Source organism: Pyrus communis, chromosome 15 (assembly GCF_041283825.1).
Source record: "Pyrus communis isolate YQ-2024b chromosome 15, ASM4128382v1, whole genome shotgun sequence".
Classification (NCBI taxonomy): Eukaryota; Viridiplantae; Streptophyta; class Magnoliopsida; order Rosales; family Rosaceae; genus Pyrus; species Pyrus communis.
The window spans coordinates 41,859,730-41,984,030 of record NC_142579.1 but is presented as its reverse complement, the minus strand read 5'-3'; the positions used below and the strand labels follow the sequence as shown (position 1 = coordinate 41,984,030).

General features: G+C 38.4%; 15 protein-coding genes and 1 long non-coding RNA gene across 24 annotated transcripts; 12 read left to right on the top strand and 4 right to left on the bottom strand.

The window, feature by feature from the left end:
• The first annotated feature begins 2,791 nt into the window (after nucleotides 1–2,791).
• On the top strand, nucleotides 2,792–8,420 carry LOC137718589 (transcription factor bHLH110). Of its 3 annotated transcripts, none has more exons than XM_088685151.1 (8): nucleotides 2,792–3,196; nucleotides 3,747–4,482; nucleotides 5,072–5,200; nucleotides 5,300–5,365; nucleotides 5,466–5,531; nucleotides 7,247–7,309; nucleotides 7,789–7,967; nucleotides 8,080–8,420. In XM_088685151.1, the coding sequence occupies exons 1-7, from the start codon at nucleotides 3,060–3,062 to the stop codon at nucleotides 7,957–7,959; spliced, it is 1,368 nt and encodes a 455-aa protein (XP_088541277.1). In that variant the 5' UTR covers nucleotides 2,792–3,059; the 3' UTR covers nucleotides 7,960–7,967; nucleotides 8,080–8,420. The 3 variants fall into 3 exon arrangements, with proteins under 3 accessions (XP_088541277.1, XP_088541278.1, XP_088541279.1); XM_088685152.1 differs by having other exon boundaries at nucleotides 7,789–7,982; XM_088685153.1 differs by lacking the exon at nucleotides 7,247–7,309 and having other exon boundaries at nucleotides 2,793–3,196; nucleotides 7,789–8,420.
• Nucleotides 8,421–12,833: 4,413 nt separating this feature from the next.
• LOC137738837 (bifunctional nuclease 1) lies at nucleotides 12,834–16,220 on the top strand. 4 transcript variants are annotated; one of them, XM_068478325.2, is made up of 12 exons: nucleotides 13,043–13,182; nucleotides 13,488–13,587; nucleotides 13,630–13,777; nucleotides 13,975–14,145; nucleotides 14,245–14,294; nucleotides 14,443–14,499; nucleotides 14,602–14,667; nucleotides 14,844–14,918; nucleotides 15,103–15,221; nucleotides 15,534–15,625; nucleotides 15,813–15,868; nucleotides 15,960–16,220. In XM_068478325.2, the coding sequence occupies exons 2-11, from the start codon at nucleotides 13,492–13,494 to the stop codon at nucleotides 15,863–15,865; spliced, it is 927 nt and encodes a 308-aa protein (XP_068334426.1). In that variant the 5' UTR covers nucleotides 13,043–13,182; nucleotides 13,488–13,491; the 3' UTR covers nucleotides 15,866–15,868; nucleotides 15,960–16,220. The 4 variants fall into 4 exon arrangements, with proteins under 4 accessions (XP_068334413.1, XP_068334419.1, XP_068334426.1 ...); XM_068478332.2 differs by having other exon boundaries at nucleotides 13,485–13,587; XM_068478312.2 differs by having other exon boundaries at nucleotides 12,834–13,182; nucleotides 13,488–13,777.
• Nucleotides 16,221–17,048: 828 nt separating this feature from the next.
• Nucleotides 17,049–21,422, top strand: LOC137736334 (phosphatidylinositol/phosphatidylcholine transfer protein SFH8). The gene is made up of 14 exons (XM_068475621.2): nucleotides 17,049–17,588; nucleotides 17,783–18,098; nucleotides 18,212–18,311; nucleotides 18,436–18,702; nucleotides 18,810–18,887; nucleotides 19,000–19,104; nucleotides 19,189–19,238; nucleotides 19,334–19,433; nucleotides 19,535–19,633; nucleotides 19,725–19,838; nucleotides 20,026–20,158; nucleotides 20,324–20,727; nucleotides 21,031–21,105; nucleotides 21,228–21,422. Exons 1-14 carry the CDS (start codon nucleotides 17,555–17,557, stop codon nucleotides 21,249–21,251), a joined length of 1,899 nt encoding a protein of 632 aa, XP_068331722.1. The 5' UTR covers nucleotides 17,049–17,554; the 3' UTR covers nucleotides 21,252–21,422.
• A 1,703-nt stretch (nucleotides 21,423–23,125) lies between these two features.
• Nucleotides 23,126–52,730, bottom strand: LOC137717083 (heavy metal-associated isoprenylated plant protein 2). Of its 2 annotated transcripts, XM_068456396.2 has the most exons (4): nucleotides 52,064–52,730; nucleotides 24,545–24,705; nucleotides 23,831–23,855; nucleotides 23,126–23,623 (listed from the first exon to the last, which is right to left on the bottom strand). In XM_068456396.2, exons 2-4 carry the CDS (start codon nucleotides 24,565–24,567, stop codon nucleotides 23,285–23,287), a joined length of 387 nt encoding a protein of 128 aa, XP_068312497.1. In that variant the 5' UTR covers nucleotides 24,568–24,705; nucleotides 52,064–52,730; the 3' UTR covers nucleotides 23,126–23,284. The 2 variants fall into 2 exon arrangements, 1 of the variants encoding a protein (XP_068312497.1); XR_015957299.1 differs by lacking the exons at nucleotides 23,831–23,855; nucleotides 52,064–52,730 and having other exon boundaries at nucleotides 23,456–23,623; nucleotides 24,545–24,683.
• On the top strand, nucleotides 27,142–29,068 carry LOC137736258 (putative jasmonic acid carboxyl methyltransferase 2). Of its 2 annotated transcripts, XM_088686194.1 has the most exons (4): nucleotides 27,160–27,201; nucleotides 27,234–27,307; nucleotides 27,426–28,109; nucleotides 28,551–29,068. In XM_088686194.1, coding segments are annotated over exons 1-4 (1,104 nt in total). In that variant the 5' UTR covers nucleotides 27,160–27,200; the 3' UTR covers nucleotides 28,896–29,068. The 2 variants fall into 2 exon arrangements, with proteins under 2 accessions (XP_068331663.1, XP_088542320.1); XM_068475562.2 differs by having other exon boundaries at nucleotides 27,142–27,307.
• Nucleotides 34,564–36,581, top strand: LOC137737329 (putative jasmonic acid carboxyl methyltransferase 2). The gene is made up of 3 exons (XM_068476778.2): nucleotides 34,564–34,769; nucleotides 34,888–35,571; nucleotides 36,064–36,581. Exons 1-3 carry the CDS (start codon nucleotides 34,695–34,697, stop codon nucleotides 36,406–36,408), a joined length of 1,104 nt encoding a protein of 367 aa, XP_068332879.1. The 5' UTR covers nucleotides 34,564–34,694; the 3' UTR covers nucleotides 36,409–36,581.
• Nucleotides 52,731–56,070: 3,340 nt separating the features above from the next.
• Nucleotides 56,071–58,146, top strand: LOC137714616 (putative jasmonic acid carboxyl methyltransferase 2). The gene is made up of 3 exons (XM_068453786.2): nucleotides 56,071–56,216; nucleotides 56,413–57,096; nucleotides 57,646–58,146. The coding sequence occupies exons 1-3, from the start codon at nucleotides 56,142–56,144 to the stop codon at nucleotides 57,988–57,990; spliced, it is 1,104 nt and encodes a 367-aa protein (XP_068309887.1). The 5' UTR covers nucleotides 56,071–56,141; the 3' UTR covers nucleotides 57,991–58,146.
• Nucleotides 58,147–66,556: 8,410 nt separating this feature from the next.
• Nucleotides 66,557–67,004, top strand: LOC148691031 (uncharacterized). The gene is made up of 2 exons (XR_015956435.1): nucleotides 66,557–66,599; nucleotides 66,746–67,004. It is a non-coding gene; the product is annotated as an uncharacterized LOC148691031 (long non-coding RNA).
• Nucleotides 67,005–87,394: 20,390 nt separating this feature from the next.
• Nucleotides 87,395–88,001, top strand: LOC148691030 (defensin-like protein 19). Its single transcript, XM_088684858.1, has 2 exons — nucleotides 87,395–87,506; nucleotides 87,660–88,001. The coding sequence occupies exons 1-2, from the start codon at nucleotides 87,431–87,433 to the stop codon at nucleotides 87,830–87,832; spliced, it is 249 nt and encodes an 82-aa protein (XP_088540984.1). The 5' UTR covers nucleotides 87,395–87,430; the 3' UTR covers nucleotides 87,833–88,001.
• Nucleotides 88,002–88,618: 617 nt separating this feature from the next.
• On the bottom strand, nucleotides 88,619–89,329 carry LOC137735641 (large ribosomal subunit protein bL31c). Its single transcript, XM_068475088.2, has 2 exons — nucleotides 89,173–89,329; nucleotides 88,619–89,089 (listed from the first exon to the last, which is right to left on the bottom strand). Exons 1-2 carry the CDS (start codon nucleotides 89,239–89,241, stop codon nucleotides 88,739–88,741), a joined length of 420 nt encoding a protein of 139 aa, XP_068331189.1. The 5' UTR covers nucleotides 89,242–89,329; the 3' UTR covers nucleotides 88,619–88,738.
• Nucleotides 89,330–91,698: 2,369 nt separating this feature from the next.
• On the top strand, nucleotides 91,699–95,492 carry LOC137731892 (glucose-1-phosphate adenylyltransferase large subunit, chloroplastic/amyloplastic). The gene is made up of 14 exons (XM_068471144.2): nucleotides 91,699–92,423; nucleotides 92,544–92,666; nucleotides 92,839–93,012; nucleotides 93,149–93,241; nucleotides 93,322–93,405; nucleotides 93,494–93,549; nucleotides 93,695–93,788; nucleotides 93,903–94,088; nucleotides 94,226–94,306; nucleotides 94,411–94,497; nucleotides 94,572–94,676; nucleotides 94,835–94,941; nucleotides 95,030–95,090; nucleotides 95,193–95,492. Exons 1-14 carry the CDS (start codon nucleotides 92,238–92,240, stop codon nucleotides 95,292–95,294), a joined length of 1,539 nt encoding a protein of 512 aa, XP_068327245.1. The 5' UTR covers nucleotides 91,699–92,237; the 3' UTR covers nucleotides 95,295–95,492.
• Nucleotides 95,464–98,566, bottom strand: LOC137731901 (mannan endo-1,4-beta-mannosidase 7). The gene is made up of 5 exons (XM_068471156.2): nucleotides 98,132–98,566; nucleotides 97,458–97,652; nucleotides 96,813–96,935; nucleotides 96,238–96,434; nucleotides 95,464–96,130 (listed from the first exon to the last, which is right to left on the bottom strand). The coding sequence occupies exons 1-5, from the start codon at nucleotides 98,447–98,449 to the stop codon at nucleotides 95,674–95,676; spliced, it is 1,290 nt and encodes a 429-aa protein (XP_068327257.1). The 5' UTR covers nucleotides 98,450–98,566; the 3' UTR covers nucleotides 95,464–95,673.
• Nucleotides 98,567–102,815: 4,249 nt separating this feature from the next.
• On the top strand, nucleotides 102,816–105,511 carry LOC137734838 (bifunctional dihydroflavonol 4-reductase/flavanone 4-reductase). Its single transcript, XM_068474137.2, has 6 exons — nucleotides 102,816–103,091; nucleotides 103,208–103,377; nucleotides 104,316–104,510; nucleotides 104,612–104,771; nucleotides 104,878–105,070; nucleotides 105,179–105,511. Exons 1-6 carry the CDS (start codon nucleotides 102,974–102,976, stop codon nucleotides 105,384–105,386), a joined length of 1,044 nt encoding a protein of 347 aa, XP_068330238.1. The 5' UTR covers nucleotides 102,816–102,973; the 3' UTR covers nucleotides 105,387–105,511.
• A 1,091-nt stretch (nucleotides 105,512–106,602) lies between these two features.
• Nucleotides 106,603–109,491, top strand: LOC137710187 (ornithine transcarbamylase, chloroplastic). The gene is made up of 5 exons (XM_068449136.2): nucleotides 106,603–106,914; nucleotides 107,517–107,851; nucleotides 108,044–108,175; nucleotides 108,264–108,539; nucleotides 109,032–109,491. Exons 1-5 carry the CDS (start codon nucleotides 106,695–106,697, stop codon nucleotides 109,212–109,214), a joined length of 1,146 nt encoding a protein of 381 aa, XP_068305237.1. The 5' UTR covers nucleotides 106,603–106,694; the 3' UTR covers nucleotides 109,215–109,491.
• A 644-nt stretch (nucleotides 109,492–110,135) lies between these two features.
• Nucleotides 110,136–117,258, bottom strand: LOC137710197 (uncharacterized). 2 transcript variants are annotated; one of them, XM_088686411.1, is made up of 9 exons: nucleotides 116,653–117,123; nucleotides 115,261–116,242; nucleotides 111,616–115,032; nucleotides 111,475–111,520; nucleotides 111,231–111,328; nucleotides 111,044–111,109; nucleotides 110,875–110,964; nucleotides 110,524–110,700; nucleotides 110,136–110,373 (listed from the first exon to the last, which is right to left on the bottom strand). In XM_088686411.1, exons 1-9 carry the CDS (start codon nucleotides 116,997–116,999, stop codon nucleotides 110,338–110,340), a joined length of 5,259 nt encoding a protein of 1,752 aa, XP_088542537.1. In that variant the 5' UTR covers nucleotides 117,000–117,123; the 3' UTR covers nucleotides 110,136–110,337. The 2 variants fall into 2 exon arrangements, with proteins under 2 accessions (XP_088542537.1, XP_068305245.1); XM_068449144.2 differs by having other exon boundaries at nucleotides 111,616–116,242; nucleotides 116,653–117,258.
• Nucleotides 117,259–121,325: 4,067 nt separating this feature from the next.
• Nucleotides 121,326–124,290, top strand: LOC137710208 (proteasome subunit alpha type-1-B). Its single transcript, XM_068449151.2, has 2 exons — nucleotides 121,326–121,852; nucleotides 123,534–124,290. Exons 1-2 carry the CDS (start codon nucleotides 121,502–121,504, stop codon nucleotides 124,029–124,031), a joined length of 849 nt encoding a protein of 282 aa, XP_068305252.1. The 5' UTR covers nucleotides 121,326–121,501; the 3' UTR covers nucleotides 124,032–124,290.
• The last annotated feature ends 11 nt before the right edge of the window (nucleotides 124,291–124,301 follow it).

Below are 124,301 nucleotides of genomic sequence, written 5' to 3'. Positions count from 1 at the left end.
AAGGATCCACAGATTGGGAGGAAAAATGCAGACTATTCAGTTCGTGTAGAAGCCGATCGTGCAGAATAAAAGTTTGAATTATTAGAAAGGTCTTAGATATCGTAATTAATATCAATCTGTAGAGAACTGCACAAATCTTTGAATTGTAACTGATGTGATCGATCGTCAATGTTCGTCTAACCTACTCAGCTTCCAATACATATGCATCACAAAGTTGCTTTAAAAAATCTAAGAACAAAAGCTAAAAAGTAGAGACCAATCGTATTGACCAAAACTTATAAGCAACTGTACTGTCGTTGAACTTTCACATAAATGGAGATCTCTTTTTGGGACAAGCCGTTCATCAGTACACATCTCAATAACCATAAACTATATACGGTATATGCTACTGATATACTATTATTCTTATTTTTCCATGCTACACGATAATTTAAACTGCTATTTTCTATTTGACCTTTTATTAAACATCACCTTTGCAAAAATTTAATCAGAATTTTTATTAACATTTTGTCAAAATTTTAAAGTTTAACTGAATAACATGGTTCGTTTATTATTGCATAACCGCCAGATGATTAAAGAATTTCACATTTGATTTAATTAGCAAAGTTGATCTTTACAGATTGGCTTTGAAATTGTATGGTTCGTATCATTGTGCAACATTATAGAATTATAAGAAGATCCGAGAAGGTAGAAAAAGAATGTTGAACTGAGAAAGTAACTAAATTCGCATAGTTATTCCGAAGAAGGATTCTCGGGGGCAGAACTCCCTCTTTACTTGATCTAACGCTAATTCCAAGGGGATAATCTAAGGATTATAATTGTAATTAATTTGATTCATATAAACACAAAAGGGCCACAGGCAACGTGCGGTTCTATCAGTGTTTCATACAAGTGTTGTCAAGATAAAAAGAAATCTTAGCTATTTCAATCAAAAGTGTGGAAAGCCATCACTAGCTATGTCTTTGGCTTTGCTAGGACTACTTGTGATAGAAATCTGCGTTCAGCGTAGCTATAGGCTAGCTAGTTGATCACACAATGTTTATAATCAAAATACTAGATTTGTGTCTGCGTGTGCGTCTCAAACTCCAAAAAGAAAGAGGGAAGGTTGCAATCATCGACCTCTCTTGTCCCTCTTGAAGATTACCATCCTCCAAGATATGCACTTTAATTAATGGAAGTGATGTTTACCACCAAAATTCCAAAGATAATGTTAAGGAGACTAAATTAGTTGACAAAATTTTAGAAAATAAAGGACTTGGGAAGTTGATGATAGGTTTAGTACTTAAGAGTTAATAAACACGTTCGTTCCTATTGGTGACACATCATTTAGTTTGCAAATTATGTTTACAAATTTAGTCTCCCTATCATTACCCAAAACCCAAAAGCATAGTTTTACCAAAAGGCAAAATTATTATTAAGCAACATTGATTGCCTCGACAATCATGTGCAATTTTAATTGTTCCTATAACATACAAACTCATAATCCATATGAGCATTCAATAATTGGTACCTTCTTACTATTTTTGGTTCATGAAATTCCCAATTAATTATATTTGATTCTTGCATCTTCGCTTCTTTGTTCACAACATGAACACACAAAATATAAGAACGACTCTAAATAATTAATCCTCAATCCGCCATCACCATATGCATAAAAACTTCTAGAGGAATTATCTCAAGAAAGTTGAAGTTCCATCGTAAAACTAATTGACAAATACAGAGAGTAGCCCAACCTCTTATAAGCATTTTGCAAGGTTTCTCATTTCACCAATGTGGGACTCTTGTACCTTCACATCCTTACACGCCCCCTCATGTGTGGCAAATTTCAATTCAAACACGTGGACAACACAAACAGGGTAACGTGGAGCACGTGTGACCATTAGGCTTTACATGTGGATTATCCTGCTCTGATAATATGAAGGTTGAGGTCTCACCATAAAACCAATTGAAAATACGCGGGGAATAGTCCAACCTTTTATAGCCCTTGCAAGGTTTCTCCTTTCACCAACGTGTGACTCTCTTTTGCCTTCACACCCTCACATTACATTATAATAGCTTTTCCGATTTTACATCTTGTGATAATTTTCGCAATGTATAAGTTACGTACAATTAATAATTTTCACATGTTTAAGCAATTGATATCGCAATAAGGTACACAATAATATGCTAATATTGACTTACATTGCTTAGACACATACTCATAATTGAAGATGTATGGACTATATGTTGTCAAACTGTGATAAGAGTAGCATTCTATTGTCAAATTCGATATTTTTTTTTATAGAATTGATAAATATGGTCCTTAAACTTTTTTATTTTTATTTTTATTTTTATACTAATGATGGGAAATTTGAGCCTAAATAGCATTCATTGGACATTGAAGGCTGGTTCACTGCAGAGAACTCCTATTTGCTGATTATGCCGACCGTGCCAAATGGGGTGTATGTTAGTGTATGTGTGTGTGTATATAAATATCCATCATCCATGGACATGTGGGGTTGAGAAAGAGAAAGAGAGCGTGGTTAATATCATTTCTCTTCTCAGAACTGGTTGACAGCCTTGGGATCGAAGGCAGGGATTTTCATCATGGCATAGAAGAAGTAAACAAATATACAATCATCCGCCTGTAATTGCAGAGAGAGTGCAAAATAACATATAGCCTAGCTACAGAGAGAGAGAGAGAGAGAGAGAGAGAGAAAGAGAGAGAAGATTGAATTTAAAAAATAAAATAAAAAAGTGAGAGAGAGAGGTAAGGAGATGATATAACTACTCACGCTCTTTCTTTCTTTTCAAGGCTACTTTAATCAACACATGAGGATGTAAACTTGAAAGAGTAAAGAGGAAAACTCAGAAAAGTGGCTTGGCTTAGCTAAAAGCAAACCGAGCAAGGTATGTTGGTGTCACACCTGAATAACTGGGTTTTCTTTCTTTGAATTGAGTGATAGATTCTTGGAGCTAATTAGCTATAATTAGGTTTAATTTATTACTGCTTACCTTGGGATTTTCAAGCTTTTTCAAAAAAAAAAAAAAAAAAAAAAAAGACAATTATATCATTAACTATGGAGTCTGCAAATTTCCATCACCAACAACATCATCAGCTCCAAGAGAATCTTGTTGGGTCTTCTTCTTTAGCAGCTACTACCCCATCTTGCTATGCAGTTGGAACCAAGCCTGCTTGGACCCCTACTACCACTTTGTAAGTTTCTCTTTCCTCTCTCTCTCTCAGAAATTTAAATATTTAGTTAGCGAACATCGGGTTGTTCATATATACCTCATACATAGTACCATATTAGTAAAGGAAAATTTTAGAGAAGCTAGAATCTTTCTTTTCATCCTTTTCCTTTTTCGGTATTTGATGCTCATATCAGTGAGGAAGTACATGGTTAGAACTCGAATTTGCTTGCTTAGTTTATAGGTTCTTTATGAAGCTTTTTCTATCATGGAATATTTGATTTTAAATCTCAAAAAACAGATTTACTATGGATGAAATGTACACATTAATTGATCTCTGTTGATCTTGCACCAATATATTTTATGGAAAACTTTATGTTCGGCCTCTATAATTATAAATTCATCGTACTACAGCAGTTAACAAATGCAGAAGAAACTTAATTTATCACAATTTTGTTATTGATGATCCTATCTTTTTTAATGATTCAGTGTAATAGACTCTCTCCAGACATTTCGGGATTTTTCCTTTTCGTTTTACTTAAGTTTTTCATGATAACGTTAATTAAATGTTGCAGGAGCAGTAGTGGTAACTCATTACCAAATTCAAGCTTGGATACCCTCAACAGTTCCCTGGTTCCGGAATTGGGTTTTCACTGGCTTACTAATATTACTAGTGATCATCAATCTGCCCATGACCTTGTTTACATTAAAGAAGAGCTCTCATCATCATCCTCATTAGATCATCACAGTTCCTTCCCAAAATTAACAGAAATGCTGACGGCGGCCACGTCGAGCAGTAGCATTGATCATGACCAATATTTCCAATTCATTAAAAATGAGCAAAAAGATCAAATGATCATGAATGATCTCAGTGAGAAGCTCTTGCTCAAGACATTGTCTTCTAGATGCCAAATGAATAGTACTATTAATTCTCAGCATCATCAAATTCCACCATCAGCTAGAGATCACCATCAATTTTACTCAAATGATCATCATCATCTACTCCACAACTCTAATTTAATGGGAGTTGTGCCGTTGGCGATGCCTAGCAGATCAGCGGGGCACTTCAGCCAAATCTATCCGAGCATCAACGTTTCCAACTTGAACCGGTCGTTATCTTCGTCTACACTCTCGAGCTCTAGTTTGGACATGAACTTGCAGGCCATGGATCTATTAGGTGCTTCTGCAAGATTTAGTACTGGGGATAGTAGTAGTTTTAGTACTACGCCTACTAATTCACATGATACTCTTGGCTTATACAATGAAAGGCATAACTCGTTTGGTACTCTTGAACAGATGCACCAAGGAAAGGTATTCTTCTTCTAATTCTTTTTAGCAGCGACTAACTATTACCCTACTTAAACCTTCCTAGCTAATTCGATAATTAAAGATATTTTTTATTGTTAATCTACAGTACTATTAAAAACAAAGGTACTAATAGTACCCTTTAATTAGTCAAATGTTGTTTTTGTAATGTAATAACGTTCACACGTAACATTCTATCTTGTCTTTTCTTATATTATTAAAATAGTTGTTATTATGCTTAGTGGGACATTAATTGTTACCCTAAGTTAAAACCTTAAAACTGATTATGTTAGTCTTATGGGATTGTTATACATGTAGCGAAGCAACCTTGTAATAATTTGCTAAACAAATGAAGCAGAATCCAAAAGTTAAAACACTTTTTTTCTAAACATCTTTATTTTCTTATAGCACCAAAAGAACATTTAAGCACCTCTCCTTTTTGTAACATTGGGGGGTAGCTTCAACTTTATACAGTGTTTGCATCTTCTTTATCAGAAGGCTTTTCTTTCTTTCTTTCAGAGACTGGTTTTGGTGATCAACTAACATCTGATTATAACAGTCTTTACTCTTAATTAATTTAAAATTTTCAAATTAGGTATCGTCTTTCGACAATGAAATGACAGAAGTGAAGAGACCCGGCAGTTTGATTGAGCCAAAAGCAACTCAAGCAGCCGCACCAAAGAAATCGCGACTGGAGTCGCGCACTTCATGCCCACCCTTTAAGGTAATTTTATTCATCGTTATAGTAGCCAACTTCTAAAGCTGAGATTTTTTTTTTGCGAAAAACAAACAAAACCTGGAAATTATTTGCTTTATAATACAGGTTAGGAAGGAAAAATTAGGAGATAGGATCGCAGCTCTTCAGCAATTGGTAGCACCCTTCGGCAAGGTAATTTATTCTGTAAATACAATGAAAAAGAAAAACCTTTGTTTTCTCTGTTTATCTAAGTACAGGACTTAATTAGCAAATCTATACCATTTTACTGCAGACAGACACAGCATCTGTACTAATGGAGGCTATCGGATACATCAAATTCCTTCAAAACCAGGTCGAGGTACGTACTTGTGTGTTTTGTTTAATCCTAATTAAGGTTTGATTAATATGCTTTAATTATCCCAACTGTACTAAGTATATACGTTTAAGTTCTTCGTACGTATGGTACATTCATATATAATTAACCCTAGCAGCTAGGGTTTCTCAATTTTTGGCATTCTTTTGAAAGTTGAACCTTGCCTCTATGATCTCTCTTCTTTAAGTGAACTTTTCCGAGACTTATCTTATATAATACTAGATGGAGCTCATATATATATATATATATTATGTGTGTGTAATATAAAAATTTTAAAAAAAAAAAAAAAAACTATAATATGGAAGAGAGAGAGTAGCAGACGGAAATATTTACCACTATACTACAAAGATATGTTTTGATGACATGTGAATGAGGGAAGAGAAAAAAGCATCAAAAAAAAAATTTGCGCGAAATTACTTTAATGCCTATGAATTTTCTTTTTAATGTTTTCATTCATTTATGCATGAAAAGTATAATAACATTTTCCTTGATTTTTGAGTGACATAGTGTTCTATTAATAGGTAGTATATATAGATCGATACATATAAACATATCAAGAAGAATATACATAGGTAGTATATGTAAAATTGGCTCTTCTTCTTGGCAAGTTTTCTACATACATGCATACATATATATATATATATATATATATATATATATATATATATATATATATAGAAGGCCCTTAAGGGAAGGGATCCCTTTTTTTTTTTTTATATAAAAATGGGGATTAGTTGTGGGGTTCATACCACATCGAACTTTAACGATCCAAATCGTCTATTTTTTCAAGTTGAACCTCATAGATCATCCTTGCAAAATATTAGTCAAATTGGAAATATTTAAGACATTTAATTGGATTCAAATAAAGGAAAGAATACTTTGTTATATAAAAAACAATGAAATTTGATCTTGATAATTAAATAGGCAAATGATTTTGGATTGAGAATACAAAATAGATGGTTCGGATCGTTGAAATTCGATGTGAAGTGGACCCTACACCTAATCCCCCGTTTTTTTTTTTTTTTTTAAATAGGAATCCTTTTGCATAAAGAACCTGTATATATATATATATATATGGATCGCTCATACATACATACATACATATATAGGGGTGTGATATCCACACACCCCTTGTTAATTTCTGTCCGTTGATCTTCTTCATTCCATCCGACCTGACGGCCAAAAATTACAAGGGTGTGTGAAAAGTAAAAAAGGGTGTGTGGATATCACACCCCTATATATGTATGTATGTATGTATGTATGAGCGATCCATATTGTTTTGCAAATTAATCATGCAGTAGCAGTACACAAATGGTCTTGTCTCTGGTCTGTTCTTTTCATGCCCATGTGACTATTTGGATTGAACTAAACATGATATCAAGAAGAATATAAATGGGTCTCATCAATCTTCTAAAAGAACAAAAAATGAAACAACTTTTAGTCACTCGAAATATATTCCTCCTTTCGTGTCTGACTTAATCTTATCTTAATTTGGATTTAGGATCTAATTAAAGATCATGTTTTGTCATTCACTAATCACGACATTCACAGTATTACTCTGCATGCCTGATTGGTATATGTCACGGATTGAATCATGATAAAAAAAAAAGGGAAAGGAAAGGAAAGAAAGTGCGATTATTGAAACAAATTAATTCCTATTTGTAATGTTTCTTTCTTTTAATTTTACACGTTTTGTGCAGACATTAAGCGTCCCATACATGAAGTCGTCACGCAATAAGACCTCTAAAACAATATTACAAGGGGTAAGTAGTTAGGGTTTTCTTTAGAGTAATGTTATTCTTAAAACAATTTCATACCATATTTCTTTATCATCTTAGGTGGCAGATGAGTTGGACAAGCTACGTCATTTAATTTCAATTTTTTATTAATTAAAACACTTAATTAATAATCTTAGGTGGCAAATGAGTGGTACAAAAATATAGTAAGAATAACATTATTGTTTTCTTTATAATTTGGAGTTCATGTGAGTCTAATCTCACGATTAATCCCATATACTAACCCTGATTAAAATGCCTAAAAATGGTTGGAAACTAGTTTTTATTTTTGTTTTATAAGATTTTTTTTTGTTTTTCTTTAGACTTTTAGTCTTTGCCGTACACGTTTTTTTTTTTTTGTGAAAAATTGTTGCACAATATATTTCAGTGCTAGATAATTGTATATTTGTATTCATAATTTAGTTGAGATATTATATGACATCCTACTAATTAGTAATGATGATTAGGGCATGGCGGAGATCAATGGAAATGGAGAGACAAAGCGAGATCTCATAAGTAGAGGGCTCTGCCTCGTGCCATTGTCATGCATGTCTTATGTGACTGGTGATGTCGGCAGTGGTGGTGGCAGTGGCGGTGGTAGCTTTTGGCCAACTCCTAACTTTGGTGGAGGGACTTAAATTAATGCGTATGATTACATATGGTCAATATCATATAATCAAGTTAAAAGTCTTGGTCAACTAAATACTTGGCTATTCTTTTCAATAAGTGATTTACGCGCATTTTTTTTCCTTGCACAGTACCTTTGTTTATTTGTGGCAACGGATTCCATAAACCAAAAAAGAATCAAGGAATAAAACAAAGGTGTGCGAAAGAGGAGAAAATATGTGCGGAAGTCATTTCCCTCCTTGAAGCCGGATAAAAATGAAATCTTCGATCCCTTCTTAGTTTTATGGAGCAAATTTGGTCCTCGCCTTAAGCATTTATGGATGGACCAAGTTTGATCCATTGACAATTTATTTGTACCATTTATAGATCAAGCCTCCTCGGCCTTATTGATGTATGCAATTTATTGATGCTCAAAATAATATTTTATTTCAGTTTCACTAATAAAATAATAAAAGTTAATATTCTACTTCAATCCTTGGTACTTGGTAGCATCAATTAGGCCCCGAAGCTCCGTTCAGGTTTCGGGCTCCAGGTTTCTCCATCAAAGCCGCCCAACCCATTTTATATGTTTCCACCTCTTTACCCAATTTTAATATTCTTGATATATGTGGTACAGAGATCATTTACTATTTTTTTTTTTTAACAAACGATATTATGATCTATAATTAATGATTCCAGTAGATTGTCTTTATAGCATTTTTTCAATACTTCGGTTAGCGAACTGAGTTATATTTCATAAAGGGCTATCCATCATAATTTGGCTTAAATTCGTATTTGATGGGAATCAAACTTAAGAACTCTTATTTATAAGTGGAGATAAATATTACTAGATCATAATATTAAGTGATGATCACTATAGCATTTTCTCTTAATATTTGGTTTTTCTCTCAAAATTATTATTAGCACTATAATAATTAATATCAAACTTATTATCTACGGACTAGTAACGCTAGTAAGATTGTGGTAGGAGTATATATTGGTTGTCATATTTGAATTCTAAGAAGAAAACAAATCTACTTTCAAATGAGAGGCCGATAGTTTGTCCGTTTGCGAGGAGCCTCTTCAATCAATTCCAGCTAGCCTTCTATTATTTTACGATTCCCAAATTCCAAGGGAAGTTGGACATTTTAACATTTCATACAAATATTTGTCTGTTAGTTTTCAGATATTCAAAAAAGCCACACAATTTAGGTCCAATACTTTTTGAGCAAACGCTTCATCTGTATGAGAGATTTGTCAATGTAATTAGAACACAGAGTGATACATTATTGTCATTACATAAATAGTAAAATATGTGTGTTAAAAAGTTAATAACTTAAAAAATACAATTTTTTACCATTTATATAAAAATACATGGTATATCATTTGTGTTCCAGTCACAATAAAAAATTTCTTCATCCATGGATGTCTTATGGTTGCTGATATAGTTGGAGTTCCTAATTCTCGTGATTAGAGTGACAAATTAATTTATTGAGTTGTTAATATGTACTTCTTAGAATTTGTCTAATTTAATATAACTATAATATAGATTTGAGATTAATAGAAGTGATAATAATGTAATGTGAAATCAAACTAATCTATTAACAATCTTATAAATTGATTCACCACCTCTACTCGGCATATTATGATGTAATTTCTTTTTTTTTTTTATATATAGGCTTTTTGTCCTGTCGTGAACAAAAAGAAAACACAATTCATACACTTCAGCGGATCACTTATTTAATGGTGTAAGTTGCCTCTTAATTAATCGTTATTATTAAACTAATACTAGTGTACAATAATATTTTCCCGGTAAGTTGTTTCTTTTATTCCCCATTAATTTAATAACATTTCCATATTTAAAATATGCGACTCCTGCAATTCTGCCAATATTAAAATGGGTTTTTGTTATTATTTATTTCTTCATTTATTATGTCACATCCCAGACTCCAACCTCTCGGATATTGTCCGCTTTGGCATTCTGGGCCTGGACTATGTCGCAGCCACCCAGCTACCGCACGGTTTTGTTTTTGCAGGCCGTAGCCCCAAAAGGCCTCCTTCTAGGTAGGGATGGGAATATACATTTAAGGATCACTCCCCTGGGCGATGTGGGATGTCACAATCCACCCCCCTTAGGGGTCCGACGTCCTCGTCGGCACACCACGACCAGGGTTAGGCTCTGATACCAAATTTGTCACATCCCGGCCCGGGACGGATCACTTCCCGGGCCCGCTCCACCACCGTAGCACGATATTGTCTGTTTTGGGCTTACCATTCCCTCACGGTTTTGTTTTTGGGAACTCACGAGCAACTTTCCAGTGGGTCACCCATCATGGGATTGCTCTAGCCCCCTTCTCGCTTAACTTCGGAGTTCCTACGGAACCCGAAGCCAGTGAGCTCCCAAAAGGCCTCGTTCTAGGTAGGGATGAGAATATACATTTAAGGATCACTCCCCTGAGCGATGTGGGATGTCACATATTATATTAGCTTTGTTTTGAAACTAGACGGTGAAGTGAAGCCCGGAATAGGATTATCTCTTGAACAAATACTCGGGATTCCATGATAAATTAACATGGTCGTTGGATTTTGATCAAACGGTTACAAATAGAGGATTCTTTTAAAAAATTATAATAATTGTAATCGTTGGATCAAAATCTAACGATCCGTGTTGATGGACCATGAGGATCCGAGCATTTGCTCTGGAGAGGATCCTATTCCGTGAAGCCCACCGATTCCATTGACATGGACAAAGATTTTAATATAATTATATGATAAAAACCATGACTTGTGCGTTTGAATCAGCACACCAGCAGCACACGGTAATTAATTAAAGGGTTTTTGCCATGACGCCACGTCAAAACGAACTGCCAGCTTTTATTGACTATGCCAATTTTTTTTTTCTTCTTGTTATTTATATACCACCAATTAAAAAAAAAAAACGACATTGTTTAAATTGAAAAAAAAGAGTGGACTTGATTTTATAATGAGTTACCAAAATTTTTTAAACGTTAATCAATTCCAAAAATTTTAACATGCCTTTATTCATATTTGATCCCCTTGTCGGCTACGAAAATATTCTCATAATATTATAAAAAAAATCTTAAAACCATTAAAAAAAACTCAATAAAATAAAGCAATACAAGCTTTCATATGTGTGTATCATTTACCATATGTATTTTTTTCTCACCATTGTATCTATTATTATTAAATAAATTTAAATTTTAAGATCAGTGTCGTAGATAAACATAAATATTAAAATTTAATTCATTTCATGATAATAAGTAGGATAGTTAGCATTATCATCATTTAGAGATAGTTTTTAGAGTGCAAAGAGCACAACCTGGTAAACCAACGTCATAGTTAAGTGGTTATATACTTGAAAAAAAAAATTAACCACTTATATTTTAATATTTAATATACCTAATCGTGTCTCAGCACATTGAAAATTTTCTCCACTACTTGATGGTGGTGAAAGAATTTAAGATGGTCGAATCATTTATGATAACACATTATAATTTTGCTATTACTTTTGCCATTTGTTGCAACTCTAGGATGACAAAACCCCCGTTTTTATGGAATAATTAGTTAGGAAAATCACAGGTTCTATTTATGTTGGTGATCTCATCAAATATTTGATATGTGACGTTTGTTGCCATTTTTATATCCAAAAAAGGACAATCGTATTAGTATTACGTAAAAGGGAAAAAGAAAAAGGAAATATAACTGATATTTTCGAGGGAAAAAAAAACAGAATTTGATATTTTGAGGGAGAAATAGCATAAGACAAAGGTGGATCAAGATCCTCTCCTGATTTAAGGATGAGGAACTTCATGATTAAGGAATGTGGACCGTTTGATGAAAATCTAATAGTTATAATTATTATAATTTTAAAAGGACCCCTGTTTGTAGCCGTTGAATTTTCATCTAACTGCCCACACTCCTTGGTCATGAGGATCCTTATCAGGAGAGGATCCTGATCCGACAAAGGTGAACTTTCAATGTGATCGGTACACAGAGTGGTATATCAGGTGTTACATATGTGTGTTAAAAATTTAATAATTTAAAAAATAAAATTTCTCACCACTTTTATAAAAATATGTGATGTACCATTTATGTTCCGAACACATTAAAAATTTTCTCCAAACGAAAAGCCTTATCCATATCACCCCTGAAGAATGAACGCACGTGGCAGTCATGTAGGAATCTTGATCTCGTCGACCGCCGGCAGTGTTGCACCTCAGACCAAGCATTTATGTCATCCTACGCGCCCCGCCGCTACTTTCAGTCGGACCGGTATTATCCACTCCGCTCGAAAGTCGTTAATACCCTTTCCTCATTTAGTAAACCGCACTTTTTAATTAAAATTGAAGCTACAACAATTAATTAAATTGTTAAATTTCATCGATATTTTGCAAAATTAACCTCTAGAGATGACCTACAAAAGTGACAATTTGGATCATCACTCGACAAAACAAAAATTGTAAAAACGATCATAAGAAAGTAGGAGGAAAAAGTTCAACAAGAAGTAAAAATACTTCAGTGTGTTAAATATACTTGATGTTGAATCTTTTATCGTTAATTTTTTTTTAAACAGTTCAACAAGAAGTAAAAATACTTCAGTGTGTTAAATATACTTGATGTTGAATCTTTTATCGTTAATTTTTTTTTAAATAATTTTTTTTTTATACTTTAACTTGTTAGATTCGGTTTCTTTTGAATGTCTTGTTGTAAATTAACTATTTTTCCGTACGCTGAAGCATAATAAAAATTTCTGTTTGGATGAAAATGTTGCTAGCAATAGCATTGATTTAGAGTTGACAAACCAGCTCAAATACCACAAGGATAGAACCGTAATTTAAGGAAACGTACTTGATTCATGTTGTCCTCAAGCACTACAAGTACTTTTATTCTTCATTAATACAATCATTATACGGAGGAAGAAAAATCTCTTATCTTCTCGCCTTTCCTTTTTCTGCGATCCTCCTTCTCCCTAATTTTTCTCCAATTATTCCTCCTATTTTCTGCAACCCTAATAATCTCCAATTTCTTCATCCTCTCACTCCACTGATCATTTCTCTGTTTTTCTCCAGATCATTCGATCGCAATTTTTATTTTATTTTTCTGGATTCGGATCTTTGTTAATTTCAGGAGTTTAATTTCTGGATTTCGGAATCCTTGAAACTCCGTGGAGAATCGGTGAAGACGAGCTCCGGAAAACGGACGGCTAATAAAGCTTTTGATCGGTGATTAAAAAGGTCTGATCTTTTTTTATTAAAGAAAAAGTCTGATTTTTTGTTCTGGTCTTGTTTTTGGTGATTGATTATTATCTCTAACACTTCCAGCTGACTACGAGGTGTTAGAAATTTGAAAGAGAGTGAGTGAAAGACTGGATTTTTAATTTAGTTTTTACCATGTTAATTTACTAAATCATGATTTAATTACGAAAACATGATCTAATTCATACACTAATCAAACGTAAAATTTCCAGCTTTTTTATATATTTTCTCGGCAACCGGACAGCATATCTTTAATTTGTTTATTGTGTTGGATTTTGGAGAAGGTATATGATGGTGACTTTGCAAGGGCCGGTAATTTGCCCCACCGTTCGCGCAAAACAATCGGGGTTTGACACTCTGCCTGTGGTAGGCCCTTTGGTGAAGGCTAGGCTTGGATTCAGAGGGATCAGCGGCAGCATCACGAAGGCGGGTTTTTCTTCTCGCTCTCGAAATGCTAGAAAATGCTCACGAGTGCATTGCATTTTCAGTTCGTCGTCGGATGGCAACGGAAGCATGGCGGAGAATTTCAATGAAAATGATGAAGATTATGTCAACTCTAGCGTACTCGAAGCCGGTACGCTATTGATCAGTTTCCTCTTTTATGTAAACCGTTAACTCCGTCTTACAATTGAATTATGAATCTTTATAATTGAAATGCCAATGATCTGAAGCACCTGACTGAATGATTACAGTTTTGTAAAACTACTTGCATATTTGATGTATCCTGTGAACCGTTGAGTAATAAGTCTCTGCGTTTGGTTTTTGGTATAGTCGAGGTGAAGAGCGGAATTGATGGATTCATGATCAGAATGCGGGATGGTAGGCACATGAGGTGTGTCCATAACAATCCTCAGGGGGGCCATCTCCCCGATTATGCTCCGCATCCTGCAATTGTATTGAAGATGGAAGACGGGACCGGTCTTCTTCTCCCAATAATTGTTTGTATGTTATCGCGGACTAATAATTTCCAACATTACAAGTTTTCTATTTTGAAATTTACCTTAGAAAGTTATTTGAATTCGGGTTTGCCTTTGATTGCAGTGGAGATGCCTAGTGTGTTGCTCATGGCAGCGGTCCGCAATGTTCCTATTGTATGGTTTCTTTCTACATTGTCCTTCCATTTGAATTAAGATTTTGTTTTTCTGCGGTCGTCCAGCGGGCAAAATTAGGCCTTGCCAATATATTGGTTAATGTAGGAATATTCTAAAAATCTATAAATTTTTGGTATTTGGTTTGCAGGCTAGGCCAACTATGTATCAAGTGGTGAGGGAGATGATTGACAAGATGGGTTATGAGGTATGTCTGTGTCCTCCCCCTTGTACAATATGACAATGCTTGTTCATTAATGTACATTCTTCGTGATCCTTGATTGTTTTTGTTTGTTTTTGATCTCTGCAGGTACGACTTGTCAGAGTCACCAAGAGAGTGCATGAGGCGTATTTTGCTCAGTTATACCTCAGAAAGGCATATACCTTCACACTTCATAAGGCTTAATTTTTTTATTATAGTTAATTTTATTGTTACTATTCTTTGTCATTTGGGGTGGGGGAAAGCGGGGAGGGACTGAATTACTTCTGGAAAATCAAATTCTGAAGTTGCTTGGTTAGTGTATAGTGACACTGTGTTAGAAGTGATCACAGGCAGGTAGTGAGACAGAATGTGTCAGCTTCGACCTTCGGCCTTCAGATGCCATCAACATTGCTGTACGATGCAAGGTACATACTATGCTCTTAAGATCTACTTTCTGAATCCGTAGAAGTAGATTGCTTAAAATTCCTGCTAAAACTCTCTCAACTTTTAGAAATGTGGGAATATATAAAGTAATCTACAAGGGTAGATAGCTTTAAATGCTTAATACCCGTTTTGTGATCAACTGTATTCTTTCCACGTTCTGTGCAGGTTCCCATACAGGTCAACAAGTACCTGGCATACAGTGATGGAATGAGAGTTATTGAATCTGGAAAGTTCTCGACTCAGGGCCCTGCTTCAGATGGATTATTATTTACTGAACTGGATCGGTAAGTATTGAATCTCTTAGACATGGGTCTTATTTTCAATCTCGAAGAGATTGTTCCTGAGTTGAATGTAAGCCAACTGATCAGATAATGTAACGGTTGGTCTTGGAGCAGGTGAGTTGTAAAGGGAATTAAATCTGATCAGATGATGTAACTGGTTCTCTAGGTTGAACTTAAATGCATGTTCAGTCTTTAAGAAATTCATGTAGATAGGTGTTTGAATTTATGTGTATTTCAACCTGAGCAAGGTAGAACCTACCTCTAAATTTATCACAGTAAAATAGAGGAGTTAATTGAAACTTTATATGGTTTCAGGCCAAATGGTCAACCATGTGTTGAAACGAAGGAGTTTAATCTCGTGCGCAACATGCTTATTGCTGCAGTTGAGGAACGCTATAGAGATGCTGGTAAATATGTTTCGTCCGTTTAGTATTTTTGAGATCTTTCCTCTCCACGTACTCGTAACAGGCTTTCCCTTTTCGCCTATCAAAGTTCTGTGATTGTTGGTGCTCTTTCATTTGTGTTTGGTTGTGTTTGTATCAATGCTGTTGGAGCTTTTAAATCTTACATATATATTTTCATGCTCACTCACAGCTCAGTGGAGGGACAAGCTCCTCCAACTTCGTGCTAGAAAGAACTTGGCATGACAGGTAAGAAGCCCGCCCCAAACTAGTCGAAATTTTGAGTGTTACTGTAACTGCAAGCCGGATTGATGTCTCTTCATTTCTTCTTTTTTTTCAGAATCGCCCGTAGGTATTTAAAGTTGTACATAGACAGGATTCTTGGAAGTTTGATAAGCTCATCGGCTGCACCCGCAATCCGCAATCCGCCATGCATCTCTGCTCTTCTTATATATATATATATATATATATATATATATATATTTAATGTACAAAACCTGTGAATATTGTAAGCAATGATATGTATAATATCTAGACCGTAGATAAACTTACTCGCAATGTAATGGCACTTCTTGGTTTCTGCTATTATTCTGCCACTTAATTTGGAGTCCTTATTGCTGATGGCATGTGTGATTCCATGCCAACTTATACCATTTTGCTGAATGATGGTGATATCCACGCCCCTTATTTAACCTCTTACACACCATTCTCAATTTCGACCGTTGGATCAAACGAGCTGAAGAATTTCAAAGACATAATTAACAAGGTGTGTGGGAGGTAAAAAGTAGTGTCTCTTTACTCAATGGCATGCGTTACTTTGCTCCAAGAGCTTGTGATAAAAGCTCAAGATCATTGAACAAATCATCTGATCACGTCATCTATAAAATATTATGGTCAGCATCTCTAATGGAGATGTCAAAAGATAAATGTCAAATGTTAATTTGACGGCTGACGTGGTAATGTTGGACTTTTTTTTTTCTTTTCCCTAACCGATATGTTTTTTTGTTATAAATGATATTTGTTGGATCCATTTTAAAAAGAAATCAAATTAAAATAAATTTTCAAAGTCTATAATTGGTGCATTAACAGGATCCACAAAATAAAATAATTAAAAAATTATTTGACATCACATTTTCTCATATGTCAATCCACATAGGATTGAGATATTGGTTGAAGTTTGCTCCTACCTTCAAATTTGATTACATGACATTCCATTTCGAATTTAACATCTCATTTGAAGATGGTCTTATAAGCAAACTAATTCAGACGAGTGATGCATTCAATTATTGTCATCGTAATTAAAGTTGTTCCGAATATCACTTTACCAAAAAGGAAACGTAAAACGCAAGAAATTTAATTGGGGATGATTTTGGCCTAAAAATGGAAGACCATATTCTTTTATTCAGCAACACGCGTCATGATTTCTGCCGTTTTCTCTACCAAATCTACTTTTCTCATGACTCATGAGCATTTCCTCCACGGTAAAATTATTGCTGTTTCCCAAACACCGAGACCGCGAAAAGAAAGAGGAGGTCGTAACGCCGTTGTTAAATTCCCGCCAAGTCCGGCGCGCTTTATGCCGACGTGGCAGGCTCCACCAGTTGGATTAAAGTGGCGCGTATTTGAGACTTCCGAAACGGCACACATGTTACCAGAGAGTTTATCCGTTACCGACGTTTTCCCGTGGCCGTGAGGCGTTCTCCAATCGCCGTCATTTAATCAAACCAAATTATAACCTGATTAAAATTAAATCCCACGTTAATCTTGATTACAGAAATATCTTAAATTCGCCTCCTCCAGTGGCTCCAGACTCCTTCTCACTCCGAACCTTCGTCTAGCTCGGAGACGCTTTCTCACTCCAAGAATCGGAAATTCGGAAGAGGAAGTCTCTCGTCTGCGTCCGCCGCCGGTTTCGGCAGCTCTCGGAACGCCGCCATGTCGGGACCTCTTGATCGATTCGCCAGGCCTTGTGAGTTCCCGCCTTCTTTGACTGACTCCTATCTCTTCTTCTGTTCGTTAATTGCTTCCTATTTTCTTTAATTTTATGAAATTTAGATTGTGCTAATTGTGCTGGTTCTAGAGTTTTGGATTGGGGCGTTTGAAATTTTATCTTTGATGATAGCATTAGGGCTTGATGATGGTAATTTTGTTGACGTTGATTAGGTTTTGAGGGGTTCTCGAGCCACGACGAAAGGAGGGAAAGGAAGTCGGATTTTGAGAACTCGGAGGAGGAGAGGAGGTCTGGAATTGGTAGGAATTTGAAGAAGAAAGCAATTAATGCGTCTACAAAATTCAGACGTTCCCTCAAGAAGAAGAGGAGGAAGAGTGGCGGTGGTAGTAGTTGTAGGCTGTCCACTTCTGTTTCGATTGAGGATGTAAGGGACGCCGAGGAGCTACGAGCTGTTGACGCATTTCGGCAGGCCCTTATCTCGGAAGACTTGCTGCCTCCAAGACATGATGACTATCATATGTTGTTGAGGTTGCTAATTTTCCCAAGAAATATTTTTTATTTTCCTGCGAACAAGATTCGATATGGGAAGTTTGATTTTGCTGTTTCCTTTTTAAGATTTAATGAGAATTTATTTGTTGCAGATTTTTGACAGCAAGGAAGTTCGATATCGAGAAAGCAAAGCACATGTGGGCCAATATGATTCAGTGGAGGAAAGATTTTGGTACTGATACAATTTTGGAGGTAAATTTACCAAACAATTCTGCTTGCATTTTCTTGCTCTGCAATGCATATTTAGAAAAATGATTAATGTTGTTGATGTGCCACCCATCGGCTGAAATAAAACTCACATCCTTGTTTCTTCTAGGATTTTGAGTTCGGTGAGTTGAGTGAAGTTCGAAAGCACTACCCTCAGTTTTATCATGGTGTTGACAAGGAGGGAAGACCTGTTTACTTTGAAAGGTTGGGGAAAGTTGATCCCAACAGGCTTATGCAAGTGACTTCTTTGGAACGGTATGTGAGATACCATGTGCAGGAGTATGAAAGGAGTTTTGCCATTAAGTTTCCTGCTTGCTCTATTGCTGCAAAGAGACATATAGATTCAAGTACAACAATTTTAGATGTTCAAGGCGTGGTATGCTTTCACTTGACATGATACTCCTCAAGTGTTTGTTGAATTTTTATTGTTTTGCAAAAAATATAAAAAATGCTACTTTAACATTTCCATGTTGCTTCTTTCAGGGTCTTAAAAACTTTACTAAGTCTGCACGAGATCTCACAGAGCGGCTGCAGAAGATTGATAGTGACAACTATCCTGAGGCATGAGGACTCTATATATATCCTTTCAATAATTGATCACTTTCAGTGCGTGGCGATTCTATTTAAATCCATATGAAGCATATCTTCTAATATTAAAATTTCATCTGTGCAGACGCTTTGCCGAATGTTAATAATCAATGCTAGTTACGCTTTTAGGAAGGTGCTCTGGCCTACAGTTAAAGCATTCCTCGATGCCAGAACAACCAGCAAAATTCATGTATGGTTAATGACACCCAAGGTTTGATGTTACCATTGACTGAAGTTATCAATGGGGTCAACTGATATTGTTATATTTTTGCAGGTTCTGGGTAACAAGTACCAGAGCAAATTGCTTGAAATAATCGATGCAAGGTGATTGATGCTCTCTATTTTTTGGTGGGTCCATGAGTTGGTTATCATTCTGTTTTCATAACTTTTAACTGTGGAAACAATTTGGTTCTATTCAGTGAGTTGCCAGAATTTATGGGTGGTAGCTGTACCTGTTCCGATCAGGGAGGTTGTATGTCCTCTGATAAAGGGCCATGGAATGACCCAAACATACTGAAGGTTGTGTTAGATGGGTTGTTATTTTTGCTTCACTTTCTCTTCTTCGTTCTGCTTGCAACCGTACTATTGTATGGCTTGAAAATAATGTTCTTTGCTTGCAGATGGTACTTAATGGTGAAACACAATGTTTCAGACAAATAGTTACAATTTCAAACAGTGAAGGGGGGATAATTGCTTTTGATAAGCCACACAATCCTATGGTATGGACTGTTAGACCATCATGCTATGTCTACATAAAAAGCCTTTTTTTTGTGTATAGTATTTTTGGAATTAAATCAAAGTTTTTCTCAGATAAGAAGTAGTGATACTTCTACCGCAGAGTCTGGATCTGAAGTGGAAGAAATGGGTTCACCTAAAGCAACTAGGAACTACTTACAACCTAAGTTGACTCCTGTTTGTGAAGAAGTAAGTGCTGTGTTTGACAAACATCTGTTATTTGAGAATGATTAGCAACATATGCAACTGAAGAACCAATCTTTCTATTTTTGTATGGCATTGGCCTTACTGAACACACATATATTCTGCAATAAATTGTCATCTCATTTCATTGACATTTTGAACTCGTAGTTGATATGCTTCAATGCTGTTTTAGGCCAGGGTAGTTGGCAAAGCAAGCGGTGCTACTGCCTTGTCGGAGTACGATGAACAGGTTCCGATGGTTGACAAGGCTGTGGATATGGGATGGAAGAAACCAGCATTACAACAAGCACTGCTTGCTTCTGGAGGTTGGAAAGTCTAGTTACACTTCTACCTTACCGTGTAATTACAACTTGTTTTATAGTTAGCAGAGATAATGTTTACAAACCCCATGCTACTACTAGAGTTAAAGTTAATATTATTTTGTTACAAATTCATAGTTGATTTAATTGATCAATTGGAATACATCGCAGGGGCATCTTCTCCACAATCTGTGGGGAAAACAACTGATGGAATGCTTGCTAATATCTGGACTATGCTTGTGCCATTCTTTGTAACCCTTGTTTTGCTAATCCGATCTTTTTCACTGCGGGCAACTAAGAAACTCCAAAACTCTGTTTCTGATTCTGCCCACAACATTCCTGACCTAACCAATGAGTCAACTGCCGTGGAGGAATTCCGGCCCCCATCACCTGCACCAGGGTTATCCAGGGAAAACCTTCTCTCATCTGCTTTGAAGAAGCTTGGTGAGCTTGAGGAGAAGGTAGATATGCTGCGAGAAAAGCCTCTTGAGATGCCTTACGAGAAAGTGGAGCTACTGAATGCAGCTGTTTATCGTGTAGATGCGCTAGAATCAGAGTTAATTGCAACAAAAAAGGTAAAAAATTTCCCTCATTTGATGGTCACGTCGTTGTGCCAATTTTGCAACAGTAGGGATATGTTGCCTTTGTCTCTTAGCTTTGAAAATGTAGATATACATTTATTTCTCTTATGGGTTTCAGAATTCCCAGATGCAGTTAGGTTAATTGTTTTTTTTTATTCCTCTTTGTAAGTTACACATACATGCCCATCTTTCTATATTTGCATTCCGTTACTCGATAAGCAAAATTCATCTATGTTTGTCCTTGCATTTTCGATCATTTGATGACTCGATTGTGATTGTAAGTTTCTTCCTGATTAGGCTCTGCATGAGGCTTTAATGAGGCAGGAAGAACTTCTTGAATACATAGACAGGCAAGAACAGGCCAAGCTTCAGGTTAGTGAACGATTTGCGCGTAAATTGAATCATCTGAAATTGAAGCATTTAATCAATGCCGGCTTTTCTATTTTTATTTTCTGTTGCGCTTGAAACTGAATTGTGCTTGTTCTCTGAAACAGAAAAACCGGTCATGCTGCTGGTGAAGACAATCACTGCTTCAAGAGTAGTCGCGTGTGGTATATTTCGTGTCATGCTTTCCTTGTATATGCTGAATTGTGCTGCTTCTCTAAAACTGAATTGTGCTTGTTTCTGTTTGTATAATGTATTGTACAACATTCCTCAATGTCTTCTCTATCAAACTTTTTGTTTGTGCATTATTATTTTAATATGCCATTTGTTTTGTCTATCAGTGTTAATTACGCCACGTGACCGTATTTCTACACTACTCCACGTAGATTGGTGGTGGATTGGTATACCACGTAGCCGTATTTCGCAACCTTAGGTATTGCTTTGAATTATTGGGCCTTAAGATCCAAATGATGCAAAAATATCACCAGTGGTTTAAGGCCCAAGTTTTATAGCCTATTGTATTGAGATGCTAGAGGATGGATGTGGAATATAAATATATGAAAAAGGAGGATTGATTTATTTGATTGAAAACGTGACGATGTATTTATTCCAGAAGGATCCTCGTTGGATTCTCTTTGTGAGGATCTTGGGAATCTTCCTATCATATTCGGTCATTGTACATTGTGCGGTCATAAATCATTATAATTTTTTTTATTTAAAATTGAATATAAACAGTACATGATAAAAATTAGTTGCACAAAGAGAATTCAGCAAGAATCCCCACTTGTATTTATTTATTTAAGAGTCTTTTTCCTCCAAAACCTAGGAAATAAGGAGCCTTCGTTTCATATGTTTGATTGATATGGGATTTGATTTTGTGGACACGACGGATCCTTACCCTTGATTTGATTTTTTTATACTTCCATTTTATTTACACACACACAGAGACACCAACGACCAGCTTTCAATTTGTCGGACATCCACACACAATTATTTGTTTTTCTCAAATTAGGGCCAGCATATATTTTCTTATTGAATAAATTCATGTAATGAATGTTGTAACTTTGTAAGTAAAGTTATGCTTCACATACATACATACATACATATATATGTATGTGTGTTAGGGTAGACATGCTTTTGACATACATTTTGACACCAATTTTGTAGGGCCCATTCGTAATGTATTTTAATGATTTGAATGGTCAATATTTTAGGTTATCATTCATAGATTATTCAAAAGAATTAGACAATCCAAACCATTAAGACATTAATTTGTAGCGAAGAAAATTGACAAATACTGTTCTGCAAAGAATACTAAATTTAATCTAAAAGATCATATAGTTTTGGATTTGGGTGATTTTTGGTAGACATGATCTTTGAGTAAAGACATAAAAGATAGATGGCTTGTATCATTGAAATACATTTCAGAGTGGACCCCATAAAAACATATGTCAAAGTTTGTCAAAAACGCGTCTCCAAATTTTATGAGAAATTTATTATACATAGTCGTTAAATACATGTATTTATACAATTAAGTACATAGAAAAAAATAGAAATATCTTTCAAGACACGTATTGAAATAAAACTTGGTTGTTGTATTGTACATCCGCATCCATAATTGTTTCTAAGAATCTCGAGCATAAGGTACTATGATGAATATGTTGGGTGGACTTATTGTGGTAACTATCGTTTTGTCAAATGTAGCAAAACACAATTTGGCTTTTCATATGGCCTAGTGAATTCTGACGGACATCCATCAACACCTACCACATACCCTAAGTCAAGCCGGCAATCAATCCCCCTCTGCCAGGGGAATAATAATAGCCTAGAGATTTTTGTCGAAAAAATTTCTGTGAAATCTGTCAGAAAAACATCTAATTTCACCAAGGTATTTTGTTCTAAAATCTTCAAATTAAAAGATAGTGTCAGTGTCATGGTATGCTACTAGGCCGACTCTGTAACCTTGAAATTTTCACCCGCTGAACTGGAATGCCAAAGTCACTGTAGCTTCTCAAAGTCTTGTAATCAAGATTTGTTCATGTAAACAGCTTAGTTAAGCAACAATCTTCCACATAAACTATTCCGAATACAAAATTAACATTTGTATTAACATGAAATTAACACAAATATTATTTGTAATATTTATTGGCACAACATGGAACAGTAATTACATTACGGAACAGTAACTGTAATCATGTTCAGGAATCACGTACCAAACATCACATCTTTGACATGGCTTTGGGTTGTATAGAACAACGTCCTTCTTCTCGTCCTTCTTCTCATCCTTCTTCTCAGCCTGCGGAGGACCGATACTCACAACCGGAGCATTTTTTCTTAATTTCCTCACCTTCTTGATAATCTTGACTGGATCGGCATCCCCAGTTACCGTCACCGTCTTTTTTGACGGGTCGAGGACAATGGAAGTTACCCCTTCTACCGTTGCAATCAACTTCATCACCTTTTTCCTGCACTTTGGACACATCAGTTCCACTGACACCACAGTTTTCTGCAGCAAGAAACAAAAAGTAACGGTCACATTTGATTGTACTTCTGTGCTCAGAAATGATAAGTTCTGAACCATTGCAGGGTTTCAGTGAAGGACTCCACGAAAATGGTTAGTCAATAACTAACTAATAGCAGACGATAAAACAAAAACAGATGATGCAAACAAGATAATCGACTGGATATATGGAGGATGAGAGATAAAAAAAACCTTCGACATGATCTTGATTAAGAATCTGCAAGCGACAATGATCGAGATCAAAACTAGAGAAAGCTAATAACGAAAGAATGACTGAACAGAAAGAAGCTATATATAAAATGTTGTCTCAGGCCCTCTATATATTTAGTATGAGTATGCTTTCAGCACTGAGGGCCTCGGGTACAAAATGACTCTGTCAGTAGTTGGCTAGAAGTAAATGCCGATCAGAGAGGTGTATAATTGGGTCACCTCCGCCCTCCAAAATGCAATCAATGCAGAATTTACATGTGCGGGGCCACACGCACATCCCTTGCTAGGCAAAAACACATACTTTCCACATTGCCCATCTTCACCCAGTCAATCTCCAAAGAAATCAAAGTTAAATGATGCAAATGTACCACAATTGCGGATAAAATCTAACGAGCTTTGCCCATTCAACTGATCCCATTGAAGGTGAATTAAGAAACTGATTTCCATTTCTATATCCCAAGAAATTGTGTAATGTCAGGTCTTCATCAATTTTCTGGAGACATCCTTAGCTAAAACCTCATTAGTAGGTATTCCGGCAATCAGTTTCTCAATTCACCTTTAGTGGGGTCGGTTAAATGGGCAAACTTTACCCACTTCTCAAACCCTACTTATTCCTTCTTGCTCGTACTCGAATCATCAACTTTCACACACAAGCAGACAGACACACACAAGTGTGAGAGAGAGAGAGAGAGAGACCTATAGGCTGCCGAGGAGCTCATTGTTCAGCTCATGATTTAGCAAACCCACGGTTTATATTCGAGATAAATTCGTTTGGTTCCATTGTTCACAACTGTAGGATATCAAAGAATATATCACCACAAATAATGAAAATTTTTGATAAATATATAAAATAAAAACTATCAGGAAGCAAGAGTAATAAAAAAACTCTGATATGTAAAACATAAGGAGATTAGATTACAGCTTATGCGAAAAAATTGCATAATTGAACTTTAGACCATTGGTTTGAAAATTCAGAGAAACACCATTGTTTCCTGTTTCAGTACCACAATATGAAAATGTAGCTGGGGTAGTTAATAGGCCATGTGGGCTTTGATGAAACACTGAACTTAGTTGATAAATCACTTTCCCTGTAGGGCCCAGAAATTATTTCATCAGTTTTTCCTAATATCCAATTAAACTTCCATCCATCTTACAACAACGTGTTTTATCACGTCTCTTCTTCCCTCATTAATCTCCATTAACTTTATCAGTGCAGTGTGACAATATGTAAGTACTAAACCCACATGCCATGTTTATGTTTAAACAATTACAAACTTGCATTATATATGCATAACTCAATCTAAAGTAACTGCGTACAAAGGAAATACAGAAATAATGGCCAAAAGCCAAAAAGTCTACATACAAATACAATTACAACAACCATTATTTACAGAAAAAGTCTACATATAATTCCAAAAGTATCATTTTGGAAGCGGTGGCATCATTTGGCAGCTACAAGATATCTGAATTTGGATTCGTTTGGGGTGTGATTTAATTACGGGCTTGGCCCATTACTCATTCAGATCACATTGAGCACTCAGAGCCCAATAGACTTTTCTTTTCCGTTTGGTGAACGAAGCCCAATCGACTTGTGTGCTGTCCCGACCTCTTGCAACTACGTCTACTCTTCAAACGGTTCAGTTACACAACCCTACTTTTTTCGAAACCATAAAATATGGCCTAATACGGGTTGACTTGTAGCTAGGGCATTAGACTTCTGCTTTTAGGACTACTAGTTAAGTTGTTTTCTATTTAGGGGAGAACAACACATTGAGTGAGATAAGTATCAAAATTGGCTTTCACCCACACTGCTAGTTATACAGGTGATCGTATTTTGGTATACATTCCATATAATAATTTTGTATAAAAAAAATATTAATATACATCACATTCACTCGAAACATAGCATCCCATACAATATCATCATCTCGTAACAAATTGAAAAGATATATTCCTAATTTGGCTTTGCACCGGCCTAATTTTTCCAACTCTCTCAGGTCTGAAGTCACATGCTCCATTGGGCTTTGCACCGGCCTACTTTTTCCAACTCTCTCAGGTCTGAAGTCACATGCTCTCTCAGGTCTGAAGTCACATGCTCCATTTGGCTTTGCACCGGCCTACTTTTTCCAACTCTCTGAAATCTGTCGTCCTTTTCTCGTCAAATAATTCAAGGTCGAAACTAACTCTGCGCGCATCGCTAGATGGCAGTTGCATGGAATCATAGTTGGGCCACCGATTGCGATTGTCAAGCTCCCTTGGTGACAGCTAGCAGATCATGACTATTCGATGGTCCCAACCAATTAGGCTGGATTTTGCTTATAGTTCCATTTTTTCGGCACACAAATTAAAATATTTATTGATATACTTTTTAATACGTTGAGACTTGAGAGAAATAATATGTCTAAAATGAAGAATAGTTTAACTATTTGCCAGAGCCTTGAAATCCCCTATAACTAACAAGGGTTGGCTCAATTGATAAGGTCCTTGTCTTATATGTCGCCCTATCAAAGTTCGAGCCTTACTGCCTGCAGTTCTCGTTGGTGGACGGTCTGTAAATTTCTACATAAATCTGCTAGCAGCAGGCATTTAAGTATCATGCATAAGTCATTCCAACTCGAGGTTGTGGGTATGCCTTGACACTGATGGTGAGAGTAACCAATCTCCCCCTAAACTTTTTGTTAAAAAAAAAAAATCCCTATACTTCAATAACATCTCCTAAATTCTAATTATGATTAGTTGGTTCTCATTAGCTTTTTTGTGTTGGTTTATGCTATTAACTTATTGAACTACAGCGTCATGCTGATAAATATAGGGGTAAATCAGGCATACAGAATCAGATAGAGTTAAAGATTTGGGGCTTGAAAGTGTATATATGTACGAAGTTAGGGTTTTGTCTGGCTGTTGTATTTTGGCCTTAGGTTTTTCCAAAGTTAGGTTATAAACTTATAGTGCATGTGCATGGATATATGTGGTCTTGCACGTGACACATGGCACAAAATATAGTACGTACTAGTTCAAGGTTTTTTTTTATTTTTATAAACGTTAGGTTATAAACTTCTCATAATCACGACGTGTGTGGTTGCAGTTTCTGCATGGTTCGACATAGGAAAAAAATTTCAATATGCCCGGAATACAAGAAAAATATTATATATCATTATACAATAAGTAAAATTAGAAAAAAAATCTTTATATTTGTATAATAATATATGACGTATCGTTTTATATTCCGGACATAATAAAAAACCTCTCCCGGGGTCTATGTATCACACCAGCATCACTTCAAGGTTTCATAAGTTTTATGTGAGTCGATATGTGCGGAAGACAAAGGCCTGACTAGGGAAGAGAGAGAGAGAGAGAGAGAGAGAGAGAGAGAGAGAGAGAGAGATGGAGGTGCTGCAAATACTTCACATGAACAAAGGGAAGGGCGAGACTAGTTATGCTCAAAACTCTAAAGTTCAGGTACAAATTAATTTCTAATTTTAACAACAGCGCGCGAGGATAACAAAGGATATTAGTCGAGTAGTTCTTAATTATTATTGCATGCATCTCGTTTGATTAATTTAATTATTTTTTGTAGGAAAATATATTATCCATCGCAAAGCCAATCGTTGATGAAGCTGTACAAAAATTGTTGTGCTCAAATATGGCACCAATTGGGAGCATGGGAATAGCCGATTTGGGTTGCTCATCTGGACCAAACACCTTCCTTCTCATCTCCGAAATAATTGATGCCATCCGTGCCACACGTAGCAGCTCATCATCATTCACAGAATTTAGTGTGTTTCTAAACGACCTCTTTAGCAACGACTTCAATACCATTTTTATGTCACTCCCGGCATTCTACAACCAACTAAAGGAAGAAAATGGTGCTGGACTCGGGTCTTTCTTTGTCTCCGCCACGCCGGGCTCGTTTTACGGCAGGTTGTTTCCAGCCAAGAGTTTGCACTTCGTGCACTCTTCTTCTAGTCTTCATTGGCGCTCTCAGGTCCCCCATGGCCTGGATCTCCAGGCAGCTGGCAAAGCGTTGAACAAAGGAAAGATTTGGATTTCTAAGACCAGCCCCCAATGCGTTTTGGATGCATATTCATTTCAATTTCACAAGGATTTTTCGTTATTTCTCAAGTCCCGGGCTGAAGAAGTAATTGGTGGAGGACGGATGGTGTTGTCAATCCCGGGCAGGTCATCCTCTGACCCATCAACTCCAGAGAGCTGCTACCAGTGGGATCTCCTAGCTCATGCATTAATGACCATGGTTTCAGAGGTACCTACATAGAAAAATATCCAATATTTAGTTTTAAGTTCCTAGTAATTCTCTTCATCTCCCAACAAGAATTTTCTTAACAATACTTCAAGAATCAAACCATAGAAGAAAACTTCTGACCTATCAACTGTTAAAGTTGAGCAAAATAATAGTTGAGTGGGTAATAACATTTGAGTTTACCTTTTTTTTCTTCTTTTTTAAAATGATATTCAATTTATTTATTTATTTTTTATTTTTTTACTAAGAATGGAGTTTTATAGACTGCTTTATGAAGAACCCTTTTTCTCTATTTTTCACAAGGAATGTTATTTGGACATACACAAAACACGTTCCTTAATACATGTGAGACTCACATACCATTTCATAAGCATATATATTTTAGCGTGTACAAATACAAGCTTAATTTATTGCCTAGTAACATTTAGTATATGAATGGTATAGGGTCTTATTGAAGAGGAAAAGGTTGATTCCTTCAACCTTCCGTACTATGTCCCAAGTGAAGAGGAAGTGAAGCTGCAGTTAGAAAAAGAAGGATCATTTATAATAGACCGCTTTGAAGCCTTTGAAATTGATTGGGATGGTGGTGCGGAAACAACCGTCGTAGCCAGTGGTCAGCGAGTGGCCAAGACCATAAGAGCTGTGGTTGAGTCGATGATCGAATCTCATTTTGGAAAAAATATCATGGATGATCTGTTTCGTCGGTACGCCGAGCTCATCGCCGACCACTTATCAAAATCTAGAACCAAGTTCCTCAATTTGTTTTTTTCAGTCATTAGAAAGGACTGAGTTTTCTTAAACTTCCCAATAAAAATTTTCATCAACAGATTAAAGATCTGGTCTCATTGTCATTTTCTTAGTTATGTTGTTGGATTTTGTTTTAGAAAATGTTAAGGGGAGATCATATTTAATAAATTATGTTTGTACCACTTCTCTAATAAAGGTAAAACTTACTTGAAAAACCTTATTTGTATTGGCGGTTCTACTTCTATTTAAAAAATAGACGTGAAATCTACTTGAAGACCCTACTTGACTCGTTTTAGGATGTAATATAATTACGGGCTTGGCCTCATTACTCATCCAGATCACGTTGAGCAGTCAGAAGCTGAATGGATTGTCTTTCCTTTTTGGTGAAAGAAGCCCAATCGACTTGTTTGCTGTGCGGACCTCTTGCAACGACGTCGCCTCTTCAAATGGTTCAGTTCAGTTGTTACACAACCATACTTCTTTAGGAAAAAAAACTACATAAGCAAAAAGCGGATTCGCATAGTTTCTATTAATTTTTGTCTTTTGATTTTATTCAATGTATTTGATTCGAAGGTTAAAAATTAAAAAGAGTATCGAAAGTAAAAAGAGGTGTGTAGATAGCACTATCCAATTCTGTATGGTATTCTAAAACATTTTGTATTTTATATTTTTTAACCGTTAAATCTCTGATCAAATCACACAAAAACTAAAATATATTGGTTATTAATTATTCTATGCTTTGAAGCACCACAAAATTTTTGCTAAGGCTAATTGCATAATAGTTCGGGTCATGCAAACAAGGACCGAAACCATAAATGTGGGATAATACGGAGTTGACTTGTGGCTAGTGCATTCGACTTCTGGTGTTAGGACCATTAGTTAAGTCGTTTTCTATTTAGCGGAGAACAACACATTGAATGGGAGAAATATCAAAATTGGCTTTCACCCGCGTTGCTAGTTATACCGGATAGTTGTATTTTGGTATATATTCCACACGCTAATTTTGTATAAAAAAGTTATATATACATCACAATCATTCGAAAATATTACACCCCACAAATATAATATCGTTATTTCGTAACAATCTGAGAATAGATTGTCCTAATTTTGTTAGCGAGCCTATCAACAATTGTATTTCGTTTCATGTGCACACAACACATGGAAATTAGGGACCTTGATTCTTCATCTCCCATTTTCTCTCCTTTTTAGTCTCCTTTTATTTGAACGTTCACAATTGAGTCATATCAATATTTTATTTTGATTTCTTTATAAGGAGAGAAAGACAAAAAGAAAAATGAGAGAGAAGCGAGCGAGATTTGAATGAAAAAGAATCCTATCTACATACAGAAACACACAAAATTTCCCAAGCATGACAATAAGAACAATCATTACCCAATTCCAACTCCCTTCACAAACTACTACAAATTTTCAACTTTTTCCTTAAAAAATAAAATAAAATATTAAACTGCAGGATTGAAGCTCAGGGTAGAGTGAAACATGCAAAAGTGGGGGAGGATCCGGTGTAAGCGAGAACAAGATTAGCAGCCCATTCAACAGCGTCTTTCTTCTCCAAAACGACCTCCATATCTCACCGTTGGCCGCGTTTCAGCTTCTCTCCGTCACTACACAGTCCAAAAATCCCATCTTTCCCATTTCTTCAAATACCAAAAACCAAAATTCTGAAGAAAAAAAAAAATCGAAAATTTGCATGTACCTGATCGATGAGACAAGATTTGGGTTTTTGCGTTTCTGGGTTTTCTTCTACCTTGCAGGAATCAGCTGACACGAACTACACCCTCCCAGCTCACAAAAAGACGATTTTATAGAGATAAGGCGACGACGAAGTCGCAGTGGGGGAATCTCTGATCACTTGGTCACTCGCTTCCTTCCACCTTTACTGAAAGCTTAGGAAGCAACGTAAACCCAAAACCCACTAAATTAAATATAAAAAAAATAGATAAAGAATTCGTAAAATCAACCCGTCTCTTAAAAAAAAAAAAATTAAAAAAAGAGAGTTGCTCCAAAATATATTTAATTCATCCAAATAAATAGTAATTAACAGTAATTGGCTAAGTACATTTTCATTCCTATAAAATGTGCTGATTAGTCTATTCGTATTAAAATATTATTAATATTTTTAATTTCGGATATGATTTTTAACGTATCATTATCTGAAAGTACTATTTTTGTAGATAGATTTTCGATAAGATTTTGAACCAATCTCGTCGCACTATGTGTCACTATTTGTTTAAAATCCTTTGTAATAGATTTCGATAAAATTTTCAACCAATCACGTAGTGTCACGTGACATTATCGACAACCTTATCTTTCCTTTTTTGTCAACCCTACATCCATCCTAATTCATACACCAAACTGAAACTCATCCTAATTCATACACCAAACTCAAAGTAACTCAAAATCATTGTTCATCATTTTTAAATCTTGAGTTCTTACAATGTTTCTTTAAGGAGATTATATGAAATCGATAAGCAAGAGAAAAATTTGTTTACAGAACAGGAAGAATTGTTCAATCTCGAGGATGGTGGAGATGAGGCGTTCGTAATGGAAGAGGAAGATGATGATTAACATAGAAGGCAGAGAGCTTCACATTCTCATCGTGTCATGCAAGTTGTGGGTCAGATCTCCAAACCCAAACGTGTTGCAAACTTGGATAGAAACATGGAAAGACGAGGTAATGATCTCTTGGAAAATTATTTTATCCCCGACAACATATTCCCTAATCATTTTTTTAGATGACGTTTTAGAATGCAACGAAGTTTGTTCAAAAAAATCATGATTGGTATTTGCGACCATGATCCATACTTTGTGCAAAAAATGATGCTTTTCATGTTTTAGGTATTTTTCCTGAGCAAAAAATTACTGGTGCCTTGCCGATGCATGCATATGAAATATCTGGACCAAGTGGATGAGATAGCGAGGATGGGGAAATCAACTGTTTTAGAGTTCCTGATGAGGTTTTGCTTCGCAATCGAAGCTCTCTACACCAATGAGTACTTTCGAAAATCCAGGACAATGGACATGCCCTCTACACCAATGAGTACCTCCAGAAACCCAGGACAATGGATCTGTCAAGATTGGAAGCAACCACTGTATGCACTGGACTTGGAAAAACTATCCAAATGTGTGGCAAAAAGCTTATGGCGACAAAAAATGAGTCAAAAGTATCATTTTGGAAGCGGTGACATCATTTGGCAGCTACAAGATATATGAATTTGGATTCGTTTGGGATATGATTTAATTACGGGCTTAGCCCATTACTCATTCAGATCACATTGAGCACTCAGAGCCCAATAGACTTTTCTTTTCCGTTTGGTGAACGAAGCCCAATCGACTTGTGTGATGTCCGGACCTCTTGCAACAACGTCTCCTCTTCAAATGGTTCAGTTGCACAACCCTACTTTTTTCGAAACCATAAAATATGGCCTAATACGGGTTGACTTGTAGCTAGGGCATTAGACTTTAGGACTACTAGTTAAGTTGTTTTCTATTTAGGGGAGAACAACGCATTGAGTGAGATAAGTATCAAAATTGGCTTTCACCCACACTGCTAGTTATACAGGTGATCGTATTCTGGTATAAATTCCACATAATAATGTTGTATAAAAAAATATTAATATACATCACATTCACTCGAACCATAACATCCCATACAACATCATCATCTCGTAACAAATTGAGAAGAGATATTCCTAATTTGGTAAGCCAGAATCATCCACCAATAGATTTTGAGCAAAGGCTTCCCGATTCTCAAATTTGAAGACTTGAAGTTGCCTATCGTTTCCAACTCTCTCAAGTCTGAGGTCACATGCTCCATTTGGCTTTGCAACGGCCTAATTTTTCCAACTCTCTGAAATCTGTCATCCTTTTTCTCATCAAATAATTCCAGGTCGAAACTAATTCTGCACGCATCGCTAGATGACAATTGCATGGAATCATAGTTAGGCTCTGGGGTTCGGTTGGGCCACCGATTGCGATTGTCAAGTTCTCTTTGTGACAGCTCGCAGATCATGACCATTCGATGGTCCCAACCAATTAGGTTGGATTTTGCTTATAGTTCCATTTTTTCGGCACACAAATTAAAATATTTATTGATATACTTTTTAATACGTTGAGACTTGAGAGAAATAATGTCTAAAATGAAGAATAGTTTAACTATTTGCCAGAGCCTGAAATCCCCTATAACCAACAAGGGTTGGCTCAATTGATAAGGTCTTTGTCTTATGTGTCGTCCCATCAAAGTTCGAGCCTTGCTGCCTGCAGTTCTTATTGGTGGGCGATCTATAAATTCCTACGTAAATTTGCTGGCAGCAGACATTTAAGTATCATGCATAAGCCATTCCAAATCGAGGTTGTGGGTATGCCCTGACATTGATGGTGAGAGTAACCAATTTCCCCCTAAACTTTTTGTTAAAAAAAAAATCCCTATACTTCAATAACATATCCTAAATTCTAATTATGATCAGTTGGTTCTCATTAGCTTTTTTGTGTTGGTTTATGCTATTAACTTATTGAACTACGACGTCATGCTGATAAATATAGGGGTAAATCAGGTATACAAAATCAGATAGAGTTAAAGATTTGGTGCTTGAAATTGTATATATGTACATATATGTACGAAGTTAGGGTTTTGTGTGACATCCCACATCGCCTAGGAGAGTGATCCTTATATGTATATTCTCATCCCTACCTAGCACGAGGCCTTTTGGGAGCTCACTGGCTTTAGGTTCCATGGGAAATCTGAAGTTAAGCGAGTAGCGCGCGAGAGCATTCCCAGGATGGGTGACCCATCGAGAAGTTCTCGTGTGAGTTCCCAGAAAAAAAACCGTGAAGGTGTGATCGGGGCCCAAAGCGGACAATATCGTGCTACGATGGTGGAGCGGGCCCGGGAAGTGATCCGTCCCGGGCCGGGATATGACACATTTGGTATTAGAGCCTAACCCTGGCCGTGGTGTGCCGACGAGGACGTCGGGCCCCCAAGGGGGGTGGATTGTGACATCCCACATCGCCTAGGGGAGTGATCCTTATATGTATATTCCCATTGTGACATCCCACATCGCCTAGGGGAGTGATCCTTATATGTATATTCCCATCCCTACCTAGCACGAGGCCTTTTGGGAGCTCACTGGCTTCAGGTTCCATGGGAACTCTGAAGTTAAGCAAGTAGCGCGCGAGATCACTCCCATGATGGGTGACCCACTGGAAAGTTCTCGTGTGAGTTCCCAGAAACAAAACCGTGAGGGTGTGGTCGGGGCCCAAAGCGAACAATATCGTGCTACGGTAGTGGAGCAGGCCCGGAATGTGGTGGACCCTGGGTCGGGATTTGACATTTTGTCTGGCTGTTGTATTTTGGCCTTAGGTTTTTCCAACGTTAGGTTATAAACTTATAGTGCGTGCGTGGATATATGTGGTCTTGCACGTGACACATGGCACACAATATAGTACGTACTAGTTCAGGTTTTTTTTTTTTTTTTTTTTTTTTTTTTTGTTTTTGTTTTTTGAACGTTAGGTTATAAACTTCTCATAATCACGACGTGTGTGGTTGCAGTTTCTGCATGGTTCGACATAGGAAAAAAATTTCAATATGCCTGGAATGCAAGAAAAATATTATGTGTCATTATACAATAAGTAAAGTAAAATTAAAAAAAAAAATCTTTATATTTGTATAATAATATATGACGTATCGTTTTATAATCCGGACATAATAAAAAACCTCTCCCGGGGTCTATATATCACACCAGCATCACTTCAAAGTTTCATAAGTTTTATGTGAGTCGATCTGTGCGGAAGACAAGGGCCTGACTAGGGAAGAGAGAGAGAGAGATGGAGGTGCTGCAAATACTTCACATGAACAAAGGGAAGGGCGAGACTAGTTATGCTCAAAACTCTAAAGTTCAGGTACAAATTAATTTCTAATTTTAACAACAGCGCGCGAGGATAACAAAGGATATTAGTCGAGTAGTTCTTAATTATTATTGCATGGATCTCGTTTGATTAATCTAATTATTTTTTGTAGGAAAATATATTATCCATCGCAAAGCCAATCGTTGATGAAGCTGTACAAAAATTGTTGTGCTCAAATATGGCACCAATTGGGAGCATGGGAATAGCCGATTTGGGTTGCTCATCTGGACCAAACACCTTCCTTCTCATCTCCGAAATAATTGATGCCATCCGTGCCACACGTAGCAGCTCATCATCATTCACAGAATTTAGAGTGTTTCTAAACGACCTCTTTAGCAACGACTTCAACACCATTTTTATGTCACTCCCGGCATTCTACAACCAACTAAAGGAAGAAAATGGTGCTGGACTCGGGTCTTTCTTTGTCTCCGCCACGCCGGGCTCGTTTTACGGCAGGTTGTTTCCAGCCAAGAGTTTGCACTTCGTGCACTCTTCTTCTAGTCTTCATTGGCGCTCTCAGGTCCCCCATGGCCTGGATCTCCAGGCAGCTGGCAAAGCGTTGAACAAAGGAAAGATTTGGATTTCTAAGACCAGCCCCCAATGCGTTTTGGATGCATATTCATTTCAATTTCACAAGGATTTTTCGTTATTTCTCAAGTCCCGGGCTGAAGAAATAATTGGTGGAGGACGGATGGTGTTGTCAATCCCGGGCAGGTCATCCTCTGACCCATCAACTCCAGAGAGCTGCTACCAGTGGGATCTCCTAGCTCATGCATTAATGACCATGGTTTCAGAGGTACCTACATAGAAAAATATCCAATATTTAGTTTTAAGTTCCTAGTAATTCTCTTCATCTCCTAACAAGAATTTTCTTAATAATTTAACTTTTTTTTATGAACAATTATTTTATTTTTTTTTTTGTTATTTAGGAACAATACTTCAAGAATCAAACCATAGAAGAAAACTTCTGACCTATCAACTGTTAAAGTTGAGCAAAATAATAGTTGAGTGGGTAATAACATTTGAGTTTACCTTTTTTTTCTTCTTTTTTAAAATGATATTCAATTTTTTTTTTTTTTTTTTTTTACTAAGAATGGAGTTTTATAGACTGCTTTATGAAGAACCCTTTTTCTCTATTTTTCACAAGCAATGTTATTTGGACATACACAAAACACGTTCTTTAATACATGTGAGACTCACATACCATTTCATAAGCATATATATTTTAGCGTGTACAAATACAAGCTTAATTTATTGCCTAGTAACATTTAGTATATAAATGGTATAGGGTCTTATTGAAGAGGAAAAGGTTGATTCCTTCAACCTTCCGTACTATGTCCCAAGTGAAGAGGAAGTGAGGCTGCAGTTAGAAAAAGAAGGATCATTTATAATAGACCGCTTTGAAGCCTTTGAAATTGATTGGGATGGTGGTGCGGAAACAACCGTCGTAGAAAGTGGTCAGCGAGTGGCCAAGACCATAAGAGCTGTGGTTGAGTCGATGATCGAATCTCATTTTGGAAAAAATATCATGGATGATCTGTTTCGTCGGTACGCCGAGCTCATCGCCGACCACTTATCAAAATCTAGAACCAAGTTCCTCAATTTGTTTTTTTCAGTCATTAGAAAGGACTGAGTTTTCTTAAACTTCCCAATAAAAATTTTCATCAACAGATTAAAGATCTGGTCTCATTGTCATTTTCTTAGTTATGTTGTTGGATTTTGTTTTAGAAAATGTTAAGGGGAGATCATATTTAATAAATTATGTTTGTACCACTTCTCTAATAAAGGTAAAACTTACTTGAAAAATCTTATTTGTATCGGCGGTTCTACTTCTATTTAAAAAATAGACGTGAAATCTACTTGAAGACCCTATTTGACTCGTTTTAGGATGTAATATAATTACGGGCTTGGCCCCATTACTCATCCAGATCACGTTGAGCACTCAGAAGCTGAATGGATTGTCTTTCCTTTTTGGTGAAAGAAGCCCAATCGACTTGTTTGCTATGGGGACCTCTTGCAACGACGTCGCCTCTTCAAATGGTTCAGTTCAGTTGTTACAGAACCGTACTTCTTTAGAAAAAAAACTACATAAGCAAAAAGCGGATTCGCATAGTTTCTATTAATTTTTGTCTTTTGATTTTATTCAATGTATTTGATTCGAAGGATAAAAGTTAAAAAGAGTATCGAAAGTAAAAAGAGGTGTGTAGATAGCACTATCCAATTCTGTATGGTATTCTAAAGCATTTTATATTTTATATTTTTTAACAGTTAAATCTCTGATCAAATCACACAAAAACTAAAATCTATTGGTTATTAATTATTCTATGCTTTGAAGAACCACAGAATTTTTGCTAAGGCTAATAGCATAATAGTTCGGGTCATGAAAACAAGGACCGAAACCATAAATGTGGGATAATACGGAGTTGACTTGTGGCTAGTGCATTCGACTTCTGGTGTTAGGACCATTAGTTAAGTTGTTTTCTATTTAGCGGAGAACAACACATTGAATGAGAGAAACATCAAAATTGGCTTTCACCCGCATTGCTAGTTATACCAGGTTGTTGTATTTTGGTATATATTCCTGTTGACCCTAAAAATTACAAAACCTACGTGGCGCGCAGGCCGAGTAACTAGTAAGCTAACTACGTCATTCGGTTGAATGCGGGGCGTGCCAACTCGTCGGCCGAGCTCGGCCGAGGAGTAAAATTTGCTGATGTCGCTTGGAGCGCGTCGTTGACTTCTCTATCTTGCGATTGCGACCGAGGAAGGAACGCTCTCGGTCTCTGAGTTCTACAGCCTGAAGACAAGGCTGCTAATTCTGCGGAGTTCAATAATCGTCGGAGCCCGATTCGGTCACCGTGATTATATTCGTAAGAGTATAAGCACGTCGAATCGAGACCAAACTGTATGGGCACAGGTACTCGAACGTGATGTATGTCTTGATGGTAAACGTAGTTCGGCCGTCGGAATGCCGAACCCTGAAACCTACTTGCGAGTATCCAATCATAAAATAACTCGGCGTCCTGTACGCCGAGCAATGCGATTCGTAACACCTGACTATGCCGAAAAGGCTAGCAAGGTGATCTCTGCCAATAAAGGTTCGAAAACCCTTCTCGGCCGAGACTTAGATAGATAACCGGTCGACCTCGACGCAGTGCTGTTTATCCAAACTGAAGGTGCTTCTCGGTCGGCTGGTTCTGCGGCAGCAGTGCTGTTTATCCAAACTGAAGATGCTCGCCGGGTGCTTCCACAGTGCTGTTTATCCAAACTGAAGGTGTGTCGGCGGGGAAAAGAAAAGGAAAAATCTCAAGGTGTTTGAGAGGTTTTGCGCAGGGCAATTGTATGCTGATTCTGAAGGTCCTTTTCTGTTGCATGATTTCTTGTATTTATAGTGCCCCATTCCTTGAAAACCAATTCTGATTTGGATTGGGAGTCCTTGCCCCATTTCGCCTCTAACTCGAACAAACCTATTCCTACTGGGATTCTGAATTTTCCTTCTTTTCGAGACTCCATTCCTTGCCGGTCGAGACTCCTGGTCGCACTAGGACTTCCTCGACCTCTCCTATTCATCCGGACCTCTTTGGCCGACCCTGCCAGCTGATCCGGGATCTATTATTTGGCCCATAGTATTTATCATCACCTTGGGCCGAGCACATCCTGCTGCTCGGCCCAGCAATAATATTTCGGGCCTAAACATTGCCCCCTCGCTTCTGAGGTCGCCGATCGTTAACTCTTGGTCGGGCCTCGACCTTGAAGAAGCGAAAACGTTTATTGCCTTTTTTGGACTTTACTTCCTTAATGACCGTTATTCCTGCGCATTTATGAGGCATGATTGCACTTTCCTCGTTGCCCCCAACGCGTGGCCACGTGTCGATTCTCCACTACTCTTAAAACTTTCAATCGTGGGCCTCGAAACCGTGCACTAACTGGGACGTCTTATCCTCATTAATGCCTTAAAACTGGCGTCGCACGCAATCGTGCATCCTGGATTTTTGACTCCTCGATCCCCTCTTCGCAGGTTCCCAAAATATTCGAAATGATTGGGAACTTTTCCCGGTTAAATTTTCCCCCAATTTCGAATTCCAGTCGTTTGATATTCATTCTCAAAAGCCTATAAATGCCCACATTTCTGTCATTCACATCTTACGCTTTCAGAAACTCCAAAATCCCAATTTGCTCACACTTGTTTTAAGCAAAAACCTTTCCAGTTCTTCCTTCTGCGATTTCTTCCCCAGTTTTCCCTTCTGCAATTTCTTCTTCTTCCAATGGCCTCCTTTATCTCGAAACTCTCCGACGAAATCAACAAGTGCAAAGACTTCATCGATCGGAGCGCAATCAAAACCCTACGCTTCGAGAATGACATGGCCACGACTCATCAGATTCTGGGCCCCCTCTTCAGAGATGCAGTGCCGATGTGCATCACCACCCTTCTCAAGGAGCAGTGCCTAGCACCCCTGCTTCAAGGGTTTGACTGGTCGAAATGGTGCTTGGCTCGGCCTCAAGGAGCGTGGCCCTCGACCACCACGGCCTGGGCCGCCTGGGTAGACCGAATGAAATCCTTCTTCGGCAAAGAGTGGAAAGCCCTTGGTATCTATGATGCCATCCTGCTCTCGTCCATGGAGATCACCATGGACAAGGAGCTTCTTATGGCGGCCTTGACCCTATGGTGTTCGGCCACCAACACCATGGTCCTTCCATTCGGACCTCTCGGCCCTACAATCCTCGACATCTCGGCAATTCTTGGGACTCCACCATCCGGCCTCCCAATCGATGCCGCTCTTTCTGGATGCCCCTCCCTCCTCGACCTGAAGGCGCTTTTCGACGAGCGGGCTGTCGAAACGCTCAGCCGAGGCGGTCGGGAGCCTTCAAGAGAAGAAGTTCAGAAGCTTCATAAGAACTTCTTCAACTACAATACTCTGATTCTCCATTTTGCCGGCCGAGGCGAGGAGAGTCTCAGGAAAGGAGAACATGAAGCCTTCCTCTTCTATTGGTACAACAAATTTATTTGTTGTACCAGGTCGAACAAGTGCTTGGTCGAGAATATGCCAGTGGCCCAGGCCCTGGCTAGTGGTCATTCTCTGGCGCTTAGCCCGGCTATTCTTGCCAACCTTTTTCGTTGCTTGGCCGAGACGACCATCAACAAGATTGACCCGCACCAGAATGGGCCCCTTTGGGTTTTCCAACTCTGGCTGCAGGTCTATTTTTCCACTCTTCGGCCTGAGGTCCCCGCCTTCCAGCGCTCGGCCGCCCTCGGCCCCCAACTTGCCTCTCGACCGGCTCTTCCTCACCGGGCTGACGAGGTCCTCAAGCACTTTTTCAGTCTCGATGTTCTTTCGGACGACGAGTTCTTGGTGTGCCGGCACCAGGAGTACCCTGCGTCAATCGGGCTCCCGACGGCAACTTGGGCCTCGGCCGATGACGCGGGCCTTCGTCAGTCCTGGGGGTCAATCGTACTGGCTCGCGACCTTCCCCTTGGTTGCGACGCTCGCCGAGCCGGTTGGGAGGTCTACCAGCCCCACTTCGTCGCCCGACAGCTCGGCTACCTCCAAGGTTGCCCTGTACCCCTGATCGTCTCTCGTTCCCTCCTGAGCCGGGGACGTCTTTCTGGTTCTTCCGAGAGGGAGTGCCGGACGACGGAGCAGGAGTTTCAGGATCGGTGCAAGAAGTTTCGTCTTCGGCCAACCGTTCCGGAATCCTTGGGCACCGACACATTTGGGGACTGGTGGGATGAGTACGCTGGCGACTTCTTCGGCGCCTCGGCCGAAGACGTGGTGAGCAAAGTGTTTGGTGACCGGCCCAGACCAGTGCCCTCGACTCAACCTAAGGAGTCGGTCCAAGGTATATTGTTGACTAATTGCTTTGCCAGTTCAGAAAAACTCACTTGTCCTTGTTTACTAATTGCTTTGCTATTTCAGGGGGTCGCGGGTCGAAAACTGTCGAGGTGGTCACCGCGGTGGCAAGGACGAAGAAGCTGGTGCCCAAGAAGGGGACCCTTGTCACCGAGCGGTCGGTCCCTGCCAAACGCCCCTACCAAGAGATCGAGCCGGCGGAAAAGGCCCCTCGCCCTTCTCAACGCGTCAAGAAATTGGCGAAGAAGGGCGACCGGGAAATTCATGTCGTCCCCAGTGACACTACTGGGACGCCTGCTCCTGCCGGCTCTCCAACTGTGCCGGCTACCCCGGCATCTCCAACCCCGAATCCTCCAGCCGTCTCCCCGGCCGATCCAATTATCGCACCCGCTCCAGCTTCGGAGCCGGTCGTGGTACCTGAAATGGGGAAGTCGGCTGCGCCTGCCGAAGCACCCTTGTCTCCAACGGTCGTTTTGGAGGTATAATTCTGCTTCCACTTGCTTCTTTAGGTTTCTGGTCGTAATGCTAACTGTTTTCTCTTTTTGTTCAGGATGTCGAGAGCGAGAGTGACGAAGTCCCGTTGCAACGCCGCCGTCGACCAGTCAACTCTCCTCCCGTCCATCCTCCTCCTGTAGTCGAGGTGACCGCTCGACCACGTCCTACTGCGGCGGATCGTGGTAAGAGACCCATGGTCGATCCTGAGGCCACGGCCGAGTCACCGATCCACCCGCAGGACGAAGACCCTCCCATCCCTCCACAGGAAGTTTCTTCGGCCTTTGTAAGTCTCGCTTTTTTGTTGTGTTGATTTTTTTTGTTACATGTTTTTCTTAAAAACTATTAAATGCCAGGTGCCCGAACATTCATTTCACCGGCAGTTTTATGCGCCGAGGGGCGTTGTCTATATTTCCTGGCCGCCGTCGTGGCCATCAAATGTAGATAACCTCCATCGGCCGCGTGAATTACGTAGCGGTCTAAGGCACTGGGCTCGGCCATTAAGCTCCCTGGGTTCGAGCAATGACCCAGAGGGCATGGCCGAAGTCTCTTCTCAGCAGGTCTAAAACAATCCCCTTTTTCTTTATGCACTATATCACGTCTTACTTTCCCTCACAGTATTCCTTTTATGTGCACAGCCATCGTGGGAAGTGGAGCTCGACGCTTTTCTTCAGAGCACGACCGGTGAGGTCGGCTCCTCTGCAGCTCCGGCCGAATCGGCGGGAGCCACGCCCGCCGAAGTCTTCGTGAAGCTGCACGAAGTCCTGTCTCTGATTGCTTCCCAAGTTCTCCGGTGCAAGGGCCTTGACTCTGTTGGAGAGTGTCTCAATGACCTCGCCAGCGGTGGTCACCTGAGCCCGGAGGGCATCTCTTTCCTAACCGACCTCCTGGAGCGGACTCGGCAACACTTTCTCATCTTTGAGCGTGCCCTACAGGCCGAGGACGATTTGAAGGTGGCCAAGGTCGCGCATGAGGCTGGCCGAGTAGAGATGGAGGCTTTCAAGGCAAAGAAAGCAAAGCTGACCGAGTTTGATCTTCAGATCTCTGACCTCCAGCGTCAGATTTCTGACCTTCAACGCCAAAGGTCGGCTGCTGCTTCCGAGCTTGAGAAGGATTTTGAGGCTAACAAGGCTCGGCTGACGGTCTTCGCCGCCGGCGCACGGCGTATCTAGCAACTGCAGTGTAACAAGAAGACACGGCAGGCTGAGATAATTTTGGGCGAAGCGAAGTGGCTGGAGCTGAAGGCTGCCCTTGAGACTTTCCTCCCTTCGACCCCTTAGGATTTCACCATTGTATTTGTATATGTTTTTCTTGTAATGATTTTTGTTATCAATACAATGGTCGTTTTGCTATTAATACAATGGTTGTCTTGCTATTAATACAATGGTCGTACTCTTGCATTTCCCATGTAATTGGATAATACTTCTTTAAAAACTTTCCATTAATCGGCAACTTATGAACTGAACCCGTCCGATCTCTTAGATGATATGCCCCATTGCCGAGTACTTTGTGAACGATGAATGGCCCTTCCCAATTCGGCGACCACTTACCAAACCTGGGGTCTTTAATCCCAACGGGCAACACAGTTTGCCAAACCAATTCTCCTTCGCCGAACATTTTTTGTCTTACACGCTGATTATACGCTCGCTCGGCAATTTTCTTTTGTGCTACTAACAAGTTAACTGCATCGATTCGACTTTCTTCCAAGTCTTCTAACTCTTGTCGCATCGCTTGACTATATTCATTACTGTACAAATCACTCTGCTCGATTACTCGCAACGAACTTATACTCAATTCGACCGGTAATATGGCGTCGTGTCCATAAGTTAACGCGTAAGGAGTGGTTCCAGTGGCCGACCGAGGTGAAGTTCGGTATGCCCATAATGCTTCACTTAACTTCAAATGCCACAAACCAGGTTTTTCTTTTACCATTTTTTCAAGGATGCCGATCAACACTTTGTTGCTTGCCTCGGCCTGTCTGTTTGCCTGTGGGTAGTACGGCGTAGATTGCTCGAGTCGGATATTCAAACTTGCCGCGTATTCCCTAAACCTATCGGCCGTAAATATAGTGCCATTATCAGTTATGATCGTTTCTGGCACGCCGAATCTGGTCACAATATTCTCCTCTACGAAGTTGCATACCTCTTTAGCCGTTAATTTGGCGTATGACCTTGCTTCGACCCACTTAGTGAAATAGTCAGTTGCTACAATTATCCATGCGTGTTTCGCTGCCCCCGATGATGGCGTAATTTTGCCAATTACATCCATTGCCCAACCCCTGAACGGCCACGGTTAGTAACCGAGTGTAGCAATTCGGCCAGGGCCCTCTGAACGGGTCCATGAATCTGGCATGATACGCATCTCCGCGCATATTCGATGCAATCCTTTAATATATTGGGCCAAAAATAACCGTGTCGTCGGAGCAACCAGCGCATCTTTCGTCCAGATTGGTGCGCTCCGCAAATTCCTTCATGTACCTCGGCCATTACTTGGGCAGTCTCGTGTGGGCCGAGGCACAATAGTAGTAAACCATCTTCGCCCTTGCGATATAATTCATTTTGATATGACACGTAATTCGTCGCGAGCACCTTCGTTCTTCGGTCGTGTTTCCCATTGGGGTTATTGAGGTACCGTAACATCGTCTTTCTCCAATCATCCGGTTCTACTTCGACGGCACATACTTCTATGGGATCTCCTCGTTCTAATAGGGATGGGAGCGACATCACCCTTGTACGTATTACGTGCGCGCGTTGGAGAGTTTGCTGATTAATCAAAACGGGGTACGAGCGTTGACCCGTGTTCGCAATTTCCATAATTCGACTTAGTTTGCCCCCCATGAGTTGTGCTCCGGAGGCGATCTGGGCGAGTTCGTCGGCGTCAGTATTGTGGATACGTGAAATGTGTTCAAATGTGATTTGGTCGAACGACTCGGCCAGGTAAGTGGCGACCATGTGATAGGGAGCTAAAGTACAACTCATGCAACGAAACATGCCGTTTAGTTGGTTAATCACAAGTTCGGAATCACCAAGGACGAGAACGCTGGGGGCCCGCATATCGTGTAAAACATGGAGGCCGATAATGAGGGCTTCATACTCGGCCTGATTATTGGTGCAGCTGAAATCTAACTTGAGAGAAAAATACCATCGGCAGTGGTCAGGCGACTGAATTGCGATACCGACACCTGCCGAGGTCGAAGTACTGGAACCATCAAAATGCATAGTCCAATGGTTATCGCGTGTGGTGACGAAACCGATGTCGACATCGCCCCCCTCAAGACCATAAGGTGATGGGTGTTGTGCCAGGAAGTCGGCGAGGGCTTGCCCCTTGACGGCCTTTTGTGGTACATACTGAAGGCTGAACTCGGATAAGGCGAGTGTCCATTTCCCAATTCGGCCTTTGACCATAGGCCGAGTCAGCATGTAACGAATGACGTCGGTTTGGGCGATGACCTGCGTAACTGTGGGGAGCATGTAATGCCGAAGCTTGGATGCGGCGAAAAATAATGCTAAGCAAAGTTTTTCGACAGGGGAATAATTAAGTTCTGGTGAATTCAGGTTTCGGCTAAGGTAAAAGATAGCTTGTTCGCGGCCGACGTTGTTATCTTGTGCGAGTAGGCACCCAATGGATTCAGCAGCTGCCGAAATGTACAATTTAAGGGGTTTGTTGCGACAAGGTGGAACGAGCACAGGTGGGGTGGAAAGGGCCACCTTGATTTGCGTAAATGCAGCTTGATGCTCTTCGCGCCATTCAAATCGGTCGGTCTCCTTCAGTTTAAGGAGTGTAGAGAATGCTTTCATTTTACCGGCCGAATTGGCGATGAAACGACGGAGGAAATTGATCTGCCCGAGTAACGACTGGAGCTGTTTCTTTGTCGTCGGCGGTGGTGCGCTAATGATGGCGCGGGCTTTATTTTCGTCGACCTCGATGCCGCGATGGTGGACCAAAAATCCTAAGAAATTACCGGCCGAAACACCGAAAGCACACTTGGCCGGGTTCATCTTGAGGTTGTTTTTGCGCATGCGAATGAACGCTTGCCTCAGGTCGTCAAGGTGTGTTTGACGACGTTTGGATTTTACGACCACATCATCGATATAAACTTCGACGATTGTACCGATTAAGTCGTGGAAGATCATATTCATGGCTCGTTGGTATGTGGCGCCGGCATTCTTGAGGCTGAAAGGCATGACTACCCATTCGTAAGTACCAAGTGCCCCCGGGCAACGGAAAGCCGTCTTGTGGACGTCAGCTTCGGCGATGAAAATCTGGTTATAACCCGCATGACCGTTCATAAAAGATAGCAGTTCATGATTAGCTGCGGCATCAATTAATAAATCTGAGATCGGCATCGTATATTCATCCTTGGGAGTGGCCAGATTTAGATTACGGAAATCGATGCAAATGCGAAGGGCACCGTTTTTCTTTAATACGGGGACGATATTGGCCAACCATTCGACATACCGAGCGGTCCTAATAAACCCGGCTTTTAGAAGCCGAACTAATTCTTCCTTAATGCCGAGTTGTACTTCGGTTGAAAATCGGCGAGGAGGCTGTCGAAAAGGCTTACACCCCTCCTTGATGCGTAGTTCATGCTCTACAAGGTTTCGGTCGAGGCCTGGCATTTCATGATAACTCCACGCAAAACAATCTTTAAATTCGTGAAGTAGTTTACGGAGTTCGACCTTCATGGACGATGGGAGTAACGCACTAATAAACAATGTTCGAGGATCCTCGGCCGTGCCGACGTTCACTTCCTCTAACGGGTCCTTGACTTGAGGTCGATGGTCTTCGAGTTCGGCCGGCGCAGCCTGAACTTTATCGAAAGATAGAACGGGGCCGTTATCTGCTTCGGCCAGAAATTCGATTAAATTGACGCCAGAATGTGGTTGCTTGGTAATGGCGTACCAATGGGCCAGCAGACGTTCCATTCTAGATGAAACCGCGGCCTGACGCCGTTCTTGTGTGGTGTGCTCAATCGTCGGCATTGATAACCAAGTTCGCCAAGCCAAGTCTCGCCGAATCCTTTTGGACAGTCTCTGCGCCGACCTCAATCACTTTTTGTACTGAAATTCTCGTCGGCCGTCCATCCTCGTTAAGGCCTTGGAGGGTGATGTAGCCGACGTGATCATCATAATAGCGAGCCTGAATCATGTTGGTTTCAAATGGTTGGTTATCGGCCGGGTGAACTACGACCGATTTGCCATCCCAAAAGATGAGGACTTGGTATAATGATGAAGGAATGCAACTGGTTTGGTGGATCCAGTCGCGGCCAAGTAATGCGTTATAATCCGTCTTGGAATCAATGACAAAGAATGCCGTCATGTGTTGACGACCAGCAATGCTAACTTCCAACGGGAGCACCCCTTTGGTCTGAGATTTGTCACCAACAAAGCTGCTCATAGTGATCCCTGACGGAATGAGTTCATTATCAGAACGGCGTAAAGCCTTCAGGACGGATATTGGCATAATGTTGACCGTGGCTCCACAGTCGACAAATACTTTAGAAATGGGAAATCCTTCGATGTGAGCCGTGACGTACAACGGCTTCAGGTGTTGGAGATTAACCGAGGAGGAGCGGGGAAATAGCTCGGCCAAAGCTGCCTTAAGGTTATCTCCGCTTTGGTTTTCTCGATCGTCGTCGTTTGCGACGAAGTCTACTTGTGTGGCCTCCTCGGTAACTACGTCCCCATCCAAGAAACTCGACTGGTGGGTACTCGGTTGGAATTCAGCGGGTAGAACGTGTACCATACTAATCTCCATATGTTCGAGGACCGAGGGGCCCATTGGGTCATGGTCGTCGTCTTCCGGAGAACTATCCTCTGTAGCAGTCGTCGGAAAATCCTCGATCAGACTTTTGAGTTCCTCGGTAAGAGCCGGTATCCGAGACGTGGAAACCAAATCGAATGTGGGTGAGCCATTTCCTTCGACGATGTGGACTGCCGCAGATTTACGTTGGTCCTTTGTTACACGGGCTCGTTCTTCATATGCAATACGGGCGTTCCTCGTGTCCAGATAGGTATCCAATCGTGCTATCCGTTTTTCCTCGTCGGCCGTGAGGCCGAAGAGCGATACAGCCGAGAAGACTTCGAAATGATAGCGTAAATGTTGAAGGTCTTCGAGCGAAAAGGGTAATTCGGCGGCGTCGATATCTGTATAAGGATCAACCTCAAAACCAAGGACCCGAGCCTCCCGTATATGTTGAAACCTAGCTTTAATGGCTGGATCAGAAGTTTTCTGGATAATTTGCTCGGCATCAGGGCAAGTTAGCGCTAAGTCGAGGGCTTCCTGACATGCCTTGGGGAGTCCGTACAAGTCATTTGCGGAGTATTTCTTATGAAATTCTCGCATGTATTCCATGGATGCACCGAGGAATGGAGGGTGTAAGTTGCGTCGTATTTTGATAAACGGCTCGCGCGGTGGTAACGGAGAAAGTTTCCTTTCGGCCTCTTGTGTAAAGTACTCTAGACGAGCTCTCGTTTCCCCAGGCCGGAGAAGGATCTTAATACGTTTCTCAGCCTCCTCAATGGTGGTTTCGAAATCAGCATCCGCTACTTTCTTCCCTTCGGCTAACTCGGTCATGATAGTCGGGGTTGGCCGTTCGCTAATATCTTCCACGGCCTTTTTTGGTTGCCATTGGTTGGCCGGGCTAGCCTGCGCTTCTCGTCGCCGAGCCATGCAATCTATCCGTTGACGGCGACGTTTTTGAGATTTAGATAGCGCCGTATACAAGCCAGTTGGAGAGTTGTAACTGTACCAGCGTTGATCCGATGTCCTGGGTGGCTTGAAAGTTTTGCGATCAACTGGCAAGCCCGAACTGTTGGTATTGCGCGAATAATAATCCTCATTATAGAATGGTGCGTCGAAGTCAAGACGCCGCCTGACCGAGGTCTGTTCTTTCGGCTTTACTTGTGGGCCGAGTCGGTCGAACACTTGACGTCGCGGACCTAATCCCTTTGACGACGCCGTAGGGGCCGTTGGTGATGTTGAAGATTTCTTCCCAGCTTCAACTGGTGTTTTACAGTGGTCACATAAAACCTTCGCTCCACAAGTTTCGTCGGAATTTGACCTCGTCATCGGCTCATCGGCGGGTCGCACCGATTGTTCCGTTGGTGGTGCATTTGAAAATATATCAAGCTTTAGTCTTGTTTGACCATTCCGTTTACGGATATGCTGCACCGGGACATATTCGGCCTTCCCTTTGTTTCTGGGAAGGTGAGCATCCACCATACCAATCGTTGTTGAAGGGAAAGGATTAACATCGACCGCCATTTTTTCCGGAAATTTCAGCTTTCCTTTTTCGATCCAACTTTGAATTGTGTCCCGGAACACAACACAATTATTGGTTGCATGCTTATTAGAATTATGATACTTGCAGTATATCTTTCCTTTTAATTCATCGGCCTTAGGGATAGTATGTCCCGGCCGAAGCTTGATGATTTTTGCTGCCAATAATTGATCGAAAATTGCATCAGCTTTGGTGATATCAAAAGTGTATACTTTTGATGACTTACTCGTTTCCTCGGCGGCCAAACGGGTTTTGGCGTCTTTGGTATTTACTTGCGCCAAAGCCTTGCAAACATAGGGTTTGTCTATTACTATCTCGGCCGCATCCACACTAGCATACTGAGGTTCTTCACTTTCGGCCGATGCATAGCTAACCGTGGGGTTCTTATACAACGTCCCTCGGGATGGTGACTTTGATATCTTTTCTTCTCGGAGTAGATAATCATATTGTTCGACATGTTGAGCAAGTTCGTACATATCTCGAATATTTGCCCCCAGGAACTTCTTTTTGTACTCCACGTCTAATCCGTTGAGGGCGATCCTGACGAATTCCACTTCGGGGAGTGGCACTCGGCACCAATTCCTGGCCGATTTAAACCTTGTTAGGTATTCCATTGGAGATTCGTCAGATGCTTGAGCCATCCTGGCCAACGATGATACGGACATCTCCATCCCTGGCCGATAGAATTGTTCATGGAACTTTTCGACCAACTCTTCCCAACTCTGCACGGAGTTGGGTGGAAGATTAATGTACCAGGCGAAGGCTGAGCCTGTCAGTGAAAAGTTAAACAGCCGTAGTTTGTAGAAATCGCTATTGACGTCCCCACACTGCGCTGTGAACCGAGCCACATGTTCTAGTGAGGATAAGGATGATTCCCCGGCGAAGAGGCTGAAATCGGGGATCTTAAATCCTCGTGGGTATTCAAACCTTTCCACATAGGCCGGGTATGGGTGAATGAATTTTGGAAACTTCGGCCCTTTTTTTAGGGCCGAATCTATCATTCTCTGGACTTCGGTCACGTTTATGGAAGCGACTTCTTCTCCCTGGCTTGGTCCCTCGGCTCTATTTCCTGGTCCTCTTCTTTCCAAGGGGACTGGTTGCGGCCGAGCGGACCCTCTCTCGGCTGGTATAGGCACATTCGTCGGGAACTGCCGAGGCTGGTCGACCTGGCCATCTTCAAAGGCTTTACTAACCAGTAGTTCAAGCATTCTGGTCTGTGTATCGCTGTTACTACGTATTGCGTCTAGCAAATCATTCATCTTCTGACCAATCAACTGCTCGACCTGACGATATTGTTCATCCAGTCGTCTCCGAAGGAATGTCCTAGTTGGTGGATCGGAACCTTCCCCACCATCGTCATCACAATCTTCCACAATCCCTTCCATGAACATTCAAGCTGTTTGATTCGGGACTGCGGGGTTGTAAGGTTGCCCACCGAGACAGACTTCGTTCTCTCGGCGTGTTACACTTGTGGCCTCGGGCGGCGCAATTATTATCGGATTTTTTGTAGAGTGCAAATCCTGCCCAAGGCCTTGCACTGGCAAGTCAGTCGTTGACTTTCCCATGGTTGTTTTCTGCTTCGTAGACCGTGTCTCAATGGTCATGAACGCCGAAGGTTTAGCACAAATGGTCCCACTGGGCGTGCCAAAATGTTGACCCTAAAAATTACAAAACCTACGTGGCGCGCAGGCCGAGTAACTAGTAAGCTAACTACGTCCTTCGGTTGAATGCGGGGCGTGCCAACTCGTCGGCTGAGCTCGGCCGAGGAGTAAAATTTGCTGATGTCGCTTGGAGCGCGTCGTTGAATTCTCTATCTTGCGATTGCGACCGAGGAAGGAACGCTCTCGGTCTCTGAGTTCTACAGCCTGAAGATAAGGCTGCTAATTCTGCGGAGTTCAATAATCGTCGGAGCCCGATTCGGTCACCGTGTTTATATTCGTAAGAGTATAAGCACGTCGAATCGAGACCAAACTGTATGGGCACAGGTACTCGAACGTGATGTATGTCTTGATGGTAAACGTAGTTCGGCCGTCGGAATGCCGAACCCTGAAACCTACTTGCGAGTATCCAATCATAAAATAACTCGGCGTCCTGTACGCCGAGCAATGCGATTCGTAACACCTTACTATGCCGAAAAGGCTAGCAAGGTGACCTCTGCCAATAAAGGTTCGAAAACCCTTCTCGGCCGAGACTTAGATAGATAACCGGTCGACCTCGACGCAGTGCTGTTTATCCAAACTGAAGGTGTTTCTCGATCGGCTAGTTCTGCGGCAGCAGTGCTGTTTATCCAAACTGAAGATGCTCGCCGGGTGCTTCCACAGTGCTGTTTATCCAAACTGAAGGTGTGTCGGCGGGGAAAAGAAAAGGAAAAATCTCAAGGTGTTTGAGAGGTTTTGCGCAGGGCAATTGTATGCTGATTCTGAAGGTCCTTTTCTGTTGCATGATTTCTTGTATTTATAGTGCCCCATTCCTTGAAAACCAATTCTGATTTGGATTGGGAGTCCTTACCCCATTTCGCCTCTAACTCGAACAAACCTATTCCTACTGGGATTCTGAATTTTCCTTCTTTTCGAGACTCCATTCCTTGCCGGTCGAGACTCCTGGTCGCACTAGGACTTCCTCGACCTCTCCTATTCATCCGGACCTCTTTGGCCGACCCTGCCAGCTGATCCGGGATCTATTATTTGACCCATATTATTTATCATCACCTTGGGCCGAGCACATCCTGCTGCTCGGCCCAACAATAATATTTCGGGCCCAAACAATTCCACACACTAATTTTGTATAAAAAAGTTATATATACATCACAATCATTCGAAAATATTACACCCCACAAATACAATATCCTTATTTCGTAACAATCTGAGAATAGATTGTCCTAATTTTGTTAGCTAGCCTATCAACAATTGTATTTCGTTTCATGTGCACACAACACATGGAAATTAGGGACCTTGATTCTTCATCTCCCATTTTCTCTCCCTTTCAGTCTCCTCTTATTTGAACGTTTACAATTGAGTCACATCAATATTTTATTTTGATTTCTTTATAAGGAGAGAAAGACAAAGAGAAAAATGAGAGAGAAGCGAGCGAGATTTAGATGGAAAAAAATCCTAATCAATCCACCAACAACAGATTTTATTTGGTTCCTTTTTCTTTCTAAGATTAGACCCATACAAAGACTAACAAAGAACCCATATTCTCCAATTATATATACAGTAAAGGATTCCCGATTCTCAAATTTGAAGACTAATAAAGAACCCATATTCTCCATTTATATATACAGTAAAGGATTCCCGATTCTCCATTTATATATACAGTAAAGGATTCCCAATTCTCAAATTTGAAGACTAATAAAGAACCCATATTCTCCATTCATATGTACAGTAATGGATTCCCGATTCTCAAATTTGAAGACTTGAAGTTGACACATTAAGGACATTCTTTGAAGCGTTGTATTTGCTGAGATTATTAAATTATATACGGTTTGCACTTGCCTATCTTTTCCAACTCTCTGAAATCTGTCATCCTTTTCTCATCAAATAATTCAAGGTCGAAACTTTTGCATGCGTCATTAGATGGCAATTGCACGGTGGTGAAAATTTTAAAACATGATATTTAGAATATTGTTCGTACTCCCAACAACCTGCATGGACCTGGTCCCCTGCTTGGAATCGTGGATTACACAGATACCAACTAATATGAACATTAGCTAGGCTCTGGGTTTCCGTTTGGCCACCTATTGCGATTGTTAAGTTCTCTTGGTGACAGCTTGTAGATCACGACTTTTTTTCTCTCAAGAAAATATATACATGAAGAGAAAACTCCAGTACAACCGAGTTCAATACAATCAAAGACGAAAGCATTCTAAATTTTCGATGGTAAGGAATGATCCTAAATATGACAATTTTGAAAACATCAACAAAACTTGTAATAGCAATATAGCATCCGCAAGAAAGTTTGTCTATCTGAAAACAAGATTTCAAATAATAGTGTTAAAAGACTGAATAGTTTTATTGGTAATTTTTTGTGTCCAAATAGTTTTATTTTTGAATTTTGCTTTACAAAATGTTAAGAGGAGATTACATTGAGTAAACTATATTTGTATCGCCGCTCTAATAGATGTAAAACATACTTGAAGGTATCGATTGGTAGGTATACTTCCATTAAAAAAGTAGTATAAATATCGTCTAACAAATATGATATCTCAAATTATTGTTGCATTATAAGTCTATGTAATCAATTGGTGGAGTCGCGTTTCCAACTCTCCAACGTTATATTTGGTGGGAACATTTGATAAATGTGGATATAGACCAACACGTTTAAATTGCAAAGGATTTAAGCAAGTGTTTCGAATATTTGGCATTTATCAGATATATGTGGAAGACCAACACGTTTAAATTAGGTGATTAACATGCAAATTGAAAAGAATTTAAGCACGTTTTTCGAATGTGTATATGCTCCCTGATGCTGGGAGAATACATGCGTGCATGAATAAAAAATTATGGGCACCGAAATCGTTGATTTTTTTGGATTCCTGTTTCCACTCATTTAAAAATCAGCATTGACTTTTTTCTTGTAACTTTTAATTAAGCATGTTGAATATTATGTGGAGCAATAACTGAGTTTATTGTTTGATTTATACATTGTATTGATTGACCCTTGACAGAGATTCTCGTATTTACAATTAGGGATTGGAAGTCTAACGTTGAAGAAAAATAAAATTCAAAAACCCAAGCTTCATTGTTCTTTGTTTAATTAGTTAAATTGCTGCTTCTCTATGTTGATTGTTGAGTTTGTTTTTATTATTGAAGAAAATAGTATATATTATTGAAAAACTCATCCAATTCATAAGGATGGAGAAAAAACCGGAGCTAACATACATTTCGGGAAAAAAAGAATTAGGCAAGTCAAATTACAAAGGGAGATTTTATTTAGACCCAGTTAACTTATTTCTACACCCATTAATTTTTTTTTTTAATTTTATATTCTAATTATGCCCTGGGGTGGGTTGCCGGAAATAAAAAAGAGGGATTAACGGAGGGTGGACAAGAACGGTAAAATGATAATGGAGGAGGGTTGTGACCTTCGACGAAATCGGGGGATCATGTTGCCTGAGCTAAGTTGGGTTCGTCAGAGAAATATAGGGCTTCTAACGTTGATATATATATATATATATATATATATATATATATATCTCTCTCTCTCTCTCAAATTTTGGTCTCTCATCAATTCCTTCTTCACCCAATTTCAAATGACTTCCAGCTTTTTCATCCTTGAAAGCATATATAGCTTTTTAACTTGTCCACGTTTGGGACTGCATCCTTATTCCACGAATTGCAAGATCACACCGGTCTTTTGAGCTGCAATTTGCTAGTTTTTTTATTTATTTTTTAATTGGTCCATTAAGTTTTAAGGAAACTACAAAAAATGTGTGGAGGCCTTGGGTTTGAAATCCGATACTGGTGTGGAAGCCAGACTTATGGTCAGAGGGGGCTGAAATGCCTCTGTGAGTCTTCTCAAGCCCTGAAAATGGTGAATAACAGTGTCTTGCCACTCGTTGTTTTCCTCTTTAAAATTTTAAAAAAAAAAGTTTTAAGGAAATTGTAGTCGGACCAAAATCTAGCCCCATAGAGATGAAGAATTGAACATTGATGAGATAAAGAGGAGGTCGGTGACGACAATTTTTGTAACGACAATCGGGATCAAGTCCGATTACTGGCATTGTAGGTGGTTGGGTTGGTTTATGCGTTTGTGTTCTTCTTCTTTTTTATTTTTTTATTTTTTATTTTTTAAGTTTGTCAATTTTGTATTTGAGGGTAAAAAGGTAAGTTTGCTGGACAAAATTTTCACGTTAGGTGTGAAAAGAGAATTATTGGGTGTAAATAAAATTTCCTGATTACAAATAATGGTTAATTGTCAAACTAAATGCATAGCTTTACTCTCTTATACGTACCATAGTAATAGAAAGAATTATAGGCATTTGTGGGTGCTGGGTTTATTTTTTTCTTTTTTTTTTTCTTTCAAATTTAAATAAGGGTAGAAGAGGTAGTTCAATAAGAATTAAAAAAAATGGGGTGTTGATAAAAAAAGCCCATCAAATAATGTGTTACCAATAAAAAAAACGTTAATCAACACACTTAATAATCTAATCATCAATATCCACATAATTTGATTTACAAAATTTAATTTAGAAGTTTGGTCCCTCAAGCATTAGCCATGTAGAAAAGTAGGATTTTGTCTTTTGGCCTTAGGTCATTTCAGGGTTATGTTATAAACTTATAAGGCCAAATTTTTTTTGTTGTTCCTGTGGTGACACACCACTTTCAATGTCACTCTTGTGATGAAAAAATTGTTATTTAAACTCCCGTGGTGAGCCCTGTTAGCAATTGAGATCCAAACTTTCATTAGTCTTTTGTTAAATAAACTCACGTGACTATCACATAATGGTCAAATACGTCATTTCAATCCAAATTACATCCTATTTCATGGACATCTAATATGACTTAGGTATACGCTTGTTCTTTATGGGTTAATTATGGCAAACACTTTTTTTTCTTGTGAGTTAAAAAGTTGGCATCTGATTCCAGTGCACAAAGCAAATTGAAACAAGTGGAAATGAGAGATAATTTACAAGAATAACTTAAAGAATTAAAGACAACAGGTGAACAACATTGCAGTTTATGCATTTAGACGAGTGAAAGGCATTGCAAAATTGAAGACAATGGGTGAAAGGCAGTGCAGAAAATTCAATTTTCACGTTCGCCCTCTTCATAGGAACTTCAAGAGAGTAAGAAACTTAAATAATTTAAATTCAAAGAAGATTAAGAAAAAAATGAAAGGTTGTGTACTGGCCAACTACAGCATCCATCAAACCACACTACCAATTAAAGACAAAATTGAAATGCATATATGCATTCAGACTGGTACAAATTGATACAAGAATGAAAATTCAACTAAGACTAAGACTCTAACTCGTGATCAAAGATGTGTTGGCATTGAAAAAAACAATAGTTTATTAGAAGTATTATGATTTCCAAACGAAATTAAATCATATCTAAGAAATTATACGCTGCTTCACTTCACCTCTTCTCCTAGCCATTGATGTGATTTTACAAGTTTAGTTTCACTCTTTACATTCAAGCTTTCTTCTATGAAATCTAATTCCGTTAAACCCTAACTCATACTAGATGTCCATGAAATAGGATGTAATTTGAATTGAAATGACGAATTTGACCCTCATTGTAATAGTCATGTGAGTTTATTTAACGGAAGACTAACAAAAGTTTGAATTTAGACCTCAATTGCTAATAAGGCTCATCACAAGAGTTTAATTAAAAATCTTTTTCATCGCAAGGATCACATTGAAAATGTCGTGTCATCACAAGGATCACGAAAAAAAAATTGGCCAACTTATAATGCATGTATGTGGTCCTGCACGTGACACATTGTACACAACATAGTACGCAGTAAGGGTTACATTATAAACGGCTTCTCCTAGAGGTCCCCTCTTCTCTGCTTTTTATAGGTGGTCCTTTCTGTATGTATGTGGTCCTGCACGTGACACATGGCACACAACATGGTACGCAGTAATCAATTACGATATGTGTGGTTGCAGTGCTCCCGCGTGGTCCGACATGGGGTCTATATATCCAGACCACACCAGCATCATTTCAAGGTTTCATAGGCTTTGCGTGACAGCATCTGTGAAGAAGACGGGGCTGACTTGAGTAAGGGGAGACTGAGATGGAGGTGCTGCAAATACTTCACATGAACCAAGGGAATGGCGAGACTAGTTATGCTCAAAACTCTAAAGTTCAGGTACAAATTAATTTTTTTATTTTAACAACAAGAATGCACGAGGATAATATGTACGGAGGATATTAATCGAGTCCAACTACAAATCAGGACCAAAATTAACTCATTAATATTGTCTTTAGTTAACTATATATCTTTTATTATTTTATTATTATTGCATAGATCTCCTTTAGTTAATATAATTATTTATGTTTTGTAGGGAAAAATATTATCTATAGCAAAGTCAATCATTGATGAAGCTGTACAAAAATTGTTGTGCTCAAATATAGCACCAATTGGGAGCATGGGAATAGCCGATTTGGGTTGCTCATCTGGACCAAACGCCTTCCTAGTTATATCTGATATAATTGATGCCATACATGCCACACATAGCAGCTCATCGTCATCCAGAGAGTTTAGAGTGTTTCTAAACGACCTCTTTAGCAACGACTTCAACACCATTTTTATGTCACTCCCGGCATTCTACAACCAACTGAAGAAAGAAAAAGGTGACAGATTCGAGTCTTTCTTTATCTCCGCTGTGCCGGGCTCGTTTTACGGTAGATTGTTTCCGGCCAAGTGTCTGCATTTCGTGCACTCCTCTTCTAGTCTTCATTGGCTCTCTCAGGTCCCTCCTGGCCTGGATTGCCAGGCAGGTGGCAGAGCGTTGAACAAAGGAAAGATTTACATTTCTAAGACCAGCCCCCAATGCGTTTTGGATGCATATTCACTTCAATTTCACAAGGACTTTTCATTATTTCTCAAGTCCCGAGCTGAAGAAATAGTTGGTGGAGGACGAATGGTATTGTCACTCATGGGCAGGTCGTCCTCAGACCCATCAACTCAAGAGAGCTGCTACCAGTGGGAACTCCTAGCTCATGCATTAATGAGCATGGTTTTAGAGGTACCAACATAGATAAATATGCAATATTTAGTTTTAAGTTTCTGGTAGTTCTCTTCATCTCTCGTAAGAATAATTTTCTTAGTAGTTCAACTGTTTTTCCTAACAACTTTTACCGTTGTTGAGAAACAATACTTCAAGATCCCATAGAAGAAAAACTTCCGACCTATCAACTTTTAACGTTGGGCACAATACTAGTTGAGTGTGTAATGTACAATTGAGTTTACCCTTTTTCTTCTTCTTTAAAATGATATTCAAGTGTTTGATTTTATTATGAATGGAGCTTTATAGACTAATTTGTGAAGAACCCCTTTTTTTCTTTATTTTTCCGTAAGTAATGCTATTTGGACATAACAATTAGTCACACTTTTTAATATAGGTCAGACTCACACATAATAAGCCGACACATAATAAATAGTATATAAATAAATTGTCATCAGTTCTATGTATCCAAATAGTTTTCTTATGTTTCATAAGCATATGAGTTTTTAGTGGATGCAAACACGAGCTTAATTTATTGCCTAGTAACATTTTGTATATGCAATGGTATAGGGCCTCATTGAAGAGGAAACGGTTGATTCCTTCAACGCTCCATACTATGCCCCAAGTGAAGAGGAACTGAAATTGGAGTTAGAAAATGAAGGATCATTTACGGTGGACCGCCTTGAAGCCTTTGAAATTGATTGGGATGGTGGTGCAGAGATATCTGTTGTAGCCAGTGGGCAGCGAGTGGCCAAGACCATAAGAGCTGTGGTTGAGTCGATAATCGAATCTCATTTCGGAAAAGATATCATGGATGATCTATTTCGTCGGTACGCCGAGCTGGTCGCAGATCACTTATCAAAATCTAGAACCAAGTACATCAATTTGGTTTTGTCGGTCATTAGAAAGGACTGAGTTTTCTTTTCTTTTTCCGTTCACAAATTAAAAATCAGGTCTCATTGTCATTTTCTTAGGTTATTGGTTTGCCTTTTCACCAAAAAGGAAAAAAAACAGTATGATTGTTAGCTTCGGATTATCATTTATGTGAGCAATCTAAAATATATTTGGCCATCTGTCATTGCTTCTAATTAGTTGTATGAATGTGGTCAATTATTAAAGAGGGTTTTAGTGACAATATACATTTGATAACCGTATGAAGGAAACATGAGTCTGTTTATTATGATAAGTTAAATAATACATAAGTAGTTAGTTATTTAATCAACTAATTAATCACACAACTAAGTGTAACATATTCATGTGGCCCTTGTATGGTTGTCAACATAACCTTATATTTTTATCCTTCTAAATTTAAACACTACAACAACAACAAAATTGATTGCCAAATTTAAATACCAGATGAAATTAATTTGAAATCTCATACAAATCAAATATTCACGGTCATTAGAGCATCCCCAATGGAAACTTTATCCTCCATGAGGCTACCATATTTCCAACCTTAGCGGGAAATTTTATTCTCAATGAGCCGAAAAATGAGGCTACATCCACCACTGGGGCTAACATCTTCCTTTCTTGGGTAGCATAAAATCAGGCTACATCTAGCCCTAAAAAACAGTGAGTCCCACAAAAAAAGTAGCAACCCATATGAGCAAAATTCTATCACTCTCCCTCCACTTGCGAATACACTTATACTCTCATTTTATTATAATTTTTAGTTCTTTTTTCTTGCAATTTGGCTAATTAATGATTGTTCTAAATTTCATAAGAATTAAAATTTCAAATTGATTTAACGTTCATGGGCATTGATGGATGAAATTTTCAAATATTTTTTTTTTTTCAAAATTGTATGAAGTAAATTTACCAATTGGTGTTAGGTAAATTGTTGTGTTATACATGAAAATCAAATTATTTCAAAGGGCGATGCGGGGATTTGTTTCTTTCAACAGATGAGATTGAGATAAGAGAATATAATCCAACGAATGATTCATTAGTGATGAAATCTAATTTTGTCACAATTTGAACATTTTAGGTTGAAGGGTTCATAAAAAAAAAAAAAAAAAAAATTTAAATTAAGATAGCACGTCTAAAAATTAACTTAAGAAAAGCTAACACAAAAAAATTAAAAAAAATCATCGTTTTATCAAATTACCACATAAATAAATATATATAGCCCCATAAAGAGCCCGAAAGATATAACTCTTCATTAGAAAAGATTCTTTTATAAAGCCCTAAAGATTCTTTGGAGCTCTAAAATAGGCTATATCCACCATTTTTCCAACCTCATATAGAACCCCTCACTAAAAATGCTCTTACGTTCTAGCAAAGTTCGAGTCCTTGGCAAAGACTCTAGATACATCAAGTTTGTGCCTTTCCGTACAAGGTATGGTGGGGCTATGAATAGATATTTTGTCGCTATTTAAATAGGGAAGTGTTATTGGCACTTCAAAAGTCTTATTCTACATTCCTTACAAATGTTTTTTTCTTTCCAAATATAGAAAGTTAGGAGTGTAGAACGAAAATTTTGAAATGCTAATAACAATTTCTTTTACATAAGCACCCACTTGGAGCTTTTGATGGCAGGACAATGTTCGCGTTTTAGTGCCAGCATCAAGATGGCGTTTTAGTGCAAAGGTCCTCTTAGAGTGGTCCTCCTCTAAAGCTCGAAGCTATTCTGTGGCAGATGATTGTACCTTGTGCGGTTGGGAAGCTGGACTCCAAAGCTATTTAAATAAGATGATTGGACCTTTTCTGTGGCAGATGATTGGTCCTCCTCCAAAGCTCAAAAGTTTTGGGTCCTCAAAAGTCATGGACTGTGAAAGAAACATCTTATTCGTCATCTTCTTGGCCATCTAATTGTGAATACTTCCTTTGAGGCCATTATGAGGAGGAATTCATTTGTAAAAACGAACAGACCACGTGTTTGTCTAATCAGACGCATTGGATGGGGCTGAAATTTAAGAGGAGTATTAGGCTATCTTCAATCGAAGGAGAATTAGAAGGTTCGTTTTAACTCTTTGGTCATTTAAGAAATTAATATTTTAATGAACAGTGCAGAGTCACATTTTTTACCATTTCCAACTGAGGGCCAAATGACCATAGGGTCAAATATAGCCTTGTGACAAAAAATCATCTCCAATCAAGGGCCAAAGAGTCATAAGGCTCAACATAATTTATTATTTAAAATTAAAAACTACAACAACTTAAATTTAAGAACTACAACTTATATTTAAACACTACTACAACATCTTTGGGCCAAAAGAAATATGAAGTAGACGTTTAAGTTTTATGTTGCACAATGTAAATTATTCAAACACAAAACACAGAAGCGACCATCAACGTTAGCAGAAAAAACATGTGAGTCCTAGGATTGACTGTTTGCATCAAATGACTCTGTGTCTGTGCCTGCCATTAGGGTCCACCGTGTTGGTGCGGCTAAGGAAACAAAGTCTTTACGTCGGTGGTATGTGGATCTACCTCGTCCCACAAACACAATCTTTAGGTCATGTTTTTTTCCAAAACAAAATCTTTAGGTCATGCTAAATTCAAAAGGAGGTGTAGAAAAACAACATAATCTTAAGAAAAAGGCGTTTTAGCCAAAATAGTATCTGAAATTTTCATAACACATTATTTTGGTCCCTGAAATTTCAAATCAATAAAAGTGGTCCATGAGATTATCCAACATCCATCATTTTGGTCATTCCGTTAAAAATTCCGTTAAGTGTTCTAGAGCTCTTGGCAGGAAGTTTGGGCAATTTTCAAAGCTTCGTAACTCAATCGTTTCTTAACCAAATTTAACCCATAATATATCAAAATGAAGATAGAAAACTATAGAATAAGATTATACCTATTTAGAAGCCCAATAGTTGCCGGAGATGGTCATAATATAGCCTCAAAGTTGACTGGTCCGAGGGAAAACTGAAAAACTGGCCGGAAACTGAGTAAACTTTAAGCGTTCATAATTTCTTCAATACTCAACGAAATCAAGTGATTCAAAAACGAAAATCATACTTCTCGATGAGAAGAAGAGACTGGTACCTTTTTTTTTTTATGGCTAACTCGCTGTGATTTGGCCAAAAAATGGCACGAGTGGCTAACTTGAGACCAAGACAGCCATTTTCGAGCCCTTTTTGGGCAAAACCATGGCGAGTTAGACGTTGAAAAAGGTATCATTCTCTTCGTCTCGTCGAGAAGTATGATTTTCGTTTTGAATCACTGATTTTGTTGAGTATTGAAGAAGTTATGAACGTTTAAAGTTTACCCATTTTCCAACAAGTTTTCCAATTTTTCCTCGGACCAGTCAACTTTGAGGCTATTTTCCGACCATCTCCGGCAACTATTAGGCTTAATCTTATTCTACACTTTCCTATCTTCATTTTGATATATTATGGGTCGAATTTTGTTAAGAAACGATTGAGTTACGAAGCTTTGAAGATTGCCCAAACTTCCAGCTAAGAGCTCCTGGACACTTAATGGAATTTTTAACGAAATGACCAAAATGATAGATGGTAGACACTCTCAGGGACCACTTCTATTGATTTGAAATCTCAGGGACCAAAGTGATGTGTTATGCAAATCTCAGAGACCATTTTAGCTAAAAAGCCTAAGAAAAATTTATACTAGATTTGGTTTCTATGGAAGGTCTAAGGAGTTAGGAGAAGGTAGGTGAAAAGAGTTAAAGAAATGAAAACAAGTAATGTCAAAGGAATCACTAATTGTAACTGATTAAAATTTGAATTATTAGACAATATAATTGACCAATATGGTCCGATCCCTAGCAGTAATACAGCAACGCATGTCCCTTTCAATTTAGTAACTGCCACGTCTATTACTGTTCATAATGGTTGGAGACATTGATTTTTGTTAAAAAAGTTCACTGTTCAAGAAATCAAGTGATATAGTAACTCCTTCAAGACCGTCTAAGACCCAAATCCACCAAATAGTTGAAAATGCTATTAAATAAGTCCCAAGTTCAAATTTCCAATCCCAAATTTCGCCATTTTGCCCCATTGTTGATGCGCTGAGAGGGTAGACTTCCAATAACACTCAGTGCATGCAAGTATTCATTAGAAATCAATTTTCCTCATCCGTTGATGTCTAACTAATATAAATTCAAGATTTCAATTCTTTATAAATTTTTCTGATCATTCCACCCACCAAGTTACTCAAAATCTGCAGAGAACAACTCGGTAGCAGAAGAATTACATGCCTTCCGTTTGCCACATGAAGCTTATTATTCTTTTGGGGATGTTGTTATTCATACTATGTTTTTGTACCATATTTTCATATCATTTTAAGTGGCATTTGATGTGGACAGCCATATCATTTGAATTAATTAGATTTTTAAATTTAGTTCATTATTTAATAAACTAATAATTAAGAAAAACTAATTAATTAAATGATGATTGTGATATACGAGGAATCTTTCTCCTTCCTTTCTTTGAGTTTTGCAAATTTTTCAAATGATGTGGCTGTTCACATCAAATGTCACTTGATATATAAATGTGGTATAAAAACATGGTATGAATAACATTACTCCTCTTTTGATTGTTACGCAATGGTAGTAGTATTAGGTGCCTTTTCATATCTGATTTATCAAATAATCAAGTCAGTGAACTACTCAAACCAAGATATATCAAGTCAGTGAACTACTCAAAACAACTTTGCGCGATAGTAGCACCTACGTCGCGCAAAGCTGTTTTGCGCGATGCGAGCCTTTGTCGCGCAAAGGTAGTTTGCGCCACGTTTTGTGTTTTGCGTTGCGCAAACATACTTTGCGCAACGAAATTTGATCCGTCGCGCAAATATGTTTTTATACTAGTGACCATTCATTGGAGAAACCCTGAACTTCATGGCTGCCATTAACCGTGGAAAGGGGTTTTACGAGTTTGTTCGTCTTCGCCGTCTCCGTTAGTACCTCTCTTTGGTTTCATGATCTACCTTTATAATTTTTTCTGTCAAACAGACAGGCCAACAGTCCACCACCAACTGCCCTAATAGTGTTCTCCAATTTGTAACTTGTCACTTGTACGGTAGGCGTGGAATTTTATCACAAAATATTTCAGTGTAAATATAAATATAAGTGAAACCACTTAATATATATTATATTCAATTTTGTTAAATTGTCAGCATCAGATTCTTATATTCTGCTGCAGCACCGTAACTTATGTGAGTGCAGGCAGGAAATTGCTTTAGGACCAACATCTTTGGAGAGACGAGGGTTTTCGTTTCGAGCACGTAGTCAGGCTTCAGCAAAGGCAGTCTTAAACAATGACTTGGGGAGATTCAGCAAGAGATGCATGAAATCTATTGCTGAGCTAAGCAACTGCTCGTCATAAAAATATAAAACTTTGACAGGAACAAGTTGAATGACTTGTGAATGTCTTTCAATTGGAATATACTTAAAAATTCATTTGTTGGTTCACTTTTTGCTCATAAGAGTTTCGCATGTCCTACATTAGAAATATAAATTAAAGTATTAAAATCTCACCAAAATAATTATCAAAATATACTAAAAATAGGATAAAATGTATAATATTAAAATCAACTCATAAACTCCTTTGACATAATGAAGAACTGATGTCACTATCGGTTCTTATTTAAAAATACTTCCTAGGAAATAACTAATGTTCACAAATCACGACCGCCTTTCTTAAAATGCATGTCAAATTTTATAATAAAAGTTTAAATTGTTTCTTGAAAAATCATTGAAATTTTGGTTATCTAAAAGTGCTTTAATATATTCAGAGAGCATTTCAAAACAGATTTTGGGTGGTTAGTTTTTGTGACCTATTTGTATGGTGTTTTGTATATTTCATTTTTGGAGCAGATAACTTGCAGAGCTATGTGCAAGATGTTGATAAGTGCGGAAAGCGGATACGAACTAGATTTTACAAAGGACTTCAGGTAAAACACTATTCCGCCTTCGGATCCTATATAAAAAGGCCCAACATGTCTCATAAATGGGCTTTGTATGTCAAAATTATCAAAAAACAGACCAAATGCCTATTTCTAAGAACATTGATATTATTCTCAATTTGGTAATTACTACCGGCACAATCCGTTAAATGTGAGGTTAGAATATTTAAATTCTTATTTTCCCAGATATACGATCGATGTGGAACCCTACACGCGAGGCCAAGAGACCCACCATCATAGCCCAGGGCTAAGGGGACCCACCACATGGCAATATGGGCCCACTCCCAGGCTCTGATACCATGTCGAAATTATCAGAAAGACGGGCCAATGGCGCACTTCCAACAAAACTAGTATTGTCCCACTTGCATAATCCATTAGGTATGGAATTTTCTCACAACAGGTCTCGATATTAGTTAAAATGAGATTATAATATTTCAACTCTTTTTTATTTTAGAGATATGATCGATCTTAGATATTTCAACATTTTATTCATCTTTATGGGCTTGCAGGCCTAAATTTTCAAAACTTCACAGGCTCAAACTGTATGGTTCAGGCCAGAAAGAAAATCATGAGAATAATTGAGGATGCAATGAGTGAAAGGATAAAAAGGTTAGCAGGTGCACACTACTGCGCGGGGTTAGCAGATGAAGAGATCAAAGATAATATATTAACCATGATCATTGCAGGTCAGATAGAACAGCCAGCACAATGACATGGATCGATGGTCAAATTCTTAGACGAGAACCCGGAAGTACTTCACACTCTTGTGCTAAGTCAGAGTTCAAGCTTCACTTTCTCTTAATAATTTTTGGGTAAATATCAGTTTACTACTCTTAAGTTTCGTGGTTTTCAACATTTGGTACATGAAGTTTTTTTCGTCCCAGAGTCATACCTAAAATGTTAATTTTAGACAGTCTCATACATCCGTTAGTCTGGCTGTTAAGTCTTCCGTTAACTGATGATGTGGCACCTATGTGAACAATGAATGGGTGTCAAGTGTCATTAAGGAGTCCACGTGGAAATTAAAAATTCAAAAAATTAAAATAAAAAATAGCCCCTAAAACCTACCCGTCTTCTACCTCCCCACATCCCTTCTTTACCCTGCAACACTTACCCCCACCCCCCACCCCGGCGCACCCTTTCCCTTCCTCATCCCCCACACCCTCTCCCTCCCTTCTCTCTTCCCCAACCAAAACCCATGTTCCTTTTTTGGTATTTTCTGCAATGGTACAAGGGTTTCCTCCATAGACCTCTCCTGGATCCAAGTGCCGCCCTCTCCTCACCTCCTTAGATCCAACCCTCTTTCCAATGTCCCTAACTTCACCACCGCTTGCTCCTCCTTGACCTTCCTCAAACTCTCTCAATTTCTCCACCACACCCTCCTCATCTGCCTTCCCCCTCTGCACTGAGATAGGAGATCGAAAACCAAACCCAGTTGAGAATTTCAAATATTTGATTAGGAACAAATAGAACCACTTCTAGAATTGGGGAAAGAAAAAGAGAACCCAGATAACAACTACTTGAGAAGAAGGGGGAACTGAGGTCACGGCGGCGGGAGGGAGACTTGTCAGTGTTGCCTCGATGGACGGATTGCAGAAGAGGATGGAGGAGAGAAAGGAGGGTGGTGCAGGTTGTAGAAGAGAGAAGGGATGGAAAGGGTGCAAGTGCGGGTTGCAGAAGAGAGAAGGGAAGGAGAGGGTGCGGGGGCGGGGGGTGGGGGGGGCTAGGGGTTGCAGAGAAAAGAAGGGATGGGAGGAGGTAGAAAACGGGTAGGTTTTAGGTTTTTAGTTTTTTATTTTTATTTTTTAATTTTTGAATTTTTAATTTCCATTTGGACCCTTTAATGACACGTGGCACCCCAGTGATTGCCTACATATGTGCCACGTCATCAGTTAACGGGTGACTTAATAGCTAAACTAACGGATGTATAAGACTGTCTCAAAATTAACACGTATGACTCTGGGACGAAAAAAACTTCATGTACCAATGTTGAAAACCACAAAACTTGAAGGTAATAAATTGATATTTACCCTTAATTTTTTATAGTTGTATTAGTGAATAATATGCTACTTGTTTTGTTTGATTGAAAAGGAAAGAACAACTTGGCGAGAAAAACTTCTTCGAAGTCATTTCTTACAGTGGAGAGCATTACCGACATGCCGTATGCTTCTTATGTACTATAACCTACAATATCGCTTTACTTTTGACATTTGTGTTATTTGACAAACCTAGAAACAACTTTCTTGAAGATTTTTTTTGTTCTTTTATCAACTTACTATCGTCTACAAGGTCGAGATTACACTTGCGGACTTCTCTCAGTAGTGTGGAGACTGATGGCAATTGATCAGATGGTCATATATGCTCGATCGTTCTTGAAGACTTGCAAGTTGCAAGTATTAAAAACGATTGTTTCTTGACATACTTCGTATAATTGATTGAACAAAATGAGTGGTGTGTGTCAATTAGGTGGTAAGAATCCCTAAGGTTGGCTTCCATCGATGCCATGGTTTCCAATACTTGCTGCGAGATGGAAGGTTTGAGCTCTGAACAAATTAAATATGTTTGTTTCATTTACTCTCTCTCTCTCTTTCTCATCATTCTCTCTTTCAGTGATTCTCGATCCTCACAAATTCAATCCGTCAAGGTTTGACGTACGTATGAATGGATCAAATTCACCTCATTCAATTAATTTCTTGTTAAAATTAAGTTAAAACATGTACTGTACGCGATTAAAAGTTACAGCTTACAACTCACTGAATTCGACTTTTTAATAAAATGCATGCATGCATGCAGGAAGGATATATACGAGTCAAAAGTACCGTACAGCTTCTCAGGTTTTGGGATGGGAGGGAGGTGCCTGGGGATGCTCATGGCCAAAGGCCATGATATTGGTCTTTCTCCACCGTCTCATCATTACGTACAAGGTCCACACTCCTACTTGTTGTATATTGGGTAGTTAGCTTAACACTATTTAAAATCACAATTAGGAACATATTAAATCAGCTTTGTTATGGATAGGAATATTCATAAGACGAAGGCATCGTTTCATTTGTCTATCTTTTCATTCAATTAGGAAATTATTTAAAAATACTTTTAAAATAACTCAAACCAATTTTGATGAAAATATCTTTAGAACTGCTCACGCGCTTTGGAATTGGACACAATATAAAACCCTCTATGACGAAAACGACAAGTACACCAAATTTGACCCTAGAATTCATGCCAGAGAAATATTGACTACATAGTTAGAATCTCTTATCTGTCTTCCATTTCGGGATCATTCAACTTAAATATAATAGAAGGTAGCCTGAGCAATTCCAAATTAATTAAGGTGCCAAAAATACCAGCCAAGCTTCCCGGGAGATGGCGCCAAACTCTCTCCATTTTTTTCTATACAAACAATAATATATACAAAATTAATTTAAACTATAGAAAGAACATCTAAATTCGAGTGCGAAAAAATAACATACTGTTTTAGCCAATTTAAATAAAGAAGTTTTAATGAAAAGTCCGTGGTACGATTCATTTTAACAAAAAACTACATTTTTACACAAAAAAAATCAATCTTGGTACTATTCACTTTACCCTTTATTTTGTCCTTATCATTAAAACTCAAAATTTTCAAATCATTTTCTTTAGTTTTCCTTTTAAATAAACTCAAACCTACTTTTGATTTTGTTAATTAGAAGCAATATACATTTTTTTTGCAATTGAAAAGGCCCATGTGCCTTAATTAAACCGCACCATGACACCCCCAACTTACAACCATGTTATAAGAAAACCATTTTGTCGCCTGTAAAGGGAATGATAAGTGGGTGATACCATATACCTTTTGTTGGATCATTTTCCTTTCTATTTCACTCACTTTTTTTTTAAGAATTTCTTCCTGTTCTTTTCTTCATGAGATTTTTTTTAAAGACGATATTATGAAATAAAATAACATGAATTGTACTGTAGGTCATTTTCAGATACTATCCAAAAAAGGTTATAAAGACTAGTTTAATTATTACTTCACTTTTTTTGTTTTGAAATCTATGGATAGAGACAATCCACGTTCCACTAATAAATCAACTTTCTACATCACTTCTTTCATCTCCTTTTTATTCTCCCAATCACTTCTTCCCCTCTCTGTTTTAATATACATACTCTACCCTTTACAAGTAATTAATTTTTAAAATTTTATGTGCATTGGTTTGACATTAAGAAAGGCAAAACGAAATAATACATACCACTTTGTATTTAATTAATTAATCTCAGTTTTCCATTTTTCAATTATGCATGGATACTGTTTTTTTCCCTCACAAGCAACCAGATCCAACCTTGAGGATGTGCAAAAGGTGTCATCACACAGGGTTTCCGATTCGGAAGGGCCCCACTAAGGGCTCGTTATAATTGCTTTTAAAATGACTGAATGTGTTTTTTGTGAAAATATTTTTAGAACCAATCGTTAGTAAAAATGCAAGTGATTTTGACACCCAAAAATATTTGCACTAAAAGCAAATTCCAAACAAGCCAAAATTTCTCGGATTATTAATTTCAATCTTTAGTTCTACCTAATTATCATTTAAAGAAATGTTAAACAAATACTCTGAAAAGCTCTTCCATCAATTCAACATCTACTTCACTATGTATTGTTGTACATAGGGTTTTAGTTTCAATCTTTTTTTCTTTTCATTTTTCAGCTCTAATAAATTAAAGAAGCCAATTGTTATTTAAAATTCAGACAATGACATTGAAAGTCATCAAACTAATTTCTCATTCAACAAGCACAACCTAATAAAACAATTCATGTACATGATCTGTAACATAGACACTTGAAAAAGCTTAGTATAAAAACTCGGCATTTGGGTTATATTTCTTAATCCCAAATTTTAATTAGCTGGGGCCAGAATTTTGTTTTGAAGTGTGTGAGATGTTTCATTTTAGGGTTGCAACATGGATTATATATCTTCTCTTTAGGACGCTTTCTGCTGTTCATGATGTTGACTTAGCCAATCACTGCATATGCCGCCTCTCCGTTTGTTTAAAGAAAAGCACTGTTTAATTGTGACTTGCCACCAACTTAATGCCATCTAGTGTGTGGTGTGGCCTTCTAATTAAAACCCTAAATTTTCTTTTATCACCAACTTTTATCCCTGTTCTGTATGAAAATATGAAACAGAATAAATAGGTATAAACCGGCTACTTCACCAAGAATTTGAGAGGATTAAGTAATAAAATTTTGAAAGAAAAAATGTAGGGAATGTTTACTTACATACAATAGGAATTTAAATCATTTTGATTTCAAGTTCATTGTGTCACATCCCAGCTCAGGGCGAATCACTTTCCGGGCTCGCTCCACCACTGTAGTACGAGCCATTTCATGGATATTTTTCTTGTCGAGTTTAAATTCATCGGGTTAGTGCCATTTCTATGGATGAAGTGGGTCGGCCAAACAAAATAATTGGAGATGATTTTACTAAAAATATAAATGTATAGCACCACGAGTGTAGGTGGTGCTAGAGGGTAGACTTGCTAGCGCCAAACGAATAAATAAAAACAACTTTAAAAAGTCTTAAAAGAGAAAGGAAAAGTGGTGTTACGTTGCTAATAATGAACGAGAAAAGCTGCTTGATGCTTTTGGCTTTTTGGCTTTAGTTGTCCCAGAAGGCAAATACGAATTGTACTAATTTCCTCACAAATACGAATTGTACTTATCCTTCCACAACTCCACACAAAAGCATTAATTTATTTTGTGCAACCACCACTAAATAATAAAGTCTTATTTCTCGGGAACTGAGCTGTAATATTATAACACTTGTGTATTAAATCGTGTTTTTTACACAGTGAAATAATTTTCCTCCTCCACCTTCCTTTTGTTTATTTCTTCTACAATTGTTCTCCTAAACCACTCAAAATAAATGAGAGGAAAAAAAAAAAAAAAAAAGCACTGACGTGAGAAAAAGGAATTTGGATAATGGAAATTAGAAGTTGTATTTATAGAATAAAAACGCTTGTAAAATGGAAAGATAATTCAGATATTTTGATAGTGGCAATCTTGCCTACATGTATAAGGCGTGCTTTAGAAATTATAATCGCAAAACTGTGTGTAATATTGCAAAAGATAGACAAACAATTAGTGAAAACGTAATCATGAGAGACCTAAATGGAAGACATGAGGCAATCCATAGTTTAATTTATAGAATACCAAAAAGGCTAAAGGTAGATGAGAAAAAGAGACTTTTTTCATAAGAACATTGGGTAATACTAGATTATTTATCTAGCATTACTTGATTAACGTGTTTATTTTTAATAAGTCAGACATCATATAATTTGTAAATTTGATCTCCTAAAAAATGGAATGATACATCAATTTCTATATTATTGGGTGATTATTGATTAATGCCATGCATTTATAAGCTGGAAAAAAGCCATGGAATAATAGGGTTTCAAGGGAAACTTAAATCATAAATTGCGCAAAATGAATCATGTTAGTAAATCCCATAAAACATTGCCGTTAATGGTAAGCAAATATTTTCCTTCACGATGAAGGTGTTCATTTGTGGTTTGAGGAACCTCCGAATCTCTAACCTTTAGTTAGAAAATGTAATGCTTGAAAACTGGACTTTTTCCCCAGTTTCCTTGTTGTATTGTCTCAAGATCTTTTCTCATGAATGAAATACTATCGTTGCCATAGAAAATAGCTTATAGCAGTAAGACAAAAAATGGTGGACAAGAAGTCACAAAGCATGCACAAGAGTTGACCACTGATCCTTTAGTTTAGGTGAAGCAAAACATCAATCTTACATTCCAAGCACGCTGAAAAATGACAAAATCTCCCTCCTCATCACCTCATCAACTCATCAAGCAAATACCAACACAATATAACACAACAGACGCAACCTGTCATCAATCCATAGGGATTTCCAAGTGCCCACTTTGTTTCTTTCTTTTTCTATAAAACCCGCAAAATACATTATTCACCACAAACTGAGCCAAATTTTGCTCAAGTTGCCTTAATTCTTTCGTAAAAAAATATTAACAGAAACAAAAAAAAAATATAATACTATCAAGTGCCATAATCTTGATCGTTACAGACAATCAACAATTCAACATATTCTCCTTAAACTTATCTCGGTGTAATTTTTGAATAAATCACGAAACTTGATCCATGCGACGATTATATAGCATATACCTTGGGCTAGTTAACAAAAAAATTACAAACACCCCCAATCCAACTCAACCACTATTTCACCTTTCCATTCATTTCATTTCTTAATTCACATCGTATGAAAGACCCACATAATAATTTGGTCTAGTTGAATTTAGTCAGACATTTGGTAAAGTTTTTCTTAAAAAAAGAGCACGAATATGAAAGATAAACTGAAACAATCAAACATAACAAAATTAAATATCAAGCATATCTCAAAACGCCCAAACTCGATTTCAATTTTATTTAATAGGATAATAAATAATGTGCATCCCTGTACTAAAAACTCTTCAAAGCTAAACCTTGTTAAACATTGAAATACTAATTACTGCTAAGGTAAAAGTAGCCTCAGTGAATTACTGAAGAGGTAAAAGAAGCCATGCGAACGTAATTTCCCTCTGCTCTTCTCCTTCTCCTTTCATCTTCTTCCTCTTGCCTTTTCTCTTCCTTCTGAGTCTGCTTCATATCTTCAATGAATTTCTGTATTTTCCGGTTGAACTCCTCGTTGTCCAGCACCTCCACGGACCCCGACCGCCTCGCCAACTCTTCCTCGCCGCAACTCTTATTTTTCCGGTCAATCTCCGTCTTCGATCGTCGCATAATTCTTGTAGTACTACTTATCTTCTTCTTCCCAAAACCCTCCGATTGTGTTGTCATGTACCGCTTCTCCTTCTCCACCAATGCCACGTCAGCACTCTCCGTAGTAATTGTAATAACCGGAGGGACGTAATGAGTTTCCGTTTCTGTAACCGTTTCGCGGCCGTTAACCGGCGGAAATGGCACCACTGCATTCTTAGACTCCTCATTTGCCTTCGACTCTGTTTCTGGAAAAGAAGGCTTCTTCTCTGTTTCTGAACACACACCACCGTTATCTTCGTCGTTAACCACGACGCTCCGGCAATACACTCTGTTGACGGCAAACTCCTCGTAGATATCCGGTGATCGGGCGGATTCTTCGTCATGTTGGCGGGCCAGAGCGTAGATGGCGGCGAGGAGCGCCATGACGAGCGTGAAAACGTACAACTGGTTGTCAAAGACTGCGTGGACTTGGCTGGAAATGACGCTGGAGAGTTTGGATGCGGACGGAAGAGAGCGGCAGAGAGCGAAGATGAGAGGAGAGACTGCGGCGCACACCGTCAGAACGGACTTGAAGTTCTGGTGGCAGCGGTACTTACTCATGGCAATGGCTTTCTCCGCCGCCACGTAATCGAACGCCGGTTTGTAAGTATCCATATTTTGGAGATCGATAAAAAAAAATGAAATGATCTAGGGAATTGTGCGTTGTGCGTTTTGTGTGAAATCTCGGCGGAGGAGACCGCGGAGGCGATGAGAGTTAAGAGCATAAAGAGGGTGCTTTTATAGGGGGTTTGGGTGGCTGAAAAGATAACTTAGCCATGGAATTACGGACTGAGAAAATGCAAGATTATCCGGGAAATATTAGCGAGACAGAGAAAGCATGAGGGAATCTTGTGACTCCGTTTTTCTTCTTCAATTGGACTTTGTAGAAATGTTTGAAAGGGAAACTTTAAAGTTAGACTATGAGGGACTGATCTGTTGCCCGTTTTATAGAGCTCGGAATATCCATATTCTCAGCTTATAATTTCCTTAGTTATTATTATTGTTTTTTGAACAAACGATATTATCAACGTTAAGGAAGGTGGGAGAGTAGGCTGCTAGCAATAATGTAGTTCAAATTCATTTTTGATAAGAATCAAACATAAACCACTTATTTACATGTGAGAAAGAAATACCCATAAATCGGAATATTAAGTCACAATTTCTTTAATTTTTTTTAATTCTTCTTTTTATATGTGTTTTTGTTTTTCACATGGTATTGTTGCCTATTTTCTACGGATGGGTAAGTAGACTCCACTGCAGTAGAGCTGTGAGCCAATGACTACTGGACCCCGCAGACGACACATGGGCCATGGTCCAGTTGGTGATACCAACAGCTGCCGACGTGGCGTTTCTTTGTTTAAATAATTTCAGTCGGATTTTTGTTTGTTAAGCAAATAATTATGTGACATTCATGGATTCTTCCCTTCCGAGTTCCGATAATATAATGTAACATTGTAGCCTAATAATTGGTATTAATTTCCGTCCAATGATGAGACGCATGCTTAGAAATAATTGTGATGATCAAGCTTAAGCTTAAGATGTAAAATTTTAGGATGGGACATTGAATGGACTCTTGGACCGACTGGAATCAATCCTCCTCTTGTTGTTTTCCTTTTGTTTGTTTTTATTTATTTATTTATAAACAATAAAAAATAATTTCATTAAATTCATTCAAAAGAAATTTGAACCTAGGTGCTGACGATAAAACACACTGGTTTAAAAAACTTAATTAGCTAAATCCATATGCATTTTACCCTTTATTTAAAAAAAAGGTTAAGGTCTTTTTTTAAAAACAAATAATACTATCTGCATTAAGAAAGAGAATGTGGACTTAGTCTCATAATAGGTTAGCAATAATGTGATTCAAATTCGTCTTTGGCGATAATCGAACCTAAAACATCTCACTTACAAGTGAAGAGAAATATCACTGAAATGTAATACCAAGTGGTAGGTTTAGATCCTTTTTGAATAGTTAAATTTATTTGTCCTTTTTTAATACTTGAAGTTTAATTGAAGTTATTATTGAGAAAATCTTTAAAATGCTAATATGTTAATTAGCTCGGAAATAATTAATTTGCTTGATTAGAGAATGCTAGGTAGACCATATTTTATAAATTATATTTAAATCATTTCTCTAATAGATGTAAAATTTAAAATACAAGTAGGTTCTCCACCTCTATTAAAAAATGATTTAAATGTGGTTTATAAAATCTGTTCTCCCTAACATTTTCCTTTCTACATCTTTCAATTTCATATGTGTTGCTTTACATTAGAAATTCCAAGACATCATTTTTGGGGAAATTTGGAAAAATAGTGTAATTTTAGATCATGTATAGAATTTTAACCAACCATTATAATTTCTTATTTAACAAAAAATTAACATGAAAATACTACAATATCCTTTCTTAACTAAAATAATTACAAAACTAGATGTTTGAGGGGTTCTGGGTTCTCAGTGAAGACAACGTTGTCGATGTTTGAAGTGTGGGGAGGACTCTCAAAGATAACTACTTGCGTAATACGATTTGGTGAAAAGTAGGTTTCTTAATTGATATTTTTACGTAATATCTCATGTTTTTGGGGTGATTTTCTGTTCTACTTTGATTGATCATGGACTTGTTAAGACAGCCGGAGTGGAGTTCAAAATGAAAGGACATACAACTTGTAAATTTTTCTTTGAAATCATTCTACTTTGATTTATCTTCTTTGAAATCATTCTACATTCCACAAATTGTAAATTTTTCTTCGTTGAATACCTACAAAATTACAAACTACTCACAAAAAAAGAAAAGAAAAAAAGATCAAAATGAAAGGACACACAACTACTCAAACTGTTCAACAATATGTGAAAACAATAGTGGAGTTTAAGGTAAGGAAAGGCATCCTCTCTGAATCGCTTCCTCCTAATCCACCAAATTCGGGGATCAGTACCATTGAAATTTGATCCAACGGTTAAAATTATTATAACTTTTAAAGTGGGCCCCTGTTTGTAGCCGTTGAATTAAATTTCAACGGTCCGGATCTTCGAACTTGGTGGATTAGGAGGAAGGTAAGTATCCAAAATGTGAAGCTGTAGGCAAGGATTAACGTTTTGCAATCCAAAACCGGCCACGTCGACCATGAAGTTGATGAACTTGACCACAAGAACACTAATCTCAAAGAACCAAACCAAGTCGGCTGTCTCTGTCTCATGCGTGGCACTTTTTAGTAAATATATATATACACACACACACATACTTTTTATTTTTTATGTTCAATACCTAAAATTTGTAGTAGTGATGATCCTAATGAAGAAAACATATAAAACTGGTTCATATTCTTATTAATTATATGTGCTTTCTTAATTTGGTAAGTTTCAACCATATTTTTCCCTACTGAAAGAATAGCAGCAATTCCTGCTAAAATAAACAAGTTCCTAACCACAAATCAACACGCAGGTAAACAATTAAATAATTTAAAACTTGAACCAACACTACTCTAAACAAATGGACACCTATGTGTTCATTTTCAACGAGTATTTTTAACTGGACTTACTAATCTACTTTCAGCATCCAAGCATTATTCTATTCTTTCTAACCATGATAATAATGTGGCAGCTGAACTGGTTCATGAGAACTTGGTTGAAGTTGTGCGCTTTTCATCAAATGCCACGGGACACAACATCAACATGCATGCCTAACAAGATGGTTTTCTCTCTTTTTATGAAACTTTTCGTGATTACATATTGGTTTTCTCTCTTTTTATGAAACTTTTCGTGATTACATATTTTGCCCCATGAACTTTCTCCAAAAAGACCTGAATGAATTAAAAAGGCACTCACCCACCCAGTTAACTTCCTCGCAATGGCTTCGGATGTAAAGTTGTAATTGAGCCCAAGTGAATCACGGTAAAGAGATCTGAAGGCTTTGATGAATCCTCTTGCACTGGTTTGATCAATTCTATAAGACTCGATGGCTTTAACGGCCCAACAAATAACCAGGTTCGGAAAGATGCTCCTATCTTTATACACTCGCCTTACTTCTAAGAACAAATTGAACGGTGTCGAGTTGCTTGATGTTCGGCAGTAAATTATTGTGCATTTTAACATTTAGGCCCTTTATATCACTACACCAAAATTGCTCTTTTATGGCTCACTTTGTGTGTCATAAATAGAATTTACGGCACAAGAAAAATGCTGTAAATACTCATGTCGTAAAAAGTAGAAGACATTTACGGCTCCTAAATATGTATGTCGTGAATGAATTATATGCACGACGTAAATGTATTACATGAACATCGTGACAGAGGTTTCTACAAATTTTACAGTATGCAAAGAAGGCCATGAACACTAAAAAGTTATATTGAATAAGTTTACATAATATCCCCAATTAATAAACTAAATGTTCAAGATATCAGAGAGACGACTCAGTAATTAACTATTAATCATATTGACACGTCACACATGTTATTAAAAGTGATACTATTACGTTGTATTTATTACTTAAATTTCTAGGCAACTTTATAAATTTATAGACAACTCTATAATTTAGTTTACAAAATTTTGTCTATAATTCTTTTTTTGAGAAAAAGTCCGATATCCATTTAACATTAATAATACGTACAAGAGGGCCGAGGATATTGTGCATAATTGGATCTCAATTAAAACTTTATCAGTGTTTCCAATCCAGTCAAATGAAAAAGAAGGTCCCGCACAAGCAACCTAAAGGTTAATTGTCCTCACTACAATACATCAATAAACAAAAGAAGTCAATAAGAATTATCAACTATAAGAGTATCAGACAATAACACTGGCGGATCCCCTCTCCATTGTTGGAACTTGTGTTTTCTGTGGGACTTGGAGTCCCACATCGCCCAAACACCTTTCATATTAAGTCTTTATAAGTGAGTTCACTCACTTATAGTTTGAAAAGAATTGATCCAAAGCTATGGACCTTGGGCCTTAGAATTGGAGAGTTTGGGTGTATATATTAAATGTCAAAGATGGGTCTTGGGCCCTGGAGCTCTTGGGCTCGGATGGACGAAAAACACAAGTTATGTTTTTGATTTTTTGGATTCAGTTTTTTCCGAAAGGATAAAACTGATTGAACAGTTACGTTCAGTTTTTATTGAACAGTTGCATTCGGTTTTCTTTTTACAAAAACTGATAAGCCTGAACGGTTGGATAAGTTCGAATTATGCCATTATATATATGGCAATAAAAATCAGAAACCAGAATCAAGTTTTTCCATATTCATTCCACCATATTTCGCTGAGAACCACACAACCAATTCGCCAAGAATCCAAGTTCGAGTGCAAGAACTTGGATTAGATAGTTGTATCCTGCAAGATAGACGTCCATTTGAACTACTGCACTGGTGTAGGGGCGTATTTCTGTCTTAGGAGATTGCTACTGCAAGCCTCTATCTTCCTAACCAAGTCAGTGTTTTGTGATTCATTAATTCAGTTTTGTAATTGTTTATATTGTGAGATATATAGATATATATATATATATATATATATTGTTTCCTTGTGAAATTACTATTCGAAATAAACTGTGCAATTGTTGTATAATATATACACTTGACATTTGATTGAATTCTAACATCCATTGCATCTCCACGTCCAATTCCCAATCGAGCCAGCCTGTGTGCTGTTGAAATTGCTTCCTTTCGAACATGATTGAATTTGACTTGGTCAAGCTCCAACAAATAAGTACAAAGGTCATTGATGATGGGGCCCAACAGGCCGACACTGATGTGTCCTCTCCGCTATTCCTCATTGCTGCCAAGGTGAGAATAGAATCCCCTTCAAACACAATGCCACTGTAGCTTGGACAGACTTCGAGCACAAAGAGAATGGCCCTACGAGCTGCAACCATTTCAGCTTGCAGAGGTGAGAATTATTAGGCAGCACCAAAGGACTTGATCATCAAACTTTGAAGATTTACATCCTTAAATTATGCAATATAGATATATCCTTGTAAAATCCGTGTATTATTTCCATTGTTAATAAAGATTACACTGGATCTCGATCGTAATTAAAGGAACAGAAACATTAAAACACTGGGACTATACCAATTAGCAGTATTATTCTGTGGTAATTCATATTGGCTGTAGTACTAACGGATATTTGCCGCCATGCATATAATGCTAACCCTAGTACAGTACATGTACGTACTAACTAGCATGCAGCAGCACATGCAAACGGATTTTTCGCAGCCATATGAATCTCTCAAACTTGTCGTCGCTGACTACCACTTTATCTATGTCCGATGGTTTTAGTGACGGGACCGGCAGCCAACCTTCAATATCCGTTTCAGATTTTTCGTCGTTAACCATAGGAAATAATTCAGCTGTTGCTACTGCAATATTCTGAGCAGTCGACCCTGCAATTTTTCTTCGTCGTACTCCACCATCTCCTCCTCCTCCGCAATACTGTCCGGAAACAGATCCTTCTCTCGTGTTTGAAATCCCAAAACTTTGACGCCTCCGCCGTCTCGGCTTCCGGATACTCATCTTCAAACGAGTCTTCCTCCATCGGATCATCTCTCTTACTGGATACTCATCCTTGGATGGCTTCTCCTCCGTCGTTGCCTCTCTTTCCGGATACTCATAATCGGACTCCTTCTTCTCCTCCGCCATTGCCTCGGTTTCCTGATGCACAGCTCTGTTCTGTAAGGCACTCGGGTATACGACACTCGGACTCATGTAATAGCAATATACGCTGTTGATGGCGAACACCAGAGAGATATCCAGCGATCGGGTGACTCCGACGGAGTTGTCGTTCCTTTGGGCAAACAATCACGGAGGTGCATGGCGACAAGGAGCAACATGACAATCGAGGAAACGTACAAGCGGTTGCGGAAGACGGCTTGGAGTTCGCGTGAAATATCTCCCCGTAACATTTTGGTGGCCACCGGAGCCAACGCAGAGGAGAGCGCGGTACTTCTACAGAGCAATGGTTTTCTTTTTCTCACTACCGCATCAAGTGATGTTAATACTCACCGCCCTATTTAATTATTTATCATTGTTGCATAAAATTCAAAATTTAAACTCATCTAACGGTAATAAGTAGAGTATTGTGACGCATTGCCAACTTTTATAAAGTTTAGCATATTTATTCATGTTTCCTATTTGAAAAATCGTCAAATCTTTGCTAATTTCTGCCTTTTTCAATATTGAAAGGGAAGCTAGTACGTATGTATGTCAAAACGAGAAGAGATTCTTGAGGGTGGAACCCATTTGACAATGTTTTGGTCCTCACTATAGTATTTTTCACTTACTTCTTTCAGTTTCTGACTTAAATATTCCACTAAGTATACATTTATTGCTCAATAAATTATAAACCCGCTTCCAAACACCTTATATAGTTTTCCTTAAAACTCGTGGAAAATATTTCACAAAAATAAAAAATTTCTTTTTTGACCAAAAAAATGTGGGTTAGCACTCACAATGTTTAGTCAATTTTTACAAATTCGTACATAAATCGTCGTTCAAACTATTTCTTTTCAACTTCGCCTCACCGTGATGTTTGAAAATTATAGTAATACTTTCCGTTATATTCTTGAGGGTGCAACCCAATTTTAACAATATTTTGGGCTTTCGACTTAAATAGTCTACTAAATATACATTTGTTGCTCAAAAAAACTTAAGTCCGCTTCCAATTGCCTTATAAATTTTCCTTAATGTTCACGGAAAATGCTTCACCAAAATATAATATTTGCATAAAAAAAGGGTTAACACTCACTGTTTTTTGTCAGTTTTTACAAATTCGTACATAAATCGTCGTTCAAACTATTCACCTTCGCCTCACCGTGAGGTTTGAAAATTATAGTAATACTTTTTATTATATTCTTGAGGGTGGAACACCATTTTAACAATGTTTTGGGCCTCCCTACTTCACTTTTCACTCATTTTTTTAGTTTTCAACTTAAATAGTCTACTAAATATGCACAATAAATCGTAAATCCGCTTCTAAATGCCTGATGATAATTTTTCTTAATGCTCATGGAAAATATTTCACGAAAATAAAAAATTTACATTTTTGACAAAAAAGTGGGTTAACACTCACGGTTTTTTGTCAGTTTTTACAAATTCATACATAAATCATCGTTCAAACTCTTTATTTTCACCTTCGCCTCACTGCCTCACTGTAAAGTTGAAAATTAAAGTAACAGTTTCCGTTAATATTGTTGAGGGCGGAACCCCATTTTAACAATATTTTGGGCTCACTACTATATTTTTCACTTATTTTTTTAGTTTTCGACGTAAATAGTCTACTAAATATACATTTGTTGCTCAATAAATCATAAATCCGCTTCCAAATGCCTTATAAAATTTTCCTTAATGTTCACGGAAAATATTTCGCGAAAATAAAAAATTTGCACTTTTGACAAAAAAACGTGGGCACTCATGGTTTTTAGTTAGTTTCTACAAATTCGTACATAAATTGTTCTTAAAACTATTTATTTTCACCTTCGCCTTACCGTGAAATTTGAAAATTATAGTAATACTTTTTGTTATATTCTTGATGGTGGAACCCCAATTTAACAATGATTTGGGCCTTACTACTATATTTTTCACTCTTTTTTTTTTTTGTTTTCGATTTAAATAGTCTACGAAATATACAGTTGTTGCTCAATAAGTCGTAAAACCACTTCCAAATGCCTTATAAATTTTGCTTAATGCTCACAGAAAAGATTTTGAGAAAATAAAAAATTTGCATTTTTGACAAAAAAAAGTGGGTTAACGCTCATAATTTTTAGTCGATTTTTACAAATTCGTACATAAATCGTCATTCAAACTATTTATTTTCACCTTCGCCTAATCATGAAGTTTGAAAATTATAGTAGTACTTCTTGTTGTATTCGTGAGGGTGGAACCCCATTTCCCTTTTAACAAAGTTTTAGGACTCGCTACTATATTTTTCACTTATTTTTTTAGTTTTCGACTTAAATAGTCTACTAAATATCCATTTGTTGCTCAATAAATTGTAAATACGCTTTGAAATGCCTTACAAAATTTTCCTTAATGCTCCTAGAAAATTTTTCTAGAAAATAAAAAATTTGCATTTTTGACAAAAAAAAACGTGCGTTAACATTCATTGTTTTTTGTCAGTTTTTACAAATTCGTACATAAATCGTCATTCAAACTATTTATTTTTACATTCACCTCACCGTGATGTTTAAAAATTATAGTAATTCTTTTTGTTGTATTCTTGAGAGTGGAACCCGATTTTAACAATGTTGTGGGCCTCACAACTATATTTTTCACTTATTTTTTTAGTTTTCGACACAAATAACCTACTAAATATACATTTGTTGCTCAATAAATCATAAATCTGCTTCCAAATGCCTTATAAATTCTCCTTAATGCTCATGGAAAATGTTTCGTGAAAATAAAAAATTTGCCTTTTTGACAAAAAACATGGGTGTTACACTCACGGTTTTTTGTCAGTTTTTACAAATTCGTACATAAATCGTTGTTCAAACTATTTATTTTCACCTTTGCCTCACCGTTAAGTTTGAAAATTAAAGTAATACTTTATGTTAACATTCTTTGACACACCCCGACCGAGATCAGGGCGTGATGGCCGTCACGCGGAGGTGACGTAGCCATGTGCACGTGCGGAAGCTAAAGAAAGTAATGTAAAAGTACGAATAATTTAAAAACTAGCATACAAAGTACTAAGTCAAGTGCTAGCGTAAGTGAAACGCTAAGTTCAGAGCATAAAGTCTACAGCAGTCTAAAGAAAATGATACGACAATAGTACACCCGAAGGTGACCCTACAATGGTGAGTATCTGTCAGAAATGCCGGGACGCCCTCTGGGAAAACCACCGAACCTGCTAGACCACTAGAACCTGGAGGGGCGCAAAAACAAAAGCGTGAGTGGGCAAAAACAAAGCTCTTTGAAAACCATTTAGCAAAATACATTCTAACCCCTCGCCGTAAAACCTGTATACTTCCCAGAAAATAAACGTATATACGTATGTATAAATATGCCAAACATGCTCAAGGGTATATCAATCATGCTCAAGAATGTGCCATGTCAAAGCCTCATAATAATATGCAAGTGCTCAGGTATAAATCACATCAATAGCATAACATCTGGTAGCCGGAGTCACCTAACATGACCTGTACGGCTACATATAGAGCTCAAATCTTAAACTCAATAACTGAACCTGCCCACGAGTCGGAACCACCTAAAGTGGTCTGTACGACAAGCCTGGGTGTAACATATATGTACGCTCTAGTACTACGATCACGTGAAGGCTGTGCGAATAATCGCGGGTCACCTACGAGTCGGAACCACCTAATGTGGTCTGTACGACAGGACTGTGCACCTAACTTGGATCCAAGTTGAGCATGTGGTGCGGGAAGTGAACATCACGTGAAGGACTATGCCCTACTCTGGGCGGGAGCACTAACACCGGGGGTGCAGGTTATGAGCTCTCTAAGCATCTCAAACCACTACTGAAATATAAACGTGAATAACACTTACCTGGCACTTACCTGTACGTCCACAGCACCAATTATGCATATGTATATGTATGCCACTACTAATGCATGTGATTATGCATAATGAAAATAAATGGTGCATGGCATAACATAATTAACCCTTTTTAAATCAATTTCTGGGAATATAAATGTATATAGGTATATACGGAAAACCAAAAGCCCACTCACTGGTAAGTGGAAGGGTCGTAGCCCCCCTGCCTCGAGTGTGCACGCTCGTCCTCGGGATACGAATCACCTATATGCGAAATAACTACGAAAACGTTAATTTAAAAGCACATAACCAACTTCTCATACATTGCTCAAAATGGACAAATGAATATACCCACATGCTCTACACAACCTCAGGATCACAACCATATTTTTAGAAAAAATTTCCTCCGCCGCACGCGCCCCCACGCGCCGGCCAAGGCACGGCCACACGGGCCGGCCACGCGCAGGCATATGCGGTGCACACGGACGGCGTCAATTGACGCCGTTAGGAATATTCCGTCAGTTTTGACAGATTCTGTTAACGGCGTCAGGAATATTCCGTCAGATTTGACGGAATATTCCGTCACCTTCTCCGGCGAGCCTCCGGCGCCGGAAAACTGGGAAATTTTCTAACTTCGTTTTCTCACTCGTTTCTCAACCAATTTTCATGATTTTTGAACCAAAATGAAGCTTAGGACTAGTAGAATCACGATATACCACTTTTAAAAGCTAAAAACCACACGATCATACCTGTCTTCAAACTAAAAAACCGGCCAACTTTGAACCAAGCTATCCGACGTCCAAATTTGTCCAACGAAGCACTCCGAGGCTCCTTGGGACCTCACTAAGACATCTACGACCTTAAAAATCCCAAAAACATGCTAGATTAATGCTTGCATGAACAGTACTCAAATCGGACCACCTCGAATCGACGTGAAAACGTTAGAATTCTTACCTGAAAATGGTATGATCGTGCTCCTTTCAACCTCACGAGTTCAAGGGTGTAGTTGGTTCCCTCGATCTACTAAGGTTTGGGTGAGTTGTGTGTTGTCCGTACGTTTATGGTGAGTGGGAAGGGAAAGGGAGACACGGGAGAGAGAGACAGGGAAGAGACAGAGGGAAAGGGAGAGTGACAGTGTGTGTGAGTGTGTGTGTGTGGTCCAACACATGCCACACCACACAAAACAACCAATAACGTGACAAAAACGAACTAGGGGCAAAGTCGTAATTTCACACGTACGTTAATATGAATTTTGGGACGGGATGTCACATTCTTGACGGTGGAACCTTATTTTAACAATGTTTTGGGCCTCATAACTATATTTTTCACTTATTTTTTTAAGTTTTTGACTCAAATACTATACTAAATATACGTTTGTTGCTCAATAAATCGTAAATCCGCGTATAAATGCCTTATAAAATTTTCCTTAATGTTCACAGAAAATATTTAGCGAAAATAAAAAATTTGCATTTTTAACAAAAAAACGTGGGTAAACACTGATTGGTTTTAGTTAGTTTTTACAAATTTGTACATAAATCGTCATACAAACTATTTATTTTTACATTCACCTCACTGTGAAGTTTAAAAATTATAGTAATACTTTACGTTATATTCTTGTGGGTGGAACGCAATTTTAATAATGTTTTGGGCCTCACTACTATATTTTTCCTTTAATTTTTTGTTTTCGATTTAAATAGTCTACTATGTGACATCCCACATCGCCCAGGGGAGTGATCCTCATATGTATATTCCCATCTCTACCTAGCACGAGGCCTTTTGGGAGCTCACTGGCTTCGAGTTCCATGGGAACTCCAAAGTTAAGCGAGTAGCGCGCGAGAGCACTCCCAGGATGGGTGACCCATTGGGAAGTTCTCGTGTGAGTTCCCAGAAACAAAACCGTGAGGGCGTGGTCGGGGCCCAAAGCGGACAATATCGTGCTACGGTGGTAGAGCGGGCCCGGGAAGTGATCCGCCCCAGGCTGGGATGTGACAAATTGGCGTGGTCGGGGCCCAAAGCGGACAATATCGTGCTACGGTGGTGGAGCGGGCCCAGGAAGTGATCTGCCCCTGGCCGGGATGTGACAAATTGGTATCAGAGCCTAACCCTGGCCGTGGTGTGCCGACGAGAACGTCGGGCCCCTAAGGGGGGTGGATTGTGACATCCCACATCGCCCAGGGGAGTGATCCTCATATGTATATTCCCATCTCTACCTAGCACGAGGCTTTTTGGGAGCTCACTGGCTTCGAGTTCCATGGGAACTCCGAAGTTAAGCGAGTAGGGCGTGAGAGCACTCTCAGGATGGGTGACCCATTAGGAAGTGATCTGCCCCTGGCCGGGATGTGACAAATTGGTATCAGAGCCTAACCCTGGCCGTGGTGTGCCGACGAGAACGTCGGGCCCCTAAGGGGGGTGGATTGTGACATCCCACATCGCCCAGGGGAGTGATCCTCATATGTATATTCCCATCTCTACCTAGCACGAGGCTTTTTGGGAGCTCACTGGCTTCGAGTTCCATGGGAACTCCGAAGTTAAGCGAGTAGGGCGTGAGAGCACTCTCAGGATGGGTGACCCATTAGGAAGTTCTCGTGTGAGTTCCTAGAAACAAAACCGTGAGGGCGTGGTCAGGGCCCAAAGCAGACAATATCGTGCTACGGTGGTGGAGCGGGCCCGGGAAGTGATCCGCCCTGGGCGGGGATGTGACATACTAAATATACATTTGTTGCTCAATAAATTGTGAATCCGCTTCCAAATGCCTTATAAATTTTGCTTAATGCTCGCAAAAAATATTTCGCAAAAATTTTTTTTTTACATTTTTGACAAAAAACATAGGTTAACACTGATAGTTTTTAGTGGGTTTTTACAAATTCATATATAAATCGTCGTTCGAACTATTTATTTTCACTTTCACCTTAACGTTAAATTTGAAAATTAAATTAATACTTTCCATTAATATTCTTGAGGGTGGAACCGTATGTTAACAATGTTTTAGGCCTCACTACTTTAATTTTCACTTATTTTTTTAGTTTTCGACATAAATACTCTACTAAATATACATTTGTTGATCAATAAATCGTAAATCCGCTTCCAAATGCCTTATAAAATTTTCCTTACTGGTCATTGAAAATATTTCGCGAAAATTAAAATATTGCAATTTTGACAAAAAACGGTTTTTAGTCAGTTTCTACAACTTCGTACATATATCGTTGTTAATTTTTCACCTTCACCTCATCATGAAGTTTGAAGATTATAATAATACTTTTTGTTCTATTCTTGAGGGTGCAACGCCATTTTAACAATGTTTTGGGCCTCCCTACTATATTTTTCATTTGTTTTTTTAGTTTTCGACTTAAATAGTCTACTAAATATACATTTGTTGCTCAATAAATCGTAAACTTGCTTCCAAATAAATAAATGAAATAGAAAAGGATACGATCGGTACTTAGATACCGATTGTCGACCACAACTGTCGCTAGTTTGGTAGCAATAGTTATATGAATAAATCGCTATCTTCATACCGAACCCCTCTTTTCAATTTTTTCTTTTTAGTTTTTTAGTTTTTGTTTTTTGCTTATGTTTGTTTTAGTTCTCTTACCATAACAACAAACTATCAAACTCATATTCTTCAAAATATATTTTTTCATGCAAAATCTATTATCGTACATATTTAAACACTTGTAATCAATGATTTAAAACCGAAATTTAAAGATATTTGAATTTAATAGTGGTTACTCATATAAAGTAATGTACGAAGAAAAAACTCAAAGGAATAAACAAAAAAGCAAAAAATAAATAAGAAAAATGGAATTGGCAAAGATCGGTACCACGTTAGATCTTCGCCCAGTCGTATTTAAATCATCATTCAATCTATTTATTTTCACATTTGCCTCACTGTGAAGTTTTGAAAATTAAGGTAAGACTTAAGCTTCTTGAGGGTAGAACCCTATTTTTGGGTCTCACTACTATATTTTTCACTTATTTTTTTAGTTTTCAGCTTAAATATTCTACTAGATATACATTTGTGGCTCAATATATCGTAAATCCACTTCCACATGGCTTACAAAGTTTTCCGTTATACTCATGGAAAATGTTTCGCGAAAATAAAAAATTTACATTTTTAACAGAAAACGTGGGTTCACACTCACATTTTTAGTCCCTTTTTTTCATGAAATTTTCTGTGATCAAATATTGGCACTTGATCTTTCACAAAAAGGTAGAAGGTCAATTAACATTGAATGATACCGAAAATAGATGACTGAGATTGAAAATAAAGGATCTAAATTATTCCAAAAATTAAACTTCACGGTTAAAACACTCATAGAAACAAAAAACAATAGAAATAAACTCAAACTAGAAGTCAAACCCTCACAGTTAGAGAGGACACGAAGTCAAACCCTAACCAGAAGTAAAAAAACTATAGAAACAAAAATCAGTTCGGACACCTCCTAAGAGAAACAAAAATTTGGAAGCCCCAAAATATTATGAGCAAAAGCAACAACTGCACATAAAGGACAAGAATCCCGTCAATGAGCCCCAACGTGATCAACACCATAGTTTGCAAACAATCCACAACCTGATTCCTTTTGCGATAAATGTGAGAAAACCGAACATGCATGGAAGGGAAAATGGTACAACAATTTACCCAATCAACGGATAAATGCCAAGGTGCCTAAGAATGTCTATTTGAAAGAAAATACAGTGCCCAAACAATAATCACACTCAATCCAAAGAGAATGCCAATCCCTCTCCAAAGCCATATAAACAGCCTAAATAATAGCTTTAAGTTCTGCCTCCAAGGCAATGGCAATGCCAATAGACCCCGCAACGAATCCAAGACAATGACGAACAAGATTTTAGCCCGACCAGATGCAGCCGAATTCGTAACGCAATCCTCTGTCGATGTTTATCATATCGAAGATGGAATTCAAAAACTTGCTCAAGCTGACATAATCTACATTATTCAACCTCTAAATAACATCAACCAGTAGAAACAAATGAACATTGCCAAAACAATGAAACAAGATTTGAATTCAACCAGATGCAGCCGAATCGCTACGCAATGCTCTGTCCATGTTTATCACATCGAAGATGGACTTCAAAGACATGTTCAAGCTGATCTAATCTACATTATTCAGCCCATAAATAACACCAAATCAGAGTGCCTGGAATTCAAACCACATCTTTCACTTCCAGAACAAGATAGTCAAAAATGGCTAAGCTACTCAGTCGTTTATCGATTCCTCTCATTGTCTTCGTCTTCCTTCTTATCCTTCTCGCATCCACCGGTATGCCGTATTCATCCAATTCCAAATTCACATGCATATAGTTATTCATTTCTTTCGTAAAGCTCGTGCTTGTTTGTGTGAGTGCGTGTGTTATACGATTCATGTTCAAATTCTATGTATGATAAAATTTTGTTTGTGACTTGTGAGATGTAGAGGTGGCAATGGTGAAAGCAAGAATCTGCCAAAGGCGTAGCAAAACATGGTCAGGGTTTTGCGCAAACACCAGAAACTGCAACCGTCAATGCACAAACTGGGAAGGTGCTTTGCACGGAGCTTGTCACGCTCAATTCCCCGGAGTTGCTTGCTTCTGCTACTTCAGATGTTGATTCATGATCAACGAACAGCAGCAGGCAGCAGTATCTTCAACCTGGAGCTTCGACATACATCCAGTTATATAAATGTAAACAAAAGCTACAAAGCTAGCCTAGTACTACTCACTAAATAATTCAGCTGCACATCATCATCAATGTTTCTTTTGCTGCACTTTGCAAAAAATAAGCATAATAATACTGCTGCAGAACTACTTCTGCTACTTACCATGACATGTGAGATCCACAGCATAACTATAACACGCGTTCCCAATCCAACGAATTGGGTTCACAATCTTCGAATGAATACGATAAACAGAGGGTCATTAAAACAACTGTGCAATCAGACGAGAAAACTAATAAAGGGTCCTAACTTCTAACTTCACTTCTCAAAAACTGCGGTCAAGTTTATCAGACAAAAAATCAAGAAACGTATACATATGTATCGCATGTCAACAAATGCAAGTTCGAAGTATCAGCAGTATGAAGAACATCGACAACATATTTGCATCACAAAAACTGTGCAGTTAACCGCACCGGAGCACATCACTTGCTCGTTTCCTTTTATCAACTAAAGTCACCATACAGGGGAACTGGCATTCGTTTTGGCTTCAATTTTTTCCCTAACAACGTGATACTTTAAACTACGAAGTGCAATTCGAACTCGATGTGCAAGGCTGCGGGCACACTGCCCCGACCAACTGGCTTAGCGCACAATTTGATGACTAATTTTCTCAACATTACACAGCTCCACAATCTAAAACTGGTAAAACTGTAAATTAAATTAGCAAAAAAAGACAGATATTAACATAATAAACACATAATATGCATTGAATTCTACTCATTTTTCATAAATCACATGCTTCCAAGCTTCAATTTTTTTGCTTTACCTAAAATCTTACATGGAATAAGAAAACCATTGTTCTACTTCTTCTTGCCGCCTTTGCCGGCGGCGGCTTTGCGGCGGGAGGGCAGAATAATCTCTCCCTTGAGGACAGGGATCTCCATGATCTGACTCAGCTCGCCGTACTTCTTCCTGAACTTCTCGACCTGGTCGTCGTCGACAAGCATGCCCGACCGGTTTCCGAGGTAGAAGGGGTGGTTGCCCGACCACACATCCACCACGTACTCCTTTTGGGTCCCACCCGTCGTCATCACCAGCTCCCCCTTGCAGTACACCTTCGCGTCCTCATAAAACTGCGGGTGTATGTCCTTCTTCCTGCACGTCACCACAGAGCGGCAATTCCCCGCCGACGACCCGCCGCCGCCGCAGACCTGGAAAAGACCGAAATAATCAATTAACAAATTCAATCGGTGACAGAGGAAGACATGTATGCGAGGGTATTTGGGTAATTTACCTTCTTGTGCGGGAGGAGAGAGGGGCAGGGTGTTCCTCGGAGGAATGAGGTGGTTAGATTGAGCGCCATTTCTGTGTGTTTGGGAAACGACGGAGTGGATGATGAAGAAGATGAGGTTTATGTGGTTATATGAAGCGAATTTACTGAACTGGCCCTACTTTCTGGTGAATAACAGTAAGGACCTATGGGCTTTATTTTGGGCTATAAAGCCAACTGGACTGAGCTATCATTTATCCGAGACCATGTTGACAAATTTGTTCATAAGCCCACCAAGTGTAAACCCTTGAAGCCCAGTAGGTCACGACAAATGAGCGCACGAGTCTTGGCCGGACAGCCACGTGGTCCTGGCGTTTGAAATGAATAATTTACCTTCACATATAAATTCGTTAATTTTCATTCATGACTCGTCTGTGTTGAGTAAATTTGGTTGCTAGTTAATTTTTCACTACTAAAGCCTGAAGGACACCGTTTGGTTTTGAAAGTAAAATAATAATTATATCTTATCGGAAAATCATAATCTGATACGTATCTTAAAACGACGCCTTAATTCAACCTTTTACAGTCTACGCACGTACCGAATATACGTGTACAGTGCGGTGGAGTAGATGGAACAAATCAAAGATTAACAAATCGACATGATGCAGAGCCTGCAGTGACCCGTGGCCCCCAAAATTCCCCTCAAACGATCGCAATCCCGCCAACTTCAAAAGCGATGGTACCCCGACAACAACATACGACTAAGCTGAGCTGCTACGTGTACGGTTCACAAAGCTACATATAATAATGTACTAGTATCCAATCCAACGGGATCGTCTCCGAATCTTTTGACGAGGATTCTGAAGATTTGTCAATCGTGTCTGTTTATTGTATATTGTATAGTTAATTTTTGTCAGATACTGTTTGTGTTTAATTTTAAATAAATTTTAATTTTTGATCATACGATGTACGATAAACGAATATAATTTACAAATTTCCTAGATCTTCACAAAAAGAATCCGACAAAGATCCGGATTCGTATCTATTAGCCATGGCCTACCTCTTCTTAGTCTTCTCAGCAAATTGAAAATAGGAGGGACACCACGTGCCACCATGTGATTGAAGCACAATTCACAAAAACTAAGATAAGCTTGAAGGAGTGATTTGATCGGGCAATGAGGTTGTGCCGGGTGTTCCCCTTCATTTCCCATGCAAATTCTGTATTGTTCCATATGTATCCACCTTGTATGTAAAATGTACAAGTTCCAAGTGCCTGCTCAATTATTGTTGTGTGACGATGGATTTTAGTTGCTAAATCATATAAATGACGAGAATGTGTATTTTGTAACTAGCTTTGGAATATTTTTGTTGGGGGCATTGCGCACAGCACGGGCATTGTAAAACACTTTGTAAATATGTTACGTTATCGTTGTTAAAATAATAGATAAACACTTGAATTCTCTGAAAGTTTAAAGATTAATGCAAATTTTAACATAACTAAGTTAAATGACATGCGTTTCCGTCTTTGCAATTAAATTTTGATTGAAAACAACCCAAGCAATTGGGCGGATTAGTTCCCAGAACTCGAAATTTCTGCAACCAATTAGAAACCCCATGTGCTTTTTTCTTCTTGTTTTAAACTCGTATCCAAATCCTTACGTTCCCTTTCACTTTATCAGATCGGGTGAGGAGGAGGTGGGAGACAAAAATGGAGATACTGTTGTAAATGAAAAGCACATGGTTGTGGTGGGTGCCACTGCTCAGTTGGTTCCCTATCTCACAAATATCAGCCGTTCATTTCTCGGGAAACTTTTCTTTATGATCAAAACACGGATGGTACGTTAAATACTTTTATATAAGTGGTAGAAAATTATATTGTTTAATTTATTAATTTTTTAACACACATATCCTACTTTTAGTATTATGACACGTAATGTACCACCCCATATTTCGATCACATTGAAATATCTCTTCTATTTCTCCCACGTTTTGCGTCGCTTTCTACACTTTACACGACGCCTACAATGGACGGTCCATATCTCTCGACTAACAAATATAATAATATTCCTTAAACATTAGTATATTCTTGGAAAAAAAAAACGTAACGGGAGAGTTTCCATTAACTGCCAACATACAAATGCAAGACTCACCTTGTAGAAGACGATGACAATGCCATACATGGTAGCTTCCTGTTAGCATCAGTCATACGTGACCACGTTCATACATTGAATAATCAAACTCAGTTGCGTGTGAAGTGTGTCTGTCTTCGGTATTTGAGTTTGAATTCTGATTTTAAACATTTTTTTCGGAAAGTATTGTAAAAAGAAACAAAATAAATCGAACCAATTAACAAAGGCCACTTCATCATTTATGAAAAGGAGAAATTTTTAATGTGTTAAAAACACAATTTGACATATCAAATGTTATAATACAATTAGTTAAAAACTTAAAAATAAATTTCGAACTAATTATATTATAATACTTATTTTATCAAGTTGTCGGACACACGAAAAAAAATTTCCTATAAATGAGAGGAAAGAAAAAAAAACACAAAATGTAATATAAATAAACAAATGATACGAGGACTGTTTCAAAAAGCCCACAGAGTTGGGAATCCTACGCACTCGATCACACTGGCATCTCTCACTCACCATTTCCAGTTGCCAACTAGTCCACACTTTAAAAAAGCCATTAATTTAATCCCTTGATTTAATTTAATTTTTCCGTGACGCCCCTCACGCATTCACTCACCAAAATCACGTACCGTCATCAGCCACCGGCATTCACTCTCTTCCACTTGCCATTTTTGATCACCTCTCATTTGGTCACGCCTTCGTTAGACCAGGGTTACATTCAAGTTTTCATCTTTTTGGCATCTGGGGTTTTCTCATTCTTTCTAATTTACGAGTTTCCCGATCCGGGAATTCCTAATTTTGCCTCTGATCTTCTGGGTGCTTTTCCTTTTTGATCCTGTGCATGTTTGTGGGGCTTCTCTGAAAGGTGCTTTTCTTTCCTGTTGCGTTAAAAACCCTTGGGGTCATACAATACTAGAATCTCTGGAAAGTTGTGTGCTTTTTCGTTTCTGTGCTATGGATTCCTGCTGTGCGACATTGAGGACCAATGGGTTCTTGGGGGAGGGTGTGAGGTTGGGTTCAAAGAGCAGAGATTTGAGTGCCCAGTTTCTGAAAAGCTCTAAATTTGAAACCAGAGGTAGGAAGCTTAAGCCGCCTGGTGTGGCTTACTCCATTCTTACAGATGTCGACAATGAGAATGTGGTGAGTCTCTGATCCTGTGTGTGCAATTGTTGTTCTTGTTTTCGAAACGGAAATCGTTGGGATTTTGATGTTTTGGGTTTTTTGAGTAATCACTTTTGGCATTTGTACTTTTGATTTCAGACGTTTCAGGCACCACTATTTGAGACTCCAAAAGCTGACCCCAAAAATGTGGCTTCTATAATTTTGGGTGGAGGTGCCGGAACTCGCCTTTTTCCTCTCACCAGCAAGAGAGCCAAGCCGGCGGTAAGAGATCAGTATTTGTTTGTCATTAGTTTCAGTTCATCATATCGAAAAGTGGTTTCTTGGAAAAGAAACAAAACGATGGAAATTTTGTGCATCGAGTAGGAATTGTTGTTATTGAATGGTACTGACATAGAATTTGGAGTTGAATTTTGCAATGTTATGTGGATTGCAGGTTCCGATTGGAGGGTGTTACAGGCTGATTGATATCCCAATGAGCAATTGCATTAACAGTGGCATTAAAAAGATATTCATATTAACGCAATATAACTCGTTTTCCCTCAATCGTCACCTTGCTCGTACTTACAATTTTGGGGATGGTATGAATTTCGGAGATGGATTTGTGGAGGTAAGATAATTTTGCAATACCCGAAAGCAGCATAGATATATTTGATTCTGTTATTCCGCAGTTTACAATTTGTATGTTGACTTACATTGTTTGATTGTTGCAATTAATGATGATAATACTCAATGAATCGCAATAGGTTTTGGCTGCCACGCAAACGCCGGGAGAAGCTGGAAAGAGATGGTTCCAAGGAACTGCTGATGCTGTCAGGCAATTTATATGGGTCTTTGAGGTGGGTGCTTTTGATTTTACAAGTATTTCCCGAATATTAGGTGGAAATAGACTGAAGTTGCTTTTGGATGATCTATGCAGGATGCAAAGAACAAAAATGTGGAGCATATACTGATACTATCAGGCGATCATCTATATAGGATGGACTATCTGGACTTTATACAGGTGCTTATTTGATGCTGGTGGAAAATTTTAATTTATTAACCTTTTAAAATCCACAAATCCATCTCATCAATGGCCGTAATTCTTACAGAAACATATTGATACAAATGCCGACATTACAGTTTCATGTATACCCATGGATGAAAGGTACATTTTCGTTTCCTAATACTACTGTTTCAAGCGTCCCTTGTAGATTGACATATGTTCAAAATAAACTCTGCTTCTTTTGTTCCACCTTGGAAATATGACTGACAGGTGCTTGTCTTTGTCGTGGATCTTATTTGTCTTGCAGCCGGGCATCAGATTACGGACTCATGAAAATAGACCAGTCAGGGCGTATAATCCAATTTGCTGAAAAACCAAAAGGCCCTGACCTAGAAGCAATGGTAGTTAAAACTGCTTATTTTGGTTGTATTTTTGTGCTTTCTTCCCTTTTTTACTGTATTTTTGTTCCTTCCCCTATTTTTATTTTTTGTCTATGTCTTATTTACACACTGCAGCAAGTTGACACCACTGTTCTGGGGCTTTCTGATCTGGAGGCTATGAAATCTCCTTATATTGCATCGATGGGTGTTTATGTGTTCAGAACTGAAGTCCTACTTAAGCTGTTAAGGTGGAGCTATCCTTCTTGCAATGATTTTGGCTCCGAGATTATTCCATCAGCTGTGAAGGAGCACAACGTCCAGGTGAGATGGCTCTTTCGATAATAGTTATTTTTTTCTTATAGTTCATCTTCGAATATAAATATATAAGCAATTCCCCAAAGTTTGGTTTGGATTTGGTAATTGAGTCACTGAGTTACGGAATGCCCTTACATGATCAGGCATATCTATTCAATGACTACTGGGAAGATATTGGAACTGTAAAGTCTTTCTTCGATGCAAACTTGGCCCTCACAGAACAGGTTGGTAATACTTGCACTGAATCGTTCCTACTCTTCAATTAGATTTTATTTCCCTACGTGCATATGTGGTAACGGTTACTGATTACATACTTTCTTTTGTGCAGCCTCCGAAGTTTGAATTCAACGATCCAAAGACACCTTTCTACACCTCTCCTAGATTCTTGCCACCTACAAAAGTTGAAAAATGCAGGGTATGATTGCAAGCTTAAATTTCTTGTGACATTGGCTGTAATTTTCTGATCTCATGGCCAAATGAATTTTGCAGATTATGGATGCAATTATTTCTCATGGTTGCTTCTTGCGAGAATGTAGCGTTCAACACTCCATTGTGGGTGTGCGCTCACGTCTAGAGTCCGGAGTCGAACTTAAGGTGAGCTACCCTCTCTACTCATTGGTAACAACAGGCTACCAGATTCCAACATGTCAATCATGAAATATTGCAAGCGGCAGTTAGAATGCGCTTGAAAACATAAGCATGATGGTGTTACGAGCTCTGATCACATTTGGTTATTTTAAATCAATTTTCAGGATACTATGATGATGGGTGCAGACTACTACCAAACGGAATCCGAGATTGCATCTCTGCTAGCTCAAGGAAAGGTTCCAGTTGGTGTGGGAGAGAATACCAAAATCTGGTGAAATACTATTAGTTACGGATTTCTGTTTAGTTCTGAATAGAATTCTTGCTCTTTATGCTGATCTTTCATGCCATATCTCTTGAAGGAATTGCATAATCGACAAGAACGCCAAGATAGGAAGAAATGTGGTGATCACAAATGGCGATGTAAGTACTCCTTTTGAAACTTGTAAGGAATCGAAAAGAACTGATCATCATTGCATTCTTTTTTATTTCAACGTTGATGAACAAATTGGTTTGACTTCTCAGGGAGTTGAAGAAGCAGAGAGGGCAGACGAAGGATTTTACATAAGGTCGGGAATCACTGTCGTATTGAAGAACGCAACGATTAAAGATGGAACTGTCATCTAAATCTATTGATTGGACTGCAAGGTACTTGTTCAGATCGAGCCACAGTGAATGGTACCTTGATGAACTTTGTATGTGGCTTTAACTTGATGTAGCAGTTGGAAATGCTTGCTTCTGTAAATTAACGAGTTTCTTTGATGTATGTAACTAAACATTCTAGTTACTCAATAAGTTCAATAAAGCTCTTTCATTTATCTCTAACGAACTACATTGCGGTCGTTGGTTATCGATACATATTAATAAATCAAACTTAGAGAACTGCATTTGGGATATATCGAAACAGATTAAGAAATAAACTCTTACAATCATCCTGCTCTCTTGGATGAACAAACCTCATCCATAAGAGGGAAACTCACAGAGATTTAAAACATAAACCCTTTTCCTAGTTTCCTGTACCATTCACCTTATTCCCGGACCAGAACTGATCCCTTCGAATTTCCCTAGCTCGCTTCCACTTCTCGATGTTTCTAAGCCTGGCATACATCTTCCGAATCTTAATAAGCTTCTGAGATTCCTCAGCGATCAAACCAACTGTCGAGGAGCCTTCACTCAACACTACCCCGTACCCGTCTTGGAAAGAGTCCATTCCTTGGGCCAGAAGTTGCCAGAACAAGCCGCCAACAGCAGGACCTCCACCCCTAGCCGAAGAGTAGATGCCCGAGTAAACTGTAGTGAAAATCCGGTCACGCTGGTTAATGGTATAACCTGACTCTTTCAAAGACCTTCCAAACTCAGCAAAGAGGACTGGCTTCTTAAGGATGTTTTGAGCATCATGGATGTGATCATTGACCCAACTGTTCAAGAAAGAGACTTGATCTTCATAACTTGACCCAGTTAACCTGCACATCATTCAATATAACTCAACTTTTCAAGCGATATTCTACTTTATACTAATTGCGGGATTCAAATGTTCAGTTTTCGGAGAAACTTGTGTTATGATCCTTACCATTGATCAGGATATGAGTGAACAGTGGCAAAATCAATGCCCGGGATCTGATTATTCGCCAAGAAATCAGTTCCGCTTTGATAGTAATTCGGATTCGTTTTCGGATTTGATGATCCATAAAACCCTTCAAGGCCAACTTCTAGCAAGTGATTTCCATCTATGGATTTCAAGTAAGACGCCATCTCCGTTATCCAAGCCTGTCAAACAAACGCAAAGGTCAAGCATTTCCCCCAAGTTACACTAGTGCTTTTCACTCTCATTTCTCCTTATGCAATCCTCCGCGATTTAGCCAAAAGCTTCGCCTCATCAATGGCTGGCCCCACTTTACTCTAGAGACTAGCTCGAGAAATGAAAGTGGGGTTCACCATGATATTAGTTCTTAGACAACAATATTTAAAAATAACGCGTGCGACATGTTCTTAACAAATCAAGCTACAGATTTGAAGAGAGAATTTTTTCCAATACTTGGGAGAGGGGAAGTCGAATACAGAACGTCGGGTCTACAAAACCCATCGCTTCGGAACATAATCTTAAGAAAGAGAAACAAATTGAAAGAAAGAGATGGTTTGGTATACCTGAATGGTTTTTCCAGATGGATCTGAAGTGCATCTTGGCTCATTCATCAGCTCCCAAGCCATTATGGTTGGTTCATATTTGTAAGCAACTCCAGTCAAAGTGTTAATCCTCGTAAGAACAGTCTATATTTACACAAAATCCCAAAACCTCCATATCAATATGTTACTATTTCAACAAATGCGACTTATGACCTAATTTCAACCATCTACACACTTTTTGAAAATTTTCATCTTTGTGACAAAGACGACCTATTCTAAACTAGTATAATCCACAGGGAGGGCCACAGGGATTGCCCTGATGAACTAATTATTTTTTTCTACTCACTGTGTCTCAAGTTTAAACTCTCTCCCTCTCCTTAGAGACAAAAGGGAGAGAGCGGACGCACTGTATTGACCAACTTGGCCGAACTCATATATGCGGAAAACTATTTTCTACTCTTAGCCAAAATGGAAAAAGTTAATATAAAATGTTACTCACTATCAAAGTAATGACACTAGACAAGATGAAAACAAACCAACTAATACCAATAAGTTGATGATCTTATCTTTAACTTCTATTTATAGTCAACCCAACTACTACTTTTCCTAAAAGCACTTACATATAAAATACCCAAAAATAAAAGCAAATTAAGCAAATTGATTCACCTTGATATGATTTTTGTAAAATCCCTTAACAAGAGAGTTGGTAAAGAAATCATCTTCGGAAGATAGAGACTGGCCTTGGCTTCTTGCCCATTCGACATACTGTTTCTTGCCTCCAAAGTTGTCATAGTTGTTAACCAGACTCAGCATTACTTTGATCCCATTCTTCTTTGCCTCAGCTATCACAAAATCCAACCCCTTCCAACCCCGAAACAACAACACAGCAAAAGAAATTCAGACCAAAACTATAACCATAAATTACAGTTTGAAAAGAACTAAAATCGTTTCTGACAATAAAAAACGTTTCTGACTGTGTTTGTAGAAAATGGTAAAAAATGCTTATGGATCATTAGAAGCGCTATTTGGAGAAGCACTTGTCTACTATTTCTTCAGAAAGTACTTTCGACTTTCTAGTGTAGTTTCAAGTAGCGCTTCGATTTTTATTAAAACATTCAGCGTGACACGTATGAGCACAAGTGTTTCCCAGAGAAAGTAGTCCCAGACAAATCTCTTAGACTGATTAAACTCGCTTTCAGATAATTAAAAACTAAAAACGCTTCTGAAAATGTTTGGCTGAAGAAAAATTAAACTGTTTATGGATTAACTTCGGAGTGCTTCCGAAGGCACTTTGGAGTGACGCGCTTTTTAATGAAAGCACTTGTATCAAAAGCGCTTACCTCAAAAGTTTTCTCATCGTAGGAGCCCGGAGAGGTCTGCAGAGCTCTGTATCCGCCATCGGCGAAAGCCCAAGTCCTTGCAATCGTGAGCCCATTTTTCGTAGCCTCTCGAAAGGCAGACGAAACTTTCTCCCTCTCAGAAGGGTCAGTTGCCATGTACATCAACCAGTACGCATTGAATCCGTTTCCGTAGTACGGAACTCCGTTCAAAACAAGCTGCACTCCTCTGGTCTTCACAAACCCATCTTCCGCTATAACTCCATGGTTCAGGAAGATGAACAACAGAGCCCCAAAGAAAATCACACCCAAATGCTTCATCTTTCTTCTTTATTTTTCCTCCTCCTCTGTTTCGCTCTCTGTAATAAATACAGTGTGGAAGGAAGGAACTATTTTGGAATTTATGATAATTTTGTTGGCGGTTTATAGTAAGGTGTAGTGGTAGTGTAGTTTCCCGTTTGGGTTTATTAGTAATTTAGCACTACCTGTATTTTTGGCCTGAAATTAAGTGGAGGAAGAGCCACGCAGTACTATCGGGTAGTATTTATTTTTATTTGGGAGTGAGAGATCTTAGACTCGAATCTCGTGGATAACAAATTCGATACTAAATTAGACTGCTCATTGTGTGGCTTAACCGAACTCCCTCTCACCGTAATGTAAACTATCTACGTCCTAAAAAAATGGAGGAAGAAAAAGAGTGAAAACCCAATTATGCCCTTCATTATTTATTTACAGGTAATGTGGACCTCGTCTTAATATTCATAACCAAGAGTTTTTTTTTTTTTTTTTTTAAATTATCTACACTAAGGATATAGAGTGGATTTAGCCTCAAAATGAGTGTAGTTCAATTTCTGCGTGAGAATCAAACCACCTCTCACTTACAAATGAAAAAGAATATCACTAGACCGTAATACTAAATGACTTAGAATCAAGGGTTCTATCAACTAGTAGTTGATCCGATTCCTATTTCTTATTCTCCTATTTTTAAGTTCTTTGATTCTTTTGGTTTTTAAGTTTGCTTGTCTCGTTTTTGAAAAGTAAAGATGCTACAAATGGTCATTTAGTTTTCGAAGTAACTCATTGAAAATGAAACTTTCATGTTCATTCATATAAGATGAGAATGAAAGACGTGTTATTTAGGTGTGTCCTTAAATCCAAATTTACGCTTCGAGTTATGTAGTTTATATTAGATTCGAATATTACTCAATAAAAAAAAAAGTTTATAAGGGGCCGATTTAGTACAAAAAAATGTATTAAATGTTTTTCCAAGATGAAATAAAGCCGTATGTCCACAGTTGATGATTATTTAGCTGAAATATTACTATGGGGTGTGAATGTGTAATGAATGCAAAGTGACAATGTAACCCTTGAAAAAATTGAGAGGCACTCACTTTCACTTGTCCCTTTGCCTGAAAGAAACATAACCATACATGTGGGTGTACATTGAACCACTTTTTCACGAATAGAGTTTGTATTGCAATGTCGGAAAGTAATTATGTGATGTATATACATTATGGTGCGGATTTTTACTCATCAGCTTGGATTGACTACTCAAATTAGTTTGTCGCGGAAAATCTTCTTGACAGTCGTCTGGCAAAAAATCATTTCCGTTTTGAATCAATAGTCTTGTAAAATATTTATAATTCAATTAGTTAAAAACATTCAGTTTTACATTTAAAGTTAGAAGTTTGATTTTCTAAATATCGTTGTACAAAAAAAAATCTATAATCTCAAAAATGATAGGTTAAGTTTCAAGTAATGATTATCGGAAATCTCTTCAATACTTTAAATGGTTAAAACACCCGATAATTCTTGTTTATAATTAGTATTTGGTTACATTTTTTCAGTGAACTTACTTTTTGGCCTTTCATGCGTACAAGGTGATGATGAAGGAAAAAAAAAAAAAAAAAAAAAAAGGTGCCCCACCAAAAGCAAAAGCTAAAACATCAGTACCAAAAAACAGTAAAGCGCGAAAATCACTGAGCGGACATCACGGCGGCGTTTCGTCATTACAACCGTTATTGACGAAGGACTATGACCTGCTAGTGCCTTCCTGTTCCGTCAATTGTATGAGGTTCTGACGCGTGTGTTTCCTCATTGGCAACAAAAATTATTTTAAGTCGGAAATTCAACCGCCGCTCAAAAGATGAGGGTCCAACACCATACGAGGAAGGATCAAATCACATAAAATTTTAGATATTTTTGTAGCCGAAAAAAAAAAATTCGAATTTGAGTGTAAATGAAGGTACGTTGTGTTAGGATTTAACTAAACTTTATATCTGCATTGTAAATAGAGACAAAACATAGATTCAAAACGCATATTTTTATTGAGAATGCAGGTATGAGCAAAATGCAAAGCAAAGAATAAAGGAAAAAGGGAGAAGAAAAATTGAAAATTTGGTCCGTTGCTTTTCCTTTCGACGGGATCTTACTCCATCTTTCGTGTTTGCCACTTCGTTCTTTCTCCATTCTCTAGTTTTTTTTTTATGCGATGATGTCACAAAACGGATTTCGCTTAGTCACAAGACGTAAAACATACATGCATAGAGTTCATATTCCTTTCTTTATAGGACAAGGTGAGAGTTATAGAGAGAAAAAAAAAATACAAAACTTGTAGAAATCAAGTCCCTCTCAACCGACAAATTACGTGGTTATAATTTACGTTACATATATGCTACAAGTAATGCATGCAGTAAACCAAACGATCTTGAAAGAAAAAAATATATATATATATTCTTTTGTTTTATTAGTAAATTGCATAGGTACTCACAAAAGTCACAACACGGTTAGAACATAGAGCTTAGAAAGTGTGTATACATGTGAAAACCTGCCCTTTTCTTATACTTTTCTGCCATATATTTTGTTAGCAGTGCATGTGAACCTAAGAAATACTCTTTCTTTTTGCATTTTTTTTCTTTTTTCTGTAGCCACACAAAAAAAAAATACAATTTATTTATGTATATTTAAAAAAAAAATAGAGCGGAAAAAGTTAAAAATGTTTATTTTTGTATGAATTTTGTGTTTAATAGATAAATTGTTAAGAAGAGGATGATCGGTGGAGCTTAGGTCATTTAAGTAGGTTTCTGTGGGATGAATTATTTCTGAAGATTTTGTAGGACCCATTTGTGATTGTTGGATTATGTATGTTGATTCTGAAACTCAGATTTAGTTGTTCATTTGTAATGGCATCACTCTGACGGTGATATTAAAAAAATAAGGAAAACTAACAAGAAGTCCAAAAAAAAAAACTTTAGTTTTAATAAAAAAATAACAAATAAAGATGTAGTGAATAGTAATAGAGAAATGTAAAAATATGATTTTTCATTAAAAATAAACAATACCAAAAATATTTCGTTAAAACTCCCTAAAAAATATACTTGTGTTGATTCTCGAGTTCACCATTAAATTTCTTTGAATTATCTAACGAAACACCCAACCGTTTAGTTCAGCAATATGCGCTCTACAATTTTTGGAATTTGAGAAGCCTATCTTGTGCGTGAGCACTGTAGAGCAAGGACAAAGACGTGGGCATACCTCTACGTCCAAGTTTTGGGCCCATGGACAAGGTTCTGTTCTGTTTACTTATATGGATCGGCCGGCCCGACAATGTACTCAAAAAATAAAAAATAAATAAACTCAGTATGCCACTAGTTCAATTTATTACAGATATTCTTATAGTTTGTAAATTTTTTTTTTCTACAAACAATATTATCTACACTAAAAGGGAGGAGATGGTCTTAGCCTCACAATAATGTGATTCGAAGTCGCCTTTGGTGAGAATGGAACCTAAGACCTCTCACTTACAAGTGAAGATGAATACTACTAGACCATAATACTAAATGACTGTAAATATGTATTTTAAATTAGAGAAATGCTAAAGGACTCTTTCAAAATTGGAACTCTCCATTGACTCTCCCCCGCATCATGTTTCTGACACAATGTTTTATAATGTTGTCACAGAAATTGACGTTAAAATGTAAAATGATAGAGAAATCTACTTTTAAGAGAGTCTCTTTAGCATTTCTGGATAAATTACAATTATATATTTATTGCTATTATGCACAATTATTATTATCTATAACTATTACTATTTATCTGCTTGGCATGCCCAAACTGGTTGTTGAAGGAATATGGACGGCCTTTGACTTTGATAGAAGTGGTAGGGGAGCATCGACTGTACCTCTCTTGAATTGGTTAGGTACCACCCAATAGGATAATTACTGACAAAAACACTCAAGAATTCTTCTATTTTAACTTAGTTAAGTTAGTGTTGAACTTGAACGATTAGGTTTTCAAGCTCATTGCAGTTAGACAAAAGTATTATTCTTGATTACATGACTTGAAAAGGAATGAGGATTCTCAAATCGTGTCCGTTTATCGTACATCGTGCGGTCATAAATTATTTTAAATTAAATATAAATAGTATATGACGAAAACTGATCGTACGATATACAATAATCCAACACGATTTGAGGATCCGCTGCCGGGGACTTTGGATGTTATTTTTCGTTCGACAACTTTTTTTTTTTGGGGTGAATTTGTTTCACACGAACTAGAAAGTTGAGCAGCTAACAAAGGCAGTAAAGAAATAGGAAATCAACCACCACGCACGTGCGTCAACCGTTAGGAAAGCACATGATGCCCCCGGAAGCTGAGATAAAACAGAGAAAGCGAGCGTGAGCGGGTTAGGCCGCCAATGTTAGCTGGGGGTCGCAGCACTCCACCAGCCCCCCACTATAAATATTTTATAAGCTTCTCCAGTCCTTCACCGAGCAACTATTCCAAGTACCCATTTTCCATTGATTTTTCAAGAGATATACTTCAGTAAGCACGTACACACAAGATATGGGATCCGAGTCCGAATCCGTTTGTGTCACCGGCGCGTCCGGTTTCATCGGCTCTTGGCTCGTCATGAGACTCCTAGAGCACGGGTACACCGTCCGCGCCACCGTGCGTGACCCCAGTACGTCCCTCCCTCCCCATGTTTTTTTTTTTTTCTTTAACTTTTCGGTTTTCATAAGTATTCGAATTATATAATTTGGAGTTAATGATTTGTGGTTAATTATGAATGGATTACAGCGAATCAGAAGAAGGTGAAGCATCTGTTGGACTTGCCGAAGGCGGAGACGCACCTGACGCTGTGGAAGGCGGACTTGGCGGATGAGGGAAGCTTTGATGAAGCCATACAAGGCTGCAGCGGAGTGTTCCATGTTGCTACACCTATGGACTTTGAATCCAAGGACCCCGAGGTAAAAAAACGATACATGTTCTAAACTATTGTAGTATACGAATAAGGGAAATTTAAACTTAGACAAACTCGTTGTCCTCGTCACAGTTGCAATTATAAATCGGTGATACTGGTGGTGGTGCCAATGACGGTGTTAGATTGCCCATGGTAGCTGGTAGCTGGTAATAGGCTTAGAGCATTTGAAAATAAATTCAATCAGGCAGCAGACCAAGTCCATTTTGGAAATTTTATTTTGGCTTAGACAAAACAAGTTAGTGGTCAAACACTTCTAAAATTTTGTAAAGAAGTGATAAATTTATTTAAAATTAATTTAAAATTGCAGTAAGGAAGATTTTGAACAAATGCAATAAGGAAGATTTAAATTAGGGTATATAAGACGAGCAAATCCGCTATAATTAGTGTGGTTATGCTCGCGTCTAAGTTAATGGACATGGTTTGTTATTTCGTGCTTATTAACACAAAACGACATAGTAATGGGACCCAGATGCTTGGTGGTTTTCCTTGCAAGAGCACATCGGACAAATTATAAAATGTCATAGGTCATTTTAAAAAATAAAAAATTGTTTTAAATAAGTATGAGGTCATTTTAGATCAAATAATTGAGAATTAAATATTTGAAGCACTAGACCTTTTGTTTTAATATGTATATTTTACAAAGATAAGAGTTATTGGCATTCCAAAATTCTCATTCTACACTCCTCGTAAGTGTATTTTTCTTTCTAAAAATAGAAAGTTTAGAGTGTAAAACGAGAATTTTGGAGTACCAATAACAATTCTCTTTACAAATTGTGCAACTTACGTAGAATGTTTATTCTACAAATTTTTAATTCTACGTCGCACAATGTCACTTGTATTAAAAGATAAATTAAGAGAGAAGTTATCACCAAAAGAAGAATAAAAAAATAAAAATAAAAAACTAAATTGTGTATGGTTTGACAGAATGAAGTGATCAAGCCAACAATCAATGGACTGTTGGACATCCTGAAGGCATGCCAGAAAGCAAAAACAGTTCGAAAGCTTGTGTTCACATCCTCAGCAGGAACTGTGAATGTGGAGGAGCACCAAAAGCCGGTCTACGACGAGTCCAACTGGAGTGACGTTGAATTTTGCCGCTCTGTCAAGATGACTGGTTGGGTAAGTCGACATAATCAAATTATTAAAAAAATTGTTATTAGTGCTTTCAAAAAATGCTCACGCACAATACTGATTTTACATTTAATCTACTAATTGTTCAGATGTACTTCGTCTCGAAGACTCTAGCTGAGCAAGCTGCATGGAAGTATGCCAAAGAAAACAACATTGATTTCATCACCATTATCCCAACACTTGTGATTGGGCCATTTCTCATGCCATCCATGCCACCAAGCCTCATCACTGGACTTTCGCCGATCTTAAGTAAATTAGAATATCGTTCGAATAAAATAAATAATTATTATGCAGTTTTACTGTTAATTATATATTAATATCGGGTAATTAACATCAAATTGCTTAATTGTTGCAGGAAATGAATCACATTATGGCATCATCAAGCAGGGCCAGTATGTCCACTTGGACGACCTCTGCCTTTCTCACATTTATCTGTACAAGCATCCGAAGGCCGAGGGCCGCTACATTTGTTCGTCACACGATGCTACAATTCACGAACTTGTAAAAATGCTCAGAGAAAAATACCCCGAGTACAATATACCCACAAAGTAATTATTAATTAAGCCCTCCTAACCCTTCAGATAAATTGATTAACTAATCAATTAACCGTTGCACGTATCATAATTGTTAGCTAACTAAACTCTAATGCAACGCAGGTTCAAGGGCATTGACGACAACTTAGAACCTGTTCATTTTTCTTCAAAGAAGTTGAGGGAGATAGGGTTTGAGTTCAAGTACAGCTTGGAGGACATGTTTGTGGGGGCTGTCGATGCGTGCCGGGCAAAGGGCTTGATTCCGATTCCGGCAGAGAAAACTGAGGCTGCTGAGGAGAGCAACCTCGTTGATGTCAAAGTTGGCGGTTAAAATATTGATGAGTGATTAATGTTTGCATTTTATGTCGAAGCTTACCTCTCTATTGTTTTACATTTACCAGCTTGGATTTGATCTATTTTGTTAAAGAGCTTCAAATAAAATGCTGTTTCGATTTATGTATGAGAGTTAATGTTAATGTGGCTATGTGCAAGCAAAAATAAGTTACTCCAATTAACTATTAATATAAGAAAGTGTGTGACTCAAATTATTATTAAAAAAAGGCTTTCTAGGCACACGGTCCCTGAGATTGTCATAATTCATCACTTCGGTTCCTGAGTTTTGAATTCGATAAAAGTGATCCTTAAGTTTGTCTATCATCAATCATTTCGGTTATCATCAATCATTTCTCTCAATTTAATAAATAATGATCCAAAATGTTTTGACAAAAATTGAAGGTATTTTTGTTATTCATCCTTATTTAATGAAGATTTTTACGAAATGACCAAAATGGTTGATAGTGGATAAACTTATATACCACTTCTATTGATCTTAAAGACCATAAGTGAGGAAAAAAATTGGGGATTCATAGCGGAAATCAAGCATCGTTGTGGCCCTCCTCGCCCAAGTTTGAGACTCCCCCACCCCTTTTTTCCCTCTCCTTCAGAATCTCACGTAACTATTGACAAAAAAAATTATCATCAGGAAAAAAAAAATTGGGAATTCATCTAAGAGCGTCTCCAATGCAAAGACTCAAATTCTAGACCATTGTTCAACCTTTATTTTTAGGGAACTTTAACGAAAAGCTCTTGTACTGTTCACTTTATCGAAAAACACATTTTTACACTAAAAAGTCAATGCTGATCACTTTACCCTTTATTTTGTCCTTAACGTTAAAACTCAAAGTTTTTAAGTAATTTTTATTAATTTTCCTTTATTTTTAGGGAGTTTTAACGAAAAACCCACGGTACTGTTCACTTTAACGAAAAACCACATTTTTACACTAAAAAGTCAAATCTGGTACTATTCACTTTACCCTTTATTTTGTTCTTATTATTAAAACTCAAAATTTTCAAATCATTTTCATTAGTTTTTCTTTATTTTTATTACCGAATCATTAAATTGATCATTTTTTTTCCACTTAGTTTGGTTGAGGTCAATTTTTAAAATACGAGACCAAATTATGGGGCAAAGTGTAATTTGATATAAACCTTCCACTAATTGACACGTAGGATAACAATCCCCTGCTATAAAAACCCGTGGTTGTTTCGGGCCTCCGCCGTTTGGATTGTACGAAAAACCCCTGAGCACTGAAAACCCACACATACGCTTCGCTGAGCTCGACTGTTCCCACCAAAATTAATGGCGGCGGCGATTTCTTCTCACTTCGCGTTCCTATCAGACAAACCCTCTCTCTCCTCTTCACTTTCCTCTTTCTCCGGCCAGAGTCTCCGCCGATCGCCTCGATGCTCCGCCGCCGTGGTCAGCAGCATTTCCCTGCCTTCTCCGGCGAGACTCCGACGAATCTCGTGCCAGACCTCCTCCGTTACTTCTTCGCCTTCGTCCGTCGCCAACGTAACAGGTCACTGCTCGCCTCTGATTCTTAATCTGATTGTTTACTAGCTTAGCTAGAAGTTAATTTCTGTTATTTCGCTTAATACGTTTGGATTCAGGGTTTAGGCAGTGTGTTGAATTTGTTTTTGTGTTATTCCAAATTGCAATGGTGAAGTGCTTGAGTAGATTCTAGGGTTTCTGAAATTCTTGGAGGTAATGAAATGGCGATGTTCTTGAATAATGCAGGCATGTGAGCGTGTCGGTGAGTGAATATCATTTCGGGTTGGAAGATTTGGCTGTTGCGGAAATTAGGGTTTTTGATTGAAAATTAGATATAGGGCAACTAGAACTGTGTTGATGAGTAGAGCTTTGCTAATGTTGAATTGTATTAATCAAAGAGGCAAACGTCTCAGTGTATTCGCTGTATTGGTTTTCTCGAAAACTTATTTTTGAAATCTCGGAGCTTTAAAAATAACCTAACTATAACTGGATAATTCTTTCGTCTTAGACGACGGTGGTGAATTTTGAGAAGAGTTTATGATTTTGGTGAAATGTTGCCACAATATCTTATGGCTCGGTGAAATCATTTATCTTCTGACTTGTCCCTTTTAATGTTTCTTCTTTTTCCAGCAAAATCAGAACTGAAGGATTTCTTGCACATAAGTGATTTTGACAAAGCCACCATTCTGAAGATGTTAGATCGAGCTGCAGAGGTCAAGGCACTTCTCAAATCAGGAGACAGGTCATTTCAACCATTTAAGGGGAAGACAATGGCTATGATCTTTGCAAAGCCTTCCATGAGAACACGTGTTTCATTTGAGACTGGGTTTTTCTTGCTAGGTGGTCATGCCATATACTTGGGTCCTAATGACATCCAAATGGGTAAGCGGGAGGAAACTCGGGATGTCGCACGTGTTCTGTCTCGCTATAATGACATTATTATGGCGCGTGTCTTTGCTCATCAGGTATGCTGGTGAGTTCTTAGTTTGTAATTTACTAAAGGTTATAAGCTTGCGTAATTAAATTCAGTTTTGGGCTGGTTAGAGTATTGTTATGGCAGCAGTTATGTCCATGTGTTAAGAGTTTATCATGGGCATTTTCCCCCCTTGAGCAATGTACTTAGAAAAGCCTATTTTTTTCCGCCTGTTTTATTGCAGGATATCCTTGATTTGGCCAAATATGCAACTGTACCTGTTGTCAATGGCTTGACAGACTACAACCATCCCTGTCAAATTATGGCTGATGTCCTCACTATCATCGAACACATTGGTCGGATAGAAGGAACTAAGGTCAGTCCATTGTTTTGCTTGCTAAATACAGTTTTTATTCTGCTAGATTCAGAACGTAGTTTTTGACTAAATTCTCCGCAAATTTCAGGTTGTCTATGTTGGAGATGGAAACAACATTGTCCACTCTTGGTTGCTGATGGCTGCTGTTATTCCTTTCCACTTCGTTTGTGCCTGTCCAAAAGGTTTTGAACCAGATAAGAAAACAGTTGAGAAGGCACAGCAGGCAGGTATCAGCAAGATTGAGATTACAAATGATCCAAAGGAAGCAGTCAAGGGAGCAGATGTTGTGTACTCAGATGTGTGGGCTAGCATGGGGCAAAAGGAGGAGGCTGATTCTCGCCGTAAAATTTTCCGAGGATTTCAGGTATATGCTATATTTATCTAAAACTTTTCAATGACATTGTATTAAAAGCATGCGATTTCAACACGGTAAACCCTTGTATGAATTTGGCATTATTTCAAGTACATGCATGAATCTGCATAAGGGAGTCGATACATTTGAAGTGGCAAAACAAGATTGAATAACAGAGATTCTAATGTGGTTAGAATGAAGTTGGATAATTCTAATGTGTTTAGATGAAACTTTTAGTTGATGTATACAAAAACTTCGTTACGAGTTCTGTGCTAATGAGCTCGCTATGTAAAGAGTTTATTCATTTGGGCAGTAGCACATGCAGTGCTTTGGCCTGAGTTTGGCACCTGTCATGAGATCTCGATTCTTCATTGTTTTTTAGGTGACGTCATTTTACTCCTTATTTGGCGGAAAATATGGAATAGGTGGTGTTTATTATCTTTGTCCAATCGGGTGGCCGATGTTGATTATCTATTTGACTTGTAGTTTGCGCTGTTACTACAGGTTGATGAAAATCTCATGAAGATAGCAGGCCCGAAAGCCTATTTCATGCATTGTTTGCCAGCGGAAAGAGGGGTGGAAGTGACTGACGGGGTGGTTGAGGCTCCAAATTCTATCGTCTTTCCACAAGCTGAGAATCGGATGCATGCACAGAATGCTGTCATGCTTCATCTGCTCGGAGTTTAGTCACATACGTTTCAAGTTTAGAGACACTTTTTAGCCTAAAATAGGTGAAGAATTTTGTGCTTTCAGATTTGTACTCGTAATGTTGTTTGCCTGTTGTCATCTATGGAGCCGGTTCAAATGCAAACTTAATGCATGAAGTTTTCGAGTCAAAACTAGTTAAAGTATTTGGAGAAACTGCCTCTTAGTACTACGGTATGTGGTACTCCTCTTTACCTGTAAGTGAGGTTTTAGGTTCAATCCTCGTTAAAGGTGAATTTGAATCATATTATTGTTAACCTATTGTGAGGCTAATGCCTCCCCTCTCTCCCTATAGATCATATTGTTTGTTCCAAAAAAATAAAACTGTTTGTTCCAAAAAAAAAAAAAAAAAAAAAAAGGGTAATGGGGAAACCAGGGATGCGATTTTCTAATTAGGGTGGTTGCAGTATATACCTTAGCAACACCCAAGAATTATTTGCCCAACCATTTGGTTCGGCCAAATTTTAGGTGTAACCGTCATGATATTCTTGTAACTCTCTCTCATCCAGCATTTAAAATTTTTTTGATCGATATTTTTATGAAACATCCAAAAAAATTAGAGAAAGATATGAAAATGAAGAGTGAAGTCTAAATTTCATCTCATATGGAAGAAACTCTCAAGTTTAAGCTAAAATTGATAGGTATAGTCGATAATTCAGACACATCTATTAAATATCGAAAAAACTCTTATATTTCGTCTAAACTAATGTTTGGCAATTCCTAAGATTCATTCTAAATTTCCATTATTTCGATCGAAAACAACTGATATTGATATTTGATATATTTTTACAAATTTGCATCGATATTTCTACCAATACGGTGATTTTAAACACTGCTCTCATCACAACTCCTTAGGTCGGATCACAAAAAGCAAATTACACAACGAAAAACGATAAAAGGACGAACCAAAACGAGGACGGATTTTTCCTTTTCTATTTTTCTTATTTCTGGGTAGAAGAGGATGACAAGATTACACTGCCAGTTTCTAACAAAGAATGCGTACAATCTACCTAATACTGGTATATAATATATTCCATGAGGAAACTAACACAGTGTGATGAAATATGCTTTATCTGTTCCCTCTGGACGTACGAAAGAAAATCGTCTATCGCTCTTCCACATTGAATCTATTCCAAGCCTCCTGGATAGTTGAACACAAACCAGAAACAACACAAGTGAGCTAAATATTCTCCAACCCGAAGACTAGCATCTCTCGGCTTCAACATTTTTACCAACGTAAACATGTTTCTTAAACTTGATATATATCGAGGACAGAAGATCAGCAACGCACCTTTAGAAGATCAAACACCTTCTCGCAAGTGTACTTCTGCTGTATGCTTGCACCCCGTTGCTGTAACTTGTCAGGATGAACAAAGAGAGCAGCTTTACGGTAAGCCTTCTTTACAGCCACAGTTGTAACTATTTCTGTTAGAGGAATTGGCTGCCAACCACTATCTGGCCCGAGGATCTGCGAGTTGCAAACATCAAGTTAAAACCAGCTAATGATAGATCTTTAAGTAAATCCTGACTGAAAATTTAATCTGCTTTGCGTACAATCATTGAACACTGAAGATGAAACAGACACAAAGCAGGAGGTATCATACTAAATCGCAAAAGAAACATGAATCAGGCTAGCACATACATATTGTAGCGTTGAAAGCAATGCCCGCAAATTTCTCTCTTTCCCACTTGACCACCTTTTGACCTCGGCATCAAGACCTTCTGCTAATCTCTGCACAAAATTATATTCACAAGAGTGAGAAAACGTTTGGTGTGTTTGCAAAAGTTTATTCACAAGAGTGAGAAATTACGTTTCTCTCGGCTTGCTCCTTCTGTACAAGAAGATCACGCATATTCTTCTCCGCAAGAGCTTTAGACTGAAAGAGATTGGAAGGGGAAAAAAAACATGAAGCAAGCTTGTTATAGGTCACCACTGTGTATCCAGAACCAAGCAAAGATCAAGAAGATCCAAAAACCAAGCAAGATCAGGAAACATACTGCACGTTCTGCTGTCTGTTGATTCCTCTCCAACTTAGCTTTGCACCTTTGAGCTGATTCACCATTACTTCCACCGCTCCTCTCAGCAGGGTAAGGATCTTCATTAAGGGTAAAAAAAATTTCAGAAGTAGCAGAGCATAAGATAGTAAAATATCCTATAATTAAATGCTATGACGACACTGTAAAAATACGAAATCAAGGCATACAATGGAATGCTATAATGGTACTGTTAGATATCACATACCACTGTGATTTGAAGAATTTGGGTATCTTGATTTAGACTCTGGGTCCTGTAAGAATTGTTGTTATGTCCATTAATTTATGTTGCCAGAGGATAAGCATCTTGATACTTGGTAAGAGTAAAAGCATTAAAACAAATACTCACAGAGGGCGAAACACCTGGCTTCATTCCATCATCTCTAGAAGCACTAGAAGATTTCTCAGAAACAGACCTCTTAGCCTGCTTTCCTGCCTCGAAAGCCTTCCCAGATAATGATTTTTCTAAGGCACGCTCCCAAGCCTCTTCAGTTGCTCTTTCCACAGCAGCACGTTCCGATTTTAGTTTAGCTTCCCTTGAAGCCTTCTCAGCTAAGGAAATATCATTAGCCTTTACAGAAGTCTTTCCCGACCTTTCTTGGGCCTCAGCCATTGCCTTTTGACGAGTTTCAGCAGCTCTTTCTCGAGCTTCAGCAAATGCCCTTTCACGAGCTTCACGAATTACTCTTTCAACAGCTTTTTTCTCCTTTACTCTTTCCCTTTCCTTCCCTTTTGCATGCTGTTTTTGTTTCAGGAGTTCCTTCTCTATCTCCACTTCCTTTTGCAATCTCTCACTAATTTCACTCTCTTCTGCAGTCGAGGTTTCTTGTTGATTTTCCATTTTTTCTTGTTCCACTACTGTATTTGAAGTACAATGTTTTTCACTCTCCTCTGCAGTCAAGGTTGTTTGACGATTCTCACCTTTTTCTTGTTCCAATTCTTGCAGCGAACTATGAGTGGTTACACTCTCTTTTGACGTGGTTGCTCGATCATTCTCCATACTTTCCTCTGTACATGGACTTGTCTCCATCTCATGATCCAGTAGCACATTTCCCCCCTTTCTTCTTAACATATGAGAAAGTTGAGCTACTTCTGCACTGGTCCCATCATCAAACCACCTTTTTCTATGAGAAGATTTGGAATTATTCTTATTCTCTTCCTGATTCACGGCAACTTCAACTTTCACATCCTCATTGATTTCTTCCACTTCTTCAACATGCGTTTCTAAAGTGACATCTTGGTTTTGCCCACAGTTCAAGGCATTTATATCCACATTTAACCCATTTTCTTCAGAAGGATGGCTCTCGATAGGATCTTCGATTTGCTTCAATATCTCAGCAAGTTTGACACCCGAAGCCAAGCCATCAGCTTCACATATTTCTTTCTCCTCCTTGCCATTCTCCTCTTCAACTGACTCCGATTGGTTCCAATTCTCCTTGAGCTTATTAAGAGTTTCAGAAAAGTTGAGTCTATCAAACCATCTTTTCCTATGCGAAGACCTGGAATTATTCCTGTTTTCTTCCTGCTTGACAGCAACTTCACCTTCCATCATGTCCTTATTCATAGCTCCCAATTCTTCAACCTGTTTTCCAAAATTGCAGACTACTTCGGGCTCTCTGGCAAGCTGGTCTTCTTGCTTTTGCCCACATCTCATATCATTTCTCCTTAGAGTTGTTCCATTTGTGTCAGAAGAATGCATCTCTGTTGCATCTATTATTGGTATCTCAACAAGTTTGATATCTGGAGCTAAGCCATCTGTTTTGAGCATATCTTTCTCTACCGTGACATTATCCTCTTCAACTGATTCTGACTGGTTCACACTCTCTTTGAGTTCATCCAAAGTTTCAGTAAGTTCAATTCTATCCCCATCCTCTTCATGTGCAGGTACCTCCAAAGTTTCTTCTACATCCTTGTCATATTCTGCATGTCCAGTGGGCCCCTCTTTTTCATTTGGGTCCTCAATTTCACCCTCTTCACATAGGTTATTAGTTGCCTTAACATTGCAGTCTGGTTTCTTTAGATCCTCACAATCCACTGTCACCTTCTCATCTTCTGTACTCTGATCAATCTGTATTTCCGTTATCCCATCTTCTACACACTGAAAACTCTCTTTTTGTCTCTTCTCCCATGCTATCTCCTCATATTTATCCCCCTCCAGAGTTTCTTCTACATCCTTGTTATACTCTGCATGTCCAGTGGGCCCCTCCTTTTCATATAGGTCCTCATTTTCACCCTCCTCACATAGGTTATTAGTTGCCTCAAAGTTGCAGTCTGGTTTCTTTTGATCCTCACAATCCACTGTCACCCTCTCATCTTCTGTACTCTGATCAATCCGTATTTCCATTCTCCCATCTTCTACACACTGAAAACTCTCTTTTCCCCTCTTCTCACATTCTATTTCCTCATATTTATCCCCCTCCAGAGTTTCTTCTACATCCTTGTCATACTCTGCATGTCCAGTGGGCCCCTCTTTTTCATATAGGTCCTCATTTTCACCCTCCTCATATAGGTTATTAGTTGCCTCAAAGTTGCAGTCTGGTTTCTTTAGATCCTCTTGAGCCACGGTCACTTTTTCATCTTCTGTACTCTGATCAATCAGTATTTCCATTCTCCCATCATCTACACGCTGAAAACTCTCTTTTTGTCTCTTCTCACATTCTATCTCCTCACAAGCTGCCCCTTCAAGTATCATCTCATTCGCTGTTGTGTCGCCAAGCTTCTCATGTCCTTCAGACTTGCTCTCATTTCTATTCTCAAAATATTGCTCACCGTTGGTGTCATTAAGTAAGTCCTCAGTGATGTCTTGCCTGCTATCTTTATTGAGCCTCCTTTCAGTGTCTTCTTCCCTGTGGACATCTTTTTGTTCCTTCTCAAGTTCTTCCTGTTTGTAAGCCTCGTCGCCTATCTTCTGATATTCAACACACTCCTGAGGCATCAATTTCATTTTCACATGTCTGGTTTCCTGTAACTCTTGAGTTTCATGCCTTTTGTTGTCTCCTTTTTGCTTCTCAAGCTCCCCTTGCTTCTCTTCAAGAATTTCCTTTACATGGGAAGCTTGAAGCTTCCAAGTTTCTTCAAGCTCTCTGGAAGCTTCCAGTCTATTCTCATTTTCTTCCTGTTCAAAAGCATCTTTAACTGTTTCCAATTCACTTGCATGATCTTCATGTTTAGACAGGCCTCCATCCGCATTGACTATCTTCTCTGACTCTCTGTATTCTTCGTATTTAGCTGCTTGTAATCTCTCGCCACCTAGTTCTGGATATTCAAAAGCCTCCATGGCTGTCTTCTTCCTTTTCTGTTCATCTTCGTCAACAATTTGTACCATTATTATCCCAGGGTTGGCTTCTTCATCCTCTACCATTGTAGCCTGGTGTTCACTTGAGTCCGAAAGCTCATAAAATAATTCTGCTGGTTCTGATAGATCAGGTTCGCCTGTGTCAGGAAATTCATAGAACTGGTCTGCTGCTTCTGAGAAATCAGGTTCATCTGTGTCAGAAACTTCATAAAATTGTTCTGCCGCTTCTGGAACATCAGCTTGTTCCTGCGTACGAACCATGTGAGTTGATATAGATTCATTCTCCTCTGTTTTCCCTCCAGCTTCCTTAGCACCAAAAAGTTTATTCGCATCTCCAAATGCTGCCATTACCTGTGCTGGCCCAGTAGAAAAAATTGAAAAACGAACAGGAACACCCACTTCTTCATGCAACTCCTGAGTCTTTCTCTCCTTGGGTATGCTTACATTGTCTGCATATTTATCCCCCTTCACCTCAAGTTTTGTACTGGTAGAATCATGAATAAGAACAGCCACTTCTTCATGCAACTCTTGAGTCTTCCTCTCTTTGGGTATGCTTACGTTGTCTGCATATGTATCCCCCTTCATCTCAAGTTTCATGCCAGTAGAATCATGAACAAGAACAGCCACTTCTTCATGTAATTCCCGGGTCTTTCTCTCTTTGGGTATGCTTTTGTTGTCTGCATATTTATTCCCCTTCACCTCAAGTTTTGTACTAGTAGAATCAAGAACACGAACAGCCACTTCTTCATGCAACTCCTGAGTCTTTCTCTCTATGCTTACTTTGTCTGCATGTTTATCCCCCTTCACCTCAAGTTTCTTACCAGTAGAAACATGAACCGGAACAGCCCCTTCTTCATGCAACTCCCGAGTCTTCCTCTCTTTTGGTATGCTTACTTTATCTGCAAATTTTTCCCTCTTCACCTCAAACTTCTTGCCAATGTTAAAGCTCTGTTTGACACTATTTTGAGAACCAGTCTTCTTTCTTTCCTTAGACTCTTTTGCCATTTTTATCCTTGCTTGAGCTTCCTCTATTGCCTTTATCAAAGCAGCCGCAGATGCAGCCGCAGTAGAATTTGTGTCCACTTCCTCATCAAAGTACGGTGATGAAGAAACATGGCCAGAACCTTCTAAATTATCACTTCTAGAAACGCCAAAAACAGAAGCCATTGGTTTCTCAAATTCAACCTTGCCCTCAGACAGTGGGCTTGAAATTGATGGACTGCTTGAAGGATGAGTTTCACATGCCTTGAATAACTCATCGTGCGAACTGGATCTTTTCCAATCATAATTATTCTGAACCTCAGCACCTCCCACAGAAGTTTGCTTCCTATCATCACCAGCTGGGAGGTCTCCTGCGGACTTCAGATGGTTGCCCTCCGTCCTTCTTTCAAATAAATTATTCTCAGGAGAAGCACCATTTTCTTTGGAAGATACCGGTTTATCACCTTCAGTTGTGTGTATTGGACTGACTTCATCAATCAAACACGTATCTGTTGGAACAGCATGAAGCATTGTTTCTCCTGTAAAACTTTTGCTTCTGTGGTTGGTTTTATGGTATGACATGTTGAACTTCTTGGCACCATCAAATGATTGATAAGATGCTTCCTGTGACAAAACACGATTCTCCACGGTACTCGAAGGATCTGCCTCTTTCGAAGGCGACCGCTTTTCAGCCGGTGTCCTATTCAAAAGAAAGGAATACACACACCACAATGTCAATCCCTGTAGCTGTAAAAGTTTGATTCTTTACCTTTTGGTGTGAAATGTCTGTTATTTCCAGTTGATGTAAATATGTAATCATAGATTTCAATACGAATTAAGAAAAGCTCTCGATTCGTGCTCGAATTTTAACATCTAGACAATTTCTCGTAAAACAAAGTATGAAATTTTTAACGGTTGAATTTCAACTGCAATTTACTACCCAGCAACAGATACTACTCAAAATTATAAACATCTAACTGAAATTTCAATGACCGAGCTATCTAAATTATCAAAAATTACTAATTTCCCATGCCAGATTATAAAATACGAACTTGCATACTCAAAAAAAAGTAAAATTGTGCATTCTGAGGGAGTGAAGTGTAAATGCACCTTCTTTCCTTCTTCTTTGTCTCCGCAATGAGCTCCTCATACGGCACTGCGAAATCCGAATCTCCAAATCCACATCCACCGAAGACGTTAGAGTAATCCAGCTTCGAGCTCCGAACATCCACCGAAGCCTTCCGCTCATGGAGCTCCGGAACCTCAAGCACCGGAATCGAAGAGCCGCCGCGGGAAGCTACGGAACCGCCGAAAATCTCGCTGTAATCGTCGACTCGGGAGGAGAAAGTCGAGACATTGAACTTGGATGCAGCTGCGGAGGAGAAAACGCCGTCGTATATGGAGTGACCGCTGGAGAGCTTCTGAGAAAGCGCCACGGATGAAGCTTGGTACTCCATTGATGGACTGGAAGTACGCGCTGCGCTACGTTTTGCTTCTTCTTCCTCGACCTACTCTCAGTGTTTGGAGCACACTGTTATGCGGTCTAACTGTCAGAGTACGGAACGTGATTAAATCGCCGATTTTTGGAGCAAAAGATCGGGGAGGGTGACCGGCGGTAGCCGGTGAGTGCGGACAGTGAGCGTGACTCTGCCCTTTTATTTTATCGATTGGCTGTCTGTGCTGTCGTGTCGCGTGGTAAGCTCTTCCAAATCCGACGCGTCAGTGCAAAATCTGCCCCAGTCGACACAACACACGCACGGGGTAAATTGGGAAAGAGATCATGTCGGGATCTTCTATATAAAAGTTAACGGATTAAGTGATTTAAGTCTTTCAAATTTTATTCAACAACCAAAAATTACACAGCTTTTAAAAGGTCAAAACAAATAGACAGTTGGATAAAATTTAAAAAATTCAAATCATTTAATCTGATAGGATATTGACAAAAAAGATCCGGAGAAAATCTATTTTCAATTGGGAATATGATAAAATTCAGGGTGGTTTTGGAGGGGTGATAGACAACTGCGTGACACGAGCTCTGATGAACGGCAAGTGGCAACATGTGCACATAAAATTGAGCAATTAAACGCGAAGAAACGTTCTCAGCGAAAAGAACAGAAACATAAATTGTGACATTTGCTTGTATGTAGTAAAAATAAATATAAACTATTATTCGTTTTTCTAACAAAAGCGAGACACGGGAGGGAGAATTATACTTGAGATTATATAGCAGAAAAATTAAACTGGAATCTTAGATATTGCATGCTTTCAAAGGACGTAGTTAATCTTCAACACGTTGACACTTGTTTAGTTCCTAAATTTATGGGAAAACAATGATAAAGGCTAATTTAGGAAATAACAAATTCTAATTTGATAAATAACACAAGCACCCTCCGAAATTCTAATTAGCTTTCACACCACTCATTAATAATGTATTTACCCCTACATTTAATTACTTGAAAAATAAAAATAAAAACTATAAATTAAACCACACACTCATTTAACCTCTAGCACACAACCTTTTTAATTTTCAGTTATCTGATCGAATGAATTAAAGAAAGTAAATGCACAAAAATTAACAATAATATATTAAAAAGTAAAACAAAGTATGTCAATTTTTATTCAAATTCATAATTATTCTATCATTCACATTTGATTATCTACAATTCGATACAGCTCCCAATGATATAAGTGGAAAAAGAAAAGAAAAAACTCTCAATAATTCAAATATTTAAATGAAATAAATAATATTGTTTTAGGTCCACAAGTTCTCCACAATTGAGCATAAAGAGCACTTATTCTGAAAGTGATTATACTACAAGAGGAATGGGAAAATGGGTCCATAAGCCGAATGACAACACGAGTTCTTTTGGATGGAATTCATTTGAATGTGACTAGAACCCAACGGTTGCTTGCATATGTTCTTGTTGTAGTTGAAGAAGTACACGCAATTTTTTTGAATGTGACTGCAACCTTACGGCTCTATTTTTTTTATTTTTTTCCAAAGCCTTGCATGAAATACACATTAACGAAGCACAAGCTGGTGGTCCAGTGGTAAAGAATGAATTGCAAGATTTTTTTCAAACTAAAAATTGGAGGTCACGGGTTCGAAACCCGTTGCTGGTGTGGAAGCCAAACTTGTGCTCAGAGAGAGGCTGAAATGCCTCTGTGAGTTTTCCTGGCCCTCGGAATGGGAGATAATCGTGGCTTGCCACCAGCCTTTTTAATTTTTCATTTTAAAAACTAATTTTAATACTGTAAGTCTAATCTATCTACGTACTTTTGATATCCAAAACAAACACTGTAACAGACAAGTGCGCAAATTGAAAAAGAACAGTGTGTAAAATAGGCAAATGAATAAAATGCAGGAGAAATTGAAAAGGAAATTGTAGCAGTTGTCCTTCAACTTTAATCCAATTGGCGTAATGATCCCTCAATTAAAAATTTGTGACCATTGGTCCCTTAACTGATAAAAAAGCACAACTATGATATTTTTCGTCAACTCCGTCAAAACTTCATCTAAATGAGTCACATCCCACATAATTGGAGTAGTGGTCCCTAAATTTTAACCAAATTGGAGTAATGATCCCTTAACTTTAACTTAATTATAGCAACGATCCCTCAATTTAAACCCATTTGGAGCAACAATCCCTCAATTTAAACTCAATTGGAGCAACGATCCCTCAATTTAAACCCAATTGGAGCAACAATCCCTCAATTTACACCCAATTGGAGCAACAACTCCTTAACTTTAACCCATTGGAGCTATGATCCCTCAGCTTTAACTCAATTGTAGCAATGATCATTCCACCATGACTCATTTTAACGGAAGTTCTAATAAAGTTGACGAAAATAACTATAGCTGCACGTTTTGATCAATTACTAGACCAATAATCATTGCTCCAATTAAGTTAAAGTTAAACAAACATTACCACAAGCTTCTCGAAATAGAAAGAGGATTACCTGAGGAGCAAAGGCACATCATTCATCTATATATGCCCATTGCTCACACATGCAGTTCCATGAACAAAAGTTACAAGTAACGTTTCTGCGGGGACGACAATTAACATTTCTGCCGATGCAAATCAGCCTTGAACTGAGTGACTGAGGGGACATGCCTTTTGGGGGGAATCTATGGAATATCTTAGAGAGGCTCAATGATGAACATGATATAAAGCATAAAGATCATATATAATGTGCTGATCACGAGGCTTATTAGTTTATAGAGAGAGATTCTCCCCCTTTTCCTCTTTCGCTTTTCTTTATAGCTTAGTGCCTGCCTACAAACACCGTTGTTGAACAGACTTTAATTTGTCGATGGAATTTCACAAATACCCTAACTGGGATAATAACTTGGCTATCATCGACTCTATATTTCGACCTTCGTTTATCATGCTTCATGTGAAAATATTGGGATATACATTCAATTAAATGTAAGTTATTCTCTTGCGATGGAGGAATTTGTATGCAACTTAATATGACAGAGTTAGAACGTGTGGTGAGGAAAGATACCTTGGCAGAATAAAATGAAAATACATATTCAAGAAACCTAACCACCCCACCTGTCTGTGTCATGTGTTCGCCCAAGAGTGTATAAGGATGACTCCCATGCATTCGAGTTCTACACTTGTCCATTTATTGGTGGATCCGAATAAGGGTGGTCTCTTGTGTATCTGTCTTGAACGGACGTGAGGGTGGCACACTCAGCCTTACCAAAAAATATCCCTTGTTGCATGAAAGTTTTTCACATGTTTTCCGAAAAAAATGAAATAAAATGTTAACATAATGTTTTAAGTGTCATTAGGCGGTAGTTGAGTGGCAAGAAGGAGCCTAGTGCCTAGAGGTCTAGGCCTAGACCCATCCTGTTATAATTAGATTTTCGTTTAGAGATTAGGGTTGGTTTTATATAAATGGGATGCTTGTTAATCAGTTGAGAACTATTCAATCAAGAAGTAGTCTATTCGGTTTGTGTAGTCTTCTTGACAATTATGTAGTTCTTTTGTTGTATAAAGTTTTATATTTTGTTAGTTTATTGTGTACTTTGATTTATATTTTGTTAGTTTATTGTGTACTTTGATTTTCAACTAAAAGAAGATAATAAAACGTTAAATAATTTTTTTAAAAAGGTATAAAAACAAAAGGTCGACAAAGAGGTAGATGGTGGGGGTTCATTTAGAGAGGAAAAAGGGATACAAAACAATAAGTTTGGGAGAGAAACGACGCCGTCTAAGTTTAAATAATATCAAGACAAATCAGCTTCTTCTTCGCTAGTATGTCGTTGGCTCTGCGACTAAATTTTTTTTCAATTAAGTTCTCCACATAAGCCCGCCCATTTCTGCCTACTCCAGTCTAGTCTCGGCTATTCCCACCTAGCCCCGTCTAATCCTTTTTTGATTATCGCCTATGACAAAATCGCGGTTACTAGCCACCGCCTAGAGCCTATGTGCTATTTTCCAAACATTGGTTACTATATATAATGGACTGGTAGCCCATGTGCAATTTCATGGACTAGACTTTTTCTTAGATTTATAGTCAACCCAACAATCCATAGACCAAAAATTGGGCTATAGACCCAATAAGCTATCTGGACTCAGACCTAAACATTTTAATTATCGATATAAAAAAAATCTAATGAAAATAATTTAAAAGCTTTAAATTTTAATCAAAATAACAAAAATATGTTGTGAGTGGATAGTACTAAAATAATTTTTTAAAAAATATTTTGTTAAAACTTTTTTAAAAAAATCTTTTTTATTTTTTATTATTTACCAAGTACGAGCAAGGAGAAAAGGAAAGCGCAAAAAAAACCCTCTCCCGGTTCGTCTTAGAGAGAGAGAGAGAGAGTCACAGTCTCACTTGCTTGAACAAAAAGAAAACCCCAACAAAAATCCTCACAGCTTCACCGAGAGAGAGGCACTGTGATTTCTTCTTAGAGAGAGAAACAAAAAACGACGCTGTAAAGATGTTCAGGAACCAATACGACACCGACGTGACGACATGGAGCCCCGCCGGGCGGCTCTTCCAGGTGGAGTACGCGATGGAGGCCGTCAAGCAAGGCTCCGCCGCCATTGGGCTCCGATCCAAAACCCACGTTGTCCTCGCCTGCGTTAACAAGGCCAACTCCGAGCTCTCTTCCCACCAGAAGAAGATCTTCAAGGTGGACGACCACATCGGCGTCGCCATTGCTGGGCTCACAGCCGACGGCCGTGTCCTCTCCCGGTACATGCGATCGGAGGCCATTAACTACAATTACACCTATGAGTCCCCGCTCCCCGTCGGGCGACTCGTCGTTCAGCTCGCCGATAAGGCTCAGGTGCGTCGCGTAGCAGTACCCCTATTTTTGAATCTGTGTGCTGCTCATTTATGCAAATTTTTATTTTTTTGTGAGTGGGTTTTGTGACTTGTGCTTATTGGATCGGGGAATTGGGGATTTAGGGTTTTGCTGGAGGTGGTAGTTGGAAATTCTTAATTTTCTGGAGGTTTCTGAGAAAATTGAGGGTTAAAGATGTAAAATTGGTGTTCGATTTCGGTGTCTTACTTGTTCTAGTAGAGTTGTATACTTCCTGCAACTCAATCAAGTGGTAGGATTGTTGTTATCTTACTGGAAACCAAAATTAGATCCCCTGAGAAAGAAATTGGGTTGTTAAGACTCAACAACTAGGGTTTTAACCAGAGTTAGCTGCTTAGGGTTCATTTGTGTCGAAGGTCTCAATGGGTATCAAACAACTCAAGGATCATATTTTATTATTTCGTTTGCTTTTTAAGTTTATCTGAGTAGCATATGGTTAATTTTTCGAGGGTGATAAGATAAGCTATTTGGGTTTGGATTGGGTTGGACTCTTGTCTAATCGGTAGTGTAGGAATTCTTGTGACCATGAAGATCTTTGACCTTTTATTACAAAGTGTGTTGTTTGGTTTGGGAACTTAATGCAAAATGTGACTTGTGAAGAATGAAACTATTCTTTGAATGTATGTCATGCTGAATCATGGTATTTCAGAATCATCTTGAAACAATTGACATGCACTTTGTTTGTTTTTGTCTCTAAATAACCAAGCTGACTAAACTAATGAGTGAGAACAGAAAAAGAAATTCAGGATTTGCAGTTGAGATCTCAGATATATGTGGTATACATTTTACATTATGCGCTTCAATAAAATGTTGGCATAATGTAGAAAGGACTTGTGTAGGAAAGTAAAGTATGAAAGTGATTGGATTGAACAGGGCCTCATATTTTCTTATTTGTTTCTGGAACCCATTCCTTGTGTAATTAGTAGTTGGCTTGTTGTTTTACGCAAATATCTACTGTTTGTAGGTAGTTGCATACACATTCAGAGTTTTATTCTTCTGTGTATCGTGAACGAATTTATGTATAATACAACTTATAACAAATGTATTTTATTTGCATTGCAGACTGAATTCTGAGATAAGAACTTTCTCCTCCTCCCCCCTCTCTTTGTGCATACACTCGCTTGTGCATATTCATTTATCTTTCAATCTCGTAGTTAATTTTTTTTCAACTTGATATACAGAGGTTTCTCTTTCCCTAAAAGATGAGAATATCTGCATATTCTTATTCATTCATTTCACAATTTTGTGGAAATACAAATACTAGTGTATGGATTCAGTAGAATGGTGATGTTTCTGATTGTGATTAAGGAGTTCATTCTTACCAATCATATCATGTGTAGTTCATCACAATATGATTTCAGTGACCGTAGAAGTGAGTTGGAGTGTTGGACTCTAGATTAAGGATGGGCTTTTGGTATTATTAGATGCTGAATCTGTCTGTCTCCTGAATTCTACCGTTTAGTAGAAGCTAAACTTTGCAAAACTGCCACAAAAAAGCAAACAAACTTATGATGCCTCTTCAGTATTTATATTTGGTCTCTCTTATCGGTTATCCTCCTCTGTGTATACAACTACCAGTGTCTATTTGAACATCCATTTGGAGAGACCTTTTTGTTATTTTAATTATATACCCTGTGGATGACAGGTCTGTACCCAACGCTCATGGAAGCGACCGTATGGAGTTGGACTATTAGTAGGTGGGTTGGATGAGTCTGGAGCTCATTTGTATTACAACTGCCCAAGTGGAAACTACTTCGAATACCAGGCTTTTGCAATAGGGTCTCGCTCACAAGCTGCAAAGACATACTTGGAACGCAGGTTTGAGAATTTCACAGGCTCTACAAGGGAGGATCTGATCAAGGATGCCCTCATTGCAACAAGGGAAACCTTGCAGGGAGAAAAACTGAGAAGTTCCATATGCACAATTGCTGTGGTTGGAGTTGGGGAGCCATTCCATATATTGGATCAGGACACCGTCCAGAAGTTGATCGATGCATTTGAGATCGTGCAGGATGAGGCTCCTGCTGCTGAACCCGATGCTGGTGCTGAGCCTGCTGCAGCTGCAGAAGAGGGTGAGGGCTCTGGCGCTGGCGCAGACCAGGCAGCAGTTCCCGAACCGGATGTAGCTCCCATGGATATCTGAGGATGATAGATACAAGCAGTTGTCTTTCCATCCCTTCAATGAGGTTTTCTTGCAGTACGTGGTTCTTAAGAGTATGGATGGTATTGGAGAAGATTACAATCTTCTGGTGAACATTTGCCGTTTCTTTTTCTTCTCTTATAAACATTTTGAAAGTGGCTTCTGGTTAGATCGACTTTACATTCAATGTTTACCGTTACGATACAGTTATTGAACCTAATTGCTGTCGGAAAACTCCATTTTTATTGAATCGTTTACTTTCTGTGTTGTGCG

Excerpts from the sequence above, each read along its gene's own strand:
- LOC137710187 (XM_068449136.2), top strand. The coding sequence starts at position 106,695 with ATGGCGGCGGCGATTTCTTCTCACTTCGCGTTCCTATCAGACAAACCC. Across the intron at positions 107,852-108,043 it reads CGCGTGTCTTTGCTCATCAG|GATATCCTTGATTTGGCCAA; the intron begins GTATGCTGGTGA and ends GTTTTATTGCAG. Across the intron at positions 108,540-109,031 it reads AAATTTTCCGAGGATTTCAG|GTTGATGAAAATCTCATGAA; the intron begins GTATATGCTATA and ends CTGTTACTACAG.
- LOC137736258 (XM_068475562.2), top strand. The coding sequence starts at position 27,233 with ATGGAGGTGCTGCAAATACTTCACATGAACAAAGGGAAGGGCGAGACT. Across the intron at positions 27,308-27,425 it reads CTCAAAACTCTAAAGTTCAG|GAAAATATATTATCCATCGC; the intron begins GTACAAATTAAT and ends TATTTTTTGTAG. Across the intron at positions 28,110-28,550 it reads TAATGACCATGGTTTCAGAG|GGTCTTATTGAAGAGGAAAA; the intron begins GTACCTACATAG and ends TGAATGGTATAG.
- LOC137731892 (XM_068471144.2), top strand. The coding sequence starts at position 92,238 with ATGGATTCCTGCTGTGCGACATTGAGGACCAATGGGTTCTTGGGGGAG. Across the intron at positions 94,498-94,571 it reads CAAAAGTTGAAAAATGCAGG|ATTATGGATGCAATTATTTC; the intron begins GTATGATTGCAA and ends TGAATTTTGCAG. Across the intron at positions 94,942-95,029 it reads GGAGAGAATACCAAAATCTG|GAATTGCATAATCGACAAGA; the intron begins GTGAAATACTAT and ends TATCTCTTGAAG.
- LOC137734838 (XM_068474137.2), top strand. The coding sequence starts at position 102,974 with ATGGGATCCGAGTCCGAATCCGTTTGTGTCACCGGCGCGTCCGGTTTC. Across the intron at positions 104,772-104,877 it reads TGGACTTTCGCCGATCTTAA|GAAATGAATCACATTATGGC; the intron begins GTAAATTAGAAT and ends TAATTGTTGCAG. Across the intron at positions 105,071-105,178 it reads GAGTACAATATACCCACAAA|GTTCAAGGGCATTGACGACA; the intron begins GTAATTATTAAT and ends AATGCAACGCAG.
- LOC137714616 (XM_068453786.2), top strand. The coding sequence starts at position 56,142 with ATGGAGGTGCTGCAAATACTTCACATGAACCAAGGGAATGGCGAGACT. Across the intron at positions 56,217-56,412 it reads CTCAAAACTCTAAAGTTCAG|GGAAAAATATTATCTATAGC; the intron begins GTACAAATTAAT and ends TATGTTTTGTAG. Across the intron at positions 57,097-57,645 it reads TAATGAGCATGGTTTTAGAG|GGCCTCATTGAAGAGGAAAC; the intron begins GTACCAACATAG and ends GCAATGGTATAG.
- LOC137717083 (XM_068456396.2), bottom strand. The coding sequence starts at position 24,567 with ATGAGCTCCTCGGCAGCCTATAG. Across the intron at positions 23,856-24,544 it reads AGCTCCTCGGCAGCCTATAG|ATTCTTAATCAAGATCATGT; the intron begins GTCTCTCTCTCT and ends TGTCGCTTGCAG. Across the intron at positions 23,624-23,830 it reads TAATCAAGATCATGTCGAAG|AAAACTGTGGTGTCAGTGGA; the intron begins GTTTTTTTTATC and ends TTCTTGCTGCAG.
- LOC137731901 (XM_068471156.2), bottom strand. The coding sequence starts at position 98,449 with ATGAAGCATTTGGGTGTGATTTTCTTTGGGGCTCTGTTGTTCATCTTC. Across the intron at positions 96,936-97,457 it reads TTTACAAAAATCATATCAAG|ACTGTTCTTACGAGGATTAA; the intron begins GTGAATCAATTT and ends GTGTAAATATAG. Across the intron at positions 96,131-96,237 it reads CACTCATATCCTGATCAATG|GTTAACTGGGTCAAGTTATG; the intron begins GTAAGGATCATA and ends AATGATGTGCAG.
- LOC137718589 (XM_088685151.1), top strand. The coding sequence starts at position 3,060 with ATGGAGTCTGCAAATTTCCATCACCAACAACATCATCAGCTCCAAGAG. Across the intron at positions 5,201-5,299 it reads CTTCATGCCCACCCTTTAAG|GTTAGGAAGGAAAAATTAGG; the intron begins GTAATTTTATTC and ends TTTATAATACAG. Across the intron at positions 7,310-7,788 it reads CTAAAACAATATTACAAGGG|GGCATGGCGGAGATCAATGG; the intron begins GTAAGTAGTTAG and ends AATGATGATTAG.
- LOC137736334 (XM_068475621.2), top strand. The coding sequence starts at position 17,555 with ATGTCGGGACCTCTTGATCGATTCGCCAGGCCTT. Across the intron at positions 19,239-19,333 it reads CTTGAAATAATCGATGCAAG|TGAGTTGCCAGAATTTATGG; the intron begins GTGATTGATGCT and ends GGTTCTATTCAG. Across the intron at positions 20,728-21,030 it reads AGTTAATTGCAACAAAAAAG|GCTCTGCATGAGGCTTTAAT; the intron begins GTAAAAAATTTC and ends CTTCCTGATTAG.
- LOC137737329 (XM_068476778.2), top strand. The coding sequence starts at position 34,695 with ATGGAGGTGCTGCAAATACTTCACATGAACAAAGGGAAGGGCGAGACT. Across the intron at positions 34,770-34,887 it reads CTCAAAACTCTAAAGTTCAG|GAAAATATATTATCCATCGC; the intron begins GTACAAATTAAT and ends TATTTTTTGTAG. Across the intron at positions 35,572-36,063 it reads TAATGACCATGGTTTCAGAG|GGTCTTATTGAAGAGGAAAA; the intron begins GTACCTACATAG and ends TAAATGGTATAG.
- LOC137738837 (XM_068478312.2), top strand. The coding sequence starts at position 13,492 with ATGATGGTGACTTTGCAAGGGCCGGTAATTTGCCCCACCGTTCGCGCA. Across the intron at positions 14,500-14,601 it reads TTGACAAGATGGGTTATGAG|GTACGACTTGTCAGAGTCAC; the intron begins GTATGTCTGTGT and ends TGATCTCTGCAG. Across the intron at positions 14,919-15,102 it reads ACATTGCTGTACGATGCAAG|GTTCCCATACAGGTCAACAA; the intron begins GTACATACTATG and ends CGTTCTGTGCAG.
- LOC137710208 (XM_068449151.2), top strand. The coding sequence starts at position 121,502 with ATGTTCAGGAACCAATACGACACCGACGTGACGACATGGAGCCCCGCC. Across the intron at positions 121,853-123,533 it reads AGCTCGCCGATAAGGCTCAG|GTCTGTACCCAACGCTCATG; the intron begins GTGCGTCGCGTA and ends TGTGGATGACAG.
- LOC137710197 (XM_068449144.2), bottom strand. The coding sequence starts at position 116,999 with ATGGAGTACCAAGCTTCATCCGTGGCGCTTTCTCAGAAGCTCTCCAGC. Across the intron at positions 111,329-111,474 it reads AAATTCTTCAAATCACAGTG|ATCCTTACCCTGCTGAGAGG; the intron begins GTATGTGATATC and ends CCCTTAATGAAG. Across the intron at positions 110,374-110,523 it reads AGGTGTTTGATCTTCTAAAG|GAGGCTTGGAATAGATTCAA; the intron begins GTGCGTTGCTGA and ends TCAACTATCCAG.
- LOC137735641 (XM_068475088.2), bottom strand. The coding sequence starts at position 89,241 with ATGGCGCTCAATCTAACCACCTCATTCCTCCGAGGAACACCCTGCCCC. Across the intron at positions 89,090-89,172 it reads CTCTCCTCCCGCACAAGAAG|GTCTGCGGCGGCGGCGGGTC; the intron begins GTAAATTACCCA and ends GGTCTTTTCCAG.
- LOC148691030 (XM_088684858.1), top strand. The coding sequence starts at position 87,431 with ATGGCTAAGCTACTCAGTCGTTTATCGATTCCTCTCATTGTCTTCGTC. Across the intron at positions 87,507-87,659 it reads TATCCTTCTCGCATCCACCG|AGGTGGCAATGGTGAAAGCA; the intron begins GTATGCCGTATT and ends TGTGAGATGTAG.